This window comes from Spea bombifrons, chromosome 12 (assembly GCF_027358695.1).
Source record: "Spea bombifrons isolate aSpeBom1 chromosome 12, aSpeBom1.2.pri, whole genome shotgun sequence".
NCBI lineage: Eukaryota > Metazoa > Chordata > Amphibia > Anura > Pelobatidae > Spea > Spea bombifrons.
Window position 1 is genome coordinate 30,225,799 of NC_071098.1, and position 129,610 is coordinate 30,355,408.

A 129,610-nucleotide genomic window follows, 5' to 3' on the forward strand; every position below is an offset into this window, starting at 1 on the left:
ATGTCAGCCAGAATGTATGCTCTCTCCTTTTTTTTAACATTCTAATTTTTATACTCGGTTGTAATGTCCTTCTACCTTCTGAGGAACTACGTGTATTTAGGAGTTGAAAGGATCATGTTTCATACCAATCACTGTATTTCCAGCTCCTGTGAGTTTTGTGTATTTTTCGATAAGGAAATCCTTTGTCTTAATGGCCCTCAGCTTCAAGCATTAGAACACAATGTTACTTTCTCAAAATAGCGAGACTTTCCATCCGCTTGGTGACTGGGCATCCTATTAGGCGTCTCCATGTAAGTCTTCGCGTCCACCATACAGGATATAATTACCTGTTTCGTACAATTTATCCAATACTTTTGTCGATGATACTATCAACAGCAGTCTGCCATGTCTTAGCAACCTATAACTGCGCATGTATACGATGCTGGCGACACGTCAGCAAGCCAAAAGAGAACAGACCCCCAGCCACCCTCGTAGCTTCTCTTACAGAAGAAACAAAGAAAATCACGAATAATTAAATAAAGAAAACGGCAGATGTGCGGGGATGCATGAGTTATGGGGTCCCATTCATCAGGAACAGACAATTCCCAAAATGAACCAAAACCATGCACGCCTCAAATAAATGTGTGAATATTTATGAATAATGCAAACAATTCCACCCAATGGTCTTCATCTGATGAAGACCATTAGGTAGAAACGTTGGCATGGTTGCTATTCAATTAGAATTCCAGATTTCTTTCGCTTTGGTGACTTGACATCTCTCCACCACCATTGGCATTTTCATATCGCGAGATGGGTACAGTACTGGTTCCATGAAAAACCTGGTATGGTAGTGATTGCAGATCTTTAACATCCCACCTACCTTGGCTCCTATGAACCATGAGAGAGGAGCTTATACATAAAAAAACACAGTTTTTACAAATAAAAGCTCCACACACAAAAAAAACTACACAAATATTCAATGTATGTTCCATTTATAAATATACTGTATATTTTTTAGTAATTCCCTTTTGACAGAATTATGCTAGAATACATTTAAAAAATGTAAAGCATGTCACGCTTTCCCTGTACATTTAGAGCTTTCTATACATACATAATCCATGAGCAAATAAAAGCAACACCTGCATGGGGTAGACAGACCCTGCCTTGGAATGCACCCTCGGCTAAGAGAAGAACTGTAAATCCATGTACTAACCACCCTAAGGAGCCACCCAGGTCCTTACTACTCTATGGTAAGGGTGATACAGCACGCTCATCACAGTTGGTGTCGATGTTACCCCTGACTATAAGCTCTTGCGCTCAGGGATCTTTCATTTATTCCAAAATTCATTAAGACATCTCCCCCTGCAGCCAAAATCATGGGTTTAGTGCTGAAACCAGCCACAAGGGTAGAAATAGTGCATGGTGCCCATAGGTAATGTTTCCAGTAGTAATTCCCATTGAAATGTGACTCAATGAGGCTTAGAACGTTGACGAGAGTAGGAAACATGGTTTGCTACGTTGTGTTTTCAGGACCAAGGACAGAGACGTGGATGTCACGCTCCTAGTGAGCTTGGTCCTACAAGTTACTGGTTGACCCAATCTTTAAGGGATGTCATTAAAACAAACATTTTATCAGGAGCAGGGGTTCACCAGCTCTCCCGTAGTGCTGGAACGGGTCCAGCGCTCTCATAATATTGACAAATCTGTAATTACTTCTCAAAATGCTTTACAGCTACAGGAACAATTTGACAAGGAGGCTTTATTGATGGCTTCGCTTACGACAACCAACAATAAAGCCTTTAAAAACACTTCATTTTAAGCAATGGGGACACATGCCAAGAATACGAATTTATCCTTGGTAAGACATAGGTAAGGGTTAAAGTGGATTTTCTAAAATCACTGACGAGTACGCAGGCAGAATTACATATTGGTCTTGGAGACAGAAGATTTCTGGCGTAAGAAGGTATGTACGTACTGTGTTTCTTCTCAAAGTATCAAAAATAAGAACCAATGCCAACAAAATGTTATAATGTTACTGCAGCCCGATCTGGGAGTAACTATTCCAGTGTAACCATACAGACCAATTGAATCATTTAAAATAAACCCATGTGGTTAAAAGCTGATGTTGCACCAAAGGAGAGGAGGGTCGGAAATCCTTCTCTCCTGTGATTAACGTTGCAGCTGGCATCGGATAATGTATTTTAATGTCTTCCTGCCCCTACCCCGGGGGACTTGTCCAGTTGCCCCTCCTACAATGCGCTGGACTGAGCAACACTGCAGCAGTCTACAGCACTGTGTGCCTTTGCATTTTACTGACAGGGCTTAATGGGTTAACAGATGCCCCTCCTTACTTGGTCCGGTGATGCATCAACAATGGCAGGAAATTGGTTAACAAAAGGCATTTCCTACATACAATAATGTGTAATGGAAGAATAGCAAAACGCTATCTGGAAGTGATGGGGTTAACTGCCTCCTTTTCTGGCAAAAGTCCTAGAAGTGAAAGTGTTAAGCCTGAACGATTTGGATGCGACATGCGTCAATTGCAGCTGTGGGGATGTCCCATAAAACTGGAAGGCTTAACAAGTTTCTTACTGACTTTCCAGTGGTGAAACGGTTAATGGTTCGATCGATGCTTTACGATTGTCATAGGGAAAGGGTTAACCGATCCTCTCCTGTTTTTGGGTCTATGACACCGAAAGGAGTAAACATAGCCTTCCCCTCAGTCTGAGGAACACCATCCGTCTGAGCAATGGTCAGCGTGCCAGGTGGTGAAGGGGTTAACCTCAGCCTCTCTCATTCTTGCCATGTAGGCCTTGACACTAACTGGTATTCCTATGGCTTAGTGATGCCCTGTGTTAACTGTACGTTTTTGTCTGATAACGTGCAGTACCCCATCAGTTGAAGGGTTAAGTGTCATCTAACTGCCCCTCATCTGGCAGATCTCTGTTTAGTAATGGATTCACTGCACCCTTCCTGAGCTAGGGAGAGTGGGGCGTAGTTTTCCAGCAGTTAGTGGGTTAACTACTTCAGTGCCCAATTCAGTGATGTTTTTTAAATGTTGGTCATTGAATGAGTTAATGGCTTCCTTAATGATTCTGTAGATGCCACGCATGCACTGAACGGGTTAGCTGCTACCTGAGAGATACAATGTAGATCACTGAAACCGAAAGGGTTAACTGCTCCTTCAGTGTCTCTGAGTGCTGAAGTGCAAGTGCCTCATTCCCTGCGCCACTAGGTGGGGTCTGCCAATAAGAGGGGTAACTGCCCCCTTTAGAAACGGGGTGCAGGTAACTTACTGGGGAAAGCTGGTCCCCACGTCTGTGTGAGTAATGGCATATAGCTGTGTGGCTGCGAGGGGTTAATTGCTCCCCTCTAGTTGATGCCCTGTAGTTTCTGGCAGCGTAGGGGTGCAGGCTGATGATTCTGCTATTAACGTTTAGCATTTTGTGAAATGACGCACGGTTATTCCTCCGGCTCGGCTCTCATTGGTCTGCTCCCACCCTTTCTGTCTTTTCCAAATCCTGCCCCGCTCCCCCCTGTCCGCCCTGCGTATAAAACGCCACACCCTGACGATGTGATATCAGGACCCAGCTTCCAGCGGCCGCATCTCTGCGAACCCTGCGTCATGAGCTGCTGCGTGGCTTTCCTCTGGCTGCTGGCCGCCTTGCTGGGAGAAGGTGAGCACATCCTCGCACGTCTGATTCCGAGCCGCCGGGCAGCGGGTGAGACGAGGGGCGTCTACGTCCTCTGTCGGTGTCTGCCCCCGAGCAGACGTCTATAAACCCCCTTCCCGTGCCGCTTTCCGGGCTCCTAATGCCATTATCTGCAGTCGCCTGCCTGCGTATGTCTGATACAATCGTCTGCTTGCCTGCATTCTAGAACACAGAACATGTACGGTGCTGTGAATTTTGCGTGGGTCGGTGTTTTTCGTTGATCGAGCTGACTGCGTGTCTACAAGAATAAACATCTGCATGCGAGACCTGTGTGCGTCTGCAAGTTTTGTGTCTGCGCAGGTCTTCGAGGGGCTCTGTGTGTGTATGTCTAGCTGTGACGCACGTTGAACATGCTCAGTATCTTGTTTCTGGGTGTCAGACGGCTCAGAGGTATGAGACAGACGCGCGTTGGCAAAAGACTCGTGCTAAGGATGGGGGGGGTTGCAAGAATACAAAAATATATATCTTGGTTCACAGTGAGATAAAATACAATTTGATGGGGAAAAAAACTCAAGAAATGTGTGCAACATCATCAAGAAACGTAACATACGTCTTTATCGACGCAAAGGTGGGGGACGACTGTAGAGATTTGGTTTCCGATTTGGAGATCTCTTCCCAAGAGCTCATGTGGACCAAGCAATGGTTGAGTCGTTCAGTTTTATGATCAACCCTAAATCTTGTAATGTTTGGGGGTCCGGGGGGAACATCTAAGTTCTGAGTTAAAAATTCAGAATGGCCATAAAAAATTCCATAGACATTCCAAGTGTAGAATGTCACGCAGAACGGGTCTAGCAGACCCCAAATTCAGATGGGGGAAACCAGTTGCCGAAGGCTGCGGGTAGGACACATCTAATGGATGCCCAATGATAAGGAGATGACATCACAGCTATAAGAAATGTATCCGCTGGCAAAATTAGCCCAGAACGTTACTGCAGATCTGTGAATCACGCGGTCTAATTGACTTCCTGAAAGAAATCCAATTACTGCCAGATATTTTATGGTTCCAATTACTTTTGGCTTTGTTAAGACCGTGGGGTTTTTTTTTTTCGCTGTCTCACCCACCTTACGGAAAATAGAACAAAGTACAGACCCCACCCAATCCAAACCTCAATACAGACACAACATGGGGTCTATTCAGTAAAGAGGGCAAACATCTCTTCAGTATGGAGGACCAACTCCAATGAGGTTCTCCTACGAGCTGGCCTTTTAATAACAACTTATAAATAAGATCTCCTACATGAAGCATTATGGAGGGCCAACTTAGCCCCTCTTCCAGGAGAACTTGCTTGGGTTTGTCTTTGATAATGGATAGTAATATCAGGCAGTTGAAATGTTGAACGCTTCTATAAACTCCATCTTTGATGAATAGACAGTATAGACATTTAACAAAAACAACCATAAACTTGGGTTAGTTAGATTATGGAGCTCTAGTTGCTGTAGGTGACAATTCCTGGAACTCTAAGCCAACCAAGAGAACGGCTGAACGAATAGCTTAAAACTAAAATATTTTCCGAATATTTAAGTACAACACTGAAAAGACGCAGCTCTTACAGATGGGTAACCAGACCACCTCACCTAAATCGAGGTGTGGAATATGTCACTGTATGCAGCTGGAGCGTCCATCGTTAGTCAAAGCTTCTAATCTTTCCTCAACCACGATAAAAACTACTTTTGTCGTCCAAAGACTTTCATTTGTTTCTCAAGATTACCCTTTGTGGCTGCCATAACCTGATTTATGGACCACTTTTGTCACACTAAGTTTGGTAGATAAACAAAAAAAAAGACAACTTTGTTCTTCTCAAAGTTGCACATTGTGTGGGTCTTCTGTCTCTGCCGATGTCATTGAGCTTGCGGTTCTGCGTGCGTTTCACGTAACATCTCAGGAATGGGACCACATTTTGTGTTCTGGTGAACGCTTATCTTTTTGGGTCAAGGAATTCGCTTTGATGATCTTCTCACAATGCAACCTTGCATGGTACTGATGGTACTGAATGTCTGATATTAGACATTCTCTCTGTCCAGATGTAACAATCCTGCACAGATCAAAGTTTATTTCTGGACGTTCCAGCGATAGGATCAGCTTTAATAACCAGTTCACCCCTACCCAACCTAGCCTAACTAGTTCAGTAATAAGTGGAGGAAAGCATGCGCCACGTTGCATGCCTTGATTCGTGGACGCTAAGTTGTTTTCAATGTCATGGTTCCCAGGTGGTTGTTGGATGGGCCGTTGCTTCTCATTATCCTAAAATAGACTCAGAGACACCTGATCCGGCCGAAACTAGGTCATACGAGTGTAGAATTTTTCCATCCACCTGTAAGCTGCAGCATCATGTCACGAAAAGTGAGACACTTAATAGAACGTTGTAGTAGGTTCTCAGAAGGAAGAGGGGAAAGACACGTTATATCAAAAAGAATGGCTCCCACAGAAGAGCTGGTCTGTAGGCTAGGGACAGAAGCACCGCATGGAGAGAGATGGTTTGTAGGTAAAGCTGGCATATCATTGAATAATAGTCTAGGTGAAAGTCCAGGTCTAAGTAAGGCACAGGACAGATCAGTAAGTCAGGGCTGGTAATGAACAACAGAATAAGAAATATATGTTGTGAAGGTCAGGACCGGCAGCAAAGGATCACTAGAATCTTTCTGAAGTGATGACATACATTTCCTAAGCGCTAAGAGTCCTGTCTGTCCTACTTTAACTGGAACGGCCCCAGATTTTAAGGAACTGTCCTGGAAAGCTCGGCGATGTGTCCCAGTTTTGATCATGCGTTTATTTCACTGTTACAGATATTATCGGACTGGGCAGGTGCAGCCATGAGTGTTGGCATTAGGCCTATTTAACTTTGTTCCAAATTTAAGGATTTTTAAATGAATCCCGAACAAAACAATCTTCCAAAAAAAATAAAAAATCCCATTTCAACTCAAATTAATCAGTTTGTCTCCGCAGCCTTCTCTCTGGAATGTATCCACTGCACCAGTACGACGGGGAACAGCTGCACCGGAGCCAAGAAAGCCTGCCCCACAGGAGAGGACCACTGCATCTCCATTTATACCGAGAGTAGCTTACGTAAGTCCCCGCATTTCATATCTTAACGACTCTGTATAGGACGGTGATTTGCACATCAGGTACATCAAGAATATGCTGAATTTAAGTTGAAATTTTCATTGTTTTTCCCTCATTTTCATTATCTATGTGCTTGCATGCGTGCGGCCATTTTGCTCTGCTAGGTCCACGCCCCTCCGTGAAATCAGTAGGCCGATTATATTCTGGGGACTATAAATGATATTTATGGGATAATTTGTCCTATGTCTTCAAGGGAAAAAAATCATCAATCTTATTTGACATGTTTTACATTACTTTTAGTGTAGGATATTGTTATTCTATAAGAAACAAGATATTGTCAATGACTCCTCTTGCCACCAAAACGACAAAGCCTTCTTTCTCTTCAGAAAGCGGAAAACTCAAGCAATTTGTCAGATCCTGCGCAGTTGATAAGCACTGCAATCAGACGTCCCGCATGACTTTCAATTACACCAGTCATTACAGGTCCAGCAAGTGTTGCAACAGGTCAGAATGCACCCCTGATGCGATAAACCGTGAGTATCCTCTTCTCTGCGTCAACAGGCTTTGCTAAATATATATCTAGATATGTATATGGGTAGTGAGTGGAATGTGGAGATGGAACGATATCTCAAAAAAAGATATGGAGATCCTGGTGGGGCATAGGTGGGGCATAAGTGGACCTGTGCATTGACCGGTCGGAATCAATATGGACGCACTCTGTCCGTATCCAAGAATATTGGTCCAGAAACACAGAGAACACAAAAACCATGAATGGACAATAGGCCTATGTCTGATACCATCGTTGATGGTATGTTGACATGACATAGGAATTATGCTTATAAAGACTCTTGTTTGTAAGTCAGGAATAAGATTTGATGTCATTGCATTTACTATACGTAACCAAGGGTAAACCCCAGCTCCCACATCATACCTGCATTATACCTAACTAATGATGTCAGATGCTTTCATCACTAAAGCCCATGGTACAGACCCTGGAGGAGGCACCTCTGTGGCCCTGAAATCTTTTGTCTCTATGTCTTATTTTTTAATAAAAATGATCACCCCTGACCCCTATCTTGTCTTTCACTAACACAGCTTCATTCTTTTACATTATTTAGGGGTTTTTAGGTTTACTTTTACCCAGGGTGAAATCCTAAGAGTACCCTGATGCGGCCATTTTAATTCTAAAAAGGCTCACAAATAAACCATAAATCATTACAGAACAACGATACGATAACGTTATATCGAGGTAGATGACCGTATCAGAATTTCCTAGTGATACATCTATCCCACTTGGAAACAACCGGTTCTATCAGGTATTCCGTAGAACATACCTAATAGCACATGGTTGGAAATATGTTGAGGAACATTGGCTGACCACACCCTTGAAAAATGAATTAACATTATTGGTGAATCTCGTTTGAAATTCTTGTCCCAGTTTATGAAAAGAGAGAGAAGAACTCTGTCACCTGTCCTTACTGCGATGAGAAGAGTGAGGAGTGCAAAAAGACCATGCCCATCCAGTGCTTGGGAGAGGAAAATAAATGTATAACCTACAGTTACGTCAAGATGGAAGGTAACTTCTTCATATTGTCTACTTTGCGACACGGGACATTCCTGGGTGGCCGTTAGCTCTTCCCAACATTTCCTTTTTATTTTGAGATGGCAATTTTTTCAGGTTGGCTAAGTTATACTAGAGCTTGCCCAATTCTAGGAAGCTACACTTATTTCTGAGTAAAAACTCCAATCAATGAACTCATTTTCTATTCTAGTGAGAATTTTCAGGTGGCTCATGGCCACTGCCAAACCTACAGTGCATGCAAGGTGGCCATATCTGTACCTATGGGCACCCTTAATGATCTCAGTTAGATCTTTGGACCCATAGTAACAAGGGGTGAATATATATATATATAAGTGTCATATAGAGCTGGCATTATTTTCACAAGCCGATAGTCGTATTAATACTTTTTATTACTTACGTGTTCTGACTTTAGGGGACCTGTGGAGTAAAATTCTCGGCCCTCTAGTTATCCTATCCAAGGACCGGGACTTCTGAAGTAATGTTAACCAATTCAACATTTTTCTTCCCTTTTTCCAGCTAACAACAATAACGTGACCCACACAATGAGAGGCTGCGCTACTGAAGACATGTGTGAGGCGAAGAAAGAGGCCCTTCTTTTGGGAGAAAAGCTCATCCCCAAGTCCGTGGTCTGCAGCCGTGGCTCCATTATCTCCAACCTGCTCTTCCCGGGAGTTTCTGGCCTCCTATTTCTCAAACTCCTCTCGTAAGAGCTGATTGCGGAGATCGGGAAGAGGTGTGGGGGTGTGAATATTCAGAAGGAACCTTCTGGGTGGTCTTCAAGGCATTGCGAAGCAAGGTGTACCCCACATGCATTATACGAGCAGGGCAATGCATGTTCATACACTGTATATTTACGGCAACATGTAGATCTAATTAAATGTGCAATCCCATTTACAATCATGTTATGTATGTGCAAATAATGTATTCCTATATATATATATACACAACACAAGCAGAAGAACACAATGTATCTCTTATAAACAGTACTGGGAAAATGTATTTACTATATGGTGTGTGCCAAGCAAAGCATGGCTGAGAACATATCAACGTAATGCTTGTGACATGCAAGGCACATACGTGTCTTTAAAAACAAAGCATTGTTTTCATCATCCTCAGCGGAGGGTTAATATTTTAATACCGAAAACCTCCGCTCACTCTTTCAAGATACCAAGACCCCAAAGAGCGGACGCCGTCCGGGTCACAAAAACCTGCAGCATCTACGCCAAAGTCTGTATTTATTTATTTATCGATGTTTTTTATTTTCTCATGGGCAGTAGGCGCTCACGGGGCTCACGCGTGCGAAGAGGCGATGCGACGTTTAGCTTTGCTCCATTTACAAAAAAAAGCAAACCTTATATTCCAAATTTGTGTATCTTTTCGACTTTTTCCTGCAAGTGTGTGCGTTCTCTCTCTTTTTTTTTGGTGGCCTCCAATGGGAATTTAAAGTTAATAAAATAAAAGTTTTTAACTAAAAATAATTGAGCATTAAGAGTTTTTATCGCGCGGAGGTCCTGTTGAATTGGTGATCTGTGGTTAAAGTGTGTATCGTAGACATCTAGGGCCAAAGGCCAGAAGGTAGGTGTCCTGAAGTCCTTCCATGCTAAGAACATCTGGGAGAAGAGGACAAGACAGCAAATGTCCCTTTGATGTAAAATGATACATAACTGAGCCAATCGGATGATTTTCATTATCTTTTAGGTTCCATTAAATTGACATAAAAGCCAGGCAGAGGAACGAGAAGAACATTGGGAGAACTTTACACCAAGTCCATGTGTAGGAACCGTCCCACCAACTCCAAGAGCTCCCGTCAGCCTCGGCATTATCATTTATCCGTTTATATGGCGCCAATAAGCTTTTTCTACGCGAGGGTCGAGGCATGTACAAAACCTGGGTCTACTGTCGTTGGTAAGCCATATGGTCCCCGGTCATTAAGCCAAAGGATTTTGCTAGCCTTCTAAAAGAGGCTCACGGGAGCAGGACCTTCTTCTCCTTCTGTACCAGTATTTATCAACGCGTCTTTAATATCATTGTCAAACTGAATGTTGCTAATGTTACAGTTATTATGATTTTCACTCTTCCGTAGTGTAATGGCGCTACGGAATCTACCGGTGCTACATAAATAGACATACAAAGACGGTTGTCTGTGGTTATAATTCCATCAAGGCATTGTGCTTCAAGAAGATCTTATTTAAAAAAATATATCGGAATGTACAGTATAAGCCATGACACCTTTGTTTTTTTTTTTTTTTTACATATAAGTATACTCATATGTACACGCTAACAAGTGAACATATATAAATCGTGTGTGCCTGTTGAGAACAAACATACAAGCGGAACAGATTGATAGTTGATGACTATGCATGAGGGACAATCTACACGCTCTCAGAATTCATGTTAAAATTACATACGAGACAATCGCCTACCGTCCCAGTGGCCTAATTTTGCTAAAGCTGCCAGCGCACATAGACATTACATACATCTGGTACACGTGGCGCTGATGTGTGATGGCAACACGTAAAGTGGTTGGGTGTGACTTGTCACACATGATGTATTTAGTGATACTATCATGACTTACGTTGTGTTGGACAGTCATGTTACAGCCACCTTTACAACCGTCCATGAAAATGTGCGTGAATATAAAGGTAAGCAAGGTTATTGTCACACTCACCACCGCTGTCTTCCGCTGCTTGCCTTCCTCATCTCCGCATTCCAATTCTCTTGCACAGCTGATGCCGGCTTATCAGGAGGGGTTGGCTGTGCAAGAATGGTGTTGGTTACGGTCGCCATGGCGAGGTGTCCTGGTTACCCTGCACAGCCGATGCTGGCTTCTCAAGAGGGATGGCTGTGCGAGAATGGTGTTGGTTACGGTAGCCATGGTGACGTGCACTGGTTACCCTGCACAGCCGATGCAGGCTTCTCATGGGCGGCGTGCGGGAATGGCATTGGTTATGGTGGCCATGGCGACGGGTTCTGGTTACCCCGCACCGCTGATGCCAGCTTCTCAGGAGGCACGGGTGTACAGAAGTGGCGTCGGTTATGATCGCCATGGCGAAGTTTCCAGGTTACCCTGCACAGTCGATGCTGGCTTCTCAGGAGGCACGGGTGTATGGAAATGGTGCGGGTTATGGTCACCGTGGCAACAGGTCTTGGTTACCCTGCACTGTCGAAGCCTGCTTCTCAGGAGGTGCCGGTGTGCAGGAATAATGTCCTCAGAAGGCCCAAATTTGAAAATAAAAGCCAGCTGCTCAGTCTATACGATGCTTAGCTGTTCCTCCTGAACTCGCTTGGCGGTTATTGTTAGTGTTCCTTCTGTGTAGCGAACCTGTGATTGTTTTTTTTTTTTTGGACTATGCGTGTCTCTGGCACCCCTTATCTCGGCTTTGTGTACTGATAGGCCTTCTGGATTAACCCTTTGGACTCTGCACTCGTTTTCACTCACTGGTGGCCACTTGATCCCTGGGGTTCAACCCTTGGGTGGTACTGGTGGGCCATGCGTGAGCGATCGCCTTCCCCTCACAGGAACCTCTACGCTGGTACCAGCGGTCACCTTCTAAAGGATTTTCTTCGCCTTTGATCTAAAACGTCCAATATTTGAAAAGTCTGTGCAAAAAATACACACAATTTTCTTCATAGCCCTGATTACTGGCATCCAAAGCCATCAGATTGTTTCTTAGAAATTGAGGGAAGATTAGAAGGGTGACATCATGAGGCATACAATAAGTCAGGCCCATAAAACAATCATTCAAATGTGTAGACACCGAGGAGACCCTGAAGGCCTATAAATGGCCTATAAATATACTTTGACGAATAGTTGGCAGCCTTTCCGGCCTTTATATGATGTGCTGGGCCGACATTTCTTTAATACTATCGTCAGTTGACAATAGTCTAGACTCTAGAAAGTTCCATCCTGAGGGCGTACAAAGCTGACAGAAAGTACCTTCACATACACGCGGTATCTATGGGCGTACAAACATGGCAGACTTACGCCGCAGCTCGGGGTGTACCAAGATGGCCACCAAGCGGAAGTGGTTCTGCACGGCCTGTGTGTACGCTACAGGCAGTGCAGGGATCACTTCCGGGGCGGGAGGTTCGTGCGCGGCATCTTCCCGGGAACCGATTGTGTATCCAGTAGCCGGATTAGTGCGGTGTGTGAGTACACAACGGGCACGTTGCGTGTGTACAGCTGGCGGGGCCCCTGTGTGTGTGAGAGAATGAAGGGGGCACTGTGTGTACCCGGTACAGCGTGTGTGTGTGTCTCTTCATACAGTGTGTGTGTGTCTCTTCATACAGTGTGTGTGTGTCTCTTCATACAGTGTGTGTGTGTCTCTTCATACAGTGTGTGTGTGTCTCTTCATACAGTGTGTGTGTACACAGTGCAACGTGTATGTGCATAATACTGATCGCCACACTTTGTGTTGTCAATAAATGCATGTGATGTGATTCTTTAGGAAGGGCTGGGCAGGCCCTGTATAATGTATAGTTCAGTGAGTGAGATTTAGTTGTACACGCTTCCCAGAAGAGGTGGTAAAGGGTAATATAGTGAGGGGGTTTAAAAATGCATGGGATAGGGGTACGGCTCCTGAATCTAAGACGAGACCAACGACAGACTGGGGGCCAAATGGGGCCGATCTGCTGGCATGTTCTATGCTTCTATATCATGTGGGGCCACAGAAATTCTCCCAGCAGCCGATGGTCGCTGGCGTTGAGGACTTAAAACAACGTCTCGTTCCAGCTCACCGTTTAGTGAATAGACCCCATGTTTGCACGGGTGTGTATCTGGTCTCAATACGACCCCTCTAATTACCTTTGCTTGTGAGAGGTATGATCTCTGGGTTTAATTCCCCCGGCAGCGTACATTTTCTACAAGGGTCCCCAATAAATGGCAGATCATGCGATACAAACAACATCACAGAGGCTCTCGTTACTCCTCCACACCATGAATACATTATTCTACAATATCTGTGTTTCTATCTGATGGGATATTTATCACATTTTATTGCTGGGAGTGATAAAGAGCTATTGGAACGCAGGAGTGATGGGAGTGATAAAGGGCCATTGGAACGCAGGAGTGATGGGAGTGATAAAGGGCCATTGGAACACAGGAGTGATGGGAGTGATAAAGGGCCATTGGAACACAGGAGTGATGGGAGTGATAAAGGGCCATTGGAACACAGGAGTGATGGGAGTGATAAAGGGGCCGTTGGAACACAGGAGTGATGGGAGTGATAAAGGGCCATTGGAGCACAGAAGTGATGGGAGTGATAAAGGGCCATTGGACACAGGAGTGATGGGAGTGATAAAGGGCCATTGGAACACAGGAGTGATGGGAGTGATAAAGGGCCATTGGAACACAGGAGTGATGGGAGTGATAAAGGGCCATTGGACACAGGAGTGATGGGAGTGATAAAGGGCCATTGGAACACAGGAGTGATGGGAGTGATAAAGGGCCTCTGTACGCCTATGAAGATATTCTATTAAAAATCAGCTGTTTCCAGCTACAGTAGACATTTACAGCATTAACCCCGTCTGTGCTGGATTTCTGATCCATGTCATGTTATTTTAAAGAACAAAATGTGCTTTTCTTTCAAAAACAAGGAAACTTCAAACTTTTGACCAGTAGGGTACATTCTATAACCGCTATAAGGTCTGAACGCGTCATTCTCGGCACTCCGGGGATTATTTGACCTCTTGCTATCTGCTGACCCTTCGGATGACTTCCATTCGTGTTTTTTCTCCCGCAGGGGTCATGCTTTGGTTCCTTCTGGATCTGTGAAGCAGAGGAACGTCGCCGGTGCTGCCTGCGTGTCGGAAGCGGAGCCACCTGATCCCAAACAATGCCTGAGATCAAACTGAAGCACGTGGTGTCGTGCAGCAGCGCGGACACGGTAACGTATTCCTGGCGGCGCCGGGAACCTTTATTATGGGCTTTTATGGGGATTTAGGTACAGAATTATAATCGGGAATTTTATTACGGTTAAATGTGGTTTTAATTCTTTATCTGTGAGGAGAGCGTCGCTGGTTTTTCTGAGGTTGTCTGTTTGCCCCCCCCGCAGACTCACACGGCTGAAAACCTGCTGAAAGGTGACACGTTCCACAAATGGAAATCTCGGCAAGTTGGCGAGAAGCAGATTTCTCTCATTTTGCAGGTATATGGAGTCCAGAGAACGAGTAGCTGGGACAGTGAGCCTTAAAGCCCCATTGCAGGCTCCTTCCCAAGTCAATAGTTGATGATTTGGCCGTTGTCTTATGAGCTAATACGAGATAGGTTCGGTTTGTTCAGGCTTTAGCGTTTCAGGGCTTAGAGGAAGGAGTGCTGGAACGGCTCCCAGTAGAAGTGGTAGAGGGTAAATACAGTGAGGGGATTAAACATGCATGGGACAGACATACGGCTCCTGAATCTAAGACGAGACCAACGACTGATTAAGGTTTGAGTCTTTACAGCAGGAGGAACGGGCGACTAGACGGGGGCCGAATGGGAGGTTGGAGGCACTGGTTAGCGCTATATTATATTCACTAATCTATGGTGCTAGACGTAAATCAGAGAGGGCAGGTGCACCGATGTTTGTAATGTATCCACTGGTGGGGTCTTTGGCTTGCAGTTTGAGAAGGAGGAGCAGGTACACAGCATTGACATCGGAAACGAGTCTTCTGCCTTCGTGGAGGTGCTGGTCGGACGCTCCACGTCAGTCAGTGAACAGGAATACGAGGTGCGTTGTACGGCTCTTGAGTGTGGGAGAGGTTTTTAAGGATGGCGCCCATTGCATGTAGACGGTTATGAGTCTTCTTAGGGAAAGGGGTTATTTTATCCGGCCCTTGCCATGCGCCCACCCCCACCAAATCCCCCCCCCCGCGCTTTCTTGGACGTCCGAGAACAGTTGGCTAAATGCGGAAATGGTTCTGTGCCCATCAGGTGATCCTGGCAACATCGTCGTTCATGTCCCCCAGCGAAAGCAAGAGCGAGAAAAACCGCAACAGACTGAGGATGTTCGGCCCGGACAAGCTGGTGAAGGGAGCGGCGGAGAAGAAGTGGGACCGAGCGAAGATCGTGTGCACGCAGCCTTACAACAAGGTCAGTAATGCGCCCTTCAACCCGGGGCCGTCTTCTCCGGAAACATGCGCGGAGCAGACGTCGTGGAGCTGGGTTGGGCGTCGGAAGCGAGTTACTGTAATGGTCGGCTTCATTACCTTCTGCCGTTTTATGGCCGTTCTCTGTTTCTCTTAGAACATCACGTACGGTCTGTCCTTTATACGGTTCAACTCCCCACCAGACAAAGATGAGCCTTCTCCCAGTGACTCCTCGCCGGTAGGTACCCAGGAAGACAGGTCTGGCGTTTCAAACATCTCCTGTCCTAATAACATAAGTTTAGTGATTGACGAGTCCTTACCCGGTATGTCTTAAGGCCCAGTTAGTTTAATGCCGTGATGTTGGAGTGATAGACACAAGAGCATACAGTAGGTACTACGCTTCCTAAACTTACACTTAAACTTAAACTCTTCCTAGACTCTGAAAAATGTGCGCTTTTAAAATATATATATATTTTTTTATTATTATTGTAAACTTTGGTTGTACTAAACTTTACAGAAAGTGACAAAGTTGGGACAGTTTAAGGTTAAAGAGGAGGAGAGCTCGCCATCCATGAGACCCGGGAGCCTCTTTTTCAGCCGTATTGGAAAACCTCAAGACTCGTCCCCAAAAGGTAATCTTCTGGCACCACAGCTGTGCCTATGAAGCCGTGGAGCGGTATTAAGGCGATTCTGCCCCTGCTGTAAATATATGTACAACCTGTGGCTTTGTTGCTTCACAGTCCCGCAGGCCGCGCAAAGCTACGCGTCGGTGGCCTTACAGGGCGGCAGCAGCTCCGCAGAGACCAGCCCCACCGGCGAAAAGCAAGCGCATAGTACCCCTTCAAGCAGTAACTCGCAAAAGGTACGGAAGAGACTTGCGTGTCCTTCGAAAAGCTCTTCTTCGGTTACTTGTCTTTGGTCAAGATCTCTTGCATAAATGTTGGCGAATGTGCATTCCGGATGAAGTCATTATCTCAACTTGTGCTTAGGAACCATCCGGCAAGAGAAAGTTCGAATTCAGCAAAGAATCCACAAGCCGCCCCCCTGCCAAGAAAACCGAGGTCAAGGAATCCCCGTCTCGCCCCAAAGAGAGCGCATCGCAGCCGCCGCCAAAGAAAATCAAAGGTAAGCGGGGGCTAGGCTCGCATTTTCACCTTACGTGCTCTCCGGTATGAACCAACTCATTCTCATTTAACCTTTTCCAGCCGATTCCCCGGCTACCCCGCCTGTGAAGAAGCCGTCGGCCCCAGAGAAACCTGTTCACAAGAAGTCCCCTCCTGCCTCCCAACCGATGGAGATGAATGAGATCCTGCAGGGCACGGTGTTTGTGCTCAGCGGGTTCCAGAACCCCTTCAGATCTGAGCTGCGGGACAAAGCGCTGGACATGGGAGCCAAGTACCGGCCGGACTGGACCCCGGACAGCACTCATCTCATGTGCGTATCGTTCAGACACGAGTCCCTAGAACGATGTATCATGAAAGCGCTCATGGCTTCTTTGGCCAGGCTTGAGGGCCTTTAATGTGTCCCTATCACCACGGTCCATAACGTAAGAGCAGAAGATACCGTTTAGGAGAAGTCTTTGTTTTCCAGTAATAACATTGTGGTTGCCGTGTGAAAAGGATGCCGTCCCTCGTGTCTTCTCGGCACAGAATGAGAACCAGTCTCGTGTTTCTTCCCCCAGATGTGCTTTTGCCAACACCCCCAAGTACAGCCAGGTCAAGGCCGCAGGGGGCATCATCGTGCGGAAGGAGTGGATCTTGGACTGTTACAAGAAGCAACAGCGCTTGCCGTATAAAAAGTGGGTTTCTCTTCTTTTTTTTTGGGGGGGGTGCTTTAAAATTCAGGTAGCGAGCTAAGAAATAGGCAAACAAATCGCTTGGATCCCTTTACTTTTCTTGGCAATTATTAAAATGATGAGAATAATAGCATCTCTGTAAATGCATATGTTGGGGGGGGTTATATTTCGGTCTCATAGGGATAAACCATTTTTATTTTTCTGCAGGTATCTCATGGCTTCAGCCGACTCAAGCAGCGAAGAAGACGATGATAGTGAAGACGATTCACCACCTAGACACAAAGCCCCTGCGCATAGAAAGGTAAGAGGAGCTTACAATCTAGAGTAATAAAACAAATGAGCATGGCTAGGGCTCGTACCGTGTGCCTCGAGGGATACTGGCACCACAATGATCACCCGGGCCTCACTTTGTCTTGTTTTAGAATCCGGATTCTGGCCGAACCCACCAGAAACCCGTTCCCAGCCATGCTAAGGCAATCCCAACGAGGCCAAAGGAGGAGGACAGCGAGGACGAGAAGCCCAAAGCCACGGAGACCAAAGCAAACCACTCGGTTAAAGCAGAGGATGAATACGGAGGGAGCACGGATGAAGAAAGCACAGGTGCTGAGGAAACGAGGTTATCTGTGTCCTGCGTGGGCTTTAGGTCTTCAATGCCAATGACGAGTATTTGTTTTCAGGAGACAGAAGAGGTCACAAGCAAGAGTCTGGAAGTGACACCGACAGTGAAATAAAGAGGTGAGCGTGAGTTGTGTGTATATTGTGGTGTGTGCGGGATGTGTCTCGCGTACCCAGGAGCAGGTAGTCACGTCTTGCGTTCTTGTCATTTTGTGTTGAGTTTGGAGTCGCCTGCTCCAGGTGCTCTTGTAGACAAAACTTCACACAGAACTGGTGGAGCCAGGGTAGTCTTTCCTTCAAATATATCTTCAAATATATTCACAGGCCCAGCCTCCATCTGGGCTTATGTAGCTTGCCCGATCCCACCAAGTGCGTGCTCGCGGGATCATTAGACACGCGGTGCCACCGCTTCTAGGGAAATGCTGGTTGTACCTACTTGTGTCTTCTAAGCAGACAACTGGTGGGTTTCTTTATCGTTGATAAGACCACCGGTGCTGTTAAGAGGAAGCAAAGACTTCATAACATCTCCCTTCTGGACCTCAGGGTGGAAGCAGAAAAGAGAGTGAAGAAGGAGGCCAGCCCACCACCAGACAACGATCCTTACGCAGGTTCCACGGACGAGAACACGGACGTAGAAGAGGCCGAGGTGGACCTGCCCATCCCTGAACTTCCCGGTGCGTTTAACACCCAGAACAGTAGAGAAAAGATGGAATCTGTATTTCTGGATATACAGGATAATCGAAAACCTTTTCTTCCATTTATTCACAGATTTGTTCAGCGGCAAACACTTCTTCTTGTACGGCGAGTTCCCTGCTTTGGAGCGCAGGACGCTGCTGAGATACATCGCTGCCTTTAACGGGTAGGTGCCAGGCTTTAGAGGGTGGTGGTACTAACCGGAGGTAAGAGACCCCTCTGGCCAAGACTTTGGCTTTCGGCTGTAGTTGTATTCTATGCTGCAGACTGGCTCATGGTTGACACCTCCAGGGAAAGCCAACCGGGCATAATTAACCTGCTAGTGGAAAGTGGGCAGCGTACCAGTCCAGTAACGGTGTGGAAATCCCTGCTTATTAACCCATCATTGTCCTGCAGGGAGCTGGAGGAATACATGAATGAAAAGGTGCAATATGTGATCACCTGTCAGGAATGGGACGACAGCTTTGAAGAGGTGAATCCTATTGTGTTCTATCGTCTGTCTTTTCTTTAATTTTTAGTTTTATGAATGCAAATAGAGGAAGTCTGTGCTAGTGACCCATTGGCGAGAATCAGTGATAATATATATATATATAACCCTCTTTCTATATGCTCTGCCTCCCCGGCGTTAACATATGTAGACATGTTCTTTCATTCTTTTCATTCGCTTTGTTGTGTGCGTATGAATGCTCTATTAACGTGTCTCTCTCTCTCTCTCTCTGCCAGGCTCTGAATGACAACTCCAACCTCTCGTTCGTCCGCCCCCGCTGGATCTACAACTGCAACGAGAGGCAGAAGTGCATCCCTCACCAGCCATACGTGGTGGTGCCGCTGGAGTAAGGAGACGGAAGAGCAAAGGGGGAGAAACTATGGACCTGCAAGGCCCCTCTGTACAATGAGCTCCGGAGCCTCGGGGGTCTTCTGATTACTACAGATGGATTTGTATTGCTGAAAACACCCCGCACTCCACTCGGGGACCCCTGAGGCTTTGCGCACTGGTAGTATGTAGGTGCCGTGTATTTCTTCCTTTTTAAAACAAGGCCACCCGCTGCGTGATGTATATTTTGTAAAGAAAGGTCTTTTCTTAAACATTTATGAGATGACCACGGACTAATAACTTTTATATGACTCCTTTTTTACTGCGCTTCGTAAAATAAAGGGGAATCGGTAACGATCTGCTTTGGGAGACGGACTCTTGGGACAAAAATGACTTTGCTTGGCCCAAAAATTACTTTGCTTGGCCCTTTTAGTATAATAGAAGTCCGGGTATCTTGGTCTGTCCGTTTCCTGAGAGGCACCGCGTGCGGTGATGTCGGTGCCTGAATGCCTGTTACAAAAGTGGCCCTGCCTAATGTGTAGTTCAATGGGTGAGGAGAGAAATATCACCGATATAACTATTCATTATACAGGGCCAGCCAATCCCCTTTTTTGCAGCAGAAGATTGCAGGGAATGGACCTTTATAATGTATAGTGAAGTCAAGAAGCTGAGACCACAAGTCTACTGCCCAACTCTCCCTTTAGTGAATCGAGCCCATCGCGTAATAGGATTAAGTCTGAAGAGATCTGGCTACGGATGTAGTTAAGGAGCAGGCGGCTCATGTCCAAAGTATCGACATGTCAGCCCCCGCATGCCCCAGATGTTGGCGTTGCTCAGGTAAAATAGTTCCTCTTTACACTAACGATCACTATTGTAGTGAAAAGCCCGCTCTGTAGGTCGTTTGATGAAATAAAAGTAGCGGCACTGTTACGCCGCGTGGGGGCCGGGTCGCCTTAAGTACCGTAAACAAACGTGGGTCGTATATGGTAGTTATCAGTGCGCTAGGCTGTGAAATGTAGTAAAAAAAAACGTGTTTTTTTTCTAATTTGTAAAAACATCTTTTTTTTTGAAGAACAGAAATAAATGTCTTCTGGCTGGTTTTACAGTATTTTTTATAATATGCTTAATATATATATATATTTTTTATATATATAATGTGTGTGATGCATTGGCAGAATGTCTAGAAGGTGGAGATTTTAAATATATATATATATATATATATATATATTATAGTTTAATATATAGCGCCATCAAATTCTGTAGCGCTGTACAATTATGGGAAAGCTATTAATCAACATGGCATTTTGGGAGATAACTTATGAATTCTGCTAACCGTAGCATTAAAAGCTGTAATTATGGGTAATTCGCTGCCCGCACCAAATACAAGGATATTTTGATACAGAATATGTAAAACCAGGTTGACTGTATAAAAAAAAATCTTCTTTATCCCTCTGGCTTTACAGCCTTCTTCGGAAGGCCTAGGGGTAATCTAGAAGCAGACGGCAGCCGTGTGCTGCTTTCATCTCAATACAAAGGGTCTACATCAGAAACTTCCCGATGCCCCCTTCAGCCGTAAAACAGAAGAAAGCGACGTTCCGAAATGACTTATACAAACATATTTATTCTCTCTCGCTAATGCATCGTTAGTAATATCACACGGAGAATTACTTTAATAAAAGCATCCTACGGAAGGCATTTTTAACAAAACAGCCAAGTAAAGAGTTGCAGGAGGAGGTGAGTATATAGCTTGGGAGGTCGACCGAAGAGATCGCCGAGACGTTCCAATAATCCGACGGCAGCCAGGAGTCCGTACCGAAGCGCGAAGAGATCGACCGTGGGAAACCGTGTCAGCGTGCGCCGAGGTCCTTATTGCCCTTTCGCGAATTGTCCTTTGAGGATCAGTCCTGGAGTCCACGGGCAGCGTCTACTCAACGGGACGCCAACAGTACTTAACCTGTCTCGTTTCACGAGCGTTCTACTCGATGGGAGGACAAAGCCACGCAATGGTAAGAAGAGCCTTGAAGTTACTCCATGGAGAGGCGTTCTCCTCTCTATCACGTCTCTGCGGAATTTAAAGCCAGCGATTGGATGCTTGAAAGCTCCTCGAGCTCTTAAATTGTCCCCTCCGTCACCGTGTTGTGTTCTTCTCCGTTCCAATGTGCAACGCACAGTCTTTTACCTTTTTATTTTGTTTTTTTTTTTTTACCCTTGGCTAAAACGCTGGCAGCGTGACTCGTGACCAGCTGTAACAGGCTAGTAGGAAGAGAGTATATTAACGTGGCATCCTTTGGGTTATTCTGAGAGGAAAAGGTAAAAACGTTAGCATTTTATTGGAATATCTAGCAGTTTTTTTTTTTTCCGTCTCTTTGTTACACTGAGCGGTAAATAGGACTTGGAGTATTAACGAGCTGTGAGGGTGGACGGTTCTTGTAGGTGGGTTTCCTAGAAGCAGAGCGGTTTTTCTGTGAACTTACAGTCCCATCACGGAAAAGGAACGCGTCGCTAATTCTATAGATTCGGAATTCGGTCAATGGAAGACAAAAGAAGTATTTAAATTAATATATAACAATTCACTAACGGTAAATAAGCACAGTTGAAAATAGATAGATATATTTATATTTTAGGTTTTGTAACCAGACCCCTCGCGTTTATGGTGAAAACTTTACAGACACCAAAAGAGGTTCTTAATTATTGCAAAAGGAAACAAAAAAAAATATGGTCGACTCAATTAAGACAGCGAAACGCAACAAAGTATTCCTTTCCCTACAGAGGAGCTTTTTAGCTCGTCTTATGAGATAGTGACGTAAAGCTTTGACTTTGTAGCACCAGGACGGGGTCATATACAGAAAGATACAGTCTATAGAGAAGATCTAACAGTTTCTCCACCCAAGAAGGAAGCCACAGTGGACTCGGGGGGTCTTTACAGACTTGTTCTCTTACAAAAATAGACCTGCGGAAAGATTATTTTGCTTAAAATCCTCCCAACCTTTCGCCGTCTACAACGCTTCCGGTTTTACCGCGTTTGCCGTTCTCTGGGAACCGTTTACGGTCAGAGCGGCGAGTCCAAAATGGAAGACATCTGGGTTTGTCCCCTTCCCTCGCCTTTCCGTCCGAGTCTAACCTTTGTTCTTGGCTAATATCGCGTTCCGCGTTCTCTTGAGCGACGCGTTTTCTCGGGTTGGAAGGCTGTACCTTCCTTAAACACACGACTAAGATGAAACTCTTCTAGCTTCCCAGTGTATATCATCAAACCGTAGTGGTGGTCAACTCTGGATATAATATTTGAAAACCTAACAAGCTCAGTGTGCGTTTTTAGGTCGTCGATGAAGATTAACCGGTTGGGTTGGCGCGTGGAACACCAAAAAGGCGCGTCCAACATTTTGAGGTTTTGCCGCGATTTTGGGTCAAACGCTAGAACGTTACAAGCAATCTCACGATAAAAAAAGTATATTTTCATCGAGCCAAAGAAGTCCAACAATACGTAGCTGGGCCTTTAGCTCAAACTTTTCTACTAGGTGGCCTCGGCTGAACGCTACTCTATACTGAGCCGGATCAGAGCTGTCCGGAGATCCGATCGAATTCAGCGGCCGAGTCCTGTAGCTTTACGAGTTGATTAAACATTCTAATAACTTTATATAAATACAACGCACAAACTCGATTTTATTGCATTTTCCCCACCCGGCTCGGATTATCAAACTTATCCGCTTTTTTACTCAAAAGATAACATTGAAAAATAAATATTTTTTTTTTTTTTTTTGCTGTAGCTCCTCGATCGCGGAAGCCGACTCTGTTTTCCAAGAACGCAAAAACAGACCGGTATACGGCCCTCGAGGATTGGAAACGGACGCTCGCGTCCTAAACTCTTTAGGGGGGAGTTTTTTTGGTCGTAGCCGATAATACTATGTCGTAAGTGCTATATTTTTTAATATTAAGCGTATTTTCAGCTTTTTGGGGGTGTTATAAAAATCTGGAGCCCAAAAGGATAAACCGTGGCATTGGATTTTTTAACCATTCTTTGGTATGTGGTGGGGCGATGAGACCCACCAAGGCAAGCAAACTTTTAAGTTCTTAAAGCCACGAGGAAGGGCTGGTCTTCCATCCTCTACCGTGTCGGAATTTTCTCCCTCACATTAAATTACATAAATTATTGAATTCAGTCGGAATTTCTTTTCCAAGAAGACGCAACGAAAATTCCATAAATAACCATAAAGCTCTCCGATGTTTGCCTGCAACGCCGGTAAAAAGACTGAGCTACGTTGGAACGGCTAACCTTTTGGATAGTCTGGTCTGAATTAATTCGTAAAGCCAACCCTACGAAAATCTCTCGGAAACACAAAGAAGCTCGGTAGCTTAGGCTGTACCGAGATCGGCCGACGGCTCAGAAGCCGCCGGCAAACACACTTCCTTAAAAGTAAAGTTTGGCGTATGTCTGATTCCATCATCGGTCTGTCCGTCAGTACATAATCCCAACAACAACAGTAACCGGATCCAAAAAGAAAAACCCCAACAAGAATAAATACGACTGTCACTCATTATAACGCAACATACGAGAACAAAAGTCTAAAAGTGCCATCGGGATAAGAACTAGGACTTCACTAACCTGAATATTAGATTTTCCACAGGGGCTGTTGGAATAGCTGCCAAAGTTAAAAATGGCATTTTCCAATTAAAAAGCTGATTTTATTTATTATCAGCAGTGGAATAAAAATGACTAAAGTGCTTCCCATCTCCCGCAGTGGAATCAGGTCTCGCTAGCCTTTAGGTAACTCGGGGGGTTTCAGTGCTCAGGGAGATACCACCCCGTTGTCCACGTTTTGTCCCAACGTCACTGAATAGCCAGAGAGAACCGATGGAAAGTCCATTCCTTACGCGGTTTAAGTACCTGAGGTGTAGCACCCTCTCAGGCCAGGGGCTCCCTATGGGCTAAATGGTTTGGACATCATGCTGTCCAAGTAGCTAAAACTCCTTTTAATACTTGGAGAGATGATGGCAAGTCGCACGGAGACCCTGCCGAGTCGGCTGTTTCTGTCCCGATGAGCATGGCAGGGACTTGAGCGAAACCCACGCAAGCTTAAAGTCCTGAAAGCGGTCGGGAGAGCCGGTCGATGCTCACGGGCTTCACACAGCGAAGCCGGCAGGGTCTAAGCCGCCGAGGGAATCTGCCGAGTTCGGTGGCCGAGGCCTGTGGACTTAAGGTCAAGTTCAACTAGGCCATCTATCATCATGAATGAACGCTGTGTGCAACTCGGGATTTAGAAAATAAGACCGCTTGGGGTATTACTGCAGTCTATAAAGATGCAGCGTTGCCAATTAACTTTCTGGACACTCTCTAGTGTCCTGGTTTAACGCCCCCCCAGCTCTCATATGAAGAATTTCCCTAATATTTCTTAATATATTGCTTTTCAGGTCTAGGACTTGGACCGTGCCTGAGTTTCAGACACGTGCCGGGGCTTTCCCTGTCTACTTCTCGTGCTGTGTGTACACAGCTGCTCTCTCTTCTTCTCTGCCTGTACTTCTGATGTCCATCAAATCTTGGCTCGGCTTCCAGCAATACTGCCCCCCAAGTTCGGGATCGTCCCTCTTAGCGTGGAGTTTTTTGTGGACGGTGAGGTAAGTTTGCTGCAGAAAACTCTCGCCGCATTCTGAGCAAGTGTACAGAGGCTGCTGATCATGCGATCTCTGGTGCGCTACCAAGTTAGACATGAGGTTATAGCGCCTTGGACACTCTGTGCACTTGTACGTGCGCTTGCCCCTAGGCATAACGCTCTTTCCCCTACTCTCCTCACTAGATTCAGTTTTCCTTGGCCTGCCTCTTGCTCTGGGAACTGCATAATCTGTGCTTGGAATAGAATTCATAACCGTGCCCTGCTCTGCGTGGCTCTTCAAGTGATACAATAAGTTTGATTGCTGTCTGAATCTCTTACCGCAGCACTGGCAGGCGTACGGCATCTCGCCAGTGTGAGTGCGCAAGTGGATCATCAGGCTGGTGCGTTGGCTGAACTGGCGGTTGCATTCGTGGCAGCGATATGACCGCTCCCCGGAGTGGATCCGTTGGTGAACCAGCAAATTTGATTGGTGAATGAATACTTTGTCGCATTCGGGACAGTGGAACTCCTCCTTTGCGCTCTGATTCGGGGTGCCTGGGGACATACCGTTCTTGGGGTTGGATTCCAAATGCATCCACATGGGTGGGTGTCCAGGTGGGGATTCTATCTCCGAGCCCATACTGCTTTCTCCTCCAGCTTCTATCCCTGAAATTGAAGGAGAGTTAGGCAGATGTTCTGCGGTACACTTAAGTAGACCTTGCACCGTATTGGTCTTTATATGGTACAGTAAGTTAGACTGCTGTCGGAAGCGCCTCCGGCACTGCAGGCAAGCATACGGCATCTCTCCAGTATGGGTTCTTAGATGAACCATCAGGCTCGTGCGCTGACTGAACTGCTTACCGCACTCTTGGCAGCGGTAAGTCTTGTCCCCTGAGTGTATGCGCTCATGGACCAAGAGATTGGACTTGTGGTTGAAGGTCTTAAAGCAGCTCCTGCACTTGAAAGATCTGTCGGCCAACGGAGAGTTGGCACCTAGCCCTGAACTGACGCACTCGGCGGTGGTGGAGATTTCGCTCAGGTTTACGGTCTGGGGAGCCTCAAAAAACTGCCCGCTTTGGTTCATTTGGCTTCCATCGGTGAAAGGAAAGAATGTCCAACGACTTTGGCCAACACTGTGCGGCTGAAGCATCATCATGTCCTGAAGGTTCTTCCCGGTCTCCTGCCCTTTCAGTGTCTCTTTCCTTTGCTCTGGAACATCATCATCTTGGAAAAGCTCCCTGTGGTTCCTGAGATGCTGGATCAAGTTTGACTGCTGCCGAAATCGCTTCTCGCACTTCCAGCACTGGTACGGACGTTCCCCTGTGTGAATACGCAAGTGGACAATCAAGTTGGACTTGTTGTTGAAACGTCGCGGGCACTTCCAACACTTATGAACAGCTTTTCCTGTCAGCAGGGTCATCATGGGGCCTTGACCTATGCAAGGATTTTTCCTTGGCCTTCCTCTTCCACGAATTTGGAAGGGGCCCTTTATCGGTGCTTTCTCTGCAGGAGGAGCCCCTACCCTCTGATATTCTGTGCTGTTTCCCGGCTGGGGGATAAGTTGTAGCTCTGAGCTATTTGGAACCCCTGGGGCATTGTTCCCCTCCGGACGGGGTGGAAGCTTAAAGATTGGCTGCGGGAACCCTTCAAGTTCATGTCGAGAAGACAGCATGCTCTCTGTGTATGTATGTGGCAGGCCCCTATTAACGGGATACTGGACCTGTATCTCTCTGCATTGCATGATGTTATTTGGCTGTTCCATGTGAAGCTTTTGGTGGAGAAGGAGGCTGGAGGTCGTAGGAAACCATTTCGTGCATTGGTTGCATTGGTAGGCCCTCACTTGTCCATCTTCCCCTCTTACTGCTCCAACACTGCCGATGTTTAGCAATTGTGAGTATTCTCTCTCAACGTACTGGCCAGATGGCCCGATCAGCTGCCCACAGAGCTTCACCATCTGTTTGCTGGGACTGCCAATGGAAACCTCTGTTTTCGGGTCAGTCTGTCCCGCGTGGCTTTTCATGTGGTAAAGAAGGTTGGACTGCTGGCGGAAACTCTTCCCGCACTGCTGGCAGGAGTACGGCATTTCTCCGGTGTGGCCGCGCAGGTGCACCATCAAGCTGGTTCTCCGTGTGAAATGTTTGCCGCATTCCTGGCAGCGGTATGACCGGTCCCCAGTGTGAATGCGCTGGTGAACCATCAGGTTGGACTGATGCGTGAAGCGCTTGAAACAGTGACCACAGACGTAGGGTCTTTTACAAGCTGCAGGCTCTTCTTCTTTACCACCTTTCAGAACAGGGCCTTTAGTACCCCAAACCTCGTTACCGGTGTCATTGCCGTCAGATATCAGATACATCAAAGGAAGTCCGGGTGCCCTGTTCTCTTCGCTCCAGTTTCCTCCATCAAGCTCTTCCGCTCTCTGGTGGCTCTTCATGTGATGGGTAAGATTGGACTGCTGACGGAAGCTCTTGCTACACTTGGTACAGCGAAACGGCGCCTCTCCTGTGTGAGTCCGTAGGTGGACGGTGAGGCTAGTGCGTTGGTTAAATTTCCTCCGACACACGTGGCAGGAGAATGGCTTCTCGCCTGTATGTATACGTAGGTGAGTGACCAGCGACGACTGCTTGCAGAAGATCTTATCGCACACAATGCAGCGGTATCTTCTCCACTCACATGTGATCTCGTCCGGTTGATCTGACTGAACCAGCTCGTGGCCAATGCCCTGGAACTTATCTTGGTTGTGGGTCTCCTGGTGCTGCAAAAGCTCAGACAGATCCTGGAAAACAAAATTGCAGAAGGAGCATTGGAAGAGACCCCAATATCTCTGGCTTGGTTGTTCTGAAGACCCAATATCTTTTCTTTTGTTTGCATCCACACTCCTTGCCTGCTGGTCAATATTAGGCCAACCATGTGGCCTGCAAAGCATCCCACTTACTTTGTCCACTTTACCAAAACTTGTTGGCATTGGTGTAACTCCATGTAACACGGGCTGTGAGCTGGTGTCCTCCACGGTTCTTGTCACCCTGGCTTCTGTTGCCCCTTGATCTGCAGTGCTTGGCTCTCTGGCTCTTGGCTTATCCATGAGCGTTAAGGCCGTAGAACTTTGTGGAGTCGGATAACCGTAGTCTGTTGACACAGAGCCAGGCTGGCAAGTTGTTTCTGCCTCTATCAAGCGTTGCGATGGCTTTTCTCTCCAGCGGTTTTGGTGTTCGTCAACATTACTCAAAATCATCGGAGGCTGAGAAGAAGACTGGCCTTCAGGTATCTTCCCAAGGAGGGGAACAAATGGTCTCCCATCCTCTGGCCTTATAGCGGTCCAACACTCTGAAACTACGGGGACAAAAACAAAAATGTCATTTTGGCACTCCTCATCACAAAGTGTCAAAAAGTACAATATTTTGATTGCGGTCGCAGAATTCTTACTTTCGTTGCGACTATTCCTTGCTCGACTGTCCTCCTGAACGTAGGAATCTTCAGAGGTTTCCATCACTGCCAGAAATGGTGGTGACGAGACTTTGAATTCTAAAAACAAGGGCACAATATCAGGTAAACAAATCGGTGTTGGAAGGTAATACGTTAAAGAGATATTCTGAGCATGTGTCACGCAATGGAGGACACCATTTTCATGGCTTTCTCCACTAAAAAGTTGTTTTGCCGCCTGAACTCCTTGACTATGCCAACAGAATGCACCATAGCCAAACCAAATGTGCTCTAAGTCAATAGAGAAAAATAAAAATATATGCCCCGTTCTTACTCTTTTTTGTTCAGACAGGGTTAGGTGAAGGTTGTCCTGGTCTACAATGCTGCCCTGGAAGGCTGGAAGGTTCCTCCAAGACCAGGATATCTACAGGTCTCCCAGCAGGTCGGTCTGTTCACCACGAGACCACCAGCTGGAGGAATCAGATGTACTTGCCGTGAACATCGATACCTGTTGTGATACCGGTAGCGGGATATATAGTCAGTGGTGCCACCCTGTGTCCAAGAAGAAAACCATGTAAAATGAACAGCCACATCCATTAAACTCAGTATCGCAGGCATCCTAACAGCCAATTATACGTTCGAGGCTTACGAAGACCAACCGTCGTACCACTATAGACTTCTCTGCCCTGGAATTAACAATGTGGGACTCCAGGACTCACCAAGAGGGACCGTATCCTGATAGTGGTCAGTCATCATGACATAGTTCCTTAGTAACGGTTCAGTGTTGTCTACTGGATATAGACATCTTCAGACACGAGAAAATCCTGCAAAAAAATGGAGAGAAAACGAGGTTTCCGTTATAACACGAGGGGTGATTTCAACAGGGGGGAGACTCATGCGACGGCACACAGACCCACGCCTGTCTCTCCAGTCCGTGTTATTACATGAACGATATGATTAAGCCGGAGAAAGGAGGCTCCGTGTAATAAAAAAGGGAACTGGATATATTTATTTAGCTACAAAAGGGTCTCTCGGCTTAAGGTACCTGTAACTGCAACTTCTTAATGATATCGTGACTTGTCTTTAATGAAACCACCCGGACACATTAAAAAGTAGGCGGCTGACAGGATTATAGCCAAAATCGTGGACACCCCGAGAGCTTCCACTAAGGATGAGACTCCGTTTGAGAGAAGGCAGCCAAAACCTGGCCCCAGAGATGTTAGATGTTACATCAAAAGCTTTGGACCACCCTGGCCATGAAGAACCTGGTGAGGACAACTTCTCAGAGCAGACCGCTCATGAGGTCAGCTGAAAATCCTTAGGTGCTTTCAAGAGGGAAGTGGTTATAATAACAAAACACGGCGCATGTAACCAACATTCTCTATGATGACGACCGTCACGGAACACATAACACCAAGACATTTATTTACGGAGACCCCTTTTAAACGTTTCTAGTAAGTTATGGGAAGACCCCTCTTGTGACCCTGAGACCCTTCCGTTGGCCCAGGCGTTGTATGAAGACGCCCCGTGTATCAGACGCCCCGTGTGTTATACGCAGCACTCCCTGCGATACAATGTTTTCATTTCAAAAAAGAAAAAAAAAAGAAAGCAGAACCTTATTTTCCCAAAAGAACAAAAACAAACATTAAAAGAGCTGCGGCAGGCGAAGGCGCCGGCCCACCCCGTCGAGCTGGAATCTGCCGCTTACGAATGGGGATATATTTTTATATTGTTGCTGAAAATACGACAGCCACGCAAAAACCACATAAACAGCCTTTAACCTCTTCCCTCCCACAGCCAAGCCTTTCTTCAGTTTAGAAAGGCAAACGACGCCGTGGATAATTGTCAACGCTGATGCCGCTTCTCTCCAGCTGCTTTGGACTAGGAATCCCATCAGGCCAACCTGCGGCTCCGGCCGTGGGTGGACTGCAAATCACATCATCCTAGCTGTTGCGTTCCTCAAGCGATGTGCAGCCCAATCCCATTCGCCTGAGCACCGCAAGCTGGGGCTGATGGGAATTGGAGTCCGAGGACGGCTGGAGAGAAGCCATTTGTTGGGTTCTTCAATCTGGATGTAGAGATACGAGCGGCTGAACCAGTAAGTGGCTTAAGAATCAAAACAGATCCTGATCCAGTGACGACTCTGGGTTTAAGGTTTCTATGACAACGGCCAGACACAAGAGACTAAGAAAACAATCATATTACAAATGAAAAATAATAATAATAAACCGAGACGCCTGAAGGAATGCACGACGGGAGCGTTGGAGGAATGTCGGAAGGCATCTAGATTGGGAGAGCATGCGTGCTTTCCTTTGTCGGCTCGGCCTGCGTCTGACTACCGATAAAGCTCTTACAACAACTTGGCCGCCATGTTGGGCAACTGGCTTTGGGTTCTGGGCACTGAAGTCCAATAAGAGCTTTGAGGGGACCTTGATCACTCGATGCCTAGGATTACAGATACAGGCAACAGCCTATCGCCCCGAACATCCACGCCAGTGACAAACGCATATTACTCAGCGAGTATACTCCTGCTGATCAGCCTCCCTCAGCGGGCGGGAAGCAATTTGTGCGCATGTACCAAGGGGTCTCATTGGAGGGCGCTACAGCAGTCTAGTACCCCTGAGGTCGATGGAACGCCATCTCCTACACGGCGAATGGCGGAGAAACAGAGCAAAAAAATATAAGGGGACGCTCAGCAAGCATATCCCCGAACGCGCACACAACGGCTGGAGGGTATCGCTAATGGCCGCTAACTGGCCTATGGCCGCCGCTCAGCCAATGCTCGCGAAGGTCTACTTGGGCGAAGAGGGACGATGCTGCTTTGCGATAAGACAGACATACGGACGACGAACCAGACGCCAGATTAAAAGCACTTTATTTGGAAGCCTATCATTTCATGGAATGACGCCCCGGTGCCCATAAAACCAGCTTCTGGCCTAACGTTAACACGAGACACTCGGTACTCTTACCACCCAGAATGCACTAAAACATACGGATATAAAACACGATCTTTGCGTCTTTGGGCGTTGGAGCTCAGACGGTCCCTTTAAACCTGCTCATTACCCTCAAGGGCAAACGGAAACATTTATAACACAAAGCTCTGTTCTAAATTTATTGCAGGAAGACCTCAGCGGCAGAATATAATGTTTGTAGGAACCAGGAAACCGCCGAGCGATCGTCGGGTCGGGGTAAATTAAAGTACGGAGAGCGCTTGGAGGGCAGGATGCTGCTAGCGTTAGAGGGGGTCTAAGGAATTGGGGCGCAACGGAAAGATCGTCGGTTTTCTATCAGCGGTGGACCAAACCATTTGTCATTTTCAGGTTTCCATGTATTTAAGGCGTAATGGTGGAAACATGCAGAGCCGCTAAGAGTTAAAAACCCACCAGGGCCGTTACAGACTCACTAGGGGGTCTTAATATATATGATCCGATTCTGAAAACACGTGAGGCTCGGTTTAAATAACACTTTTGGTGCAAAGTTTTAAAAGTGATCTTATCGCCACGGCAACCAATGGAGCGGTCCTGCTGATTGAAGCATCCTATTGGTTGCCATGGCGATAAGATGACTTTTCAAACTTTGCACCAGAATTCCTTTTTTTCCCCCAATGCATAATCCCCCACCAAAATATGTTAAAACATTTTAACCGTTTAAATGGCTGCATTGGCCTTCCACACGGCTAGACGTCACGTCTTATCTAATAACATACATGTAAAAGCGAGTGAGCGTTACAGGTACGCAGGTCATTCCTTTATGTGCCTGGGTGCAAATTTACTAATACATTATTAATAATGTGGCACTCACAGGGTTAAAATTTCTCATCCTGCCAGTAATAATAATAATAATATCTCAACTAGCTAATAATAATAATCTCAACCGGCAGACAATAATAATAATAATAAAATAAATATGATCTCAAGTGGCTAATAATAAAAATACAAATTAAAATAATCACATATCTTAACTGGCAGTAAATAATAATAATAATAATAATAATAATATCTCAACTAGCTCATAATAATACAAACAATAATAATCACAAAGCTTATCTCAACTAGCTAATAATAATACAAATAGTAATCTCAACTGGCAGTTAATAATAATATTAATAATATTAATATCTAATAATACAAATAAAAATAATCATGTATCTTATCTCAAATAGCAGTTAATAATAATAGTAATTAAAATAATAATATAAATATTATCTAATAATACAAATACAAATAATCACACAGCTTATCTCAACTGGCAGTAAATAATAATAATAATAATATGATCCCAAGTGGCTAATAATAATAATACAAATAAAAATAATCACATATCTTGTCTTGACTGGCAGTAAATAATAATAATAATATTAATAATAATTGCATTTTTACTGGGAAAGTTGTTATGGAAAAAAGGGGGAAACATGTATTTAATTTTCTCCAGCCACAGCAATAATCAAATCCAAACTAAATACCCAGAATACGAATCTTCTGTTATTTGATATAAACATAAAATAAGTTAAAATCAGGCAATCCTGTGGCATTAATAACGTTCAGCAGTCAGCCGGGGCAGTCACGGGAATCTCGACATAAATAAAAGTCAAATAACGGAAACGGGGGGTTTTCGGGGGGCTGCATTTTGACATTTTGCATCATTAACCCCTCTTTGGTCATACGAGGGCCTGTGGTCTGCAGGGAGCTGAGGGGTTAAATTCTTCATAAATAGAAGGGGGGGGTATAATATCCAGCGAGAGATGGATTCGCCCCCCCGCTCCTCCCGCTATCTGCCCCGGGCCCCCCGCCTCATACTCACCTTGCTGATGGTGGAGGGGGCGCGGGGGTATCGGGGCGCTGGCTGAGGGGGTGCACGGGCTTTGGGGGTGCACACACAGGATGCTTTGTGCAGGGGGAGGGGCGCAGACACAGAGAAGAGGGGGGCTGGCGGAACTGCCGTGAGCGGCTACGGCGGCCCGGGCAGGACAAACCTGCTCCGCTCTGCAGCGGGATGACGGAGAACGGGATACTCAGGGCCCACATAGCAACCCGTATACAACTATATCCCATATAATGTAATAATAGTAATGTAGACAAATGATTATGTTATACACTGCATGTTATGTCCTGCCTACCCATTGTACAGCAGTACGGAATATGATTTTTTATGTAGTTATTATTGTTATATTATTATTATTGTTGATGTTATTTAATAAATAATATGAATTTATATATATATATATATATATATATATATATATATATATATATAAATGTAATGCTATACAAATCAATAAATAATAACAATAATATATATTTGTTACATATATATTCTACTAAAAACTTGGGTATCGGGACTTCCGTAAAACTGCGTTAGATGTCTTGCGGATAAATAAACGTATTTATCGATAGAATATATAAGTGTCATTTATTTGTTACATTGTTACACATACAATCATTAAAAAATAACTTCTAGAAAAACTTTTAACGTTGCAAAATCTACTCGGATCTTTGAACTTAGCGATTCTGGTCCAAAAGTGATCTCCATAGCAACATGTTTTTGGGCTATTCCATTTGTTGCCTGTTTTCCGATGACCTAAAATGGGAATAATTAGCGATTTAGCATGTTACATGTGACAGTCACGGTGTAATCCTACGTGTTTACGACGCCGAACGTATAACCTGAATATATCGGTGTAAGACGTCCCGCGGTTACAGAGCGCTGTATAAAGTCTTCTGTATTCCGGCCGTAAAGAAGAAAGGAATAAAAGAGCGAAGCAAGACAAGACAGCACACACCCACTCCTAATAAATAAATGAGGGTTATCTGATCGGCCGGTGTCAGGGTACACGATCCCTTTGTTACAGAATCGCAGAGTGTCCTTGGTCTGGCAGAGGACACGCGTATATGTGTGTGAATGAAGAGCTTTCAAGACCTCAGAGGTCCAGTCTTCATTCAGATGTATTGCGTAAGGAATGAAAGCCTCAGATGCCAATATAATTGGCACAATTTTTTTTTTTTTTTATGGATCCCTTCTTGAATGATGGAGAGTAAATAAAAAAACATATTTACACGTATATTTAGAATTTTTACACATATATTTTGAAATATTTTACACATATATGAAATATTTTTCTTTATAGATTAACCTGTTACTCCCCTTATATTTTTGTTATCTTATATCTCTTATATATTTAAATATGGAGAACTCTAGAAAATGTGAATGATCATCAAAAAATGGCATTTTTACCGTTACTTGCAGGAATAAATCTGCATAATATCATGTTATTTCCTAAAAATTCTGTCCCTTTGGGGTTTCCGCCGTTGTCTTTTATTATAAAGCGACCATAAGGCAGGTTCTAGAGGTATCATTGTAGCTCGGAGACACCTGTTCATCACTGACCCTGTCTGTAACGCTATACCCTCTGGAGGACACCTGATCTTTCTAATGGTTCCTCTCCAGGAAGCAGAGGAGGATCCCAACTCATTCGGGTTTAGAATTTTCTTTCTGCTGCTGTCTAGATGCTTTTTCTCCAGATAGTAGGAAACCTCACCATGATGAGGCTGGTCATTCCTGGAAGCCTCATGGATGTTTCTGGACCAAAGGACTAAGCTGTGCTTTTTCACCATTCTTCATTGTGGCCACCCAAGCGGTGGGATGAAATATTGAGAAGACCACGGTGGAATGGCCACTGATCATGACAAAGGTAAAGAGGGGACATCTTTTCCTAAAAACTAGGGTCTTCCGTAACCTGCGTAAGATTTCTTGAGGATAAATACACATTTATTGATAGGAAATATAAGTGCCTTTTTTGTTACATTGTTACACATACAATCATTGAAAAAAGTTGTAGAAAAACTTTTAGCGTTGCAAAATCTACTCGGATCTTTGAACTTAGTGAACGATCCCAGTTATGTGTTTCTGGTCCAAAAGTGATCTCCATAGCAACGGTTAAGTGGCACAGCCTCCCAGTAGAGGTGGTAGAGGGTAATACAGTGAGGGTATTAAACATGCATTGGATAAGCATATGGTTCCTGAATCTAAGACGGGACCAAGCTGTAAGGCTTACATTAAAAATTGCTTAATATATATATATATTAATTATTATTGGTTTTAAGGCTAAACTCTTCTTTTTTTTTGTTTTCATTTTTCTAGAAACCATCGAGAGTTTGTCTGTTTGATATTTTTCCAGGAGCACAAGGGGAAGAGGTGGGATTCTGGTTTTGTACCATAAATATATGGCTTCAGATGCATTCACATATAGATACCCCACAAACTAAGTCAGATAAACCCCCTGTGTATTTTGTTTAATCTATAAACATTTCCTGCTGTTTCTATACACATTATCGGGGCTTTTAGGGCTGTAGAACCCTGCGATCACCTCATACCCAGCAAACATTCTGACCTCCTAGAAAAGAGGGGGCATCAAGGGAGGAAAGAGGGGCATCTAGGGAAGGTAAGAGGGACACAGGGATTTGAGTGCCCACGAGGGACTGTCTGTCTTAAACTGGGATTCTTAGAAGGTATGATCATCTTCTTGTGTTACACAAAGTTAGATCTCTCTCTCACTCCCCTTTCCTCACTCACTTAGGATGGGAATTCTTCTACTTCGCTACCAGAATACTGCCTTGAGGCCGGAATATCGGGTGATGGCTGCATCTCCCAGGTGGTTGACGAAGCCGCCATAATTATATCAACTGTGACTGACCAGCAGAACCAGAGTGAGGACACCGGGCGTGGGGAGGAAAAGAGGGAGCAGATAGGATCTGAAGATGTGAACGATGGAGGATTGGCGTGATGTTCTTGGAGATGTGGCAGTGACATGAGTATTTTTTTGTTTGTCTGGTCCTTCAGATGTTTCTGGATCTGAGACACCCTGCAGTCCTGACGATCGAGAATCTTTGTGTTCCCTGCATCATATTTCCAAGATACTCCTTCACATCTCTGTCATCGTGACCATAGCTGCCACCGCTCTGTCCATCTGCCTCTTATGTGAGTACCAGGAACCAGGGGCAACTTCAAGGCAAAAGGGCAGGTGCCCAGGGGCCCATAAAACTGGGATTTTCTATTATCGATAATCTATATCAACCGGGCCAAAGGGAGGCAACAGGAAGCTCCTTGGTCGCTGACCAAGAGGGACAGTCTTGTTTTAGTGGATATGGATAAAGGTGTAGCAAGAGGCATGGCTTTACCAAGACTTTGTATCTATCATCTATTGATAGCAATTTCTGGAATTAAGGTTAGGGCTGTGGAACTTTGGGGCACCAGGAGGGACTGTTCCTTCTAAAATGGGACACTTTGCAGGGATCTTATCCTGTCCTTTTTCTGTATCTTTTTGTAAAAGTTATCCTGTTGGGTATTAAATCCCATCCGTTTGCTGATTTTTCTCAGTGCAGTATTTCTACCACCCTGCAGTCCAACAAGCCTGTCCTGATTTTTTAGAGAATTGTGACCAGTCTCTAAACTGCTCACTCGGAGGAAGTGCCAACCTCTGTCCTCCCAGCAGGCTTCCGAGCAACCGGACCAGCGCCACTGGTGAGTAAGAGTCAATCTATGTTTCAGTTCCTCCTTGTATCAACACAGAAGACAGATGGGGTGTCCGGTCCCTAATGCCCAAGTCAAGGGTTGGGATGGGGATCTATTCATCTTGGGTACAGTTCATCATCCATGAATTCCTGTAGACCATCAGTACAAGTGTCCAGAGTGCTTTCCAGACGTGTAGGAAATGCTGGCATCACCCACATAGTGATTTAATAATCTTCTTAGATCTCAAACTGGAAGGCGAACTTCTAGGCTTAGATCAGACAGACGGAAAAAGGGAATTCTTTGTAATTTTTACAGTTGCTTGCTCTCTACCTATCTCCTGACCTCCAATAATCCAACCCCTGTTCTTGAAACGTTCCAGTGGCTCAGTCACTGAATGTCGTGTCCTCCTGTTGGATCCACAGAATACAGGAGCCCTGTCTTACTGCTCACAGGTCGTTCCCTGCTGCAGGTGTATAGTGCGAACGCGGGGAAGTATTACACCGTGTGTCACCAGGGCTGGATGCCGACCCACGGTTGGACTGTATGCAGAGAGCTGGGGTTTGACAGGTTGCCTTTGTAAACAACTAAGTACTCTGCTCTGCTTAGACATGACCGTCTCTGTGTTTTTCATTTCTCATTTGTGACCCCTACCGGACATCTTCCTGTTTCACTGGCTACTTATACTCTTGGGTGGCTACCTGTCTACATTCTAATTCCCCTCCATAGGATTCTGTCCTCTGTCGTCTGGCTGTAGGTATTCTTTTTTAAAACTCCATTAACGATTCCTGCTCCCTCTCTCTCATGTCTAGCCACACACTCTCTTCACCGGTACCGCTCACTGCCACCGACCCCACCGTCCTGGAAGCGTTTGCTGTAGTGAATAAAACCATTGGCTCCTCCAGTAATATTGAAAGTTTCCTGAGCCCGGTGTAAGTTCTGCTGCATTCTATCACTAAAACAACCACAGCGGGGCGCTGTTTCCCACACTCAATGGCATTCTAAACGTAGAAGTCCTGAACAATCCAGGTGCCAATCTTTACTCCAGTACAGCCACCAGCGGTGACAGGCTCGTTCCACCACTATGCAGAGTCTGCGCCTGAAACATGAGTAGCCTATGTACAAAAGAAGGTGTAATTATGAATGTGTGTGTTTTTTTCCCTTCACATTTGATGCTCTTGGTCCTTGGGGTTGCAGACACTGGCATAGAATCTCTTCTGTCTTCACAGAGTGACCTGTCCCACTCAGGAAGGCGTTTCGCTTCAGTGTACAGGTGAGAGGAGGCGCCATACCTTACTCTATTAGGGAGAACCATACCTGTTAAAATAGGGAGGACCAAGGTGTAGTGGATGAGGAGAAGGGAATTCAGAAGGAGGGATGGCGTTTGGAGAACCTGTATGTTGGGGTAAGACGACCCTCATCCAGAGGCTTGCCTAAATGTCCCATTAAAATCATATAAATCCAACTCTAATTGCAGATTGTGGACGTCCTGCTGGGGAGAGTCACCGTATTGTAGGGGGCTCACCAGCTACTTGGGGTCGCTGGCCATGGCAGGTCAGCCTCCGTTGGGATGGTCGCCACGTTTGTGGGGGATCAATCATCTCTTCCCAGTGGGTGATAAGTGCTGCCCACTGTTTCGTGCTGTGAGTAGCTTTTGCTCTTCTTGTGTTCTCTTCCTTCTTACTGCAACACAATCTGCGAATATGGCGCTTTCTCTTTTATCTTAGTTCCAGCTTCCTAACAGTTGGAAGATGGAAGGTCCATGCCGGTTCGGTCTCTCTAAACCCAGCAACCTCCCATTCCGTCCGCAACATATATTATAACGGCCAGTACAACTCCGAGACGAATGACTATGATGTGGCCCTCTTGAAAACCAGCCAGCCAATGAGATTTTCCGGTAAGCCATAGGACCTCTAAGACTCTGTGTCCGTCAGGGTCATAGATCCAGACACACGCAGGCAACAGAGACAAGGCCATCTAGGGTTCCCTGTAACGGCGGTTCCCGACCTCGCATGGTAGTTGAGTTGATTTGTTCTCATCTTGAGGGTTCCTCACTGACCTTTCTTTCTTACCCATCTTCTCTTTCAGAGACCCTTCGTCCTGTTTGTCTTCCTCGGACCCGCCAACAGTTCCAGACCACAGGAAATTGCTGGATTAGCGGCTGGGGCCATGTGAGCGAGGGTGGTAAGGAGCTGACTGAGGCTTTACTCGGGGGAAAGTTCTCTTTTATGGCTCAACCAGACACACTGTAACCTTATTTCAGGAATCTATAGAAAGACAGCACATTAAACCAAGGACAGGTAATGTTCATCTAACAGGTTATCAACAGAGAACGACTCCCATAATTCCAGAATTTAGGTAGTAAGAAGTAAGACAGGTCCACCTGGAGAAGAAGACCTGTCCCCAGGGGTTCTTCTTTCTGTCGGGCTTTCTCCAGCCTCCTTCATAGAATGTATTTAAATATGCATCCATATTTGTTACTTTGCTTTTACTTGTGCATCTTCTGTAGTCTATGCGAGAGGATGGTCCATCAAACCTTCCCTTCTTTCCATTTCTCTGCCCCGAGATCCCTTTTTGGTCTCTCTGTCTTTCTCCAGGTCAGCTGTCTCCTGTCCTCAGGGAAGCCAAGGTGCATCTAATCAGCAGCCATATCTGTAACCAGTCTTCCCACTATCCGGGGATGATCAGCTCTCGCATGCTGTGTGCCGGCTACCCGGACGGCAAAGTAGACTCATGCCAGGTACAAAAAACTCTATACATTCAGCTTTATCAATAACTCTAAAAATAATAATAATAATAATATGTAATTTATTAAATATTAATAATATCATATTTTCTAAATAAATGTATAAATAATAAAAATCTAAAAAATAATTCAATGTGTTTTTTTGGAGTTGCACCATTTTTAATTTTTTTTTGGTGCATTTTTTTCCATTAGCGCAGTCTTTTTTTTCCACATTTTTACCCCGTTTTCACACCTATAATGCTTTTCGAAATATAAAATTATATTTACCGGACCAGAAGAGTAGGATTGAACTCTCACAGCGATAAAGGTGAATTGCTATTAGTTAGTAATCCTTTACATTTTTATACCCACCATAAACCAAACTCGTACTTTATGTGCTGTAAATACTATATTTATAATAAATAATGACATTAACTTTGCTGCCGGGGACGTAGGGTTTGAAGTATTAATCTAGTAATGACCCCGAATAGCCGCCAGATATTGATTTATAGATAAATTCCCTTTCGGTTTTAATGCATCGATTTTTTTATTATTTTTATCTGTAAATAGAGCTCTGTAAATGTAAATTATATATATTTTTTAATTAAATATATATATATTTTTTTAGAAAATATATATATTTTTACACAATTACAAAATTGCGCAAGCGTCTAAAAATTCATTTCCTCTGTGGTCCGGCGACGCTTGTCACTGATTGGCTGCTTGAATCAGCCAATCAGTGGCAGGAATGGGGAGATGATACCGGAATGCCAGTGTTCTAAACCCTGTAGCCAATGTGTGGCAAGAATGAGAAGGATTCCATCATCGATTGGCTGCTTCCTTTGCCCCCATTTCTTGGTTGTGTCGCCATGAAACCACCACTACATTTTCGAGTTACTCGATCACCACAATATATGTAAAATACTAAATACTGCGAGTCCTTTCTCACCGCGGGTTATATTGTAGACAGTTGGAAGATATCTTACCCCTGCCTTTCATGAGTTATCGCTCCGTCCCATGCTTAACTGGAACTGACGCACTAGGGGTGATAGCACCGCTCTCCGACAGGCTGATTACCATGGAAACCTGCCATATAGTGTCCTGATAAACGAGAATTATCTCTATATGTGGCCATTAGTGACAATGACTTCTAACCCAATGCTAATATATAGATTCCTGTGTTATAAAACAGAAGAAACTTCTTCAAAGAATTGACTTCAAGCAGCCGGTCCATTTAGGGGCAACCCAGTGCATTCTGGGAATTGTACGCCCCGGGATCCAGTATCACACTGGTTACAGAATACAGATATGTGTTAAAAACGTTTAATAAACTTTGACTTTTCCAGAAGCAAAAGATGCTTTGAAGGTGTCCACAGTAGCGTATCATCTGGGGGCTTTTACCTCTCCTCAGTGCTTTCTTGCCTCCCATACATGAGCCCATTGCCTCCCACCTCCTATGAAGAGCAGGGGAGGAAGAGAATTTTGGAATCCTTTCTTGCTGACATTCTTCTCGTAAATGTGTCTTCTTCAGGGTGACAGTGGAGGACCCTTGGTCTGCCAGGAAGACGGTCTATGGTGGCAGGTGGGGATCGTAAGCTGGGGTGAGGGCTGTGGTAGACCCAACCGCCCCGGGGTCTACACTAACCTCACCGTGCTTCTAGACTGGGTCTACCATCGGCTCCAGGTGAGTTACATGATGAGCGTTTGAGGAGAACACCCAACACAACTGCAAGGTGGTTCCATGCGCAGCCCATTCCATTAATGGTTGGAAGGGGATCATGATGGGGATTTCAGGACCTGTCATTAACCATCTCGATTTCTCTCCATCTAGACAGACAGCGTGATTCCATAACGATGTAAGAAGTCACCAATGATGATGTCTGAAAAAGAGACTGAAATAAATATTTGAAAAGGTTGGAGATTCCGCGGGTCTGATGAGCCTCTGATTCTCAAAGTTTAGAAGTGTTTAATAAAGTTTAATAAAACTCTCCCCCAGCGCCCTCTGGCTCTTCTTAGATCCCAGTATGACAAACCACCGTCTACTGGTGTTTTCAAGGGTTAATATCTTAAGTGAAAATGTCTCTATTTTCTTTACAAATCATTTTAGAAATCTAGAACCTGCCGGCAGATCGGCCCCATCCGGCCCCCGTCTAGTCACCCGTTTCACCTGCTGTAAAGACTCAAGCCTTAATCAGCCGTCGGTCTCGTCTTAGATTCAGGAGCCGTATGTCTATCCCATGCATGTTTAATACCCTCACTGTATTACCTTCTACCACCTCTGCTGGTGGGCTGTCCCACTTACCTACAACCCCCTCAGTAAAGTAAAAAAAGATTAGTCTGGACACCACCAAAAATGGGGAGTCATTCATCATATACATCCAGTGTAGTCAACAGCTTTGTAGTTATTCACCTGTGGGCAAGCAGGGATTCCAGCTGTGATATAGCAGGGAGAAAAACACCAAAGGGCATGCTCAGATATCATTAAAATAAGAGTCGCCTCCAGATTGTGTGACCCTGAGAATCTGCCCGTTCTCCCCGAGACTGGGGTAAATACCCAGGGGTTTGGGGGTGAACCTTGAAAGCTCCCAGGTGCCAAGAGCAGCAAAAATAGAATTTAGGGAGCAGTCAATATATATTTATATATATATATATGTTCATATTGTAACATTGTATCCGTGTTGGCTGTCAATAATAACAAAGAGAGAACAATAATTATGACATAATAATAATAACAATAATTAAAAGAAGAACAAAAATAACAAAATAATTAAATAATAATAATAATAACAAGAACAACATAATAATAGCAATAATATTATAATAATAATAACACATTGTAAAACAAACAGAGAACAATATTATATCATTACATAATAATACTAATAAGAACAACAAAATAATTCAATAATACTAATAATAACAATAGCAATAATAATGACATAATAATAATAACAATAATTAAATAATAACAACACATTCAATAATAATAAACAAACAAAAACACAAATAATGATATAATAATAGGAGCAAAAATAATAACAATAATTAAATAAAACGAATAATAATAATAATAATAATCATAATAATAATAATAAAAACTACAATAATAATCATCCTTCCCCTGGCAGCGCAGTTATTATAGTGGCTGAGCATAATGAGAGTTATAGCCCGGATACAGTGAGTTGCCAAAAGCTTGCTTTGTATTTACAGTAGATGGGAGGAATTAACCCCTCCTGTGCCAAGCATGTCAGGCTCTGAGGTTGTGTGTGGCAGCCGAGGAGTTAATCGGTCACGTCTGCACCCTTGTGGCGGTTTGAAACTGCTGAATCACGTTACACAGACAGAAACACAGAGCCGCCGCGCGTGAGCTCTCGCTGTACAGACAACATGCGTGTTTGCTTCACCGTCACAGGAATGAGAAATGCGCATGAATGGAATCCGTCCACCGGCTTCAGTATTTAGTACGAGCCACAACAATATTAACCCACTCAGTGCCAGAAGGGTGTCCAAAACTTGGTAAAGCCTTGGATCTCCTACACGCTTTCAGTTTCCTGAAAGGGTGGTGGATAAGTGGAACATCCTCCCAGCAGAGGTGGTAGAGGGTAATACAGTAAAACATGCATGGGATAGACATACAGCTCCTGAATCTAAGTCGAGACCAACGACTGATTAAAGTTTAAGTCTTTGCAGCAGGAGAAACCGGAGACTAGACGGGGGCCGAATGGGGGCCGATCTGCCGGCAGGTTCTGTGTTTCTATGCCGTGGACTGACGATGAGCTCGTTCCTGCACACACACCACGGTTTCATTCTGTAGCTGTGCCAATGTGGATTAAATGCCCCGGTGAAGGAGTCGGGTTTGGGGGGAGTCTTGGTTCTCTTGTACAGTAGTGCGGGGGTTAATGAGTATTGAGTAGGTGTGAGCCGTGTACGTGTGCGCTCGCACACCAGCAACGCATGGGGATTTCCTGTAAATAAATGCCCCAGAATTCAGGACATCTTAAGGGTCATTGGCAGAACTGCGCCCCCCCCACGGAACCCACCCCACACGCCAGCTGCGTGTTTATAACGTGATGATACATGGCTGTAATGCTCCCTTTAAGGTGATTCAAAAGATTTTTGGGGGTTCATAACCCCCATGGGTGAAGTTCAGTTCTATAGGCTCTCCTATTTCTACCTCCAGCGAATCAGAATGCCAGGGGGGCGGAGCTTGGGAGGCAGCGTGTCGCTCAAACTGGCCGCTGATAGAGGGGCAAAATCGTGACTTTGGGGGGCAGTAGGGGCCCCTACACACGTCTGTTTAAGGAGCCTCATTGAATTGCAAGCTTTGTTCTTACCCGCCTACGCGGAGCCGGGTCTCTAAATCTGCAGCACTTAGGGGGGGGGGTTGGCCTAATCCAATGGGAAACTTTGGTGGATCTTCTCTTACAAGAGGGAGAACAAGAAGATCCGGCCCCCCGTTGTGAGGCAAGGGGCCGGATATCTATCTATATAAAAACCTAGAACCCGCCGGCAGGTCGGCCCCATTCGGCCCCCGTCTAGTCGCCCCTTTTCTCCTTAATCAGTGGTTGGCCTCGTCTTAGGTTGCCTGTCCCGTGTCTCTGGGATTTCAGGGTCATTGGTGTTTTTGGTGGAGGATGACCTGGACTCGGGTTCCATCTTTATCTTGGAAGTTGACGATTCATCACGATGACTCTGCAGGTATCTTATTCTTCTTGCTGTCGCGGATCGAGGTCCCAGCAGAGGTATTCTTTCCGATATATATTGCCAATATCCTCAATTTTTACCCCGATTCTGGCCCCCGATATCCTATTATCTTCAAGTTTCAGAGCAAGAATCGGACCCCGAATCCCTAAGGAGATATCCGATGCAACGTGTGTATTTAAGAAGCAAATATTTATTATTATTTATTGATTTATATATCGAAACAATGCAGTTCTCGAACTATTTATGAAGATAGTCGTTTAACCCTTTCCTGCACGGCTTGCCCATAGGCCAGAAAGTTTCCAGTAACGGGGGGGGGGGTTAAGTGGCATGGTTGGGGTATTTCCATGTGGGGGATGGGTAGCCCCTTTTGCCCATGGGGGCAGATAGAGTCTTAATATTTGGCCCCCCTCCACCATGGCCATGTCTGGAGAAGATTATTATTGGTTGGGGTCCTTTAGCTTTTACCCCCCCCTACTGCCCTCAAACAGCCCTGTGGGGCCCTACCCAATGCCCCTTGACTATGGCATACAATACAGCACCTTTACCTGCCCATTGTACAGCGCTATGGAATATGATGGCGCTATATAAAACAATAAATAATAATAATTTGTATAAGGGAGCCAACAGGGCCAGTCCTCGACCAAGTAGGGCCCCGGGCAATAAGCCCGTTTGTTGCCCCCCCACACACCATGCCTTTTTTATACATTTAGCTCTTCTGTGCCCCCCACGCATTCCGAACGCATCCCTTTTACCCCTGACAGGTGCCAGAACAACCTGTACACATTGGGGGCAGTTTTGCGATTGCCTGTGCCCCCCGTGGGGGTCTACATACCCCAGACAACGGCCTGACCCTCCTGGCCCCGCAGCCGAGCAATATGGATACAAAATAACAAACACATATATATACATATTACAACAATAACAAAAATAATAACAACAATAATAACAACAACAATAGTAATAATATTATACAAGCATTGCTGTAGAATCTGTTAGTAATCTTTAGTAATTTTTCCTCCCCAGTTAGGGGCCAATGTCACCCCTGGGGCAGTAACTGTGGGTGTAATAATGTATGGGGCAATACACACTGTACGTGACTGCTCTACAGGCTGCAGTGGGGTAGGGGTTAATCACTGCTGGCCACACCCCCTCCCCCAGGAGAGTGCCGTGTGATTGGAGGAGCAGGAGGTGGGCGTTGCTGCCCTGAGGGGGATTATCAGGAGGTGTGGGCGGGGAGGGGGCAGACAGCTGGGGACAGTGACACTGGGACATGTTGGGAGCAGCGCTGGGAAGGGGACTGGTGGGGCAGGTGAGGGGATTCAGTGCCATGGCCAGCCAGGGGCTCATCTTCAGGCAGGTGAGTGGAGATCATTAACCCCTTCCTGGCTCATCCTCACATCAGGCTGCACTGAAACTCCCATCACTCTCAGCCCACAAAAAGGTTGGCCCAATATACCCCCTGTCTGTCTGTCTGTCTGTCTATCTATATCTATCTATCCATCCAGACTGGTTTAACACTTTCAGCACCTTTAAAGGTCCAGTTAACCTCTTGTTGCCCTCAGTGCATTAAGGAAGAGTTAAAGGAAGGTGGTCTGCAGCTGGTGGGGCTAGGCAATGCTTTGCCAGTATAACTGTTGGGGGCTACAAGTCTCACTGTGCCCCCCCCATTTATTATTCATTGTGTTGAAATGTTGTTTCTGAGCATGATGGGAGTTGTACTCCATAGCAGGCAAACATCCCTGCGCTGTTCACTCATTTATCGAGGATTCCCTGACAGTTGAATTTGGGGCGGAACAATTGGAATAAACAGCAAAATTTTTGGACAGGGATCTTCTTAACCCTTTAAGTCCCTGAGGTTTCACATAGCACTTGAAGACCCAAATGCAGCCTTCTTGCAAATTAATGAGATTAACCCCCACAGTACAAGGAGGGGCGAGCGACAAACCCCCGGGGATGAATTAAGGATGCCCCCTAAATAATCTTATTAACCCTAAGGATGCTGAGACACATTAAAGTTACAGGCGGAATTCTTTCATCACACGTCCCGGCCGAGTAGAATTGCTTTGTTTCAGGAAGTTAAACGGCTGTCTGGCGGCGTAAGGCGGATATTTGCTAACGCGGTTTGAAAGAAGATCTGGAAGCGGTGTGAGGAATGCGGGGACCTCAGGAACCCGCCGGGGATACTTTGTTACATTTCAGTCCCGGCAGCAGGGAAATCCTGGGGTGGATTACACGGTTAGCCGGTCCTTCAGCCTGCAGTCCCCTCCTTACGTGTTCATGGCAAGAAATCCACTTCACTTTTTACTTCCACTAACTATCCTTAGAATCTCAAGAAAATAGAAGCATAGAATCTGTTGGCAGATCGGCCCCATCCGGCCCCCGTCTAGTCGCCGGTTTCTCCTGCTGTAAAGACTCAAACCTTAATCAGTCGTTGGTCTCGTCTTAGATTCAGGGGCCGTATGTCTATCCCATACATGTTTAATACCCTCACTGTATTACCCTCTACCACTTCTGCTGGGAGGCTGTTCCACTTATCTACAACTATCTTCCATTCCATCTCAGCCTCTGACCCTCTAGTGTTAGATTCCGGTCCCTTGTTGTAACTTTTCTCCTCCTTTGAAATAATTTCCCCTCCTTTGCTCTGTTAAACCCCTTTTTATATTTAAATGTCTCTCCCCCATCCCCCTCTCTCTTCTCTCCCCCAAGCCGGACATATTGAGCTCCTTTAGCCTTTCCTTATCCTTTTTACCCCGCGAACCAATCAGCAATTTAGTTGTCGTCCTCCGAACCCCCCCAGAATGTCAATATTCTTCTAGAAATGGGGTCTCCAGGACTGTCCCCACTACTCTAGGTGAGGTCTGACCAGAGACCCTCCTGTCCACGCTCAGGTTTACGTACCCCACCTTCTCTAATTCCCAGTTATTCGAACCGGTCAGCTGCACGTACACCTATCTCCTCGCCGATCAGAAGACCAAAGAGGCCGTCCTGATCGACCCGGTGCTGGAAACGGCAAATCGAGATGCCCAACTCGTTAAAGATCTGGGTCTGAAGATGGTCTACGCGGGTAAGAGCTGCCTGTCCGGGGTGACGATATATCGACGACATCTCTCACCTTCATCCCACAAAAAAACAAACAAAATGAATATTAATGGTCAAAACTGAACAAATGACATCATCTAATGTAACAATCACTGAGTTAGAGTCAGCGACCAGGAATTACAGAGCTCTGGAAGTCTCCGTTGACCACCAATGGGCGGCGTTTCTAACTGTTTGGGGTTTTGTTACATTGTCTCTATAGAGAACAATCATTGTCATTATGTTACAATATAAAATTATTATGTCAGGTCAGCGGTGGGAGGAGCTAGGAGTGCTTGATGATGTCATAGATTTCTATCCATCAATTTTATTCCTCCCCGCGATGCCCAGTAGTCTAGACACTGCCCGCACTATTATAGCCCGTGGCTTTTATTGGGTACAGAGTGCAGGTTTTCTGCCCATAAATGTATCATGTGACATAAACCGGGGGGGGGGCAGTAACTTAATAAGAGTCTGGAGAAATATTCAAGGACGCCGTCATTAACCTCTTCATCACCGGGCGAGCTCACAATGCCCCGCTCCACTAGTGTAATAATATGATACGGTATCGAGACCCAATTTATTAACCCATCACATTATTAATTAATTTTGTGTTTATGTATATTTTTTTACCAAAAAACTTGACATTTTGTATCCCAAAAATGTATTTAACGCGAGAATGGAGACACGGAATGGTGACCTCACGGAACGTTCCAGAACAAATCATCAGAAAGGGTTGAAGCAGGCGGACTTTGTCCCTGTAATAGGGTTTATTGATCGTTTTGCGATGTGTATACGAGGTCGTCGTTGGCGTCTTGTGGCAATGAAGTTGTTTATTGGCTCCGTATGTAAAGTCTACAACCACAATCGGCAGCTTAACAACAGGGAGGGGTAACTTAATGGGGAGGAATAATCGTGCAAATCTTGGGAACAGGTAATTAAGTCACCTTTTAAGAAAACCTCATAGGGTGGTAACGAAATCACTGCTGCCCTAAAAATAATTATCCACGCTACGTGGTACTGGTTAAAGTTTGATAGCAGATAGGGTGCTAAAGAATAGTGCCCTTTGGATAATAACATGTCTTGAAGAAGTGAAACTGTAGGTAAGTGGAGCAGCCTCCCAGTAGAAGTGGTAGGGGGTAATACAGTGAGGGTATTAAACATGCATGGGATAGACATACGGCTCCTGAATCTAAGACGAGACCAACGACTGATTAAGGGTTGAGTCTTTACAGCAGGAGAAACGGGCGACTAGACGGGGGCCGGATGGGGCCGATCTGTATTGTACCTTTAATTCATGTAAAGACCCGACTCTATTTCTATTGCTCCACGTGCAGCCAACACTCACTGCCATGCGGATCACATTACGGGGACGGGGTTGCTGAAGAAGCTGCTTCCCGGGTGTCGGAGCGTTATCTCCAAGGACAGCGGCGCCATCGCCGACATCCACATTCAGGAGGGGGACGAAGTCAAGTTTGGGAATTTTGTGAGTACCGAGCGGCTCCTGCTTTCTCTAGAGTCCCTCGAGCGAAGGACGAGCTGATTCCGTTTCCATCCATCACTCATTAGTTACTTAGCTTGGTTGTGGATTCCGCATCTTTACTGCCCTTACTGAGGCAGAACATGAAATCGCTTCTCCTCTCCCATGTCCTTGTCCTAGTATTATTATTATTATTATTATTATTATTTCTTTCTGGACAAAGTAGACGCCCCGTTTCCTTCTGCGGGTCAAACCTACCCCCCCAAAAAATGAAACTAATAAAATAAGGAATTTAAGCGATACTTTGTATTTCTGCTCGTAGTTTCTGGAAGCGCGCTCCACTCCCGGTCACACCGACGGCTGCCTCACTTACGTCCTGAACGATAAAAGTATGGCGTTCACCGGGGACGCCCTGCTTATCAGAGGCTGCGGACGCACAGATTTCCAGCAGGGTGAGTTTTGGGGCGAGCAGTCACTCACTCTCGGAAGTGACGGTTTTATAATTATTTTCCATTTTTATTCACAATTATATTAATTTGAATATTTTCTTTTATTCTCCCAAAATGAGGCGGATAACAGATGTAAATAGAGAGACGCTGGAGATAGCGTGTGCGTGCGTGTGCGTGAGTTGTTAGAATGAGTGTGTGTTAGAGTGAATTTGTGGCTGTTCTAGGATCTTTTAAATGGTTAACTTCTCCCCTTGCTTGCTTTCAGGCTGCCCTAATACTCTGTATCACTCCGTGCACAGCAAGATCTTCACCCTGCCAGACAGCTGCCTCCTGTACCCTGCGCATGATTATAAAGGTAAGCATGTACCACGCATTGTGATGGCACCCCGTGTACTTTAAGGGTACGCTTTGAGTATCTGGTCCCATCGATGCCGGACCTTTCCCTTTTTGTCTTTTTTTTCAGGTCAGACTGTAACAACCGTGGAGGAAGAGAAACGTCTGAACCCTCGACTGACGAAGAGCGAGGGGGAGTTTGTGAAGATTATGAATAATTTGAATCTGCCAAGGCCTGCACAGATAGGTAAGGAGATGAGAAAGTGCCACAATCTCCATCTTCGTCTTATGTGCTGGCTTCGTCTTATGTGAAAGTGGCCCCTCTTCATGCTGGGGCCAGCACAAAATGAAACCTTGGATTGCACTACCCTTGATAACCACTAGATGGCAGTGCTTGCTGATTTGAGGAATATGCCCTGTGCAATACTTTTAATGGCCACTAGGCGTCACTGTGCCCTAACACGTGTTCCGATGTCTAGAAAGTGACGTCGCGTTCTAGAATGCTTTCTAAAATAACAAGAGGAAAATGTAATTAGGATTTACTTGCCAACCTGAATTAGATGCCGACAAATTTAACCTGATAATTTCCATTGGCACAAAGTGGCCAATTGAGTGGAATCGCTGGCATGCTCTAATAATGTGCGGCAACTAAATCATCCCAGCGTTTTCTTTAAGCCCACATCTAGAATTCTTAATTGTTTTTGGAATTCATATCTCAACCTACCCTCTATTCTGGCCTCATACTGAGATCTAGAGTCACATAAGCTTCCAAGACCTCAGCGGTCCCTTCTACATGCAGGAAACCACAAGACCCACAGAGTTTTTTTTCATATCCCCCGCTATATGCTGTTTGCTATAGTCTGAACTTGTTAAGGTTACTAACATCTAATGTCTAATGCTCGCTTCCCCTCTTAGACATCGCTGTGCCAGCCAACTTGAAGTGCGGCATTCAGGATTAGTGATGACATCACCGATTCCCTGATGACCTCGTTGAACTGGCCGGGAGAACCCACTCCTGTGCCTGCCTGACCTGTCTTGAATTTCTAAAGCAACTGAATTCATCTTTGATATCTCTTCTTTTTTGTAACAATAATCGTTGACCTCATCGTTGCGTTTTATAATAATTCTGCTGGGTGCCGTAAGTCTCTTGAATGTAGAGCGTTGGGGGAAGGGCACTTGTCGCTGTACATATCTGTAAAGATTATTTTTGAGAGTAAAATGTTGATTAAACCATATTTGGAATGTTGCCTTTATGTCAATGTTCTGGTGCTTTCTGCTGTGTGGTGAACCCCCCCAGTTCCTGATGCCCCCCTTTCCTCCCCTGATGCCCCCTCTTTTCTAGGAGCTCGGAATGTTTGCGGGGTATGAGGGGATCGCAGGGTTCTACAGCCCTAAAAGCCCCGATAATGTGTATAGAAACCACAAGAAATGGTGAATACATTAAAATGGTCTCGGCAAAGTCTTGACCACTAGCCTCGGTCATCTCACGGTCATCTTTGGTCATGTAGAGATACTTTGTTTCCAATATGTTACGTTCACAAATATGTATCAAGCAGAGCTTAGGAAGATTGCGAACGGGTTCCTGCAAACGTTCATGGTGGTTCTCCATAAACACGTCTCAGAAACTCAGACTTCTTCAACCTCTGAGTTACTCAACACTCTGCAGAGCTGACACTCCATTGGTTGAAATGGTAATGATTATTTAATTGAGCCCCAAGAGGTTTATGCCGTAAATGTGGATCTGGAGTCCAGTAGAGTTGAGGATTTGTTCTTCTTCTCTCTTTCTCCTATATTTGCCAGTCTACCAGTTGATCCATAGGGTCCAACATCGTAGAGCCACTGATCTATCCATAACTTCTATATTGTTCAGTAGATGAGAACAGAAACCCCACCGTTATTCCACAGAAACGTTCATTATTTGGTCTGTGCTGCTGGTGCAGAGAGATCCCCCCCCCGGGGGGGGGGTTAATTACGCAACACAAAAGAAATACTTAATCAAGAGTTGAAAGTTCAGCTGATGATCCCGTCAGATTAATTCATGAATCACCGATCATTATGTGACGCTTCCCAGACACGGTGTTACCAGAATAAACGAATGCTGACAGGCGTGAGTATCTTCTGCCACCCCACCTAGATCCACCAGTTAACCAAAAATTCTCCCAATTTGAACCCTCAAAAGCACCAACAATCAAATAAAAAATATCTAATAATCACAACGTAGATGTTATGAAGTGTCTCAGCTGGAAACCACATGACATCAATTCATATCAGGAAGGTGGAGATGACCATCCATGGTTTTCATGCCAAGAACCCAAGAAGTCTTCAGAGGCTCCAAGAAACCCACTCTCTGGACTACAACTCCATCCATGGGGGGTGAAACTAACATAACAGGACCTGCTGAAAGCCTCCTTGGAATTGTATTCATTCCACCCTAAATTCATTAGCCGTTTATTGATTTGATTTGGAATGTTGAGGTTCTTCTGAGGTGTTGATTGTCTCCTGGTGCAGATGACCTCAACCCATTGAGATTAATCGAGAGGGGGGCCTTTAGAAAAGATTGATTGTTCGTTGTTGTCCAACAAGTCCCCCGTGAATGGGATCCTCAATTGCCCAGAGGGGCCGTGCGATCGACACGTCCAGGTTCTCCGCCCCGGCGGGAACTTCTCCGAATTCACTTAGACGTTTACCAGACGCAAGACCCTGATTACATCGCGTGATTACTTTGTGTCGGCAGAAAACACGGGGCTGGCCGCCCAGTAGGGCAGGTACGGCGGAGGTCACACAAAGAGAAAACCCACAAAACATGGAAGAATGAGACCTCTGAGGCCTACTACATACAAATGTTTGAGTGTCTAATGTGACACTCGGTATATCGAGACTTGGGTCACGTGATGAGGAGACAGACAGGGACTGCTATCGGTTTACCTGATTACAGGGTAACGTGCATCAGAGGTCGTACCCCCCAGGGGCAGGTGAAACGGAGGGCAAAGGTCACTTCCAAAAACAGGCAGACGGCAACAAATTACCGAGTGAGACGGCCGGGGGACAGGAAGACAAAAAAATAGACAGCAAAATACTAATTATTAGCGTTGTTTATGGCCGATGACTCTCGACAGACAGTTCGGGGGGGGGGTTGTGATATATATTCTTGGACAGCAGGTTTTCTGCAACTGGATGCGGCCAACAGGACTGATCAACTGAATGTCTACGCCGTACCACCAACGCCGGGTGATCGAGCAATGCGTAAACACTGGGGCAGCCATGTTTAAACAAATACATCAGTCTCAATATGAAGAGAGAGAGAGGGGGATGGGAGAGACATTTAAATACATAAGGGGATTAAACAAAGTACGGGAGGGGAGATTATTTCAAAGGAGGAGAAAAATTACAACAAGAGACCGGAATCTAACACTAGAGAGTCAGAGGCTGAGACGGAATGGAATTAAGTTTTACTGAGAAGGCTGTAGATTAATGGAAAAGCCTCTCAGCAGAGGTGGTAGATGGAAATACAGTGAAGAAATTTAAACATGCATGGGATAGGTATATGGTCATGGATCTAAGACGAGACCAACGGCTGATTAAGACTTGAGTCTTTACAGCAGGCAGATTCTATGGTTCTATGCCCCTCTTTCCTCCCCTGATGCCCCTTTCTCCCCCCCCTGATGCCCCCTCTTTTCTAGGAGGTCAGAATGTTTGCTGGGTATGAGGGGATCGCAGGGTTCTACGGCCCTAAAAGCCCCGATAATGTGTATAACAAATATACAAAAAATATAATAAATGAAACGGTGTAAATAAACCTGCTTGTCTCGAGCTATACGTTCAGACAGCAGCATGTATGGATCGAGGCACCCGGGAACACGATGTCAAATGCATAGAAACCAAGTGAGTCCTGACAAGGAGCACAACAGGAGGGGGGAGGCCTTAAGGGTAGTTTCACCCTGACCGGATCCATTCTATGCTCGTTCTGAAGGATTCCTGGTGCAGTAGCTGGGTTCTCGCCCCGGGCCCCTGCCCGGCTGGGTCTTGTTGCTTCTGGTTAAGACGAGGACTAAAAAGCTATCTTTCAGTTGCTTAGGAATATTTTTTTTAACCCAATGAGTGCCAGAGCGAGTTAAATCCCCAGCATGCGTCCAGAGTCTGCAGGCCGGCCTATCGGTATCTAGAGGGGGCTGCAGATAGGGGCCAGATGTTTGGCATTAATGAGTGTGAGGGGGCCGCTGCCGGCCGTGGGGGGATGTGCCTGGTTTCTGATTAAAGTGAAACTCACACAGCCTATTGTACTCCGGGGGGGGGGGGGGGGGGTAACACAAAGGAATTTAAACAAGCTTTTCTGCAGGGGTACGAGACGTCGGGACAGGGGGTAGCAACTTTTGGGACTCCAGCTGCTACTCCCATCATTCTCAGTCAGGGGATCCTAGAGAATGTTCTCCACGCTGTAGAAACAAGTAGAAAAGGGAAGCTTATTTGAAACGAGGAGGAAAAAAGAGGCTCAGGTGGAATGTAAGGAAATTTTACTTTACTGAGAGGGTGGTGGATAAGTGGAGCAGCCTCCCAGCAGAAGTGGTAGAGGGTAATACAGCGAGGGAATTTAAACACGCATGGGATAGGCATACGGCTCCTGAATCTACGGCAGACTAGGAGGGCCGAACGGGGCCGACCTGCCAGCAGATTCTAGGTTTCTATGCGTTATGGGTGCAGTCGGGTGAAACTGAAGGTGACGGAGAGACAGAAGAGGATCTGGGGTGGGAGGGTTTAAGGCACTGTGGGCGGGGTTTCAGTGAGTGTGGGAGGGGCCGTGTCACTAGTCTCTGAATCATACATTGTGTTACACGCTCACACGCAGGGTATAGGCAGAGCGTTCGCAGCTGCAGGAGTAGTGGATTTGTTGCCGAGAGCACAGGCTGCGGTGTTACAGGGGCACAGTTTCTGTCGGGGACCCCCAGGCGGTGTAGTCTGAGCGGGGCAGGAAGGATCCGCTGTGTTGGAAAGACTTTGCCCCGGGGATCAGAGGTGACCGAGCTCCAGATCAGCCGACTGCAAGAGCAACTCAAGAGGTAAGTGACCCCTCTCCTCTTACCCCACCCCCCCGGGGCTTTACCCCAAACAGTGACCCCACACATTTAAATCAAACTGTTATATACCCATTGTACAGCGCTACGGAATATGATGGCGCTATATAAAACAATAAATAATAATAATGATAATAAATAATAATAATAATAATAATGATAATAATAATAATAATAATAATAATCATGTGGCGCTGCTCCTGGAGACTCAGAATCTTCATGAATTTCTTCCACTACAATGTATCTAGTTTTAAAAACAAAAAGCAGAATGTTTCCTCGTTCAGATACAGTATCGTTTCATCATAGACGGACCCCCCCCATCTCTCCGCTTTATATATATTTTGGATGTAGATGGAGCCGTATGTTTATCCTATGCATGTTTACATTGCTGTATTACCCTCTACCGCTTCTGCTGGGAGGCTGTTCCTCTCGTCATTTTATGACCTCCGTATACTACTTAGCAGGATGTATTGATCCCAAAACAAATGGGCAGTGCTGTATGGGGACATGTGGTCTTAAGACCCTTGGGGGGATTACTTTCAATGGTCATGTTGTGTTAAGTGCATCGGCACCTACATGCTATATATATATATATACAGAGAGAGATGCTCGGGGTAACCCTGCTCCCGAAGTGCTGTCTTATTTCTTTATTGCCCCAAATGGCTAAAAAGAGGTCTTTTAAAGAAAAAAAAAACATGACATTTCCCACTCATCAAAACAGGAAATACCCACTCATATTTTACGGCGTTTTGGCTAAAATGTTGCTTCTCAGCCTCATATTTCAGCATCTGAAGGGTTTATTCCATTTATCTTTCAAATTCCATTATTTGCCCCAAATTAACCCCTCTTTTTTTTAAAAAAAAGTTGTTTGCACCCCGGCCCCTAAAGCGATATTCTCTCTATGCTGCAACGCCACATAATTTATTCACGGCACGTAAGTGTTGGCTAATTTGAAGACAATGGATGTTTTATTGCTTAACCAATCATGGCTGAGTGTTCCGAGCAATCATGGTAATAATTTTTACTAATGCACCTTAATTTAAAAAAACTTTTTTTATTATTTAATCTGAATCGGGTGGGTAAGTGGAACAGCCTCCCAGTAGAGGTGGTAGAGAGGGACTTTACACATGCATGAGCCTTTACAGAGGAAAACTGGGCAGTCCCACCAGTCTCCCACCATTTTTTGAATTTCCGCGTCACAGCTTCTGAATTTATTAAACTTTCTATACGTTTTTGCCCCACAATATCACGTTTCCAGACAGCTGCGTATTAGCTCTGTTATCTAAGGACCCCGACGCCTTATCATACTGCCTATGGGAAGCAATAGAATGGCTCAGACTTAATAACTCACTGGGACTCTCTGACTAATGAAAGTCTATGGAGGGATGGACTTCATTAGCATTGCCATAAAGCATCAGCTCAGTGTGGTGTTTGAGCACGAAAGTCACCCAAAATATCACATGACTGACAGCAACGGCGGCTCCAGGTCTGCAGATACAGGGGGGTTATTACTGTATACAGCGCTGGGGCTTTTCATAGGGTGTGTGGCTCCGGCCAGCAGGGGCTGCGGTGACGTTTGGTAAGCTCTCCGTTTCCAGCTCGTTGTTTTTTTCCCCCCCAGGTGCGGACAGGTGCAGGGAAATGATGTGCAAATTACGTGACCAGATCACGCCGTCGGGTTTCACCTTTTTTCCCCTAACCATTCAAATCAATGAATAAAAATAGACTCGGCCCTTTCTGCCCTCGAGGGGGGCTTTTGTAATATTAACCCCTGCTTGTCAGCGTATAAAAAATGCCCTTGTCCTCATTATCCGTAATGGATATCAGGAAGCCCCGTCAGCTATAATAGAATGAGATAAAGCCCTAAACGTCTCACGCTGTGCTGCTGGAAAGACAAATGTCCTTAAATGACCCATCAGGCTGCAAAGGGTTAAACGCGACCCGCTGATTATTTTCTAATATCTATCACCTCGCGTGACTTCAGATAGTGAGCTGTTCCGTTGTATCTGTGGATCAAGGAAGCCGGGTTCTGATAAAGGGCAGGGATTTGTGACATGGTTAAAATCAGGAAGTTATTTCAAGGTAAATAAATAGTAAAAGAGAAAAAATTAACCCCTAGGTCGCAATTATAAATTTACATAAATTAAAATAATAATAATTAATATGTAATATTATTATTATTATTATTATTATAATTACAATCCACAGAACTGACCAAAGTACCCCACTTCTGTCTGATCTTAATTATTTGCCCCACCAGCCCACCCTGCCACCATGCATAATCCTTTGAAGTTCTGATTCAGATGAGTAAGGAGCAGGCACGCTGTTTACTGTTGTATACACCATACACAACTTGTTCTCTAACACGTTTTACCCTCCATCCCCCTCTCACCCCTTCCCAAACAGAACACCCCGTCGTTATATTTACACACAAATAGCGTGGTATTTGGGGCAAAAGCCCTGCAGCTCTTGGTGGACGTATGTGACCTTGCAGGTTAGTCTGTAGGACAGTCAGCAAAAGGCAAACTCTACCAGTATGGCATTTAATCGGGGATTAGAGACGCAGGTCGAACCTTCCTTCCAGTGCAGAAAGATCTCCAGTCTCTGTGTTATTCTATGAACGTTATGGGGTCTATTCACTAAATGGAGAGTCGTGGTTCCAACTCGCTCTTCATTATGAGGAGCCAACACTGGAAGGTTTCTCCAACAAGAAAGGCTGAGCTGGCCCTGTATAATGTAGTATTTAATGGATGAGGAGACTTTGAGATATCACAGATTTAACTATACATTATACAGGGCCAGCCAAGGTCTTCATGCAGCAGAAGCTCAGTGGGGCTGGTTCTTCGTAATGTGAAGTCGAGGAACAGAAACAACAAGTCTCTTCCTTTAGTGAGCGGACCCCCTGTGTATGAACCTGAACGTCGCAGGATCTTCCACCCAAAGTCAATATGGCCGCCTATCGGGCTGAGACAATGTTCTGGCCGGCCGCATGGTCAGCGGTGGAGTTTGAGCTGAAAGCACTTGAGATAAATCATTAAAGGCTAAAGGATCTAAACATTCCATTTGAGATATCTACAGAGAGAAAGATATTTCAGGCGATTAGAGGCAGCCAACGGGCTTCTGTTCCAAAGCTCCAAGACATTTGTCATTTGAAGAAGAAGTCTCTGGTTTTAGAGATGTTGATTCATGGAGTTGCCTACTGGCAGAGTTATTATTTAAATCCAAACATTACATGATGGATTTACAAGCATGTCACGCCCTTGACAAACCCAGTGGCCGGTTCCCATTACACTCTTCACCAACCCCTGGGCTTCTTGGCAGGGAAATGTAGGTCGAACGATGGTGACCTGCTGGCGAAGGCTTTATGCTATGACTCGTGTTTATCTGTGAGCTGGTAATAATGGCTGCCCACGTTGTATGAAGAGCACACCTGTGATTTTTATAACAGGGCAGGTTAATGTAAGGCTAACGCTGGCCGGCTCGGCGATGACACATTGAAGGGCTTGGTGGGGTGGTGTGAATTTAATGATATGTCTTGTGCTGTCTCTTCCCGTACCGCTCCTCTTGTGACTTTCACATTGGGGTTTTTGTATATTGGGGCGCTCAGTCTCCGGCATTGGCCCATAAGCCTGAATTCCAGTAGGATGGCCACCAGGTCAGGGTCTGGCCACCAGCGGCAGATCGGCTTGGCCACACTCTACGGGAGCATAGAAACATAACTCACGGCCTATCCAGCCATCGGTCACATTCAGTCGTCAGGAGTGCGCTGGACTTAAAGTGCCAGGGCCACCTCGTCACCGACCAGTCCGGCCCTGGTCAAAACGTATGGACCTTGAGTAAGGAGTGGACATCAAGGTCTTCTCCTTCACCCCCTGAACCATGTCTAATCACTAATCTGACCCTGCGCGTTATACTAACAAGCCATGTTCAATATCCATGACGGTTCATGTTGGATGTTATGATGTGTTTGCATACCAATGGACACTCTGTTTTGTGAATTGCCCTCTTGCCCCCTCCTATCATTGTTAGGGCATTATTAGAGGGTTCCATCGCATTGAGCGCTCAGTGTCATTCCTAGCAGGGTTGGAATATTATTTTTTGAGCCACCAAAGGGATGTTCTGTAGAGATCAACATAGGCAACAGCGGAGGGTATCAACGAGGGGGCTGGGGGGGTGAAAGGGGCCCCCGAGATCTACTAGTCCTGGTTGTATTGTTGACATTCGAAAGGGGTTACCGGCAGGACCGGCGGCACATGAAAGTTGTGTAACTAAGATGATGCAAGATAAACAGGTAACGCAAACACGAGATGCGTTTGTAATGTGTGTGTCAGGGACGCTCTCGTAATTAACCCTTCGATGTCAGCTAAGAGAAAAAAAAATATTGTGTTGGTTATAGCAGATCTAAGGATGATGGACGTAACTCAACAGGAAAAGAATGATATATTCTATTACCCCGTTTGATTTATCTCCTGCTGTTTCTGTACACATTATCGGGGCTTTTAGGACCCTGCGAACCCCTCATACCCAGCAAACATTCTGACCTCCTAGAAAAAAAGAGGTATCAGGGGAGGAAAGAGGGACACATGGGAGCAAAGAGGGGCATCAGGAGAGGAAAGAGAGGCATCAGGGGAGGAGAGAGGGACACAGGGGAGGAGAGAGGGACACAGGGGAGCAAAGAGGGGCATCAGGGGAGGAAAGAGGGACACAGGGGATGAAAGAGGGACACAAGCGAGGAAAGAGGGGCATCAGTGGAGGAAAGAGGGGCATCAGGGGAGGAAATGCAATGATTTTTTTTATTTATACATATCTCATCCCTTTATCATTGGCCGGCATGAGCCTGTAACCGAGCGTCTAAAAATAAACAATCTCTCCTAGTTATGGTTCCTTATCTCTACACGGTTACTGCTGAGCGCAAGAGTCATACCTGGGAACTCTGTCAGCGACCTTCTGAATATTAACCTCTTAGCTGCCTTTGTGTGAGGCTTGCCGGATCCATACTGGATCGGGGATCTGATCGGCTGGGGACAATCAAATAGCGGATCCGATGATAACCCTGAGACTGGGGCAAAAACCCGGAGACCTCCCAGGTATTACCGGCATCACTAATGCGCGGGGTATTTAGGATACACAGTTATCCACTCGGTGTATGTGCGTGAGTGTGCGTACGTTTACTACACAGATGGGCAACTGTGTGTCTGGGCACATGTCGGGGCAGGTAGGGAATGAAATAATAGCATTGTTTGACCCAGAACATTAATACCCGTCACACCCAATGTGAGAACAAGCGAAGCGTTTCACTCCCAGCCCGGGATGTTTCAGGCGTTTATTGGAATCTAACGCCTCTTAAATCCCGTCGCCGTCAGCAACGCACGGCAGGACCCGGCGGCCACACATAGGAGCCCCGACGCGCGGCTCCAGCCATGCGCGGGTTAACACAATTCCTCTCTCTGCCGCTCTCTCATACCTTTCAACGTTTCCTAATCCAGCGGCGGGGTCACACGGCCCCCGCGTCACGCGCTATCTACGCCGTGATAAAAGGGTGACTTTTCCACCAAAAAAAAAAAAAAATCCCTGGGATTAAAGGTGCCGTTCCACTTACTTTATGATCTGCATTTAGTGCAGAACATTTTCCCAGCATGCACCTGCCCTCCTCTCATTAGGAGAGTGTTCCGCACACGCGCATGGGTTTAGTGAATGAGCTCCCTAGTCGGTGACCACTTAGCTCTTTGGGTCCAGTCCTGGCAGACGCACTAAGCTAGAGTCTACCCCAGCCTGGAAGTTCAAGATACTTGGCACGTATATACCCTATACATTGATAAACGGCATTAACCCCCCTCCTCCCCGTCATCCTCAATCCAGTGGAATTCAGCCATAAGGATGTATAACTTTTCTTTTCTACGGACTTTACGCGTCATTAAACGCTCACTACGCGGGGCAACAAAGCCCAGAGCTTCCGGAGCAGCGGAGTTTGAAATAAATAATGTTTTTCTATTATTGCTGCATCGTTGGAGTCCCGCGGAGAGATTTACACAAAGAAAATACTATTTGTTTCAGGAAAATCTGATGATTTCCTGAAGTATTGCTGGGTTTTATGGGCTAAAATGAATAGATTTCGGGTCATTACTATGCAACGTGACGGGTTAGAGGCGGACGGCTCCTGCTTAGGTCCAGTAGGGTTGAGGGGGGCATCGCCGGAAAGTCACTTGTTGGTCACATTGTCTGGCAAGCGAATAGTCAATACAGTCAAAAGGTACCAGGAACCCCAATGATGTCCTTCAACTGCGACCCTCGTGCCGGGATGGATTGTCAGAGTGTTGTTATTATTATTATGATTATTATTATTAATTAATTGCCCCAATATAATCATGGTATCTCCTTCTTCTCCAAATGTTCCTGAAGCGTGAGAAACTGGCAGATCCCCAGTATATTATCTCTGACGTCACTATTGCGGTCGGTTAATGCCCCCCCTGGCATTGTTGGTGGCCCATCATTGGGTTGTAGAGCAGAAGTTGTGTTTGGGGACTGGCTCACCCGTGTAGTGACATCATCGTTGGGTAATTTGATTAAATGCAACCAAGAACCAAAATTATAATAACATTTTACCAAAACATACCATACCATAAAATAACACATTACCCTGATGTTACCAAATTGTTTTTTTATTCTATTTTGTATTATATTTCATTATTATTATTATAAATGTGTATATTTTGTTATTGTTCTCATTATAGAGCTGTTGTGATAGTCTGAGCACAGACGGGAGCCGGGGAGGGTGTAAGATCTGAATATTTCATGATGCAGCTTGTTAGGTCATTGTATGGGAGCATTGTTTCGGAATACAGACTCTTTGAAAGGAAATTGTGCTTTGAAAACATAGGAACCCTTTTGTTAAAGAACCTGTAGGCTTCGAAAGTTCCAAACCTCGATTATAGAATAGAGCTTTCCAATCGCACTCTGGTAGGCATAGAGTTATCTTACGAGTTTTAGAAAACCTAAGCTTAGGAGCTATCAGGTGTATCTTTGTATATACGGTCCTTTTTGGTCTTACTTGGTCCTTCTAGGTCCTTCATGATCCTTCTTAGTCGTATTTGGTCCTTGTTTGTCCTTATTGGTCTTACTTGGTCCTTCTTGGTCCTACTTGGTCCTACTTGGTCCTACTTGGTCCTACTTGGTCCTACTTGGTCCTTCTTGGTCCTTCTTGGTCCTTCTTGGTCCTACTTGGTCCTTCTTGGTCCTTCTTGGTCCTACTTGGTCCTTCTGGGTCTTACTTGGTCCTTCTTTCTCCTACTTGTTTCTTCTTGGTCTTATTTGGCCCTTCTTGGTCCTACTTGGTGTGACCTCTGCGAATCAACAATGGAGCCCTTATAGACTGTATAAGAGTGGAACTCAAAGAGGATAATTAGTTAACATTTTTTAGCACATTTCTAGAGAATTATAATTTTTGGTTGGGCCGAGCTAAATTCCCTTCTTGCCCCGGATCTGATAAATAGGTTTTGGATTTAATTCTTAATAATGTTTTTAAATAATTTGCCATTTATCTGGTGTAAAAGACAATTTCCCTTTTTCTGTAATAATTTCCCTCTTTTAAAACGTATTTTTATCACGTCTAATCGAATACAGCCAAAAGAACCGATACTCGGGAGATAAAAAAAAGGGAAGCGAAAGGGCCGGGCAGAGCTCCAGAGAAAGCAGACGTAGCAAATCATTGGGAAGTACCTAGACGTTTGGCAGCATTTTTGGAAACATGTTTTAGTTTCCATCTTTCACTTTTTTTAGGGGGATATTTGGTGAAATGTGATGTCATAACTTGTGTTTTCGTTCATGGGAATTTCCCAGCTTTTCGGATGGGTCTCCGTGGGAGAAAGTGTCTAAAAAGGGAAAGGAATCCCTGAGAAAGAATTGATATTTTCTTTGAGGTATCTGACGTGGTTTTGGATACTTCAGAATACCAAAATAAATGCATTTTTCTTTAAAAAAAACCCAACCTACATTAAATGTTATTGTTCTATTTCCTTATTCTCTCCTTTCATTTTAGCGATACCTTCAGCGAGTTGAAGTGGATTGTTAAACTTACAAAGTCCGTTGTATACATTAAACATGTATGCTTGAGTAATAAAGCAGAGAACCCTAGAATTCATCCAGATCCCAATTGTGGGGACTCAAGGTGTGCTCAGTCTTGAAGTTCTTCTGCTGAATGTATATCTGTTTCTCTCCCCACAGCCCGTTCCTTGGTCACTCATGGTTGTCGCTCAACCAGGATCCATCCTGGGGCAGTCAGAACTTCCCATCCATTTAGCTCCGTCCAACCATTCAATGTCACCGGAGAGAAAGGGAGAAGAGGACTGTGAATTAGAGGCGCCCTGCGAAGAGCTGGAAGGGGACTCCGTGTCCTCAGAAGGTGGACGGATGACAGACAGCACTGATGACGAGGAGACCAGCAGCACAGAGAGCTCTCATGCTCGGGTGAGTCCTTCCACCGGCCATGGTCATAGTCAGAGTAACAGAATGACACAGATATTAAACCCCTTCCTGTAATGACAAACCATCGTGGGTAGGTATGCTTAAAAGGTATCCTAGCCAAGGATCCTTGAAGACTTGACTTGCGTGTAGAAGATATCTTGGACATTGTTGGATTAAAATGAGTCGGAAATCTTCATATAAGAGCATTCGTAGAAGCACTCCTCGTGCTAATATTTTTTAACGTGGTCATGGTGACCTAAAAGTCTCTAAAGTTCTAACATTAAACTACTTTGGTTAGAATGTATCCACCAAAAATGGATTTTGCTTTTAATCCAGGAGGACTTTTGACCACACTTTCTTTTTAGATATTTGAGAATGTTTTCATTAATCAAGAGCGTCAGGGCCAACGCTTGGCTGAGTGGAACCACATGAAGCTTGCAGTGCAAAGCGTTCAAGACGCGTATTCCAGCCTCACGCACACAATGACATCATACATCGGGAGCAGCAACATAAGATGAATCCGCTCCCATATGTCAGCTCCCTGGATTAAAATCTCTCTGTAAAACACAATATAAATATAATTATAGGTGTCTGATGTGGAAACAAAAGAGGCGTCAGTCAAGCTAACGTATATATGGACAGACTTCATTTTATTTCTGCTAAAGGCTGCACCTTTTAGTTAGAAATTCAAACAATAACCTTTGATTTTGTTTAGCTTTAGTTCTAGAACTCCCTTTGGAGGAACCAACGAGAGGGTGCTACAGAAAGTTTCATGGTAGATAAGAACCGAGTGTAGGTCCAAGGTTCCTGATGGTTCATCTTGCATACGGGGCAATTTTTCAGAAATCTGTCACCAGGCTTATGGTGACCTATCCTGGATATGACAGAGGTAACTGTCCTGTTTGGTCTTCACGGTTGGACTTGTGTGTCCTCGGAATCTCTCGACAGGATGGAGTTCTGGCCACTCTGTGAGGCTACTTTGTGTTGAAATGTTTATTACATATGTTAAAAGAGAGGTAGTCCCAGGGTCTTGCATACGTTAAGTGATATGACCTAGAGGGTCATGGCAGGGCACCAGCAACCACTTCTGTTCTTACGACCACATTTTGACCTGAGGAGATACGATGGGATCATGGAAGGTATATCTTCCCAGCATCAGGTCGTATTGAATGTTCTTCACGGGAGAACCCCGGAACTCTGGTGTATTTTGGTTTCAACAATATTACCTACCTCTCAGCTTTCTATCTGAAGCTTCCATCACCTGGGTGAGATGATTAAGTCACCTTCTGACACTTCAGCTGGCCATCCATGATGCATAGTTAGAGTTATTCGTGAGAATAACAGGACTTTTAATTTACCGAGATACCAAGGCCTTGCTGCTACTACTGATCCAAAGGGAATCGGCCAAAAGGTTAAATAAAACCATACAATACTTGGTTTCTAAATGTAGCAACCGACTGATTATCGCAACTTCAGATAAGGCTCGGAAATCGACGTCTTTACCCTCGTCCTGGGTGAGGGACAACGTGAGAGGGAGAGCTTAGTCAAACCTAAAGTATGTTGTCACATTCCCCGCTGATGTCGTAGCGAGTGCCAAAGTGACAGTGACATCGCGGGGCGATAATATGAGGTCACCAGGGATGGCCAGAAAATATCTCAAGAACGCAAATGCCACTTTCAGTTTATCCTTTCCAGAGAACATAATAATTCTGGTTTTGTCAGACGCTTTGAATGTAGGGACTGTAAGAAGCGCTGCAGGAATTGTTGGAAATAGGGGGCATCGGGGAGGAAAAATACATAGGGTTTTTGGCACGAAGAGGGACTGGGCCTCCTTGACTTAAATAGTTCCATCTGTCCTTTTGAAGCACATGTGGCCCCCGCAGTTGGTATTGAGATAAAGCCGCTATTGTTACGTCGGTCTGCGTTATTATTACTATTAAAGGCTGCTGTCGCTAACTGCTCTCTTTGTGCCCCCCCAGAAGGAAGAGGAGGTGGGCAGCCAGGTCCAGAGGAGGCTGGAGATCGAACAGTTAAAAGTCATGGGTCGGATTTCCCAGCTGGAGCAAGAAATCCGAGATCTGCAGCTGCAGCGGCGAGAGTTAAACATCGAGGTAATTCATACGGTCGCTCTACAGACTCCCCGGAGGCATTCAAAGGGTTAAACAGGTCGCTCATGCTTAAAATGCTCATTAGCCTCATTTTTTTTCCAGGAGCCATGCATGTTTAAAGTCCCTCATTATATTAGCTTCTACCACTTCTGCTGGGAGGCTGTTCCACTTATCTACCACCCTCTCTGTAAAGTAAAACTCCCTTCCGTTCCATCTCAGCCTCTGATTCTGGTTTCTAACATTTCTCCTCCTTTGAAATAAACTTCCTTCTTGTCCTTTGTTATATCGTCGCCCCTCTATATATTTCTATCTATATAGTCATTCCTGAGCTGTCCATCATTTCTAAGTGCCCCTCCCCCAAACTGCGGTGGCGTCACCATCCGAGGCACCGAGTAGCCGGACAAACCGGTATTTCTAGAGAACGCTCCACGAGGGGAGGAACCCGAAACCTGAGGAGGAAGCGGGCGCCCCCACGCCGCCTGGGGGGGCCGCATCACTAAAAACACTAAAAAAAAATTAGGGAAATCACTAATAATCATCTAAACCCACGAGGGTCTTCTAAACTCTCTCAGCAACGCAAGAGTTAATAGATTCCTTACAAAAAACTAACAAAGTAACATAAATCTAAATATTTTCTTTATCCTGTAAATAAACATTTAATTAAAGGCAGGAATAGGAATCCCCCCCCAGACTACAACTCCCATCATTCTTAACCAGGCCGTGAGAGTTACAGTCTATAATCATGGTTGGCTGAGATAATGGGAGTTGTATGATGCAAGAGCATATGTCTATGTATAGATTCAGGAGCCCTATGCCTATCCCGTGCATGTTTAAATCCCCTCCCTGTATTAGACTCTACCACCTCTGCTGGGAGGCTGTTCCACTTATCCTCCACCCTCTAGGTAAAGCAAAACATTCTTACATTCCATCTAACTCGCTCGATGCATTGAGATGTGGCCATTTCTGTGTCGGGCTGTATGGGTAACGCGTGTAGCTAATGCACCTAGAAATGTCTCTTTCTATTACGAGACATCCCTAACAAACAGAATGTCACTTCTGGCTCCTCCTGTTTGTACAAAAACCTGTCCGCTGTTTACGCTGTGCGGCGGAACAGGTGCGCACTGCCAGCGTGGGTGTTGTGACAGTAAAACAAAAGATTCACTTAATGCGACAGGATTCTAGTTTCCTCAAGCAATGCGCCGTTTAGGAGATCGTTGTCTCGCGAACCTTCAGAATTTCGATCAGAGGAGAACACAGGAGAGGTCAGTAAATGCCCCCTTCTCCCGATCCATAAGGATGAATGGGACCTTCTCTGCTGGTAGTCAGCGGAATGTTTACACTGGGAGATTGATCACATTTATCATTCCATAAGCGCTCCAAATGGAGTTAACCACCCCAGACGTTTGACGTGCTCTTGGATTTCCAGGTATGTCAAACCGTTTTGGGGTGCCCTGTCACCAAATTGGCCAAGATTTTGGGTTAAAAAACCCAAAACCACGAGCTTTAGCAGAATAATTTCAATGTCAATCTGTGGAGAGTTAGAGCAGGTGTCATAGTAGAAGAATGTATCTTATGATGGACAACCTACCTTAGTCAACAATGACGCCATCATCTTAAAAAGATTTTCATAGTCGCTGTAAGTACGGAGTATCAATTATCTGAAGACAGGAGCAACTGAACGAAGCAAGCACCATGATACATTGTTACATTCCAGTAGACATCATTGGTTGCTACGGAGGAATAAGCGGCCATCGTGGTAGGCCTAATCGTCATGGGTGGAGAGTCTTCTTCAGCAGTTGAAGATCTAAGTCATATGGAAGTTCCTCATGGGAGGGGCTAATTTCTCATCTTTTTTATCATTCCGTCCCCCCCCCTCTCACAGGTGGAAATGGAGATAGCTTTGTTGGAAGGGGAGCTGAGGACGGAGAGGAAGAAGATGGAGCAGGAGGAGGAGCTGATAGGCTCTTTGCACGGGCAGCTGAGAGAAACGGAGAGGAGGTGGCAGGAAGAGAAAGAGAAGGTAATGATGGGGCGCACCTGTTTATCCAGAGCCTCTTCTGTCAACAGCTGAACAAATGCCTCTTTCATATCTGATCATAACAGTTGTTATCTGAGAGATCTGTGACTAGTATGATTGCTCCTTCACCGTTGAAAGAAGGAGTCCATTTTTATTCTTCTTGAGCTCTTTTGCTCCACGTGCTTGCTGATTTTCCTTTGACACATGTCTACGTAGACAGCTGTGCCATGTAGCTCTTCTCCTTTATGCCCCTTCTTCGGGGGGGTGGACTAACTGAAAATTCAAATGCCGTTCCATCGCAGGACAAGCTCCGTCTTCAGGTAGAGAAGAAGAAGGTCCAAGATCTCGAGCAGAAGATATCCGAGTGCCGTGCGCAGTTGGACAAGCAGCCAGAGAGCTTACGGGAACAGTTGCGGAAGCAGATCCAAGAGGTGGGTGGAATTAGGAAGGGGTTGTTTGTGCGTTCGCCTGCACCTGTAGATACGTTGTACTTCTCAAGCTGACTCACGATCGTTGACATTCTAACTCGAAAAGGCTCTGTGACCGCTTCATATGTTTTTAGCAGATTTTTATTTAAATCTGTTCAGAGGGAGCGAGGAAGGCTGCTAGCGGGGTTGCCGATGGATAAGTCTCTTTAAACAATCCATATATATTTAAGGGTTGTTGCCCAGCGGTTTTGGACGGTGGTCAGAGTTCCATCAGTAAATGAGGAGAGGGTCTCTATCGGTGCTAGCTCTAGCTCCTTGTAGGTGGGTGGAATTCTAATCTTTGTTTCTTCCCTAGATGTTCTATAGGGGGTTGTGTAGGGTTAGGCTTTAGTCATCTGCTCTCCTCTCGTATTTGATGGAGGTTCGTCTTGCATGTTACCTGGCCGAGAATGGTCTCGGCGTATGGAAGCGATGACATGTTTGAGGAGTACAATGAAGTGAAAAATGTCATGTATTTCAGATGATGGAGACTATGGATACAGCTGTGAAATCCTTCGACGATCTGGAGTTCCAACAACTGGAGACCGAGAGCAGCCGAGAGGAAGAACGCGAGGCTTCATACAGACAAATCTCGCAGGACATATCCAGGCAACAAAATGAGCTGAACCGGCGGAAGGTCAGTGAAGGTGGATATGGATATAGCAGGATTCCATCTCCTTTTATGATATGATTGTGCAGTAAAAATACAATTAGTGGAGAAAAAAACCATCTGAATTTTATTGGTGATTCAGAACGCTGGTTCAGCACTTTTTATGGAAATTATACCCACCAAAATATTGAGAAATGGAGAAATAAATGTATAGGTCGATGAGAAGAGGTCTACATATATGTTGTAGAAGAGGCACTGACTGATTAGAAGACATACTTGATGGTCTACAAAATACCCAACTTTTCTTGTTTTTGTTCAGGATAAGGTGCTGCGTCTGGAGGAGCAGATACGGGGTGCGCAGGACCAGGCAGCGGCCGACCGGCGCCGGATTAGCGAAGAGAATACCAAGATCTTCAAGTCGTTGAACCAGGTACCAGCAATGCTCGCTTTATGGGGCTGCAAGTCAGAGAGCGTCTGAGGATGAGTGCGGTTTTTCTGGAGAGCGCAGACATGGGGAGTGGTAAAGAATAAAAAGAGATTGGGTAAAGACCGAGGACAAAGGGTGGAATTAGAAGACCGCACACACGGTTCTAATTGTAGAACAACAAATAGATTCTTAACAAGGCAGTAAAAATGTCAATATTCTGCCATTCCAAGTCACCCTAATCCACTGCATAGTCTTTATGGAGATGAAAATACCTGTAATATGTTTCCACTTGATGAGCGTGTCGCTTGATACAAACATGTAACATTCCACAAGGTGTGACACTCGTGGTAGAACCATTCAATGTTAGTGGCTTCCCATCATGCTTTACTACTCAGTGCTGGTTTTACATCCGCTTCAGAACACACATTAATTATCATTTTTGTAAATGAACATGTTTGGCCTCCAGCTATCTCCTTGATGGACAACGGCTTTCATCATCCCAAACCATACCCCTTATATCAAGTGTTAAAGGTTCTTATTAGCATTACCGCCGCTGCTCGGATGCCAGTAACAGTGTATCCGTGTTCTAGGAAAAGGAGCGCTTACTGTCACTCAGTGCCTTGATTGGGAAGGACTCAGAAAAACAGGAAAAAAAGGAAATTACCCCCAGAAAGGTTAGTCAAAACCACCATGCAGCAGCTGGCTGTCATACTGCTCTCTCCTGACGCCTAGTGGCCGGTGAACTAACTACAGTCACATTCCCCTTAAAATAAAGTGACCTTTATTACTATATTTAAGGTTTTGGATTTTTTTTTTAACTGAGGTTATGACAATTCTTTTGCGTCTTTGGAGATGGACTTTGACCCAATAATAACCGGCTTCTCTTTGGTTCTACTGTTTCTCCATCAGGGACTCCAGAGAACTTCCAGTTTACCCAGAAGAAGAGGTAATGCCCCATTTGTCCGGCCAACCGACAGACCAGTATCTCTGAATGGCAGCAGTAAGTGTCTTCACATCTTCTTCATTCCTTTACGATTACCTTCATTTCGAAATATATCAAGATTTACGTCCAGAAGGTCCTACCAACAAACGGTGACCTTAATAAAAGTTAGGAACATGTAGTTATTGACTCCTTTCTTTCCTGGCAGCCTGCTTGGAGAGCCTCGGTATTACGTTGAACCTTGCCGTGTCCTCTAACAACACCAATGGCAAAGCTGGACAGTCAGTTAGTCCAAGTCTTGAAAAAGCTCGGAGCCCTGATATCCAAGGAGAAGAGAGAAGTGGGTCAAAGGAAGGCAAATCTCAAAATGGCCTCGGAAGACTATCGGGCACCTATGGGTAATTATGGATTGGTCATGTTGGGCATCTGGCTTATCATACCCAACTGTCTTGTAGCTTTTGTCAATAGAGTTGCGGAAATTGGGATACTAGACAGATCCTAGTCTAGAAAAATGTCATGGGAAAGGAGATAAGATGGCTTGTTTAGAGTGTCGTTGACCACCCATGTGTCGACCCTCTGTTTCCAAATCTTTTAATGGAAAGAGCGTTATGCTACTGGGGAACACTGGTTCAGGCTGTATCCTTTTACATTCATTATATCATCTGATACAATGTATCGGTTTCTTAGATCCATTGGGCCTCGTACAAACATTTTGGAGGAATGACTACCTATGGTCCACGGTGCTCCACAGGTCTAAAACCCTTAAGCTTCAGACAGCTAGGAGAATATATCTGTTGAGGTTTTCAAAGATAGTTCTGATGCTAGAACCCTGCATAATGCATTTATTCTAGAACCCTAGAACGGGATGCTGATTGTCGGCTGCTAATTCTGTTTGAGGAACTTACATTTACAGAAAAAGGAAACTGTGTTAACCGGTCGGAGCTGAGCATTACTTGGCTGAGTGCCAGTCTGAGGGTTATATTTTGTATAATGGCTCTATTTCTTCCTCCAAGGCCCCTACCCAAAATAGCTGAGATTGAGCGCCAGCTGCGGGAAGCTATGGCGGAGAAAGAGCGCCTCCTAAAGGCCAGGGTGAGTACAAATAAATATATTCTATACAGCCCTCACTATATATTACATTTTTTGTAAATAAAATACAATATAATATTGGAAACGGTTTCTAAGAGTTAGTGTTTATACCCAGCACTGTATACAGTAATACCCCCCCCCCCCCCAGCGCTGTATACAATAATAACCCGCCAGCGCTGTATACAGTAATGTTGGTCGGCGACAAAAACCTGGTTTTATCCCATTTTGTCCCAATAAACTCCCTTTATCTGCAGACCTGGAGCCGCCGTTGCTGTCATTCATGTGATATTTTGGGTGACTTTCATGCTCAAACACCACACTGAGCTGATGCTTTATGGCAACGCTAATGAAGTCTGTTCCCCCATAGACTCTCATAAATCAGAGAGTCTGGCTGGGTGATTGAGACTGAGCCTTTCTATGGCTTATATGCAGCTGCCTGAAGACATTATAAAATAAATAGGTTTATTAAATAAGCTCAGTAGCGAAACGCTGTGACGTGGGAAGTTTTATTTAAGAATCGTGCGGCTCCAGGACGTAAAGCGCACCCAGTTTTTTTGCCTTCAAACCACGGATCTCACGATGATTATTCTGTGGCGGGGGTTTCACAGCCCTGTCTGTCTCGCTGCTCCGGCTCCGCAGCTGTCACGTGAAAGAACTTCTTCTATTTGAGGAAGTCAGACAGACGCTGGTAACCCTTTCCTTTCACAGACAGACATCACGGTTCCCGGAGCAGGTATGGCGAGCTCTCCAGCAGACGTAGTTGGGTTTTGGGGACACCGTGTCCCGCACCTCGACTTATTGAAATCTGTTTATAGAGAGATCAGGCGCTGCGTTTGTCGTCTGTATAACTCGTTATCTGTCTCTTGCTGGCTGTCTCGTCGCATGAATTGATAGACTGGTTTTTCGAGCTTTGGTCAGTGACATAAATAGCCCGAAAACGGAGATTTAACAAAATATATGACAAAAGGATTATTTTCCATTAAAGATCATTGTTCCTGAGAGGGTCTCAATATCTCCGTCTTGGGGGACAGAAGAGAGAGAGAGAGGGGGGATGGGAGAGAGACATTTAAATACATAAAGGTGGAGATTATTTCAAAGGAGGAGAAAGCACTAGATGGAATGTAAGGAAGTGTTAATTTATGGAGAGGGTGGTAGATAAGTGGAACAGCCTCCCAGCAGAGGTGGTAGAGGGTAATACAGTGAGGGTATTAAACATGCATGGGGTAGGCATACGGCTCCTGAATCTAAGACGAGACCAACGACTGATTAAGGTTTGATTTTAGGTAAATGTGTAATTATTGAGGGGTTTTTTATACGCAGACTTTGAGCGTTCCCTCTCTTTGCCCGTTAACGAGGGTATTTGTTGTATATTTTAGGAGGAGAAGAGGGCAGCTAAAGAGATGAAGACCCGGCGTCTAGAAATGGATCAAAGTCAAGCGAAGGAGCAATTACCGATCACTAGTCCAGCGACGGCGCAGCCAGCCACGGCCGAAGCAGCTAAGGAACCCGTAAGTGCGGAATAGCCGCTTTTCCATACGGACAGAATATGATTTCAGGTGTTACTTCGTATACAGAGCGTACCTTTTCTAAAACAGTTCAAAGAACCCTTAGTATTGCGATATTGTAATATATAGAAGTCTATTAAACACCCAAAACGTTGTAATTTTAGCACTTTTATACCATTTGAAAAAAAAAACATTTTAAGAAGTTTGGGTTCCAAGTATCAAGTATTATTTTGTTATTATTTATTACTCATTATTGTTTGCGTGCTCTGGGCAGGTGAAAGTCCTCTCCGTACCTTGCTCCCAAACATCGGTCGACCTCCGAGCGTACTTAGAGGCGTCGGGTCACAGCGTGGAGACCTGTCCACAGGTGCGGGTCAGTGCGTCGTGCTGCCGGGGGTACCTGGTCAAGATGGGCGGACGCATTAAGACGTGGAAGAAACGCTGGTTTGTGTTCGACAGACAGAAGAGACGCCTTGCCTACTACTCAGGTATCTGTCATGTGTATTAGTCTATATATTATATACAGATTTATCCATATATTCTATGAATTTGTTCTGTCCGTTGCTTCTCTTCGTTTTTACGATTAAAACCCGCTTTGTCTTCATTTATCAGATAAAGAGGAACAGAAGCTGAAAGGGGTGATATATTTCCAGGCCATCGAAGAGGTTTATTATGATCATCTAAGAAGTGCTTTTAAGGTAACCACCATTCAATGATATCATGCCTTCTGGGTAGTCATGACCTGCCAATGAGTGGCAGCCTGGCAAGAAGGTAGAGGGGCAAATACCTACAAACTGCCCTGTTCACGTTTTTTTTTGTTATTCGCAATTCCATGTTTGGCCACATGAGGGCTCTGTGATAAATTGCATTCAGGTCAATTAGCTGTGTATCCAACCAGACTGAACTCTATCTTCTCTATGGTGGCCTCCATATTGGTTGAGTGCTGGTAGACTTTGGCCAAGATTGGCCAGTATAAATCAAATTTGCTGCATTCTAGATGGCTTTTGCTCACAATTTGATAGAATCATAAAGCGGGATATGGTTACTTCCCAAACATTTAAGGTGCCGGCCTGTTCCCAGTACAACTTTATTTCAAGCAGGTTGAATGTGCAGCCGCGTTCCTCACAAACACAACGATAGAGCTATTAAAACGCTTTCATTACAGAGAGAATAATTGGTTCTGTTTTTGCTTCCCCCCCCCCAGAGCCCGCACCCCAAACTGACGTTTTGTTTGAAGACCTTCGAAAGGCTTTTCTGTATGGTGGCTCCAACACCAGAAGCCATGAGGATATGGATGGATGTAATGGTGACTGCAGCCGAGGAAAATTCTCGTTACTGAAGACTTGTTAATAAGATTGAGGCCAAGGAAACAGTTTCTAGAAGGACATCAGGATTGGAATGAGAAGTAAAACCAGAGGAAACGAGATGTGTTTTCTTGTGTGATCCAGATGACACATTTTTTAAGGCACATTGTGTCGGACGGACATTTCTAATTCTGAGTTCTATTATATATGTACATTATTGTATATATTAATGGACATCTGTGGACAAAGGATGCTCTCAACCAAGAGTTCATAATCTCTTCAACCTCTTATGGGGTTGGGTTGTATCTCTAAAGTAACAATGTGATGATGTCTTTGAAGATCTAAACTCACATGGATGATTTTTCTAGAAGAACAATGATTCCTTGAGGAACAGAAACCAAGAACTGTGTCCACTGGCAAGACACGAAGGAGAAGAATCGGTGGAGATTCTTCTACTCTTTGGAAGTTGGTCAAGTGAGTCTGGTGAACCCTTCGCAAGAGGACGTCTCAAGCTTCATAATCAATAGGGGTGAACTGGAGAACCTAGGTGGTCTTCTTTTGTAACATGCCAGGAGTTTGGTATTACTGGACATTTGACTTTATTTGTTGTGATCTCCAAGAGATTTTGATGAATGTATTGGCATGTAGTTCAGTGTGCGTAAAATGACTTTTAATGAGTAGTGATGGTTACGTACAACAGATGTTCAGCCAGGTGCCACGAGTAAATGGAAGAGCTGACAATCTGTCCCATAAGAATGGATCCAAAGGGGTACCCGGTAGTTTAAAGACACAACAATAAACTCTATAAAGGTTCTCGAAGTCCGAGGAGAACTCTGGACACTACTGAGACCTTCCTCAACACATACTGGATGTCCAGCCATGGCCTTTGCTTTGATGAGCTGCTCTCGCGGCATATGATATTTAAATTGGGATTTTTTTAAAGGTTCGTCATGTAGCAATAAGAAGGTCACCATTGGCCGCGAGCCGTTACTCATGTAAAATAAATCGCCTGTAACATATTTGTTGATATAAGGTTTATATGTTCTGTGATTCATGATACTGGAATATTTCCATGACTCTGTATAACCATCACTTATAGTTATTATGTAAGATCATAAATCCTTAGTTATTTTTTTTAGAATACTTATTATTTTAAAAGAAAAAACAATAAAGCACAAATATATATTTTATATGAAGGTCCGTTCTTTTACATATAACGGGTTTCTTATTTCTGTTCTTCTGTGTTCCTTGGCGGTTACTGACGCCGGTTTGTATGCAGCATCTTTGTGATTGGTTCCTTATTAGCTCCTCCTCTGACCTCTTCAGATGTGATTGGTGGAGAAGAAATATAAAAATATTTAGTTTAACAAAACTTTTATTTTGGCCCCCGAACATTCTATTTTTGTTATTATATATAAAATAATCTTTCTTTCTAGATGAATTTGTTAATTTCAGTTTCCATTCCCGTAAAAATGATAAAATGAATGCCGTTACGGGTAAAGTAAATATTAAATTTGTGTTGATTCCCCTGATTTTGGAGTAAAAAAAAACACACTTTTCTAAATTTTTCTTGAAATATTTCAGCCATCGTAATATACGGATATTACTGGCATAAATAATACTTTATATTAAATAAATAATAAAACGTTTTAGAAAAGATTAAATTGATGAATGGAACGCATACAGGATAAATAGCACAAGGCAAAAAAATTGAATTTTGGACCATTTTCTGGTAAATTGAACCTTTTAATAAATATATAGACCTCCCTGAAATTAGTTATTGTAGATTTTGGGACAATATAATCAGCGTTGAATGTGTTTATATGTCTATTGTGTGAATGATGGGTTTCTGTTCCAGCTATTAAAGGGTTACTCTTTCTCTTTCCTTCTATTCTATCTAAATTGGGAAACCGTATGTAAAACGTGTACATTTCTGGTACATTTCTTTACCGTGTTGGGTTTTGGTTTAACATGCTACATTGTAATGTATTTATTGTATATAAATAAACAACATGAATTATTTTATCTCGGTTCTTCCTTCTCTAATAAGCCGTTTCTCGTTATCGCCTCTAGAAGGTGAGCCGGGGCGATTTTGACCAAAGCTGTGTTTTGTCTTTGTTTTGTTTTTTCTCAAGATAGATTTTCTTTTAATTATTATTATAATTACTCAAAACACTAAATGAATCCAGAAAAAAAATATTAAAAAGAAAAAGAGAAAGAAAAGCGAGATGGAGAGCTAATAGTTGGGGCAAGAGGGTTGGAATCCATTAGAACAGGAGACCAGAGGGGCATCAAAACGTTGTCAAGGCCTGACATGGGGATAACCAGCCAACTGGGATCCAAGTTTTATGGAAAACCATTGACCCAAAGACACAAGCGAGTCTATATATCCTAGCTGGGATGTGATTGGGGATGTGGGGAATGGTCCAGGTCCAAACCATCTAAGGTCCCCAATGTATTAAGCTCTAATGAGATTGTATAGTAACGTCCAGATGTTGTCCATCATCAGTCACTGCTTCTACTCATCAAGGCAAGAGCTATGAAATGTCACCAACGATCCCACGACAAGTGGAGCGGCACCCATCAGAACTTTAGGCCGATGTTGGGTTTTTCCAAAGATATAGAAATATCAGATTTGACCGAGCTTCATCAGATCCAGAACCTCGATCCCGATGGGACAATTTGGGTTAAAAATCAGCAGGATCAGTAATAAAGCTTATATAAAGCTTAGTTATAAAAAACGTTGCAGTTGCTGAGCCGGCAGAAAGCCGTGTGTCCCGTGGACGGTCACGTGGAGAAGAGGAAGTACGTTCGGCAAACCCAACGAGCTCAACTAATTCACGCCTAACGTGCGCCACTGATTTTTTTTTGAGCTATAATTAACCATTTAACCCCTTGGCTGCTAAGCCATTTCACACCCTGGTGCTAAGCTAGTTTTCGGCATTTTGGTGCAGCTCACGTTTAAACGCGTTTCAAGTAAATTTCTTGGGAATAAACTATACAAACCATATATTGTTTTTTTCAGCACACCCAGCAGATTCCAAATATACCATTTTTATATGTGTATGTCTAATTAGGTTTGCAAAATACAACCAAAAATGGGAAAAAAGTGTAATTTTTCACTTCCAACTCAATAAAAACTAGTTTGTAATGTTATTTTTCTAAACTCTAATATCAAAACCTGTGTTGCTAAATATTTGTAGTAGGTAACCGGTCTAAAATAAACAGACATTGAGAACAGAAGACTGTGTTTTTCTAATATTTTATTGCTAAAAGTTAAATTTATTAGACTATCACAAAATTCATCTTTAAATTTAATGCATGGCTGCCGTCAATTAAACAGCTCTAGCTGCCCGGGATGTTCAAATATGCCAACAAAACTATATATTTTTAGAAACTACACCCCCAGCCGCAGCAAATGAGGTCTTATTTGTATTTGTATCACAAATCTGACTTGCACAATAAATAAGTGAATATCACACAAATAAAAATAAAAAATAAATAAAATTAAAAGGGACAAGTTCATTTATGTCTTCCGCACTCCAGGTTTGCCCTAGAAACACATGCAGCCCCTCATTTGATGCGCCAAGGGGTGTAGTTTCTGAAAATATATACTTTACGTACCATAATTTAACTTCCCAGCTGTCTAGAGCGGTCTAAATGCAGCCATCACCCCTAAATGTTTTAAGACAATTTTTTAACAAGATTCTCCAACCTGCCATATCTGAAGTTAAAGTGGTCTAGACATCTGGGAAGTGAAATTAGGGTACATAAAGTACACATTTCAAGAAACTACACCCCTTGGAGCTTCAAATGAGGGGCTACATGTATTTCTAGGTTAAAAGTTAAGTTCACAGATAATGATGGAATATGTCGCTTTGGCTAGAAAATATGTTTTTTCTAACCATAGCGACATGTTCATTTGTGTCTTGCCCACTCCAGGTTTGTCCTAGAAACACACGCAGCCCCTCATTTGATGCGCCGAGGGGTGTAGTTTTTGAAAATATGTACTTTTTGTGCCATAATTTAACTTCTTACGTGAGCAGTAATTCCACGTCAAGGCTTCAACCCTAATTACTGACCATTCACACGCCTTTCATATCTCCATTCACTCGCAGAAGCACACGCCATACTTTCCATACATTCACTCGCAGAAGCACACACCATTCTTCCCCTTACAATCCCAAAGAGATGATCGTAAAGGGAGAAAAAAAATCACTTTTACAGCAAAAATAAGTTTTGCAGTAAAAATGCAAGGGGCTCCAGGGATGACATGGTTAACTTACGTACTACAGGCTATACGGCTGATTCGGCCATTTTTAAAAAGGGAATGTGACTTTTTATAGCTGTATGATCGCTGTGGTAACATTGGCTACCACAGTGATCATTTAGCTAGAATACTTAAACTTTTTTTTTTTTTTAAGTTAAACCAGTTTATGTTTAGATAATTTAATTTGGGGGCCTCTAGGCAATTTTGATCTTTATTTATCTGCCTTTAGAGACCCCCAAATCATTTTTTTTTACTTTTTTTGTACATTTTTATTTTTTTAACATAATATTTTTTATTCTTTTTTTACAAGCATTATACCGTTGGAAAGGTGAGGCGATTACCTTTCCAACGGTATATGTTGGGGGTCTGTAGCTGCTCAGATGCCTGAGATACAGGCATCTAAGCAGCATGCCCCCATACCGTGAAAACTGACAATTGTCAGTTTTCAATAAAGTTGCGCGGTGACGTCATCGCGTCATTACGCGCGACGTCACCGGCCGGATCGGGTGGTCCCAGTGATGCCCTTCAAAATGAGCGGCAGATCGCCGGGGTAGGTGGTGATGGGGGTCCACAGACCTCCATTAAGGTAGGAGAGTGCTAGCGACGGCATGGTGCCGTCGTTAGCACCTGACTGGGAAAAAGCCACCTTTTCTATAAAACCAGGCCTGTCGTCGGCTAAAAAAAGGAAGTTCAAAGAAACCGAATCTCACGATTTGTTACTAAAATACTGATATAAAATAAGACGTTCCTTGCTGTGTTCTCTTATTAATGACATTAATGCAGCGTAGTAATCAGGCCCTGTATAAAGCATTCTAGAGACGAAACGACATGAACTCAATTAGTTTATTCCCCCCAAAAATAAAAAATTAAAGAAGCTGAAAAAAGCATGAAATTAATTATTTAACTATAGCTTTTATACTATTATAAAAGGGCAATTTGTCCTTCTTTATAACCATTCTGTCTAATAACTGGTTAAATAATTCGTTTTCACACATGAATTCAGCATGTTTGGTTTGCAATTCTTAGTGATCTTTTTGCTGTTTTTTATTTTATTTTTTTTATTTTTTTGTAGCTTTTCACATATATTAATTATAATGGAATATTTCCATGATATTATATATATATATATATATATATATATATATCTATATACTGGTATATATACCGGTATATATGTATATATATATATATATATAATTTATAGTAAATAAAGTATTATAATTGAAATAAAAATGCCTAAAAATAACTAAAATTGACAAATAAAACTTAGAATGTGGTTCCTTTTCGGTTGAATTATTTATTTTAATGAAGTTGCCTCCTTGATTTCTTGTAAATCTGAGAAACTAATTACATGTTTGAAATAACACAATAGCTCCGTTGTGAAATCGGACTCTCTCTTTGTAAATAGATTTCGCTGTATTTATGACACATTACGATTCACCGGGTTGAGCTGGTAAAGTCGAATAAAGAGCTGTTGTGACGGGCGCACCTCGTCTCGTCTTTCACGTTGAATAAACACATCAACCCTACTTAACATTATGTACAGAAGCCGAGCGAAATGCGTCGGGTTCTGAGGTTATGCCACCGACTAGATTGTAAGCTCCTGGGAGCAGGGTCCTCTTCTCCTTTTCTACTGGTTTGTTACTGTGTGACTTTACTTTATCCCACTGATTGTAACAGCGCTACAGAATCTGCTGGAGCTATAAAAGTAAATGTAATGTAATCGACTAGCTCTGCTCTTACTTGTTCAGAGAGTCAAGTTATACGAAGCTCCGTTTACCTTAACGTGTCTTTGTTGCCTTGACGATGTTATAGAATATGACGGCGCTGTGTAAGAATATAAATTGTGGAGCGGGATATATTTATCCAGGAATCGATGGTGTCATATAGCCAGCAGTGTGTTCTGGCCTGGGTCTAGTAGGCCTAGGGAGGGCGGCATTTCCTCTGCCACAAAAATCGGGGCAAGTTGGGCGTCAGGCCTCACGGTGTGGTGCTGCTCATCGGTACGGGTACAAGGGAGATCTCCCCAATCAGCCCATCCACACCATTGAGCCACCACAGCCCATATAGACTTAAAGTCAAGGAACGCTGGGCTATGACGTCATATCCCGGCACTCAGCCGTGGCTGTGGAGGGAGCGTTGAGTCCGCCATTTTGTAAGTTTGGCTTTATAAAGCCAGCCGTTTTGTCTCTGTATCCATGAACACACAGGTATTCTAGAACGCAGTCCAAACCATTAACACGAAATGATTTCAATGGGAGAAAAAAAATCACAATGGGTTCATCCTGCGTTAATAACATCTCTGAAATTCCATGCGTTTTGTCTTTCTGTTTGGAAACGGGGACTAATCTTGGGCTAACATTTGGGTAAATTGAGAAATCCCAAACTGTTTCCCAACGTGTTCAACATGAAAGAAAGCAACGTTTCCATGGAAACTCGTAAAAAGACGCAACAAGGTCCATATTTAGCCATAATGTCTCCCTTTTCTATCCTTTATATGTTTTTTTCTTACAAAGATGTAGGTAGTTGTAACAGAGGAACCCGAAAAATGTCAGTACATTAGTTCTTTGGTTTGTTAAGATAATAATAACGACATTCTTAGCTAATTAAAGAATATTTGATTATATAATTGATATTATGACATGTTTATGAGCGATCTGCCGTGAAACAAAAGTATTATTGTGTAACAACTCAACCCGGGCACCACGGGACAACGCAACCTGATTACTGAGAACCTCCCAGTTTAAACAATAGTCAATAATTTTGGGCTCTAATTTTATGATGTCTCATCACGTCGCTACGGGCCAAAAATAGAATGACAAGAGAGGTCAATGTGACATATCCCTCCTTCCTACGAGCAAGACGGGGTATAAGAAGGTTTGACACGAAGCACTCATGGACCAGAAGCTGCCACGTCGACACCACAATGAGGACGTTCCTGGATTCCTTCTTCATCCTTTGTCTGTGCTTCACCACAGGTGAGATTATTTTTAAGACTTATGAAGTGTAGCTGTTGAGATCTGAGGTCTAGGTGAACACCGTCCATGACCGGCATGGCCAGGTACACGTGGCACACGCCAGAAAATTGGAATTCAGTCAAGAGTTATAGGGCAAGTACCATGATCCGTGGGACAATTGGGATAAGTCTATTGATACGTTGGGGTGTTGTCTCTTTCTTCAGAACACAGTCTGCTCTTCTATTGTTTTCTTTTAGGGAGCGTATTTACCCAAAGGTGTAGCCTTTCCACCAAAGGGCCAGCTAATTATATTTATTTAGAAATTATTTCACTGGGAAGAATACTTTGAGATTTATCTTTAATAAGTAAATCCAGGAGAACGTCTACAATCACAGAAAGAGGTTATTCCAGCGTCCTGAACATCTCTTCGTCAGGAAGCTGGGGGGGGGGTAGCAATGTTCTGATCGGCTTCTTAAATGTCTCGTTATTTGGCAAACGTCGTTATTTTATGTAGCGGTTAAACTCTGCCCATAGAATTTATTTTTTTTGTTATTAGTTGTTGAGTTTTGCCTATTTTACCATTTCTGTGCCCCATATGGTCCCAAGTTAAAGCTCTCAACTCCGTAGGCTCTTCAACCTCGGTTACTAAGTCATTGAAAGCGAAAGTTACTGAAACCAATCAAGTTCCACTTAAATGAAACCAATATTTATTTTGTTTTGTGTTTTTTTTTTTTTTTTAAAAAAATCATTATTTTTACCCTTTTGACGTTTTTTTTTTGCAGCGAGGTCTTTGGAGTGCACGCGTTGTACGGACTATTCTGGAGAAGGCTGCTCCCAGACGACCTCTGCATGCCCGGCCAACACCAACACGTGTGTGTTTACCTACTCCGAACTGAGGATAGGTAAGCGCCTGCGATCTTCTGAGAATAAGTAAAAATATAATAAAAAAAATTGATTTAAAATATAAAAATCTCCATAAAAATCCCTAAATAAACCACTAGTACCAATTGTAAAATAACGAAAGCTTATACAGTATAAGATATAATCCCATCACAAAAATCTCCATCCTGTATAACTATATGGAGGCTTATTAAAAAAAAATATTAAAATATATATCATTCAGTTCCACAATGATGCTTCGCCTTTCCTGTAACAAACTCCACTATATATATATATATTTTTATATTTTTATATATTTATATATAGATATATCTATATATAAATATATATATCATCAATCCACCCAGTAATTACCCACATTGGTATTTTGGATCGTCTGCTATTACATGGAGCTAATTTAATGGGTGAGAGCAGTGATATAGAAACAAAGAACCTGCCATTGATCGGCCCCAATCGGCCCGTCTAGGCAGTCAAAGTTAAAAAAGTTAAAAGGTTTCTCTCTTGAACGACTGACTTGCTTAGGTTTCTTTAAGATGGCAGGACGCGCGTGTCCCTCCTGTCTTTAAATGCCACTGATTGTGTGACGTCATAGTAACGTTTCTTAACTCTTTGATTTAGCTAATCAGGTCGTACCCCTTACGACCAAAACCTGCGGGAATGATAATGAATGCAACCAGATCAGCAGAATGACTCTGGCGGAGGACACGAGTTTCTTAAGAAGTTCCACCTGCTGTAATTCCGACAACTGCACCTCACCCACACCCATCCGTGAGTAAACATAGAGCCTGTAATTAAGGTTTCCAGATCTGTGGCCACCAATAGGACATGTTCCCAGCGGGCCCCACAGCTTGTAACCCAAGCCTTGGGTTCTTCTCGCCCCAACAGAAGCCATTTGTGACCCGTAACCATTTCAAGTACTGTCGGTGGATGTGAAAGCTGAGGTTCTGGAATCATCTCTCCTTTATGTGTTACATTGTGTTGTTTGTTCTTCCAAGGTTCTACATGATGGAGCTTCATATGGGTGGCGAAACCAGATTATAGGGTCGTTGCGCAATAGAAAGAGTATGACCAGGTTCTAATTTTGATATTTCAGTGCCCGTCTTGGACACCACGCCGAACGGGTTCAGTTGTCCTGCCTGCTATCTAATAAATTCTACCTCTTGTCAATCTACCGGAACCATCGCATGCCGAGGGGACGAGACTCGATGCATTCGAATGTCAATTAACGGTAAGAAAGAGACGTAGCCTCTGATGAAACCGATGGCCGCCAAAGCAACTAACTGGCAAAAAAATAGTAAAAAAAAAAATATAAAATATATAAAATAGTTATTTTTTATTTGGCTAAATTATCAGATACCATTTGAATGCCTTTCTGGGGTCACTTTGGTTTCCTGATCCCATGGAGACTCCTTCTTGAGTTTTTCAACACTAGGTTCAGAAATTATTTTATAACTGATATTTTTTATACTTATTAATATTTTATTATTTTTATTATTATTACAATCCAATGGTTAACTCGACACACGCAAAACACTTTTAGTAATTAAAAACACATACAAACATTGAATTTCACGCTTACCCTCTGATGCTATTGACGTTGCAATTCCCAAAGTTGGTTTTGTTATTTAATAGGGATACATGAAATTCACAATTAAGAATCAAGCTGCTAATTACAAATACGTACTTTAAATGAAATGTATTTTAATAGAAAATATCTTGAACGTTTGTGATGATCTACATGAGCTAATTATCAAATATATGTTCTTTTTCTTCTAGGAGGTGCGACCTTCAGCTTGGCTTTCCAAGGCTGTTCCTCGGCTAACATTTGCTCCATGCAGCAATACTTCAATGGTCTTAACTCACAGTTGAATTACGGGGTGGCTTGCTGTGACCCCAGTAGTCAGGGGTCGAACACGTGCACTGTATAGATTCTCCGGGTTATCGACACGGATTCCATGCACGAGAAAACTCTATGGTCTTCAGACGTGGAGACCTACAGTCTTGGCTTCACCAGGCCAAAGTTGATGGAGTTCACAGAAGATCCATATTAACCAGGACTTCTTATTTCCGTGGATTTGTGATGTCTCATTAAAAGAGAAATTTCTGCTACCGACACATGAAATGTCTATAGTTATTTTATTAATTTTTGCCATTTCTCGATAGAAACTATAATCTTTTTTTTATGCTGGGGACCCAAAAAGTAAGACATCATGTCTTTAAAAAACATTACATTTATACAAAGTCTGCAGGTCTTACAGATTAAACCACATCATTTTATTTCAAAAGTTCTTAAAAAAAGTAAAGTTTAAATATATTGATGTCCTATGACATCATACTGGCCTAAATTCTCCCCCTTTTTAGATATTTCTTTTAACGTTCAGTAGACTAATTGAACATATGTGATGTCATATATAAATAAATACTTAATATATAAGTCATTTAAAAAAACACTTTACGTGCATCCCCATGACTATTTCTCCCCATGACCTTAGCTCTCCCCTGTTGTTAAGTTACTGGTTAATGCTGATTGGTCATGTGAAGGTCATGGGAAGAAGAAGGTCGAGAGCTTCAGGATGGGAAATGTAATAGCCCTATCTTCCCCGAAATAAACCTCAAAACTAAATATCTCCCACTTGGATTTAAAAAAAAAATAGTTACTCTATTTGGAAAAATAAAACAAAATTCCAAGATTTTATTGTAAAATTTGACAAAAACAATCCTGAGTTCAGCCATTCCTGCCCGGTGTTCTTTCTCCATTGCTTCAATTACTCAATTCCTCTTGAGTCCGAGGTTCTAAAAGCATTTATGTAACGTTACATAAAGCCAGTACAAGTTATTGGCTGTAAATAAAGACTTCAATTACCCAACGGCACGAACTGGTTACATAATCCTGGATCGAGGAACAAAGATGAAAAAGAAAATCGACCCCGTAACGAAGAAGCGCCACATTCATGCACGCTCATCGAAGCTCTGATTCAAAACGTTGGTGGTCCGGCATGTGCAAATACACTTTATACATGTGCGTGGAGATTCTGTAGATGATGCTGAAATCTTATTTCTTATTTTTTTCTGGAAAAAAATGGGAAAATTTATTATTTTGCAGAATAGCATTATTCACTATTACATGAGAAGCTTTAATACTGGGGGGAAAATGGTTCTGTAATTTTCCTAAAGGCGTAAAGAAAATAATAATAATAAGAAGCGTGTAATTTGATGATATTCTAACTAAATGCTTATAACTGCTAATGGTGAAGTAACAAAACGATGACATCAACAGTGACATCGATATATCAGATGGTGATTAGAGCTATAGGAGAATTATAAGGGGGGGGAGAGGACACCTCTTTCTAATTCCTGATTTTTTGCCCTGTTTTTTTGCTTGCGCCCTCGATCTGTTGTCAGCTAACGATATGATTTATATGACCTCATTAATACAGCGTGACTCTCTGTAACTTGTAAAATGTCTCTGTGATAGATTTTATCTTTAGTTCTCTGTCAGGATCCACCGGAGTCTCGAAAACTTTTTTCATTTCTTACATAAACAACATAGTTCACATGAACTGAATGCCAGCGAAACGCGTTGGGTTGTTATGGCTGGCTCATTGCTCTCTATTAAGCACCATGATAACCTGATATATGTGTATAATAAGGAAATTTGATTAAATGTGTTATTATGTATTCTGATAACTAGGCCACATAGGACAATGTATCAATTAGATTCTCCCTCGATGATAATTCATCCTTTGTGTTATTGTTTCATTCATATAATACATTCTTTGTATTATAATTTTATTCACTCTATCAGCATGTGCCAAAATAGCTCAATGCTCAATGCACCACTGTTACACCTTTCCTCGTTCTTAGGGGCCAGGCTGGATATAAATGCCACCATCGGAGATGGACCATCAGAAGACAAGACACCTCCATGTCTACAAGCACAATGAAGATGTTCCTGGGCATCGTCTGCGTCTTTTCTCTTTTTTTCACTACCGGTAAGACTACGTACAGGTAACGCTTATTGACATTATTGTGTTAATGATGTGTAGGAAACTCGTTTCTCAGCTCGGGTCTTCAACAAGGTATTGTGTGTTGGTTTGAAATGGATAGTCAAGTCAACCCTTGGCTTTCTAGTCGGACTAACTTATATTTTCTGCATTTATCTGTAAAGTTATCCCTTACTATTGAGAACAAATGTTGCTATGTTGATTGTAGAAAGATTTGGAACTTAAGGAATCTCAAAACCCAGATGCAATTTTCGAAGATGTAATTTATACTCATGCGGTAGACAAGGAGGTCTACTTCTTGAGCGATAGCTTCATTCACTTTGCCGCAAGACGTCTTCCTATAGAATATTAATGCTCATGCTCTTTATTGCAGTGAAGTCCTTGCAGTGTGCGGAGTGTGCAGCAAGTGGTCATGATTGCTCTGGGACACCGTCCGAGTGTCCTACTGATGCCACCAGATGTGTGTCTATCTATGCTGAACTTTCATTTGGTAAGTTTCTCACGTACACCTCACAGACAGACCTCACAGACAGTCACTTTATTACACTGAATGTTTATGCACCTAGTGAATAAGACATTCTCTGAATTTCAATGCAAAATTTGTGAACCCACATTCACTCTCTTTCACTCACTCTTTCACAATTTCATTCTCTCTCTCATGCTCTCTAAGTGTTTCCCTTCCCTGCCGACCACTTATGCTTCCACTTCTGCTTAGTTTTGTTCTTTATCTTTTCTCTTTCACCTTCTCTCTTTTATCTTTTTATCTTCTATCATCTATCGTTGTCCGTATCTCCACGGACATAACCTAGCACAAAGGTCCACCAATGCGGACGAAGATAAAGCAGCGAAGATAAAATATTAAAGAGAGAAGATACAGAACAAGAAGATGCAGAAGTGGTTGGCAGAGAAGAAATGGAAAAAATTAGCGAGCGTGAGAGAGTGAACAGGAATGAGAGCAAGAGTAAGTGAGTGAATGAGTGTGAATGTGGACACTGGGAAATTGGAAGGAAAGGTAATTTGTTGCCCGTAAACAAATGAACCAAAAAATTAGTCCGGATCATTTTTGGCCCTTTTGCACATGTCTATTGAAGACCTTCTTACTCGCACAAATAACTTTTGGTCTGGTCACTGAATGATTGTACAGTAATCTATTATCTCTTCCTTTCAGGTACTATAGGGATGTTTTCCTATGCAAAAACCTGCGGGATAGAAAGTGACTGCAATATAGCAGGTATCATGGCATTTGCAGAAAATATAACTGTGCGAAGAAATTCTTCCTGCTGTAATTCTGACTTCTGCACCCCTCCCAAACCTACCTGTAAGTAGAAGTTCATACAAACATACTAGGCCTTTTTGATTCTGTTCATGCCTTTGCTGCATATTCCATCATAGTCATTGCCACTGCCTGCTGTCTACCACCCTGAGCTTCATCATATCCCGACAGGTTACATATGAGCGTAAAGTAATGTTGCTATGGGGGCTGTGCTGGCAAGGCACAGCGCTCCACAGTGCTCCACCTAGGCACAGCGCTCCATAGTGCTCCACCTAGGCACAGCGCTTCATAGTGCTCCACCTAGGCACAGCGCTCCATAGTGCTCCACCTAGGCACAGAGCTCCATAGTGCTCCACCTAGGCACAGCGCTCCATAGTGCTCCACCTAGGCACAGCGCTCCATAGTGCTCCACCTAGGCACAGCGCTCCATAGTGCCCCACCTAGGCACAGCGCTCCATAGTGCCCCACCTAGGCACAGCGCTTCATAGTGCTCCACCTAGGCACACCGCTCCATAGTTCTCCACCTAGGCACAGCGCTCCATAGTGCTCTCTGATCTACCCAACCGAAGCAGATCGTCCAGTAGGGCTGCCCCCATGGAACTGCCCCAAAACCTAGTTGACCTAGACTACAATACTCCATATATATTATGTTCATAATGATCGTATGACATAAGTAGCAGTTAATGTAAAGGTTTGTCCTGACATCATTGTTTGGTTTCAGTGCCAGTTTTAAACAGAACTTTGAATGGGATCCACTGTCCATCCTGCATTTCATTAATTTCAGGCAGTTTTGGTCCGGAAAAAGTTTCCTGCTTTGGGGACCAAACTCGTTGTGCTCAGTTGGAATTTCAAACTGGTGGACTTTTAGGTAAGCAATACACTTTCAAAGATTTTTTTTCAATGATTTTTTTTTTCCAATGATTTCTCAACAATCACTGGCTAAAGTAGTAGCAAGAAAAAAAAACTCGTTAATGAAACAAAAAATGATTAAACATTTGGCTTGCGCCAGCACCTGAGTATGCCCGGCTGCACGCTACATAAGCATAAAAATGTAGCGTGAGGAGGCGCATATCCAGCCGTTGGCTGCACCTACTTCATCAGACGGCCTCTGGGCTGTCACATGATCACCGGTCCGGCCCTGCTGGTTTGTGTCATTATTCATTCTCATCCATCATTCATGTACCTGTGACCAAGGTAAATAACAAGCGGTTTGTATGCGAACAAGAATAGAAATCTTGAGTATGGGTGAGATTGTACAAAATTCAAGTTTTTGTCTAGTCGTACTCTTGTAGCAGAAACATTGGAATATTATAAAACAATATTTAACTTTTATACTATAATACTGAAAGACATCTTGATGATATTATGAACATAAAAGTACATTTCATTACATTCTGTGTCTTCCAGTTGGTTTCCCTTCTGAGCCTATACTACATGGATGTGCATCTGAAGTTCTGTGCTCCTTAAACCTTCCTTTTAGTACCAGCAGTCAAGACTATTATGAGGAGGTGGTTTGCCCAATCTAACAAAGAAACACTGAAATTCAATATCGTTTAATTCTGATTGACGATTCCAAGGACGCTAGGAGAGACTCGTTGGTTTGGCCCAGAACACAATGTCTCAGTCTCGATCTACAGCAGTCGAAGAGCGTCTTCTACAACCGGATCCATCTAGAATTGCTTGTTCCTCAAATAAAGATATCAAAAGTCCTCTGTAGCTTTTGGAGACCTTGCTCTGTTTAAACATTCCAAGAAACTATGTACTATCAATGAAACTGGACATTTTTGTTCCAAAACTAAACACAAATGATAAATGATGCTAAAATATATATATATATATATATATGAATCATTATTGTATTCTGATTAAACATACGTTCACATCTAGACTCAGCATGGTCTCTTTATCTACTTCTCAGGAATAAACTTAACTCAGCAGAGGGTACGTCGATGACGTTTTTTTTTTTACCAGCTATGTTTTTCCTTTAAGAAACAGAACGCAGATGTGTATTATTTTGCAGAACTTTAATGTTCTCTAATGATCGTGCTGGTTGTATTTTGCTAAGTGAGTTATACATTTTAACAAGGGCTTAAATTCTCAATATTCTGTCTTTGAGTCATCTTTTAGAGGGTGCATTTGGCTCAGCAGCTCTGACATACCTGCCATTACACATCCTGCCAGAACGAGGAGCGTTCATGGACTTGAATGTGAATTTGGTCATTAACCCATATGGGTAAAAGGAGGTTTAGAGATCATAAACAAGAAGCAAACAGGACATGGGCCAACATGGGCAACATTAGGACCAAAATATACTAGAAAATGGGAGAGAGCTACCATTCAACCATGGTAAAGTACCTTAAACTCAACTAATGGCAGAAGCAACAATGCACACAATCTAGTCCTACCCTACAGCTCTTTAGAAGGAGCACATAAAGGATACTGTCAGGTTATAAATGCCTTGCTACTCTACACAGCCTGGTGGCTATATGCGGTACTGCAAGTAATAAAAAGTCAGAGCAGCCCAGGGGGCAATAACCACCCTGTCCTTCTTGGAAACTCTTTTCTGAGAGGACCAGGCTACTGTATCATCCATCTAATCGTGATTGTATCACCTGTCTAAACAGGTTAAGGAATATGTTTAGGAACCATAAAATGGGCTTAAAAACTTAAAAATGGGCTTTACGCGCAGATTGTGTAATATGATAATTAGGGACGACTGGGCTCTGTGCAACTGTTTAAGATTTTGTAAACATTCATTAACGCGTCGAGTGTCAAAAATAAGTCTTGCGCAAGACTCCGTAGGTGTCGCTGTGGCATTAATCTATTTGAGAACACCTCGAATGGGTATAAATACTTCTATTTGACAGAAGCATTAGTAAGAAGAAGCCAGAACGCCTACATCACAATGAGGATGCTCCTGGGTTCCATCTACGTCCTGTCTCTTTACTTTACTACAGGTGAGAATCGTTGAGGTCGTAGGAGAGACACACAATTGAAGTTCCTTTGATATGTCATCTTTGAAGATATTCTTATTTAAACGTATTAACATTTCTCACACCATCTGAACCTTTTAAATATCTTTGTCCTTTGGAATGAGATGGAACCATCTGCTCCGGGATGGTGTCCAAGCAAGAATATCTGAAATATGACTTGTTAGGCTCGGGAGAAGAGATTGCGTGCATGGAATGGATGGTGGGAAGCCCCAATATCCTAGATTATGGCTCAATGGAGTATGAAAAAGAGTTCCACCGCTGTCACTGGGGTACAATACCTAAATTGTCATATGGAGACTTCATATTAATCTATGAGAGCTCAATGTTGCAAAATTATCATTGGTCTTCATGACGGGTATCGGATGTCTGTAGATCTAGGATCGACTTTCCACTGATGAGGGTCTTCTATTTACCCATCATACTAAAATTAATTTTAAGCATCTCTCATACATATGCTAGCTTCATGACATTTTGGAATTTGAGGAATGTTCTTTAAACTAAAAAGTTTTCCAAAACTCTGCTTTTGAAATAATAAAGATGGATCCACAGAATGCCAATATTTACGCAGTTTCTCCTTTTTGTTGCAGTGAAGGCCTTTAACTGCACGCAGTGTCAAGAGTCCTTCACCAATGATTGCTCTGAGCCACCGACCAACTGCCCGGCCGACGCTAACAGATGCGTATTGGTACTTTCTGAAATACAATCAGGTACATTTCCAGCACCAGAAACAGTGATAATGTTAATAATGCTGCCATTATGCATATATATTCAAAAAGGGTTTTCTAACCATCAATTAGCCTTTTAAACTTAAACTTGGATCAGCGAACACAACGTGCCATTGGAACACAGGCGTGATGGGAGTGATAAAGGGCCATTGGAACACAGGAGTGATGGGAGTGATAAAGGGCCATTGGAACACAGGAGTGATGGGAGTGATAAAGGGCCATTGGAACACAGGAGTGATGGGAGTGATAAAGGGCCATTGGAACACAGGAGTGATGGGAGTGATAAAGGGCCATTGGAACACAGGAGTGATGGGAGTGATAAAGGGCCATTGGAACACAGGTGTGATGGGAGTGATAAAGGGCCACTGGAACACAGGTGTGATGGGAGTGATAAAGGGCCATTGGCCAAACACGATACACTCTTTAAACTATATGGATAAAAAGTATTCTACATGCCATTCTGAGCAATGTTTTGATGTTGATGTTGTAAAGAATGTGCTATTTACCTCGATTGTAGAAAACATTACTTTCCACAAAATTGCGAAGACCTGCGGGAATGAAAATGATTGCAATCGAGGTGGCACTGCGACTTTAGAAAAAATAAGATTTTTGAGAAATTCCAGCTGCTGCGATTCAGACTCCTGCACCCCTCCAACACCTACCGGTAAGTAGAAAAAATCCAAGGACCAAGTACGAGTTGGGGTCTTATAGTAGGTGGGGGAAATGGTCAGATCGGATCGACAAAATGTCTCTCGCCCGACCTCAAATACTACATTTCAAATGCATTTATCAGTCTGAACTCTCTAAACTTGTAAATTAATTGGATTTCTTACAGAAAGGTCAACTTTTTGGACATACTCAACACCAACAGCCCACAAAGCGTTTATCTTGTGTTGAGTATCTATTGTTTTCTAGGTCCCCTTAATCAGTCGTAGATAGATTTTATAAGGCTTCGGGTTCATTTCATGCCTATAAGGTTGTGATTGTCCACCATGGGTCAGGGAGTCTAAAGAGGCCTACATATTTTTGTAGTCTGGCTGGCCAACGAAGAGTCTATTGGCTTGGAGTCACAAGATGAGGTCCGTATTAATATGAAACCAAGAAAAAGGTCTTTTGTGGCTTAGTAATGATATTCTGAGTGTTTTTTCTAAACAAATCATAGAGATACTCTACCCCAAAAAGCACCTTGATTGTTTTATAGCTCAATAGCTCCCACTAGTGGTAATACAGATACATAGCTATGTCTTGATGCTTGATGCTATGTCTTGTGTTGTTTCAGTGCCGACAGCCAGCGACAATCTGAACGGGATAAGATGCCCTTCGTGTTTGTCAGCACGTTCCTCGACTTGTAATTCTACGTTGGAGTGCCGCGGTGATGAGACCCGTTGTATTAAAATGACGCCTAGAACAAAGTTTCCATGGCATGGTGAGAGGAAAAAAAAGATCTGGTTTGATATAAACACTTACTTCTATTATAAAAGAAAGACCTCAACTGGAAAATTAGACACTTTTATGACAAAATGTCAACCTGTCTGATCACTTTGAGGTCTATACCAAGTTCTTGTACTTAGAGTCATTGACCTGGTGGCCTTAATGCATCAATAGGATGATGTAAATGCAATAATATCTAATATTGTGTTCTGTGTCTTTCAGAATATTACTTTTTGAGGCTCACCATGTATGGATGTGCTTCTGAAGCCATTTGCTCCTCGACGGAACCCTTTGGCTACCTACACATTGAATGCTGCAACCCTGAAGGCAATCAAAACAGAACATGCAATGTTTAGGTTCTTGGGTTTTTAATCATTTTGATATTGCCCTTTTCTTAGTCATTTGCCCTTTCCTCTTGGTACTTTGGGTGATAAAGTGTTTTTTTTAATTTGGACTAACCCTGGTAGAGAGAACGATACCATAAATTACAGGTTCTTTAGTATATATGCCAAGAACCAAGTGTTTATCACCCATTTAAACACAAGTTCCTATCCTCATATAGACCATATGGACCATGGAAAACAAGGTTCTCGATAGGTTTCGGCTTTTTATCTTTCCTTTCGATGACAAATATGTATACGCTTTGAGGTTTGCTAATTCTAATAACCTGTTTGGATTTTCTGTATTCTTAGTGCTGTTAATAAAAGGCACTGTTCTATGAAGCATCTCACATGGGATGTCATAACGTTCCTTGGTGTTATAAATATGGCCATCGAACAAGCAGCCTCTACACGTCAACCCGGCATGGTCTTGGGTTCCATCTACATCTTCTTTCTCTACTCCACCAATGGTGAGGATACTTCAGGTCTAATATGACACTTTCAAAAATATGATTGCTTGATCTCAACTGGATTAACCTTAACACGACCTGCTTTTGTCTGGAGATTGGGAACATCCATTATGGTGTCACATTAAAGATAATTTATACATTTTATAGAATGGAAATAGGGAATTGAGTAGGGATGTACAAAAAAAGATCTACATCATATCATAGATATACAACTACACCTGACAATGAGTAGGTAGACACGATGGTCTCTCCTTTCAGCAAAGAATATTTATGTCAAGAATCCCCTTCTCTTAAAGCAAGAGGCCAACGACTGGTTAAGGTTTGAGTCTTTACAGCAGGAGAAACGGGAGACTAGACGGGGGCCGAATGGGGCCGACCAGGCCGGCAGATTCTATGTTTCTTTTGAAGGTCCTTAAGAAGGTTCTACAGAAAATACTGGAAAATAGCTGATGAAGCAAATATTAGACACCATAATTGTTCAAATATATAACGTAAGTTCTTACAGTTCCTTGACTGTGTAGATCAATGCTATGCTAAGGGGGTTGTAAATTACGGTTTTTGCAGAATTTGCCAGTTAATAATAATTAGATGATTAACTGCAAACTCCTATGGAGTCCTGTCTATATCTGGAGAGCCAGACATGCATTATACCCCAATATGTTCATTGTTAATAGATTTATTTGTAACTCTTTTTTAATATGAAGGTAGCCGAACATATTGGTGCAAAATAAATAAAAAATAATTAAATAAATAATAATAATAATCTTGTCATACAGCGGTCGTGTGAAATGCACCTTAATTCCGCTTTGAATGACATGGATTATTATTTTTAACATTTAATTATTGGATTTTGGTTACATTTTTTTTTTTACTGATCTCTTTCTTTTTCTTTTAACAAAAAAAGAAGCTATATATGCTTCCCCCCCCCCAAAAGTGTTTTATTTATATATTTAAAAAAAATGCGTAAGAAACGTGAGTATTGTTAAGTGTTGGTAATAATTATAATTGCTTATTATTTTGTAAATTATTAATTCAAACAAATGATTCCAAAAATTTAAGGAGGAAAGTATGATTTAATATATAAAAATAACAATAACAGAGTCTCACAAATACAAATCGTCGCTGAAGTCTATAAATTTACAACAAAGGCAACACTGAATATATTAAATCGATTGTGGAGGATCGGTTGGTCGTGAGGGATCTGATAAAAGCTTTCTTAAAATCAAATGTGTTTTTACTTTACTTTAAATCAAAATGAGAAACCAAATCCGTTATATTTTTAGTAGACCGGAAAAAAATACAAGCTTAGAAGACAACTGAGAAGAAGAATGTGAACCATCTGGGGATCTGAAGCTCTGTTTGTCTCGTTTTGACCGGATCGGTCAACGGAGTATGGTGGCATTGTAGCGTTTGAGATTGTTCCAACTCCCTTGAGTGTCTCGGTGGTTCCAGAGGTTATCCGAGACTCCTCATGGGTGGGTGTTAGCCATTGCGGTGTGTTCCTCGTAGTGGTTAGCACTTTAGTAGGCTCATTTATTACGACGAGCGGTGGCAGTTCCACATACTGGGTCCTGTTGGAAAGATCCTGGTTGCAAACGTTTCCCAAACAGCACGCGCCTTTCATCTCAAACGTTGCAACTCCGTACGTGACAGATTGTAAGGCGCAGCGGTACTTTAAAGCACAGCTTTTGAATGGAATTACAGCTGTAGCATCTCCTAAAAACAAAGAGGACAAAGGAAAGGTTAATCACATGGGTAGAAGGGGTGGAAGATGCTGTTTTGAGTCGACCTAGCAAACCGAAAGCAATGGTGTCTCTCCAACCCTCTAGAGCAAGGTTGGGATACATGGTAGCCAGTTCCTCTCTTTCATCTTGGTCCACCATAGTCTAGAATTTGTATTCTAACATATTTTACCTTATTTATGGAACATTTATATCTCAAGTGAAGAAAACCCTTCATGCTGTCGTTATCTAAGACTTCTCGTTTAGCTCCCTCAGCCTACTTGCATAGCCGTTGCGTAACATCTATCTCCTTAGACGCGAGCCGTATTTTACCCAGGGTTACTGTGGCGTTCCCGTCAAAACATTTATTGTAAGAGTTGTAGCAGTTCCTAACGGGGGCGTTTGTGGAGGTGCATTGGTCTCCGGTTTTCCCGATGCAGCTGTAGCATTGTACATCATTTGTCAGAAGGGAAATATTCTCTAGAAGACAGAATAACAAAATATTAGTATTAATATCTACTGAAGAACTTCCATTTCCCAGAAAGGATGGATATTTGCCCGTAACGTCACCCTTCTTGAGGGTCTACAGCTGCCTCATCTTTCCATTGTGATAATTTAAGGCATTATTGGTACTTAAGAACATCACTTGCAGTAGAAGCGACAGAGGAAGAAGACCTTTACCCAAGTCTACTTGAAAAATATCTCCGGTTCCCCTTATCTTATCGCCCGAGACCTTTCTAATGGGTCAGATTACTACCTGGTGGCACAAGCTGGTAGTCCTTGAGCTCCAACTCTGTGTTACATAAGCTGGTGTTGCACTGAATAAGCTGGATATACATTGTCATCCCGTAGAATGACATGGCTTTATCCATTCTCCCCGGCACGCCGGTTCCGCATCCCTTCATCAACACTGTATACTGGTCATGACCTGTTGGATAAGAGAGATGTCAGACATAGACCTATTGTCCTTTTCCATTTCAGACATGTGCCTTTTTTATTGTTCAGTTCGAACCCAATGTGATATTGACTTTGGAATTCGTCAAATCAACTCGAAGTGACGATAAAGTGATCTTTACGGAACGCAACCGTCTTGACCAGATCTCGTTGTAAACATAATCCATTTCCGTGTGATATTCCGATGTGTCCTAGAATTCTCAGAAGGTGAGCTTGGGACAGTTGGGTGAATAATTATGCAATTAGCCCCAGGAATGCACAAGGTGGAACTTTCCGAATATGAAATAATGCCTCATGAGTCACTCTGATCCTCCCAAAGGTATCACACAGCTTGCAAAATGAATATAAAAGAAGTATATTATGCCTTCAAAATGTAAACTAGGACAATAATAATAACAGGACAAATTCAATTTCATGTTACCCTATCACAGGGCCATTGAAATGGCAATAAAACCCTAATCCTAATGTTCTACTAGTATGAAGGACCATGGTTGTCCATGTGGACATGTATCGACGTTGGGTTCCATAGGCAAGCTGTATCGACATTGTGTTCCATAGGCAAATTCTGGTTTTTTTTTGTCCCCTGATGACATTATACCGACCAACAAGAAGAGAAATGAAGCTTATTAAATGAAAGTTTCGAGATCTTGGTCAACAAAGGGATGTATCAACAAATTGTCTACTGGCCCACAGTGGCTTCCATGTTTGTGTGTGTATGCCGATCTATACGGGACACCTTAATGGGCTCAAATATACTCATACTTGTTTCCACCGCCGTGACGGTCTCGACACAAATGTCGTGATCTGGGCCACAAGGGGTTTTCTTGATGGCTTCTTGTGAACAGCCTCCGTTTCCTCGATCAATGCAGGAGAAACATTCCAAGGACTGCGCGTTCACCCCTGGCAAAAAGCGAACCAAATGTTAACATCCCATATCTAAATAGAACATTCAATAAACACAATAGAATTCTCTGCTTCCTGGCTCCTGGGGCGATGAACAATACCTTGTCCACCGATAATCAAGCCATTATTCTTTTATATGTTTTTTTTCCCAGAATCATTGCATGGTTTATTGCTCTTCGACCAGAGGAGATGACGTTTATGTTCCATTCATCTGCTCAGTCTCCCAGAACGTCAAATTTAAGGGAAAGTCTAAGTATAGTTCCTCCAACCTACTTGATGTCAAGGGACGCTACTATTTAACATTAAATGAGCAGCGTTGTGATATTTAATGGGGGAAAAAAACTAATTCTAATTAATTTGTTAACGCTTAATATTCTATAGCTAGATGATTGACGTCCCAACTAGGAGCCATATCTAAAACCACTTCAATTTAAAGTTAGATGGACGCTTTCTTATTTTATCAGAAATGGAGCATAGAGGTCGCGTGATTTATTAGTAAAATAAATAATAAAAAAAACATATAAAAGAAACAAAAAGAAAACTCTAAACTGTCCAAATTGTCCCCTAAAAAATTCCAGGCAGAAATGTTCATGAGTTTATTATTATTTATAATTTTTTTAAATACTAGTTTTATGATGATGTCATCATATGTGTCGACATATATTACTTAATTATTTTGTGTCTAATTTATTTTTCTCAATTTTTTCTTTAATTGCATAATTGCATAATTATAAATAAATAAATAATATTTAATAAGTATTTATTTATATTTATATAAATAAATCTTTATAAATAAAAAAATAAAAAAATTGCAAATTTGCAACTCCAAATGACATTTTCTAACACTTGGAATATTTATTTACTATGATGTCATCGAAATTGTTACATAAACACGACTTGTTACATTTATATAAACAATGATATTTGTAATATCACACGGAATATATGTTTTAAGAACACGTTTTGGCTGATTAGAAACACCAATTTTTTTGGGGGGGTTCATTTGCATTCAGCACGGTTTAATGAGATGTAAATATTGGGACTTGGTGACTTGGAATCGAGCCACGTTGACAAATAAATTAACAATGTCTTAAATATACCATCAGCTACTGTCTTGTTCTTTAGCTTCAAGGTTGAATTTTCAACAAAAGACTTAATAAATAGCAAGTAAAGAATATTCAGGAGCCATACGGCTATCCCATGTATGTTTAAGTTCCCTCACTGTATTACCCTCTACCACCTCTGCTGGGAGGCTGTTCCCCTTATCCTCTCCCCTCTCAGTAGAAAAAAAGTACTCTAACCAGCTTTCAACTGGGCAGAGAGAGACAACTGTTCCTTAAGAAGAAAAACATTTAAGTATAAATTAAAAAAAAATGTTTTAATTTTTTTAAATTCATTTATTACAGAATAATTTTGGCTATGGCACAAAAACTGGAAGTTTGCTCAAGAAAAAAGGGGAATAATTGAAATGGAAAAGGTTTTATGAGACTTTGAAGTTTTACGAGATTTTAATAGCTTGTGCAGGAGAAAAACTTGGATTAAGTTAGTAAAACCGGCTAGAAACTGTAAATATTTCAAATTCCGAGATTTTGGCTTTTTTCCTCATACCCCCCCCCCTTTCTGTATTTAATTCCAGCTCTAAACCCTCTTAACATTTGTCCCCGCCTGCCCCTTGTTTTGCCCCTGCCTTGCGGACACCCAGACCACACATCTCGTTGAGCGTATCTGATCGATATATCACATATGTGATATGAAGGTTCCTCTCTTACCTCTCGTTGACAGAGTAAAAAGAGTGAAAGTTATGGATAATACGAAATGTTTCCATCTCCTGTTCTTTTCCATCCTTGGAGAGAGAGAGAAGGTTTGGAGGGTCCCGGGAGAAGGATTCGAGCCCAGCGAGCTCCGAGGTGTGATGTTCTGGTCCCAACCTCTTGTTTATTAACTGCGTTCGGATGAAATGAACGTCTCATTCCTGGGAGACTCCCATTCAAACATCGTAATCAGCAATATGAAACGAGCAAAGCATGCCACACCTGCCCTTCAGCATCTGCTCGCCTTCCAGCAGAAGACACGGCCTTCTTACCTGCCCTTAACCATTTCAGCACCAGTACGGGAGTGTGCCATGCACCAAAACGGGCTAAAGCGGACCTGTCTCCTAGAAGAACTTGGCCCATCGTGTCTTCCTGTAGACCTCAAACCCTAATCAGTCTCGTCTTAGATTCAGGAGCCGTATGCCTATCTCATGCATGTTTTAATCCCCTCACTGTATTACCCTCTACCACTTCTCTTTGGAGGCTCTTCTGCTTATCCACTGCCCTGTCCATGGACTAAGAATTACATCTAAGCCTCGAGCCTTCCAATTTTAAATTATGTCGTCTTGACCCATGATGGCCATATTTGGGAACTTCATGAAAAAGAAGAAAAGGAAAAGGAACTATGGATCAAACGAGATAAGCTATTAATAATACATTCTGAAAGTTTTCTATATGCACATATATTGTGTTTTTTTTGTATATTTTACTGGAGAGAGCATTTAATTAGCTGGTTTTACTTTTTTTTATTGTGTTTTTTAGTGCATTCCTCCGATGTATCATGATGTCGTCAGCATGCAAATTTCACCTGGGGTGCATGTTCGGTAACAGAAGACACTCATTAAACTTAAGACGGGTCACACTCCCCACATCTTCTACTCAATAAACTCCAATCCCTCCACACCTTTCATTTCTATTGTGTTCAGACTTGTAATGCCGCAGATGATTCCTGGTTTTCGGCTGCCCTTTTATCCCTTGAGAATAATTTCTTCAGATGTTTCAAAGCCCACCTAATAGCGACTTCCTCTGTTAAAAAATATTAATTTTCTGTTGCCTGTTTTATTAATTATTTACATTCTTGGGCTCCCTGCTCGCCTATCGATGCCCTTCCCCCACAGATGATAATAATTGCTAATATTTTTGCATTCTCGTCTATCTTGGTGGCGTCCCCGGAATTTATTTTCGGTTCTATTTTTAAGAACGTCCAGAATATTTAATTAATATATTTTTTTCTTTAAGATTTAGGAACTGTGCCTTTGGGTTGGCTATCAATGATAATCTAGATTAGGAGATGGAGCATCACACGCAAGTATTTGAAAATACCCAACAACTTGATGCCCATGGGGGGCCAGAATGGGCCGGAGTGGGCCTTCACTGGGATGGGGATAGGCCTAACGGCATTTTTTTAGTTTTGGGGGTAGAGTTTTTGGGAGTTTATTTAAGGGCGGGTGTCACTAGGCTACGGGCCATTTTGTATGTCACCCTAGCTCGTGTAGTTTGGCCCACCCTCCGTCCATATTGTTTGTGGTGTTGGTTGGGCGGGTAATTTTGTCGGGGGTGGAAGCTGACCAGGCATCTAGGAGGTGAATGCTCTGGGGGAGAGCATTTTGGTGGCATTTCGTTGGGAGGTTCCTGGCTGGGGGTGCTTAGAGCCTCGAGTCTGGGGTTGGGTATCCGGGTTTGTCCTCCAACCAGGTTGAAGGGACCATGCCCTGGGAACTCTCGGGTTTTGCCTGGAGACTCCGGAGAAAGCGATGCTTCTCCGAGACACCATAGAGAAACTCCCCACTCTCCGCCCTAGAGGAAGGTTGCTGAGGACAACCAACACGGTGTTCCATTGCACCAAATAAATCCCATGCTATAATATTACCGTTTTCACCCTAAAAATGTTACGAAGCAGGTACTTCCCTGCTGCACCTGATGCTCTGTACAGTAACCCAGTTTTTGCTCAGAAGGGTGTGAATCATTATTCAGAGTTTAAAGGCTTCCCACGCGTCTGCGCTGTCCTAGTAACTCACGATCCCGATCCCTTTACCGCCAGCGCAGACATGCCCCGACACAGAGCCGTAATTATAGAACGCCTCTGACCTCATTTCATTGATTTTTTCTTTCACAATGCTATTTTCTTTAAAAACCCAAATGTGGTCTTTTTTTCACCGTAAGACGCTATGCGGATTGGTATGCCAAACATTTTCTGAACTGCTCTTTTTTACTCACATGTATACAAGGACGCACCCTAGGCCTGACCCAAGGCAATGTCCCCAGTCCCCAACATGGCCGCCGTCCTGCCTGCGGAGCACCGGGACATGATGTCATATCCTGATGCTCCATGACTTACTAAAGCACTTTATGGAGGCTGTGATGGCTCAGCATACCCTCCATGATGTAAATGGGCTGGTTGGGAAGATCAGAGATCTCCAGGTTACTGCAGCGCACCGGGCTCCCCCAAAAGTGTTATCGGTCACCGGGATTTGTGGTGGGGGCACTGCCAACCCCTGGTCCTGTCACCTTAGGTCGAAATACATCGCTGCATGTAAGTGTAAAAGTTTAGGTCTGTGTCTAACTTTAAATCTCAGGTTAGGAAGATCCGCTCTAAGCCCGGGGGGGGGGTGAGAAATCTCTCGTTAGGCCTGAATGAATCACTGCGTCCAATCCAACCAGAGACATGTTTTATTTATGAGCACCGCACCTCAATGCTTTCTTTATAACTGAAACCAGAATACGTCGTGAAGGATCCGCACCCCACCCTCGTACACGGACCCAACTTCAATGCCCGCTCCGTGACGGACGACGCACACATCACAGGCGTGTTAAGGAACATGGAGAGCAATGACTTGGAGATGATTGTTATCAGAAAATGTTCCAGTTGGACCTGCTCACTTACTTACTTTACTGAGATGGTGGTAGATAAATGGAACAGCCTCCCAGCAGAAGGAGTTTAAACATAAAAACATATTATACAGCAACAATAAAAATAAAATAATAATAATAATTAACAACAATAATATCGCAGATGAGGTACCCCCAAGGAGCTGTAGAATACCCTAGCTATAGCTCATTATGTTTACACCGTTGTTTGCCTTATTCCCGGAACTTGTTAAAGTTTGTGGTCCTCCTGGAACCTGTACTTTTTAAACTGACCTTTGCATGTTTTATTGTTGAATTGAAAGTACCCATTCTTTAACCCCAAAGCTCATTCCGGTTAGAAGCAGAAGCTCAGCCGGTGAGTTTTCTATCTGGATGCTCTACTTTTTTTTTTAATTGGGGAAAAGACGCTATTGAAACAATTTAAGATTTTTTTTTACAGGCTTTGTATAAATATATCATCCACCCAAACAATAGACTTTGTTGAGATTAAAATGCCGGCTAAATCCTTAATATGCTTGAACGCTGAAGGACTCGGCAATATAAGGATGAGCCACTAAGGAATAGAAGGTTATAGGAATGCAGGAACATTGAGAACTTAGATTGGGGAGATACGTCTGCAGGATCCGGTTTCCCATTGGACCAGGATAATAATGTGAAACAAATGGATCTCCTGCCTAATGACATTTGTAGAAGGTTCTTCAGCTCCAGGAGACATTGTCCTCATCACCTAGATTCCCTTTACACCTGAACACTTCTCAATGGCTTGAAACATTTGTATCTGATCAGTCAATGAGTTGGTGGACAACCTTGGCAACTCGTCCAGCGTCAGGAGAATGGGTCAAGAGAGGGTGTAATAAGCTTCAACCTTACACTTATTTCATTCTCACTTAGACATCATAGGATGGATAGGTCTAATACTTATTTATATGTGAAATAATGTTTCCTTTGGCAGTGAATATTTTGTAGGGTAGGGCAATTTATTTTTGTGCCAACAAGTACATTGTTTCTTAATAGTCGCATTGTATTTACTTAATCAAAGTCTCATTGTACATTTGAATGCCCGATAGTTGATTTCATTTTGTGATAGATCTTCAGAAGTCCAGTTTTGTTCAGTGATGAGCTCCCATTTCTACCCAGTAGGCAAAAGAAAAAAACCCAGTGACCCTCACTTGTAGGGTAGATGATTGAGCCACACAGTATGAGATCGAACCTCTCCATGGATTCGTTAAACTCTTCCACGAGATAGAATGCTCCTCAGGACTCGGTAGGTGAAGTAGTTAGTGGTGGTTAGTGGTGGAGTTGCCGTCAGAGCATTGCAGATGATGGTATGCGCACAGTTGGGATTGTGGATACAAAGGAATGTTTGAAATGTCGCACACATTCTGGGTAACACATCCTTGTAGCGCATACATATTGCAGGTACCTACAGGGCCGAGAGACGACAGAGGGATTTTTATTCTACCCCGTAGTTTTTGTCCCTTATCCCACCAATATTATCAGATCAGGTTATCACAACTGGTAGAAGTCGGTACTGTATTCATCAAATTGAAATTAGTAAGGAAGCAGAATTCAGATAAAAGTTCTTAGCTTCAATTAGATATTCCTTCCTTCTAACCCACATAGACAACCAGAAGGGATTGTCCAACGCGTTTCTCCATACTGATCTTCCTTTATTATCTCTACACAAAATCCCCGTTCGTCCCAAGATACAAGCTGATGTCTTTACCTTGAGCGTATACTTTTCCTGCAAAGTTGATGCACTTGGTCTCAGCCCCGGTACATCTGATGGTCTCATCGGCCACGCATTCTTCTGCATTCTCCAGAAAGCACACTGGACATACTACCCCGTTCTCTGTGGTGTTTTGGGGAGGAACTGAGAAAACAGATTGAGAGGGTTAATTGTAAGACAGAAGAGAACATGGCGTAAGGGTGCTGGGATGTCATATTCTATCTCTCTATTCAACTGGTGGATCTGAAGGTCAAGGTTGAAAAATTGAATGCTAAGACCTTATAATATCTCAACATAATTCTTTCCATTCTTATGTTCTTCTTATCTCCTAAACCCCATGCTATTGACTTTCCTCAACACCTCCATCTAATATCCATATGTATTAATATCTTTTTTAAACTCTACCAGATGCTATATATTAAATAATCCCCCCATTTTCGAGACATAGTCCTTGAGTCACGCGGCTGTTAATATTACCCTCGGTGGTGGTATTACTGCAGAAATCCGTGTCACAGCAAGAAGAGATGAAGCCCATATGGACGTCGCCGGCCGTCACGCTGTAAGAGATGTTGCAGAAATTTGGGAAGAGATTGCAGGATTTCTCTATTATGGATTGTGAACCATTGGCTGTAAGAAACAAATACATACATTAGGCTCGTGTCTGAATGAAGAAGGCTACCGGGAGAGCTCAGGGGTATTTGGGGGTATCCACCCAGTCCCATACAGTCGGCACTTACAGTTCATTTGGTCTGTGATGATTGTCTGGCAGGATGCGCAGGTTGCGATGGGACCCTCGCAGCTGATGGATTCATTGTTGAAGCATTCCTGACAAATTATTCCATGAACTAGAAAGAAGGGACCAAGTAAGCAGAGACTCAATGCAGGGTATGGAGGTTGTGTTTTTACGACTTCCCGGCTTTCTTAATAATAGTATCAAATACTTGGATACGAAAAAAGAAACGTGAACCCTTGGGTTCTCTTAAATTAAATTATTCCCGGCTTGCCAAGTCATTTTTTTATGTCATGTCAAATGAGAGATGCCAAAATTACCCAAATAAGTCAAGTCAAGCAGCTAACTTCGAATTGTCCTTTGATAGCGACCAAGCAGACATATTAAAAACTCCATTAAACCTCCCAAACCTCATGTAACCACCAGATCTGGAGCATCATGGAACAGCCAAAAGAGAACAGCCTAAAAAGTAGTAATGAAGAGGTTCGCGGACATCAACCAACTAAATAATGATACATATTAAGAGTTATTGTTTGTTGATACGTGTCTATGATTGTTGACATTCTACTTAAGAGTTGGATGTTTCCATCAAGGATTGGTCAAAATCCAGACTGGCACCATCTGAAGATTGATGTCCAGGAAGCTTTTCCATATTCCGACAATAAATGTGATCCACCACCAAACCTGATACTTTTAATCAATGGGGTATATACACAGCTACATATCAGCTGTACTTCAAAACCACATTTCTAACAATTCTATGCAGGTGATTGACAGTGTAACAAGTGCAAGGTCTGGCCAGAGAGAAGACTCACCTGTACTGATGGAAGCAACGAGAACGGACAGCAAGAAGAGAGAGGATCTCATGATGGAACAAGGTTGGTCCTCCTGGTAACAATTTGGGACCTGAAATTCCTACGTTTGTATATATACCGACAGACGAGGGAGTCGCCTGGAATGTTGAAAAAAATACATGTTTGTTCTGTCTTTTTAAACACCGGTTGTATCTAAGTATGGAGTAACCAAGGGACAACATGTCAAAGGAGGATCCTATCAGAAAAAATTCTGCAACTAAATCTTCCATGAACTACTAATTGCGACTTGATGGATTACACTGTTATTAAGCATAATAATTCTGAGGTTTTGACATCAGAAGGGCTCTGATGACATAAGAAAATGTAGGGTTTAACCCTTAAAGATGGAGAGAAGACTTACAGCTTCCATGAAGCATGGTTTCCATGATTCATCAACATGAATCACGATTTTAATTCCAGCCTCTTGGGCTTCTGATTCACGACCACATTCTCAAAGGCAGGGACATCCGCCATTTTGTATCACGGGTGAAGCCAACAGGGTCCTATATATATTTCCATTCCATCTGTAGAATTTTTGCAGTTCCAATCTTATTTCTCCCCACCGGCTAATTATTTTATTACTTACATTTCATGTTTAATGTCACAATTTGATTATATTCTCTGATTGTAATAAAACCCCCAGAAGATGGGAGAAGAATTGAATTGAAGTATTGGCGTATAATTCTCATATTAAATAATGTAATTTTCCATAATAAGCTTCATCCTTAAGTGCATGTTATGAAAGCAGCAGAGTCACGTGGACGTTTTCTTAGGTCCTCAAAGAACTCTGACTTCTCTGTCCATGGAGACACGGTAAACAATTATCCTTCTGGATCCGCACCCATTTCCAGTTGAACTATTGAGCAACATTTTAGTTAAAAATTATAGCATAAACATATGAAATATGTGAAAGCAAACTTCCGCGACTACATCCAAAGCATTTACAAACACCTTGCTTCAAGGATCGGTCTAGTTCCCCAAATTTATATTGTTATTTTTTTAATACATGAAGAAGTCCATTTTGCATGGATGTGAATGTATTTTACTGCGTACAAATTGGAGCATGCTTTATTTTGTTATTGGAGTTAGAATATTAGATTTAACTCCTCCCAGAGCTGTTCCTACTGAAAACAGGAAGCATACTTAGGTACACTTCCTGCACAGGCTCGGTAGCGTTCTGTCTATTTTACTAAAGCAGCAAAATCTTTATATCTAAGCAAGACATCAGGGGTCTAGCCTTCTGGAACTAGAATGATGGACTTTAAAGCCCCGGTTGTAAGCTTACTTTACAAGAGTTAACTAGAAAGGAAGTTTGAAGTTTGTGTCTCGGAAAACATGTAACTTAACACGTGAATTTACTTATCTGCACACACTATTATGCTCAAAGTATGACTCAGTATTAAAGTAGCAACCACCTTGCTGATGATCGGCAGGCCCAGACTGGGTAGTTGGCACAAATCCCTTGCCTTACGGCAGATCCGGTAATTTAATGTGGTTTTAATGAGTGTAAGAGCCGGTGCCGCATGTACATCAATTAGTTACCGCTGGTCTTAAAGTGACAGGGCTGCATTTGTTCCCAAGTCCAGCCGCGGTGACCATTAATAAAATACTACAACATCATTAACAACAAATAGGGACCAAATCTGCACCAAGAAGACGGGGACCTCTATGTGCTGCAGCGGCTTTGGGGGCCTACATTGCTCCCCTATCTCATGGGGCGTATCTATCTATGTGGGGAAAAGACGAACTCACAGCCCTGATAGGACCATTGTTCAGCTTGAGCGAGTGTGTGATCGAACGTACAAGAGAAAGTACGACTAAACTCAACAAAACACTAGAAAAAAGTTTAAAAAAAACCAAACATATCAAGCGTAATTAATGAGTTAATAAACGATTATATAGCGGTAAAAGAGAACACTAATGTAAAGACAGCAACAGCACCATCTACTGGCAGGAGGGGAAACTGCATTTCCTTCTCCCACGATTTAGTTTTAGTAATAATTTTTTTTTTTTTTAAACAATGTAGCATATTCAATTGTCTGTAAAAATGTTAAAAATATTTAGGTTTTTTTAAAGTTATTTTAAGTTTTTTTTTCTTTTTATTTTGCCCAACAGGTTTTAAATGTTTAACACTAAATATAAAAATTGTAATATTAATATGTACACATGAAAGCGTTCCCTCTATCCTAGAAAAGAGAATTTATAAGGATATATATATTAAATTATAGTAAATAATAGTAAATTATAAGGAGAATATAATAACCCCCTCCCTTTTGCGTTCTACAAGCCATTTTCCTTGATGGTTTATCACCGTAAGGTGTCATAAAGGATCTCAAGATGTCAGAAATCACTGCTATTGTATCTTAGACCCACCAGCTAAATTCTATAGCTGTACACAATATCCTACATCAGTTCAATATGGAAGCTGAAGAGAAGTCTGACCAGCAGCCATACTGTTCATTGTATCTCTTGGAGAACCAGTTGGATGGCCAACATTTGCTCTTGGAGAAAATTACAAAAAACAAACCAAAAAATATAACACAAATTTTCATCCATGCAAATCTTTATTCATAAAATCACAGAGATATATCTTTGCTCGTCATTAAGCGGCAATATTTTTCTTGAAATAACTCCGTCAAAGATTGCATTTTTTTTAACTGCAGGTCATGTTATAGCCAGGTTTTAAATATGAAGAAGGGTACGAGGGAGCAGGGTGCACGCAAACTTCTTCTACGGCACATCCTTTGGCCACAATGTCAACGAAACAATCTGTAAGGGTTAAGAAATGGAATCCTGTGAGTGGAAGCTACAGATAATCCCTAAATCACTACAGAACCACGTCAATCTATGATGGTCATCTAAACAATGATTGTTGGATATGATGTCACTCTATGATGTAATATGTCTTCTGGTTTTATGACTACATTTCCCATTTCCTCGAAGAAATTTACCATTAATAGATGGATCAGCAAGTTTTTTCCGTGTTTTTATAGAAATGCAATATATCAGTTATTTCTATAATACTGGTAGAGTTTGTGATTAACCATTAACATTCCTCGCATCTACCGTTTTTCTGACCTCATCATAAGACAAATTCCCATTACGTCCCTGTTGTTATATCTTTAATACCGCCATAAAGAAAATTAACTGAAATTAGAACACTTACTTCCTTCAAGGATTCCACCAGAGAATGCGTAACATCTGGTTTGGGTGCCGGTGCATTTTGTGGTGCTTGGGGAGTCACTGCTGGTTCCGTTTTCATAAGCGGAAGGGCATTCCACCCCATTCTCGGTCAAATTCAGCGGAGGCACTAGTGTGAGAGCAAAAAGCGGAGGTCATGTAGAAAATGCCCCTGCTGAAGGCACAATCTCATTGCGTCTTATGCTGATAAGATCCTTACTTACAAAATGTGAAGATGTTAACCTAGTCTTAATTGGGGCAAGTTGAGGTTTTGACAACATAGAATCATAGAATTTGCCAGCAGATAAGACCCATTCGGCCCAGTCCAAGACAAAAGACTATACCCAGCTAACTCATTTTTCGTCCTACCATGATCGAAGTATGTTTTCCGTCACTACCAACTAATTTGGTTGAGAAAGACTCTGTTATAGGCGATGGCTTACTTATTATGTTTCCTCGGTTACATCCGTCCTCCTGGCAGCATCGAGCATTACTATACAGCAACAATGGTCCCAGCGACATGTTATAAGTAGCATAACACATGTTGGAATCAACTGCACAAGACTTTGTGATCTGAGAAAAATTCTGAGAACCTGGGAAAGGAAAACAGCAAAGTATTTTAGATGCCAAGTATATTTTGAGAAGGTAGAAACACTTGGTCTACAGAAAAGAAACACTAGGTTTACTGAGAAGAAATACTTGGTCTACTGAGAAGAAATACTTGGTCTACTGCGAAGGAACACTTGGTTTACAGAGAAGAAACACTTGGTCTACTGAAAAGAAACACTTGGTCTACTGAGAAGAAACGCTTGGTCTACTGAGAAGAAACACTTGGTCTACTGAGAAGAAACGCTTGGTCTACTGAGAAGAAACACTTGGTTTACAGAGAAGGAACACTTGGTCTTCTGAGAAGAAACGCTTGGTCTACTGAGAAGAAACACTTGGTCTACTGAGAAGGAACACTTGGTCTACTGAAAAGAAACACTTGGTCTACTGAGAAGGAACACTTGGTCTACCGAGAAGAAACATGGTCTTCCGAAGAGGAATAAATACTTAAGTGAAAATGGAATAAATCAGAATATTACCGTGTATTACGACAATCAAAGTACTGAGACAGCTGGAGACAGAGGGACCACAGTTTTCCAGTGGCCCAGAACACGTGTCCCCGTTTCTGTTTTCACATTTCTCACACATAAGACCATACCCTATGAAGAACAACAGACAAGATTGACAGCGATTGTAAACAACATTGTATGTATCGAAGACATTGTACAGATGAACTAAACCTAACCTTGTATTTCCAACTGGGAGGACATTTGTTTAGTCTACATTTATTACAATTTTTAGAATAAATTCCAGATTCTAACAACCCCACCAAAATAAAAAATATATATATATTGGTGTTAAAATTATGGTTAAAATAAAGGTTATCATTTAGCCATAAATATACTATATTGTGTCCAATAAAGAATGGCTTGGCGTGAGGATCCATCCAATGGGTAGATGAAGCTTGATTCTATACCAACCTCAAAATAAGAAATCGATCTGTTTTTTGCCTTAATTAACTGATTCTTTGGTTGTTGGAAAAGCCAGGCTTAAAAAAAATTAAACACAAAAAAATATAAGGAAACTCCCTTTCTTCCCATTATTAATTAACACTAAGGCTTCCAATTAAATATAAACCCAAACACCACCTTTGGAAATACGACTATCTCGCTGAACGTTCCTCCTTAAAGACCTATCTGTTGAACATTAATGGATGAAGGTCACCAATGAGTACCGATCCTCACCTGCTGCCAGTGAAATGGCCAAGAGGAAGATGCTGTTCCATGGGATACTCATGGTTCTAGATCGTTCCGTATTCCGACGCTTCTTCTCTGTGTTGCGTTCCCGTCGGAAGAATTGCATTTATAGGCAGATTTGGGGAAGAAGGGGGCGTCGCGCTCACACCTTAATATCAATATATTTCCACATCAAAGAGTGGGAAGCGGATGAAAAACAGGTCAAGTTGGCACATTGGTAACATTACCAAACAATCTACGTTAGATTTAGATAATCGTTGCAACAGAAATCAGCAAAACCACCTAAGCCGTTTCAGATCCGGCATTATTTACCAATAATATTTGCTTAATGGTGGAAGCAGTAATTATACGTATCAGTTAGATATTTACATACGTGATTTTGTAACAATGAATAGAGTTAAAAGTCTACTTGCTTATCTCCATCAGTGTTCTCAGCTACAATATTTTAATGGTGGATAAATGCGATGTATTATTCGACACAAAGAAATAATAATACAGACTCCAAGCTTTTTGTCTTTGATATTTCTATTCACACATATTGTGGGTTTGGTCGCCCCATGCTAAATTATCCTTGATGATATCACTACTCTGTACATAGTTTCTGGTGATGACATAATATTTAGGTTCTATGTCATATAAGTTTCTATTTATTTTATTTTTTTTCCTAGACTTCCTATTTTCTGTATTCCATATTTCCAATAATAAGAATAATAAAAGAAAAAAAATGTACAGTAGGAGGCTTTTATAATATAGATTTTATATTAGACAGGCCCGCATCTTGCAAACTGGGCGAATGCTTGGTGGGCCTTTGGCCGACATAACCCCGTGCTCAGCTGTGATCGGGATCAGGGTCAGAGCCAGGGTCACCCCAACCATCGCCAGCCCAGCCCTGGTCACGGAAGGTCCTTCCCCTTATGACCGCCATTTTAGAGACACATACCTTCTCACCCCCAGACCCCTATATTAGAAGACCCTACAATACCTTCCAATAGAATAGCTTAATCCATATTATAAGAAAACATTTGCAATGATGAGCAAATGTAGCCTCGTGATTTTGCCATGGGGTGCGAAACAAGGACCCCTTTTCAAGTGGTTAATCCTTTTTTGTTTTTTTTTAACAGAGTTTATGTTGTTTGGCGCCCACATCTGGCTAGTGCATCATCTTCTTGTTTTTTTTTGTTTTTTTTTGTTTTTTTTTTTGCAAACCATAAGTTTCAGGAAACATAATATTATTATATTATTTCTACATGATAGATGATTGTGTAACTTGAAATACTTGTCTGGTTGAAGGATGTCTAACCCTACTCTTGTGTAATGAAGCTCCATGTCCTATGACTATTATTGCGAAAAACACCCAAAGGGTTCATGTAAATGTTATCTTTTCCATAATTGAGAAACTTTTTAGGCTCAACTACCCTCAGGTGGGGGTTTATGTTCCATATGTCTGACGTGCACTCTCAAGGGACCGTTGACAATGTAGAGGAGAACCCAAAGGCAATGACCCTACGTCAACAGGATGTTTCAAATTTGGATACAAACCCTCAAAGATGGTGTCCCCATAAAGAATGCATCGTCTTGAGGTCCTGGCCAGACTTCTGGGCTAAGCACTCCTCCTACCACGCAGGTGCCTCATTAATGGCATCCAGAGAGGGCTTTAAATTTCAGGAGCATCTCAACGTCTCAGCCCAATCCCACTGGTTCAGCTCCACGATAAGCAACACAGCCATGTTAGGATGAGACAGGACCTACCAAGACGTAGTCGTACTTTGACGTAGGTCATAAGTAGATGATTTTCTGCCTGGTTTACATGCGAAATTAAGATAATTATTTACCGTTCCTGGATATAAATGCCTTTTTTTAAGGGGACGATGTTCTTTTGAGTGTTTAGGAACGCAAGTATTTTGTGAGAATCTTGTTATACCGTTAAGTAAAATAATTAAGTCTCGTGTATCGAGAAGTCTGTCTTTATCGTTACAATGTATTATAAAATAGCTACAACAAAGAAATAGCGCCAACCGTTGATTCTATGAATACAGTTTTTGTAAGATAGAATGGAACGACCGATACGAACGTGAACCCCAGAATTAATCGTAATATATTTTATTTAATTTGCTTTCAGAGAAAGAAGAGGAATAGGATTACTCCAGATCTCCGAATATTACTGAGATCGGTGACCGTGGAAACCTCTGGCCGGCCAATTGCGTTGCATGTGTCTAGGCTGGTATGCCATCGGAGGAGATACGGCAGCCAATAGGAATGAAGAAGAAAAACGTAAACAATAATGGCGAATTCTCACACCTCAAAACTTAAAGGTGCAGTTCCACTTAATTAATTAAACATTAATTACACTGTTTAGTAAGTTTCGCAAATCCTTATACTGTTTTCTCCCATGGTTTAATCACCTTTAAGCCTTTTCAGTTTCTCTGGAAACAACCAATCAGTGCCTGCCCTTCTGTCACATGACAATTAACTGTCCCTGACCAAAAATATGAATGAGGCAGTATTATATGCGATTCAAGAATCTTTTCATGGAAGGGTTTGGATTATTCAAGAATAGCAGGAACTGGGTTTTTAGGTAAATCAATTTTTTATTGTTTTAACATGTCAAAAGAAGAAGGGTACAGGAAGAAAAGGGGTAAGAGGGAGAGCAACATCAGAGTTGATGATCCAGCATGATACAGTCCGGTATGATACATACAGCCATTGTGTGACAGAAGATGGACACGAACATAGGTCATAGATGTGACCATTACAGGAGGATGCGACGTTCTGCAGTGCACCGTGACCCGCCTGGTGTGACAACATTACAATTCGGTACACTACAGTCAACCACGATGTTACATAATCAATAGGTACAGGTAGTGTCATAACATGAGGATGTCGCGGGTGAAACTGCATGGTGCGCTAGTGTCCGAAATTAATGAAGATTGGTGCAGTACATACAGGCACAATGTGACACAAAATGAGCCGGACCATCAGTAACAGGCGTAACGTTCTGTGGAGCACTGCGATTCATGAGGTGAAAGGACTAGATCCAGCGGAATACGTTGCTGGAAAAAAAAGGGAGGGTAAACACATCAGGTGGGATTATGGGGGATAGACAACGAAGTCCGGGCGGTAGGTGGGAACCAGCCATGCGCTATCGGATGCATTCAGGGAGAAATTGGGTTTTTGCTTTCTAGAAAACTGTTTAAAGCTTTTTTTAAACCCCACCCAACTCATTTTTAACAACCACTAAAAATGAGTGCTTTAGGTGAGTGTCTAGTCCCCAAGTCCTGGAGTCCTGAAGTCCTGGAGTGCCGGAGGTCGCCTTTGCCTGGCTTAATAGTGATGAGTGGTTTCACGGCAGGTTATGATCTCGAGAGGAGTAGACGAGGTACAAGCACTTGGCGTGGCGCATCCTTGATATGATGCGTTGGTTAAAGTATCTGTGAGGAGAAGTGGGAGATATTAGTACTTGCTGTTACTCAGATGAGTTAAAGGGATATACAGTAATATAACCCCCCAGCACTGTATACAGTAATATACCCCAGCGCTGTATACAGTAATAACCCCCAGTTCTGTATACAGTATTATAACCCCAGCACTGTATACAGTTATTTAACCCCCAGCGCTGTATACAGTAATATAACCCCCAGCGCTGCATACAGTAATATAACCCCCCAGCACTGTATACAGTAATATAACCCCCCAGCGCTGTATACAGTAATATAACCCCCAGCACTGTATACAGTAATATAACCCCCAGCTCTGTATACAGTAATAACCCCCAGTGCTGTATACAGTAATATAACCCCCAGCGCTGTATACAGTAATATAACCCCCAGCTCTGTATACAGTAATAACCCCCAGCGCTGTATACAGTAATATAACCCCCAGCGCTGTATACAGTAATATAACCCCCAGCTCTGTATACAGTAATATAACCCAAATAATAAAACATTTGGTGGGAGTCTCCGATTGGACGGTTCACTTGTACATTCTGGCCTGGCTTGAGCAAACGTGCGTACGAACATAAACATTGTAACAGCATCCAAGAAAAATAAGGGGCAGACTTACGTCCATTATCCGCATAGGTCAGCCCAGAATATTGGAAGCATTTGGTTTCCAAACCGGTACATTTCATTTCTCCAGCTGGGGTGCACCCATCCAGCCCGTCTTTAAAGCAAAACGGGCAAACAACTCCGTTTTCTGTTAAGTTCCTTGAATAAGCTGCAAAGTAACGAGAACAAAAATACTTTTAGAAATACGGTTATTGATGATTTTGTTCAATTTGAATATCTTAGTAAACCTAAATATAGAGAGGATACTAAATTACGGTTAAATAGCTAATGTCCATTGGATGGGGGTCTTCATCAGGGTAGCTAAAGAAGAGACCTGTAGAAGATAACTGGCTTCCATACAGAGAGTTCTGCCATGAGGACCTTATGTGCACATCGTGGCCGAATACATTGATGTAGGATAAAGGTTTCAGCCTGAATTTCATGAAGTGCATCATCAGAGATCAGTATACCATAACTAAAAAAGTGAAGCCAAAGTTTAGGAGCCAGGTCTACTGAGCTCCTTGGGATCTTGGGTCTACTCCCGCTATGTATGGAGGTTCTTTTGAAAACCATCAAATCTTTGAGTACGCACTTCATAATACACAACGTCTACTTCTCTCATCGACCCGTGGCCAAGATGTCCCATTCATGCCAAGAAACCCCATCGATATTTTACTCACTGTCTGGGATATCGTTGTTGCAGTTGTCCGTGTTGCAGATTTCGGAAGATTGAGCCTCGTAGGAGTCATTGTACGTCATGGTATAATTAAAAAGATCATCGGTTCCCATCCCGCAAGCCTTTAAAACTAACGTAAAATTATTTCCACCTGAGGGACAAAAAAATGAGATTTTTAACATAAAAAAACAATTTTCAATCCTACTCTGAAGTCAGAAGCTGCGTAATCATAAATATTTCTTAGGGATTTGATGAGAAGAGAGCATTCTAAAGGACGGCACCTCTTTAGACAGAAATATAATGTTTGGTGCCCAAAGAAGTGGGCAGGGAAATGTGTAACCAATAAAAGCATGATGGATATGGAGGCTGATTGACCTCAGGTGTCTAGTCTCTACTGATACATCTAATAAAATGCTATCTTACATAATGACTTATATACACATTGACTTACTCTCGATGACCACCAATACAGCACTCACGCAGTTCTCAACGTCGTCGTTACAAGCAACTGGAGAACCCTGGCAGTTGGTCCCGTTGTAGGAAACACACGTGTTACAAGTCAACGAGCTGCCTGGAAAAGAAAAAAGAAATAAATTCTATCGATGGAACAACAACGATACCTATTCGACCTATACATTTAGGATGTCATCGTCACGCTACAATACAAATGATCCTCACCTGCTGTGATGGCAAAGGAGAAGACAACGATGCTTAAGAAGACTTTCATCGTGATGGTGAATCTCCACGTTGGTGCCAGATCTGATCTCGAGTCCCTCAACTTATTTCTTTTTATAGACTTCTTAGAGGAGGGCAAATAGGTCACGCTGGCACATTAACTTATATAATATCCGTCATACGTGGAATGAGGAAAACAAATTTAAACTGACGTGATAAGACAAACCGCTCCAAAGTGTCAACATAGCCTACCGAAGGCCTATATTTACATCGACATCAGCCAAGGAAAACAGACGTATGTGAATAAAGATCTCATTGTACTCGCATTACTTTTGAAATCACGAATCCAGGAATGGGGTAAAGACCAACATAAATATTAATTTATTATAATCAAATTAGGAGCACCTAACTGTGCTGGGAAACGGCTTCCATTAGACTGCTATGTAATATTGCATCAGAGGTATCAGAGGATTATTAGGGACAGTGCAAAGGGTGCGGGTATAATTACTTCAGCTAGGAATGTTTTAATAGTTAATAGACGTCTGCATTTGGATTCGTGCAAACGTCATTTCTAAGTTTTGCCTAATTCTTGCATTTGCACAACTCTCTGAACACGAGAAGGTTCCGCCCACCAAAAGCGGAGGGGTGGTCTCATTGGTTATGGCTGTGATTGATGGTTTCAGTAGCTTGTTGAGTTTTTTTTCTTAACATTTTTTACACGGGCCAATCAGCGCTTATGTACCCAGTGCAGTTATTTCGTCTAATAACATTACAGCTGGGTTGTCATGGATACTGACCTTTCCTTCCAGCACCAGGTTACTTGTCTCCTCTGAGCCAATCAGTATCTCTATGGGACATATGTCAGTTTTCCTAAGCTAGGGAATGTTTCTCAGCCTATCAGGGGAGAGGGTCTAGGAAGAAACTTCTGGAAGAGCAGAGCTAAGCAGGGGAGTGAAGGAGAAAGAGAGACAGACTGTCCTCCCTGTAAGTAGGCCTGAAATAAGCCTGCTGCCTTTAGTGTGTGTACTGCTGACATCCAAGCAGTACATTGAAGTAGAAGTGTGCAGCGAATACAGCATGGTGCTGTATGTTCCTGAGTGAGTGTGAGAGACTGCAAGTACCCAGAGCGTCCAAGTCCTGCATCCTGTACCAGTGAGGTGAAAGCAGAGCTGCAGACAGACATCTGTGTGGGAAGACAGTCATTACTCTCAGCCAGGAGGTTAAAGGGGCAGCATCCCAGAGCTGCCTGAAGACACCAAGGAGAGGTACTTCACTAATATATATCAACATATCTATATACTTTTCTCCCCGAGTAGCGCTACCTGCATCAAGGGCCCCAACACAGGGACATCTGGGTGGGAAGAACACCTACATTTGGGGTGGGGGAGCTGGTGTTGGCAGTTATCTGTGTTATATATTCTCAGGACTGTGCACCCACTGCTAGAACTGAACTGCATAGGCACAGCAGCTGGGTCCTTATATTATAATACCAGTTTATTTCAATATAGTCTATAAATAATTTGCATTTTAGTTGTGTGTATTATTTTCTTGTGCGGAAGGGGCCATTTCTCAGTGGGTGGGTTCCCCTACTCAACATAGTACAACTCACTGAGTGGAGGCACTGCATAAAGAAAGAAGATGTCCCGATCTCCCAACAATTGCGGAGGCGCAGGTTTCCCGTCACCAGCGCCACTGAAATATGTAACTACCAGCCTGACAGCGGAGCAAGGTAAAAAAAAAAGGGTTACACTTCTGAAGGGGAGGAACACGTATATAAGCCTGCGGACGCCATTTTAATTCAGTAATGTCCATAAATAGATGAGAGTTAAACTCGGCTGAGGATCATCTCCCGTACTAAAGGTAGTGCAAGTATTCTATCGAAACCCAACACAGGAACAGTAATTATTACCTTATAACAGTATTAAGGATGGTACAAAGGGTGTTGGATATAATTCTTCCAGCTATAGAGGTTATAATAGTTCATACAAAGCTCAATTTTAGTGGGCTTTGCCTAAATCGTGCATTTCTACAAATCTTGGTAAACGAGGAGAGACCCACCAATGAAACAAGTGACAAGGAACGTTAAACCTCTGAATATTCATTAGGATTCGTTCATTCGTTTGTTCATTTTGGCGCCATTACAACCCATCATGGTGCTTCTTCAGCAGAGGAAGTGGGAGGAGACTGTGTCTAGGAGGGTACAGTGTACACGGTCTAATTGGATTTGGCTGTGATAGACGGTTCCAACAGCCTGAGGGGATTGGTTACTTACTCTGACCAATCAGCATTTCCAAGGGGAAGGGACAAGCATTGAGGTATAAGCTTGGTGACGCCATTTTAACTTAGTAGCAGCCAGTAGTGTAAAAGCAGGGGGTTGTACATGTGCTATGTGTCCAAGTGACCCTTCAGCTATACCTCTTATGTCCACCAGAGGCAGCTCCACCATTGCACTTTCTCTGTGGCTGCCAAAGAAGTCAGGTTTGTTTTGTTCCTGCGTTGTGTTGACAATCAAAGGAGCAGCAGACTCTTCACTCCATGTCCTCTGAGGAGTACACTGAGGTGTTCAACCCATTGGGCTGATGGTAATGGGCATTAATGGGGCAGGTAATGGTCCACATTCTCTGTGGCTGCCAAAGTCAGTTTTGTTCCTAGGTTGTGTTGACAATAAAAGCAGCAACAGCAGGCTCTTCACTCCATGTCCTCTGAGCAGAACATTGGGGTGTCCAACTCATTCAGTCCTATAGGACGTGGCTGGATGTGTCTGTCTGCCAGTGCCCTAGTGCTGCTGCCGCTACGTCTCCTTCTTTACTCTGAGGGATCATTCCATACAAATTGTGTAATTGTTTGGGAAATTCAGTCCCATAGCACACTCATGGATGTGTCTATCCATTGGTGTCGTGCTGCTGCTGGTGGTCCTGAAATACAAAATCTGTATCTCTTCCTAAGCCCTAAGCTGCTGTAAGTAAAAGGTGGATCCAGGAGGTGACAGAGAGGCCCCCCCCATTGAAAATATTGATCCTAATTCTATTTCTGAATGAACAAAACACTTCAACCTTCATCCAAACCAAAAGGGCCAGGAAACAAATGTTGTTCAAGAAACACAGAGACGTTGTTCTTCTTCTTCAGAACCTTGTTATATCGTTAAGTAAAATAATTAAGACTCGTGTATCGAGAAGTTTGTCTTTATTGTTACAATGTATTCGAAAATTACTACATTGTTCTAAACAAAACGCCACAACAAAGAAATAGCCCCAACCGTTCATTTTATGAATACAGTTTTTGTAAGATAGAAAAGAATGACCGATACGAACGTGATCATCAGAATTAATCGTAATATATTTTATTTCACTTGCTTTAAGAGAAAGGAGAGGAATAGGATTACTGCAGATATCGGTGACCATGGAAACCTCTGGCCGGCCATTTGCATTGGATGTGTCTAGGCTGGTGTGAATGAGACAATATTATATGTGACTCAAGAATTATGGGTGGGAATTATGTTTGGGGCATTTTACCATACTAGGAATGGGGTTTATAATGGTGCATCCTCTTCTCTTGAAAGGTACCCATAAAAAAAGTGGTGCTCTAGGTAAGTGCCCCAAGTCATGGACCTTATACTAAGCCGAGTGCCAGAGGTTGCCTATCCCTGGTTTAAGAGTTATTAGCTGCAGGTTACGGTGGTGCCAGGAATGGGTGTTGCAGATGTGGAACAAGCACTTGGTGTTGCACAACCTTGATATGATGCATTGATAAAACCTTCTGCAAAGAGAGGAAACCCGACATCTGTTATCACGGCATGCACATTTAAAATAAATGAAAAAAACCCCCTGAATTATTAGAAAAGAATAGGTGATAAATATGAATTTGGTGGCTACAATAAAATGTTGAGCTCGTCTCTAGAAGAAAACGTTTAGTTTCCACTCCTTTTGCTTCTTACTCGTGATCCGGAGTACACAGGATGCCCACTGTGGCCCACAAGAGAACAATGATATATTTACCTTGGACATTGCCCTTGACCTGATCTAGGGCAGCGCATCCCAGCTACCCCGCTATGGGGCTATGGTGTCACATCCCGGCGCTCCATGACTTAAAAGCACAAAGCACCTTCTAAATGATCTGTTATGGCAGTGCTAATAAAGTCTGTTCTTCCATAGACTTCTATTAGCCAGAGTGTTCAGCTGGGTGATTAAGACTGAGTCATTCTATTGTCCCCCACAGGCAGTATGATAAGGAGTCGGGGGGTTTGTCTAATAGATTGGAGCTCAGAAAACATTAAATTATGGGGCAAACTGTTTAAAAAAACATAGCACAATATTTATATAGATACATTGGATTGGAGTCCGCCACAAATAGAAGACCACTTGTACATGCTGACTTGACTTGAGTAAACGTTCTTTGGCATTTGTATATGAAGACAGACATTGTGACTCAAAGAAAAAGAGGGGCACTTACTGTTATTCTGGTAGATATTCCCAGTATGTTGGATGCATTTGGTCTCCAAACCGGTACATTTCATTTCTCCATCAGACGTGCACATATCCAGCCCTTTTTTAAAGCAAAAGGGGCAAACAACCCCATTTTCTGTCAAGTTCCTTGGAGGAACTACAAAGAAATGAGAAGAAAATTACATTTGGAAATACAGCGATACTGACACAAAATTCCAATAGTTGGGATTGGAATGGATTTGATTTTTCTGTTGATAATTAATCCTTCGAAAAGCAGATTTTGTTAAAATTTAATATGGCGGTCCACTCTGACCTAAATATATAGGCCATACTCAAGTCCAGTTGAGTAGCTCATCTCCTTTGGCTGGAGGTCTGTATTTCAGGATAGCTAAAGTAGAGATCTGAAGAAGATGAGTGGTTCTTGTTCACAGAGTTTTGCCATTAGGCCCTTCTGTCCACGTCATGGCCAGATCAAGTTATATGGGATAGAGGATTCACCATGAATTTTTCCAGGAGCCACCAACCTGTTCATCATCAGAGGTCGGCTACTCTGGTACTGCGGGGTTCTTGGGAATGACAGTTCTTTCTAGTGTTCCCAACACATAACTCATTGACCCAAGATGTCCTACTAATGTCAGGACTGTCCATATGTGCAACAAAACCTGATCTACTCACCTTCTGGGATATTGCTGTTGCAATTGTCTGTTTCACATGTTTCAGCACCAGCAGCCATGTGGGTGTCGTCGATGGTGACGGTATAACTATAATTACTAAAAGATATTATGGCACAAGACTTTACAACCATCAAATAACTGCCTTCTCCTGTGGGGGGAAAATGGGATTAACGAACCATAGTAACGTAGTAATTTAGGTTAAAAAAGACAGAAGACCACTCAGCTCAACCTGGCTGCTGTTCCAGAAGAAGCCGATGGGCCATATTTAAATTTTTTAAGCATATTTGTTCTAAAAAGCATTTTTCCTCCTACTCTGAATTCTGAAGCCAAGTTCTTTCAGGAGAGATAGACCTTGTCTGCTTATATTGAGAAGTAACTAAATCTCGAAATATTAGGTAGATTAAGTCATTTGATGAAAATCGAGTATTCTAAAACATCACATTATTGTCTTTTTTAATATAGTGCCATTATAATTCACAGCTCTGTACAAATTGCAGTGTTTGAGGTTGTTTTAAAGCTTTTCAGGACTATCACTCATGTGGATTAACGAGAAGATAGACCGATGGGTAAAACGTTAAATGCATAACCTATGAAAGTATGACGGATACCGACCGAGACTGACTGACCTCAGGAGTCTGTACTGATTCACCAAACAATATTACAGAACGAATAACATACAACTGCACTTACTGGAGGTGCCCGCCACGAATAAACGGGCACAGCTCTTAACGGAGGCATCACATAAAACGGGAGACCCCGGGCAGTTGGTTCCATCGTGGGTGATACAGTTCTCGCAAGTCAAGCAGGTACCTGATAAAAGGAAAAAATGGAAAAGATGCGAAATGTCAATAACATTAACAGGGCCGTTCCATTAATTGCCCTCTTTAGAACGTTAAGAAAGTAAATTTTAGTAAATGTGACATTGTATTGGTTCTTCGCAAGGTTCAATCCCATAAAAACAGCACGGAAAGTTTGAAGAAGCTCCTACAGCTTCTATGTGTTATGGTCTAGCTGCTTTTCTGCTGCATTGCTGGAGGCTTACAGCCTGGCTGGGTTGCCATGGCTACACTCCTGTCACTCCTGTGACTCAGCCCATTGTCCAGCCCACAGCCAGCCCCTTTTGGCTATTTAAGCAGCTAAACTTTACTTCCTCCTTGCCCTTGTGTTGTTTCTGGCTGCAAGTGCTATTCCTGTGTTCCTGTGTTCCTGTGTTCCTGTGTTCCTGTGTTCCTGTGTTCCTGTGTTCCTGTGTTCCTGTGTTCCTGTGTTCCTGTGTTCCTGAATTCCTGTGTATGACCTGGCTTTCTCTGACGTCCATCCCGGCTCCTGATTCCTGGCTTGTTCCTGACTTCGCTTATCTCTGTATTCCTTACCTCGGCTTGTCTGAGTACCTGTCTTGGTTCCTGACCCCAGCTTGTGTTTTGGTATATGCTTTTGGATCACGATTTGACTTTGTTCACTATTGTCATTACAATAAAGGTGATTGCATTTTACGTTTTGTGTCTGTCTGGTTCCTGGTACCTAACACTATGCCGGCGTCCTATCAGTGCCCGTGCTTGCTGGATTCGACATTCAACAGAAGTTGGAATGGTATTGGAATTTACATATAAAAGAATTAGATTTGAAGAAAAAAAAGAGATGACACTTGAAAGATTAGAGGAACCCCAAAAATGGATTATTTCATAAACAATAGCTTCGGCAAAAGTATATAGAAAGTTATGGATTTTATAATATAACAAAAATGATCAACGATACGGGCTTAATTTCTACATTTAGAATGATCCTCACCTGCTGTGATGGTAAAAGAGAAGATGACGATGATGCTTAAGAAGGCTTTCATCGTGATGGTGGATCTCTGCGTTGGTGCTAGATCTGATCTCGAGTGCCTTGACTTATTTCTTTTATAGCCATCTAAGAGGTGGGCAACTAGGTCATGATTATCACATTAACTTATATAATATCCGTCATACGTGGAATTAGGAAACGTAAAGTAGCATGACGATCCCAACTACTCTACCATGCCAACGTGAAGGCCTATAATTACATCAAAGATACCACATTTACATAACTAAAAAAGAAAACCTCTCATTACTTTCATCACATTTCAAATTGTGAACTCAGAAAAGGATAGAGACTGAAATAAATATGTAATCATGGACTAATTAAGATCTCATAACTGAGCTGGCAGACGTCCTCCATTAGACTACCCTACGTAGTGAATGCATTTCAAATGTAATATCGAAAGGCATCGGGATATTGTTCAGGATAGCACAAGGGGCGCGGGGTGTAATAAGTTCAGCTATAAAAGTTAGCAAAAAAGCCCCAAAAACAGAAGAACAGAAGACGCTCAATAGATTGTCCAATGTTTCAGTGGTCCATGTGTGATAAACTAGAGTCAAAGACAGTCCAAAGTAGTCAATCACTAATAAAAAAAAATTGGCAAATGTAGAAAAAAGATTTTTTAGTTGTTTTTTTAATGAAGACATCAGATATGCGGATGTAAATAATAAAAATAGAATTATTATTACTATTATTATTAATACTACTACTAATAATAATAAAAAATAGAAAAAAGTGCAGACTCTCTACAACAAATATTGAAGGGATGCCTAATTAATGTTAAATGTATAAAAATAATATAAAATATTACAAAGAACCCCATTAACTAAACAGCAATTATCCACCTTAGCGATATCCATGTAGTAAAGTATGGCACCTATATACGGTTGGTACAAATGGGCCATTTAATAATTAGTTCCGCTAGGAATGTTTTAATAGTTAATAGACGTCTGCATTCGGATTCGTGCAAACTTCATTTTTAACAAGTTTAGCCTGTTGAGTTTTTTTTCTTTACATTTTTTACACCTGCCAATCAGCATTTACGTAGGGGAGGAACAAGTATATAAGACTGCGGACGCCATTTTCACAGATGAGAGATAAACTCGGCTGAGGATCATCTCCCGTACTAAAGGTAGTGCAAGTATTCTATTGAAACCCAACACAGTAACGGTAATGATAACCTTATAACAGGGTTATTGGCCACAAATGTGGTGGGATTGCACCAGATGCAGCTCCACCATTGCGTATTATCTGTGGCTGGCGAAGAAGTCAGGTTTGTTTTGTTCCTGGTGTGACATTCATGTAGGATTGGTGGTGGAAGGGAGGTATGTTTCTCCTAGATTCCTTTCCTATGTGAAGTAACACCTGAGACTTCCACCTGCTAGGTGATTAATTAAGGTGAATGAGAGGGCGGATATAAAAGGGAAGCCAGGAGGGCAGGGAGCTCTCTGGCTGAGGACACAGAAAGCCTGTCTGTGGAAGAGACATGTGAGTAAAGGTTGCTGGACTTATTATTGTTAAGTTGGCAGAGAGAAGCTCTCCAGCTGGTAGTGAGGGACATCCCTTGTATAGTAAGTGCTGGACAGGCAAGGTTTTCTTTTGTTGCTGTGTTATATTTTTGTCTTTGCAACCTTTCCAATAAACCTGACCCCGTGTCAGATTGCACAAACCTACTGCTGTTTGCCTGGTGAATGAAGACGGGGACTTGTCCCTTGTCCTCAGCGAGTGGCGATCCCAGACCTACCTCACACTGAGTTGTGTTGAAGCAGCAGCAGGCTCTTTGCCCCATGTCCTCTGAGCAGAACATTGAGGTGTCCAACCCATTGGGCTGATGGTAATGGACATTAATGGGGCAGGTAATGGTGGTCCCGAAGCTGAGGGACATGACTGAGAATTCAGTCCTATAACCCGTGGCTGGATGTGTCTGTCTGCCAGTGCCTGCCCTTCTTTACTCTGAGGGATCAATTCATATGAATTGTCTAATTTTTGGGGTAATTCAGTTGTATTATTGTATCGTTACACTGTATAATAAAATGCCTACATTATTCTAAACAAAACACCACAACAAAGAAATAGCACCAATTGTTTATTTTATGAATACAGTTTTTGTAAGATACAATAGAATGACCGATACAAATTAATCGCAATATATTTTATTTATTTGCTTTAAGAGAAAGAAAAGGAATAGGATTACTCCAGATCTCTGAATATTACTGAGATATCGGTGAATGTAGGCGTTGGAAACCTCTGGCCGGCCAATTGCGTTGTACGTGTCTAGGCTGGTAAACCATCAGAGGTGATACAGGAGCCAATAGGAATGAAGAAGAAAAACCTAATCGCTTTATCAGTTTCCATGGAAACAACCTATCGGTGCCTGCCCTTGTGTCACATGTCATTCAACTGTTCCTGGCCAAAAATATGAATGAGACGATATTATACGTGATTCAAGAGGAATGGGGTTTCTAATGGTGCATTAGTGTAAATTCAGTAGAGTAGGTGAACAGAACCTTTTAAAATGGGTGGAGCTTTCATTGAGCCCCACCCTCTTCATCTTCAAAAGTACCCCTAAAAAAAGTGGTGCTCTAGGCAAGTGCCCCAAGTCATGGACCTTATACTAAGCCGAGTGCCAGAGGTTGCCTATCCCTGGTTTAAGAGTTATTAGCTGCAGGTTATGGTGGTGCCAGGAATGGGTGTTGCAGATGTGGAACAAGCACTTGGTGTTGCACAACCTTGATATGATGCATCGATAAAGCCTTCTGCAAAGAGAGAAAACCCAACATCTGTTATCACGGCATGCACATTTAAAATAAATGAAAAAAACCCTGAATTTATTAGAAAAGAATAGGTGATAAATATTAATTTGGTGGCTACAATAAAATGTTGAGCTTGTCTCTAGAAGAAAACGTTTAGTTTCCACTCCTTTTGCTTCTTGCTCGTGATCCGGAGTACACAGGATGCCCACTGTGGCCCACAAGAGAACAATGATATATTTACCTTGGACATTGCCCTTGACCAGATCTAGGGCAGCGCATCCCAGCTACCCCGCTATGGGGCTATGGTGTCACATCCCGGCGCTCCATGACTTAAAAGCACAAAGCACCTTCTAAATGATCTGTTATGGCAGTGCTAATAAAGTCTGTTCTTCCATAGACTTCTATTAGCCAGAGTGTTCAGCTGGGTGATTAAGACTGAGTCATTCTATTGTCCCCCACAGGCAGTATGATAAGGAGTCGGGGGGTTTGTCTAATAGATTGGGGCTCAGATAACTCATAGAGATAACTCATAGAAATGTCTAATATGTAGCTGCCTGAAAACATTCAATTATGGGGCAAACTGTTTCAAAAAACATAACAGCACAATATTTATATAGATACATTGGATTGGAGTCCGCCACGAATAGAAGATCACTTGTAGATGCTGACTTGACTTGAGCAAACGTTCTTTGGCATTTGTATATGAAGACAGACATTGTGACACAAAGGATAAGAGGAGCACTTACTATTATTCTGGTAGACCTTCCCAGTATATCTGATGCATTTGGTCTCCAAACCGGTACATTTCATTTCTCCATTAGACGTGCACATATCCAGCCCGTCTTTAAAGCAAAAGGGGCAACCAACCCCATTTTCTGTCAAGTTCCTTGGAGGAACTACAAAGAAATGAGAAGAAAATTACATTTGGAAATACAGCGATACTGACACAAAATTCCAATAGTTGGGATTTGAATGGATTTGATTTTTCTGTTGATAACTGATCATTCGAAGAGCAGATTTTGTTAAAATTGAATATGGCGGTCCACTCTGACCTAAATATATAGACTGTACTCAAGTCCAGTTGAGTAACTCTTCTTCTTTGGATGGAGGTCTGTATTTCAGGATAGTTAAAGTAGAGATCTGAAGAACACGAGTGGTTCCTGTTCACAGAGTTTTGCTATTAGGCCCTTCTGTCCACGTCATGGCCAGATCAAGTTATATGGGATAGAGGATTCACCATGAATTTTTCCAGGAGCCACCAACCTGTTCATCATCAGAGGTCGGCTTCTCTGGCACTGCGGGGTTCTTGGGAATGACAGTTCTTTCTAGTGTTCCCAGCACATAACTCATTGACCCAAGATGTCCTACTAATGTCAGGACTGTCCATATGTGCAACAAAACCTGATCTACTCACCTTCTGGGATATTGCTGTTGCAATTGTCTGTTTCACAGGTTTCAGCAGCAACAACCACGTGGGTGTCGTCGATGGTGACGGTATAACTATAACTACTAAAAAATATTACGGCACAAGACTTTACAACCGTCGAATGCCTGCCTGCTCCTGCGGGGGAAAAATGGGATTAACGAACCATAGTAACGTAGTCATTTAGGTTAAAAAAAGACAGAAGACCACTAAGCTCAACCTGGCTGCTGTTCCAGAAGAAGCTGATGGGCCATATTTATATTTTTTAAGCATATTTGTTCTAAAAAGCATTTTTCCTCCTACTCTGAATTCCAGAGCCAAGTTCTTTCAGGAGAGATAGACCTTGTCTGCTTATATTGAGAAGTAACTAAATCTCGAAATATTTGGTAGATTAAGTCATCATTATTGGGGTTTTTTTTTATATAGTGCCATTATATTTCACAGCGCTGTACAAATTGCAGTGTTTGAGGTTGTTTTAAAGCTTTTCAGGACTATCACTCATGTGGATTAAGGAGAAGATAGACCGATCAATGACCAAATGGGTAAAACATGAAATGCATAACCTATGAAAGTATGAGGGGTACAGAGACTGACTGACCTCAGGAGTCTGTACTGATTCACCAAACAATATTACAGAATGAATAACATACAACTGCACTTACTGGAGGTGATCTCCACGAATAAATGGGCACAGCTCTTAACGGAGGCGTCACATGAAACGGGAGACCCCTGGCAGTTGGTCCCATCGTGGGTGGTACAGTTCTCGCAACTCAAGCAGGTACCTGATAAAAGGAAAAAGATCCGAAATGTCAGTAACATTAACAGGGCCGTTCCATTAATTGCCCTATTTAGAACTTTAAGAAAGTAAATTTTTGTAAATGTGACATTTTATTGGTTCTTCGCAAGGTTCAATCCCATAAAAACAGCACGGAAACTTTGAAGAAGCTCCTACAGCTTCTATGCCGGCGTCCTATCAGTGCCCGTGCTTGCATCACATGACAATTAAGTATCACAGACAAAAATATGAGTAAGAACTGGATTCGACATTCAACAGAAGTTGGAATGATGTTGGAATTTACATACAAATGAAGAAAAAAAAGATGACACTTGAAAGATTAGAGGAACCCCAAAAATTGATTCTTTCGTAAACAACAACTTCGGCAAAAGTATATAGAAAGTTATGGATTTAAAAAAATTATCAACGATACGGGTTTAATTTCTACATTTAGAATGATCCTCACCTGCTGTGATGGTAAAAGAGAAGATGACGCCGATGCTTAAGAAGGCTTTCATCGTGATGGTGGATCTCCGCGTTGGTGCTAGATCTGATCTCGAGTCCCTTGACTTATTTCTTTTATAGCCTTCTCAGAGGAGGGCAACTAGGTCATGATTATCACATTAACTTATATAATATCCGTCATACGTGGAATTAGGAAACGTAAAGTAGCATGACGATCCCAACTACTCTACCATGCCAACGTGAAGGCCTATAATTACATCAAAGATACCACATTTACATAACTAAAAAAGAAAACCTCATTACTTTCATCACATTTCAAATTATGAACCCAGAAAAGGGCAGAGACTGAAATAAATATGTAATTATGGACTAATTAAGATCTCATAACTGGGCTGGCAGACGTCATCCATTAAACTACCCTACGTAGCGTCCTTAATACATTTCAAATGTAATATTACGCCAGAGGCATCAGGATATTGTTCAGGACAGCACAAGGGGCGCGGGGTGTAATAAGTTCAGCTAAAAAACCACAGTGTCCGTGTTACAAGTAAACCCCCATGAAAGAAAAGAAAGTTAACTAGATGTTCCAGCAAGTCAACTAATGTCTCAGTGGTCTACACGTGATAAATTAGAGTCAGATAGTCCAAAGTATTCAATCAATAAGAAAGTGATGGCAAATGTTGAATTTTTTGTTTTTTTTTAATAAAAACATTAGATATGCTGAATAATAATATTAACAATAACTAAAAATAACTACAAATTAATAATAATAATGCAGAATCTCTACAACAAATATTAAAAGGATACCTATGAAATGTATATAAATTATTTAAAACATTACAAAGAACCCCATTAACTAAAAAGCCATTATCCACCTTAGAGATATCCATGTGGTAAAGTATGGCACAGATAAAGCCCTCTCTTTGAAATATGGTTGGTACAAACGGGCCATTGGTCAAAAGAAGGGAAAAAAGGAAAATACTCTCACAGTGATGAGCTCCCAGCTCTTCCCACGTTACTAATTAATTAATATCTAAGTCTCTTAGTTCTAGTGATTAAGGATATAGTCTAGAAACGTCACACAAAATATACTAATGAATGAACTATGATGAGCTTAGCCCAAGACTACAGAAGACCGAATTTGGCCTTGGCCCAGTGAAGGAAACACCAGATCCTCTTGATGTTTTGTGTTGACGACATGGACAATCTTGCCCCAACATAATTACTCTTTCAAAAGTGAACCTTCATTTGGCGGCCAGTTACTTGGAAACATGAATTGAGCCAAAGTGGCCACCTAGAAGAAGGTCTTCTTCTGAAATATACTAAATAGCGTATTTACATTTTGTGACCGATGAGATTTTGGCAACAAAACGTTATAACTGGGAAAAAAGGCATCATTTGAGAAACTTTTTAGTTCCATCATCTCCACGATCATCACAGGATGGCCGCCATCCAGCTGCTGGAGCAAAATGTTTCTCCGTAGCCAATGATTTTATAATATTATGTAACATATAGGTCACGTCGGCATATTGGGAATGGGATTACGTAAAGGCCAAGTTGGCAGAGGAGTGCCTGGGTAATCCTCCTCTTCTAATAGAGACACGATTTTGTAAACACTGGAGGAAGGTAGAACGTGGGCAAGACCTCTGACCACTAATTACTCCAAAAACACAAGTAACCTAGATTCACGTCAGAGCGGAAAGTTTTAAACCGTACCTACAGGTACACAGTGTCCTGTCCGTAGTGTAGTTAGTTCATGACAAACTGGTGCTGGGTTCTGATACGCTTTATTTTTTGTTTATTTTCCCTCCCCATTCCACAGTAAAACCCATTTAGCAATGCCCTACATTTGACTCCCTTAACCACACAGGAAAAGCATACAGCTGGAACGTGCTCATCATCCTTGGGAATTTCTTTTGTTTTTATTTGCATTTTATTGGGGTGGATACATTACCGGTATTTGCAGAAAGACACAATGCAAAAAATGGAAGTCCGACGTGGGGCGGAACGGGATTATAGCGTGAAATTCGGCATACAGCCTGTTAACCTTGTGTTTATAATCATGTGATGTTTGGTTGCCACCCCCTTCTAAAAAAAAATAAATAAAAAAAAATATTTGCTTTATGGCAGGGCTTATGAAGTCCTTTCTCCATAGACTCTAAGTCAGATGGTCCTAACTAGACATTAGATCAGGGGTCCTCAAACTGCGGCCCTCCAGCTGCTGCAGGACTACATCTGCCATAATGCTCCTTCAGCTAAGGGGCTGGCTGAGGAGTATGGGAGATGTAGTCCTGCAGCAGCTGG

The 129,610-nt window shown here is 42.9% G+C and overlaps 9 protein-coding genes and 1 long non-coding RNA gene across 10 annotated transcripts; 6 read left to right on the top strand and 4 right to left on the bottom strand.

Moving 5' to 3' along the window:
• The first annotated feature begins 3,547 nt into the window (after positions 1 to 3,547).
• On the top strand, positions 3,548 to 9,813 carry LOC128469986 (phospholipase A2 inhibitor and Ly6/PLAUR domain-containing protein-like). Its single transcript, XM_053451802.1, has 5 exons — positions 3,548 to 3,656; positions 6,637 to 6,756; positions 7,140 to 7,286; positions 8,192 to 8,329; positions 8,852 to 9,813. The coding sequence occupies exons 1-5, from the start codon at positions 3,605 to 3,607 to the stop codon at positions 9,040 to 9,042; spliced, it is 648 nt and encodes a 215-aa protein (XP_053307777.1). The 5' UTR covers positions 3,548 to 3,604; the 3' UTR covers positions 9,043 to 9,813.
• A 2,594-nt stretch (positions 9,814 to 12,407) lies between these two features.
• XRCC1 (X-ray repair cross complementing 1) lies at positions 12,408 to 19,617 on the top strand. The gene is made up of 18 exons (XM_053452122.1): positions 12,408 to 12,474; positions 14,077 to 14,220; positions 14,389 to 14,481; positions 14,935 to 15,042; positions 15,246 to 15,404; positions 15,558 to 15,638; positions 15,918 to 16,032; positions 16,141 to 16,262; positions 16,390 to 16,525; positions 16,606 to 16,834; positions 17,082 to 17,198; positions 17,403 to 17,496; positions 17,618 to 17,795; positions 17,873 to 17,930; positions 18,354 to 18,484; positions 18,579 to 18,669; positions 18,900 to 18,975; positions 19,227 to 19,617. The coding sequence occupies exons 2-18, from the start codon at positions 14,170 to 14,172 to the stop codon at positions 19,338 to 19,340; spliced, it is 1,953 nt and encodes a 650-aa protein (XP_053308097.1). The 5' UTR covers positions 12,408 to 12,474; positions 14,077 to 14,169; the 3' UTR covers positions 19,341 to 19,617.
• A 4,673-nt stretch (positions 19,618 to 24,290) lies between these two features.
• On the bottom strand, positions 24,291 to 28,451 carry LOC128470346 (zinc finger protein 585A-like). Its single transcript, XM_053452221.1, has 2 exons — positions 28,323 to 28,451; positions 24,291 to 28,229 (listed from the first exon to the last, which is right to left on the bottom strand). Exons 1-2 carry the CDS (start codon positions 28,384 to 28,386, stop codon positions 24,778 to 24,780), a joined length of 3,516 nt encoding a protein of 1,171 aa, XP_053308196.1. The 5' UTR covers positions 28,387 to 28,451; the 3' UTR covers positions 24,291 to 24,777.
• A 204-nt stretch (positions 28,452 to 28,655) lies between these two features.
• On the bottom strand, positions 28,656 to 33,206 carry LOC128470345 (uncharacterized). The gene is made up of 3 exons (XR_008346023.1): positions 33,120 to 33,206; positions 29,039 to 29,143; positions 28,656 to 28,871 (listed from the first exon to the last, which is right to left on the bottom strand). It is a non-coding gene; the product is annotated as an uncharacterized LOC128470345 (long non-coding RNA).
• A 1,792-nt stretch (positions 33,207 to 34,998) lies between these two features.
• On the top strand, positions 34,999 to 41,447 carry LOC128469723 (transmembrane protease serine 3-like). Its single transcript, XM_053451525.1, has 14 exons — positions 34,999 to 35,007; positions 35,457 to 35,510; positions 35,893 to 36,022; positions 36,156 to 36,293; positions 36,693 to 36,836; positions 37,250 to 37,394; positions 37,637 to 37,756; positions 38,054 to 38,097; positions 38,302 to 38,467; positions 38,552 to 38,721; positions 38,913 to 39,008; positions 39,422 to 39,564; positions 41,081 to 41,233; positions 41,381 to 41,447. Exons 1-14 carry the CDS (start codon positions 34,999 to 35,001, stop codon positions 41,399 to 41,401), a joined length of 1,533 nt encoding a protein of 510 aa, XP_053307500.1. The 3' UTR covers positions 41,402 to 41,447.
• A 4,053-nt stretch (positions 41,448 to 45,500) lies between these two features.
• On the top strand, positions 45,501 to 50,825 carry ETHE1 (ETHE1 persulfide dioxygenase). Its single transcript, XM_053451690.1, has 7 exons — positions 45,501 to 45,610; positions 47,173 to 47,317; positions 48,666 to 48,814; positions 49,131 to 49,260; positions 49,523 to 49,612; positions 49,721 to 49,837; positions 50,506 to 50,825. The coding sequence occupies exons 1-7, from the start codon at positions 45,524 to 45,526 to the stop codon at positions 50,547 to 50,549; spliced, it is 762 nt and encodes a 253-aa protein (XP_053307665.1). The 5' UTR covers positions 45,501 to 45,523; the 3' UTR covers positions 50,550 to 50,825.
• Positions 50,826 to 54,446: 3,621 nt separating this feature from the next.
• PHLDB3 (pleckstrin homology like domain family B member 3) lies at positions 54,447 to 74,493 on the top strand. The gene is made up of 15 exons (XM_053452271.1): positions 54,447 to 54,644; positions 62,880 to 63,122; positions 65,099 to 65,230; positions 67,110 to 67,247; positions 67,547 to 67,675; positions 68,193 to 68,348; positions 68,641 to 68,751; positions 69,339 to 69,422; positions 69,658 to 69,748; positions 69,897 to 70,086; positions 70,702 to 70,780; positions 72,154 to 72,285; positions 72,557 to 72,770; positions 72,895 to 72,980; positions 73,487 to 74,493. The coding sequence occupies exons 2-15, from the start codon at positions 62,898 to 62,900 to the stop codon at positions 73,619 to 73,621; spliced, it is 1,902 nt and encodes a 633-aa protein (XP_053308246.1). The 5' UTR covers positions 54,447 to 54,644; positions 62,880 to 62,897; the 3' UTR covers positions 73,622 to 74,493.
• Positions 74,494 to 80,771: 6,278 nt separating this feature from the next.
• On the top strand, positions 80,772 to 83,835 carry LOC128470366 (phospholipase A2 inhibitor gamma subunit B-like). The gene is made up of 5 exons (XM_053452245.1): positions 80,772 to 80,834; positions 81,596 to 81,715; positions 82,332 to 82,481; positions 82,807 to 82,941; positions 83,490 to 83,835. Exons 1-5 carry the CDS (start codon positions 80,783 to 80,785, stop codon positions 83,639 to 83,641), a joined length of 609 nt encoding a protein of 202 aa, XP_053308220.1. The 5' UTR covers positions 80,772 to 80,782; the 3' UTR covers positions 83,642 to 83,835.
• Positions 83,836 to 94,042: 10,207 nt separating this feature from the next.
• Positions 94,043 to 98,507, bottom strand: LOC128470410 (ly6/PLAUR domain-containing protein 3-like). The gene is made up of 5 exons (XM_053452291.1): positions 98,337 to 98,507; positions 96,427 to 96,564; positions 95,468 to 95,638; positions 95,044 to 95,190; positions 94,043 to 94,705 (listed from the first exon to the last, which is right to left on the bottom strand). Exons 1-5 carry the CDS (start codon positions 98,407 to 98,409, stop codon positions 94,269 to 94,271), a joined length of 966 nt encoding a protein of 321 aa, XP_053308266.1. The 5' UTR covers positions 98,410 to 98,507; the 3' UTR covers positions 94,043 to 94,268.
• A 4,016-nt stretch (positions 98,508 to 102,523) lies between these two features.
• On the bottom strand, positions 102,524 to 105,033 carry LOC128469724 (phospholipase A2 inhibitor and Ly6/PLAUR domain-containing protein-like). The gene is made up of 6 exons (XM_053451526.1): positions 104,966 to 105,033; positions 104,521 to 104,525; positions 103,713 to 103,820; positions 103,453 to 103,602; positions 102,973 to 103,119; positions 102,524 to 102,669 (listed from the first exon to the last, which is right to left on the bottom strand). The coding sequence occupies exons 1-6, from the start codon at positions 105,031 to 105,033 to the stop codon at positions 102,524 to 102,526; spliced, it is 624 nt and encodes a 207-aa protein (XP_053307501.1).
• Between the last annotated feature and the right edge of the window lie 24,577 nt (positions 105,034 to 129,610).

Excerpts from the sequence above, each read along its gene's own strand:
- LOC128470346 (XM_053452221.1), bottom strand. The coding sequence starts at position 28,386 with ATGGAAACCTCTGAAGATTCCTACGTTCAGGAGGACAGTCGAGCAAGG. Across the intron at positions 28,230-28,322 it reads AAGGAATAGTCGCAACGAAA|TTTCAGAGTGTTGGACCGCT; the intron begins GTAAGAATTCTG and ends TTGTCCCCGTAG.
- ETHE1 (XM_053451690.1), top strand. The coding sequence starts at position 45,524 with ATGTTGGGAGCAGCGCTGGGAAGGGGACTGGTGGGGCAGGTGAGGGGA. Across the intron at positions 47,318-48,665 it reads TCTGAAGATGGTCTACGCGG|CCAACACTCACTGCCATGCG; the intron begins GTAAGAGCTGCC and ends CTCCACGTGCAG. Across the intron at positions 49,261-49,522 it reads ACGCACAGATTTCCAGCAGG|GCTGCCCTAATACTCTGTAT; the intron begins GTGAGTTTTGGG and ends GCTTGCTTTCAG.
- LOC128470410 (XM_053452291.1), bottom strand. The coding sequence starts at position 98,409 with ATGGAAAAGAACAGGAGATGGAAACATTTCGTATTATCCATAACTTTC. Across the intron at positions 95,191-95,467 it reads CTACCAGCTTGTGCCACCAG|AGAATATTTCCCTTCTGACA; the intron begins GTAGTAATCTGA and ends TCTGTCTTCTAG. Across the intron at positions 94,706-95,043 it reads GAACGCCACAGTAACCCTGG|GAGATGCTACAGCTGTAATT; the intron begins GTAAAATACGGC and ends CTTTGTTTTTAG.
- LOC128470366 (XM_053452245.1), top strand. The coding sequence starts at position 80,783 with ATGAGGACGTTCCTGGATTCCTTCTTCATCCTTTGTCTGTGCTTCACC. Across the intron at positions 81,716-82,331 it reads CTACTCCGAACTGAGGATAG|CTAATCAGGTCGTACCCCTT; the intron begins GTAAGCGCCTGC and ends TCTTTGATTTAG. Across the intron at positions 82,942-83,489 it reads CATTCGAATGTCAATTAACG|GAGGTGCGACCTTCAGCTTG; the intron begins GTAAGAAAGAGA and ends TTTTTCTTCTAG.
- LOC128469723 (XM_053451525.1), top strand. Across the intron at positions 35,511-35,892 it reads CAGGAGCACAAGGGGAAGAG|GATGGGAATTCTTCTACTTC; the intron begins GTGGGATTCTGG and ends TCACTCACTTAG. Across the intron at positions 36,837-37,249 it reads CAACCGGACCAGCGCCACTG|AATACAGGAGCCCTGTCTTA; the intron begins GTGAGTAAGAGT and ends TTGGATCCACAG.
- LOC128469986 (XM_053451802.1), top strand. The coding sequence starts at position 3,605 with ATGAGCTGCTGCGTGGCTTTCCTCTGGCTGCTGGCCGCCTTGCTGGGA. Across the intron at positions 3,657-6,636 it reads GGCCGCCTTGCTGGGAGAAG|CCTTCTCTCTGGAATGTATC; the intron begins GTGAGCACATCC and ends TTGTCTCCGCAG. Across the intron at positions 7,287-8,191 it reads CACCCCTGATGCGATAAACC|TTTATGAAAAGAGAGAGAAG; the intron begins GTGAGTATCCTC and ends TTCTTGTCCCAG.
- LOC128469724 (XM_053451526.1), bottom strand. The coding sequence starts at position 105,033 with ATGGCGGATGTCCCTGCCTTTGAGAATGTGGTCGTGAATCAGAAGCCC. Across the intron at positions 103,603-103,712 it reads CATCACAGACCAAATGAACT|CCAATGGTTCACAATCCATA; the intron begins GTAAGTGCCGAC and ends TGTTTCTTACAG. Across the intron at positions 102,670-102,972 it reads AGGAAAAGTATACGCTCAAG|GTACCTGCAATATGTATGCG; the intron begins GTAAAGACATCA and ends TCGGCCCTGTAG.
- XRCC1 (XM_053452122.1), top strand. The coding sequence starts at position 14,170 with ATGCCTGAGATCAAACTGAAGCACGTGGTGTCGTGCAGCAGCGCGGAC. Across the intron at positions 15,405-15,557 it reads GCACGCAGCCTTACAACAAG|AACATCACGTACGGTCTGTC; the intron begins GTCAGTAATGCG and ends TGTTTCTCTTAG. Across the intron at positions 15,639-15,917 it reads CTCCCAGTGACTCCTCGCCG|AAAGTGACAAAGTTGGGACA; the intron begins GTAGGTACCCAG and ends TAAACTTTACAG.
- PHLDB3 (XM_053452271.1), top strand. The coding sequence starts at position 62,898 with ATGGTTGTCGCTCAACCAGGATCCATCCTGGGGCAGTCAGAACTTCCC. Across the intron at positions 63,123-65,098 it reads CAGAGAGCTCTCATGCTCGG|AAGGAAGAGGAGGTGGGCAG; the intron begins GTGAGTCCTTCC and ends GTGCCCCCCCAG. Across the intron at positions 72,771-72,894 it reads ACGCCTTGCCTACTACTCAG|ATAAAGAGGAACAGAAGCTG; the intron begins GTATCTGTCATG and ends TTCATTTATCAG.